At 39.3% G+C, this 144,179-nt stretch overlaps 2 protein-coding genes across 4 annotated transcripts; both read right to left on the bottom strand.

Moving 5' to 3' along the window:
• Positions 1 to 3,807: 3,807 nt before the first annotated feature.
• nxpe2.L (neurexophilin and PC-esterase domain family member 2 L homeolog) lies at positions 3,808 to 20,580 on the bottom strand. Of its 3 annotated transcripts, XM_018224598.2 has the most exons (7): positions 20,430 to 20,578; positions 18,771 to 18,857; positions 17,290 to 17,395; positions 13,476 to 14,194; positions 10,874 to 10,935; positions 7,141 to 7,359; positions 3,808 to 6,327 (listed from the first exon to the last, which is right to left on the bottom strand). In XM_018224598.2, the coding sequence occupies exons 2-7, from the start codon at positions 18,854 to 18,856 to the stop codon at positions 5,780 to 5,782; spliced, it is 1,740 nt and encodes a 579-aa protein (XP_018080087.1). In that variant the 5' UTR covers position 18,857; positions 20,430 to 20,578; the 3' UTR covers positions 3,808 to 5,779.
• Positions 20,581 to 54,176: 33,596 nt separating this feature from the next.
• LOC108695826 (NXPE family member 2) lies at positions 54,177 to 107,971 on the bottom strand. Its single transcript, XM_041569205.1, has 6 exons — positions 107,561 to 107,971; positions 73,101 to 73,200; positions 70,833 to 71,539; positions 66,825 to 66,886; positions 58,601 to 58,816; positions 54,177 to 55,076 (listed from the first exon to the last, which is right to left on the bottom strand). Exons 2-6 carry the CDS (start codon positions 73,188 to 73,190, stop codon positions 54,529 to 54,531), a joined length of 1,623 nt encoding a protein of 540 aa, XP_041425139.1. The 5' UTR covers positions 73,191 to 73,200; positions 107,561 to 107,971; the 3' UTR covers positions 54,177 to 54,528.
• Positions 107,972 to 144,179: the final 36,208 nt, after the last annotated feature.

The following is a 144,179-nucleotide window of genomic DNA, read 5'->3' on the forward strand; positions in this document are numbered from 1 at the left end:
AATTACAACAGTACATTTTATAAATACTTGTATTTACAAAGCATTTACTTATTCAGAGTACTGCTGTATATTCATTTTAAAGTGAGCTCATTGGTTTCTTATATCTATCTTAATCCTATTGAGTCTGTTATTCCACAGAATGTGATTCCATTGCAGGATACGAGAAAGGTGGATCGCTTTGCAGTAGAGATGGGTGTCTGGGACCGAGAGGCCACCTTCTAGTTTAGGACGAGTGCGTGGGTGCGCCTCTGCTGTTTTTATAGGCACAGGCGTGCTGACGCATTGACGCCAGTGCGCAATGGCGCGAAAATTCAAAAGTATTTAAAGGGCCATTGTACTTTTCTTCATTGCCTGTTATAGGATTGTGTTCCTGGTGCTTCTGAGCTGTTAAGCTATCTGTTATCTGATTCTTGATTCCTGCTGTGACCCCTGCCTGGCTTTTTGACTATTCTGACTTCTGGATCCTGACCCTTGCCTGGTATCCGACTTTGCTTATTCTATATCCCTCTGATTGATCTCCTAGTTTGACCCTTGCCTGCCTAACTTCGTTTGTACTCTGCCTGCCCCGACCTGGCCTGATCTGACTACTCTTTGCTTAACACCTTGTACCGCGACCTTCTGCCCAAAGGCTTTGCATTTACCGTTGAGCCCCTGTGCTTGTTCAGAACCCCTCGCTTTGCACCTCTTTTAATAAGACCTGGCGGCATCGACTAGCCGAGGGCTCCTCCCGAGGTAAAAGGCGTCTGTTAAAGGCAGAAGCAAGAGGCAAGCACAGGGAGCTTAGCATCGGTTCTGAACCGATGCCAACCGGTGCTAACCGTGACAGTCTCCTCAGGAATCTTCAGTTAAAAGTAATGACCACCACGCCCAAACAAAATTCAGTGTAATTATAGTTTTCTGAATAATGATGTGCTATAACCTGAATGGCATGCAGCATCTATTAAATTCTTGTTAGTTCCTGGTTTATTTCAGTGCTGCTTCATTTTCTTTTTTTCAACCTTTGTTGATATTTGTGCATTATATACTTTGTATATACCTATATATATTATTTTCTCTTTTCAAAATACTGTTTAAATAAGATAGCTGCTGGTTACATCCGTGACCTTTCATTTATTTAACAATAAAGCAATTAATATCAATATATGAACAAATGTAAATAAACTTTTGAAATAGTTCAACATTTTGTTAAAAATGATATAGTAAATAATTTGACCTCACTCACTGCTCACTAATTTCATATCTTAATTTTTTAACAGTGGTTACAAAATATCAGTTAATATGTATGTTTCATTCTTAGTGGTGGAAAAGTTGACATTCAACTAAATCATGTGACCCTGTCTTCATACATTAACTTTCTTTGCTTCTACCTTGCTGCCTGATACCACCATGAGTACTGAGTACTTCCACTGATTGGAACTAACGAGAGCCACGTCAAAGGAATATATTGTATTTGGAAAATCTTTAAAGGGATACTGTCATGGGAAAAAACTTTTTTTTCAAAATGAATCAGTTAATAGTGCTGCTCCAGCAGAATTTTGCACTGAAATCCATTTCTCAAAAGAGCAAACAGATTTTTTTATATTCAATTTTGAAATCTGACATGGGGCTAGACATATTGTCAATTTCCCAGATGCCCCAAGTCATGTGACTTGTGCTCTGATAAACTTCAATCACTCTTTACTGCTGTACTGCAAGTTGGAGTGATATCACCCCCTCCCTTTTCCCCCCAGCAGCCAAACAAAAGAACAATGGGAAGGTAACCAAATAGCAGCTCCTTAAAGGAAAACTATACCCCCAAAATGAATACTTAAGCAAAAGATAGTTTATATCAAATTGAATGACATATTAAAGAATCTTACCAAACTGGAATATATATTTACATAAATATTGCCCTTTTACATCTCTTGCCTTGAACCACCATTTCGTGACTGTATCTGTGCTGCCTCAGAGATCACCTGACCAGAAATACTACAACACTAACTGTAACAGGAAGAAGTGTTGAAGCAAAAGGCAGAACTCTGTCTGTTCATTGGCTCATGTGACCTTACATGTGGTTTGTATGTGTGCACAGTGAATCTTACGATCTCAGGGGGTGGCCCTTATTTTTTAAAATGGCAATTTTCTATTTATGATTACCCAATGGAACATACTACTAAAAAAGTATATTGTTATGATAATGGTTCATTTACATGAAGCAGGGTTTTACACATGAGCTGTTTTACTCAGTATCTTTTAATAGAGACCTACATTGTTTGGGGGGTATAGTTTTCCTTTAACACAAGATAACAGCTGCCTGGTAGATCTAAGAACAACAATCAATAGTAAAAACCCATGTCTCACTGAGACACATTCAGTTAAATTGAGAAGGAAAAACAGCAGCCTGCCAGAAAGCATTTCTCTCCTAAAGTGCAGGCACAAGTCACATGACCAGGGGCAGCTGGGAAATTGACAAAATGTCTAGCCCCATGTCCGATTTCAATATTGAATATAAAAAAATCTGTTTGCTCTTTTGAGAAATAGATTTCAGTGCAGAATTCTGCTGGAGTATTATATATATTATACTATTATATATAAATAGTATTGCACTATTAACTGATGCGTTTTGAAAAAAACATGTTTTCCGATGACAAGATCCCTTTAAGGTGGGTAAGAATTCAATATCCAATATACGCCCAGAAACACTAATAGGGATAGCAAATAGGAAGGATCTATAGCATGTGTTGCCTCTCTGATCATTTAGTCCCTGAGCTGACATGAGCTGACATGACAACTATTAGGGTGAAAAAAAACTTTATACTAATTTACCTCAATTATTAGTCATAGGCTGGCACCTCCTTGCTTAGTTGAAAAGCACTGGTCTCATGGGCTACTCTTCCCCCATTGTAGCATGTTGCTAACAGAATTTGTGCAGGCTTGGCACCTATTTAGCAAACATTTTATGGTTTTATTTATTACTGCAATAAAAAAAAACTTGCTAATCTGGGCAGTCTGCCAGGATGGTTTCATCATTTATAGCTCTGTTTATTTGAACAGAGCTATAGAAAAGTTAATTATAGTTAGAATAAGAGATCAGAAGAGGGTAATCAAGTGTATGGTATAGCTATGTAGGACATCAAATTTCCTCTTACTCATCAATACATGAAATTCACAGGCTGTTGGTGGTACAGGGTTTAGCCAATCAATTTACAATTGACAGCTTAAAGCAAATAAAGTAAAATATAATATGTATATGTGAATATACTGTGTAAACGCATTGGTTTCTGTATTTTGTGTGAATGAACACCTGTTAGAATTAGAGAGACATTTTTGTGTCTTCAAAGAGAAAGTCAACCCAAAAAAATATTTTTTTGCCTAATAAATAGTGATGAACGAATCTGTCTGAAAAAACGCATTGAAGTCAATGGTTGTCAACAGTTTTTTCTTGTGGCAATTTTTTTTGTCTCTGAGACTTATTTGTCTAAATGCATTAAAGCCAATGGGTGTTTTTTCTTATGGCAACTTTTTTCGTCTCAGCGCCAATTTCGTCTCGGCGACTTTTCTGTCACTGTAAATTTTTCTGTGGAGAATTTTTGATGCAGTTTTGCAAACACATTTGCAGATGGCTAAATGCGGAATTTCGCCACAAATCCATGGCTGATGAAAAAAATTGCTAATCACTACCAATAAAAGAAGAAAAAAACAAGAAGATGTGCTATAGTTTTTAAGTTATTTGTATATATAGTACTATTGAAAGCAGTGTGTGTTCCTTTTTATTCTCTGCCCTGGTGGCTCAGACTGTTGATACAAAGGGGCATATTTACTAAAGCGCAAAGCACATTTTTTTTTTAATGAAAATTCTCAGGGACATTACCAATTTACTTAAAGGCGAATAACACAATTCACTAACAAAAAAGCTCCGTGTTAGAGGAGTATTGCACCATTTCACAAGGCAAATTTTCACTCAGAAGAACAATAGTTAAACAGCAAATTTATCAAAGTGTGCTAGTTTCTTTTCGTTACCCATTTCCCAGAGTCTATTTCGCTAGGTTCTGCCTGCCGAATTAACAAGATGAAGCTACATGCTAAACATTATTATGTCAGTGACATCAAATCCTGTATTCAAAAAAGTCATAAAAAAGACAAAGGTTTTTTCATATTGTAATGTAAGTTGTAACTGTTAAATATATGTTATTTAAACTTTTTTAACCATTTTAAGCTCAGGTCACATTTGTTTTAGGGTAGGCTCATGTCTAGGACAATAGTGGATCTCTATTTTTATCTATATTTTGCTTGCTTTGACATTTTTAATAAGTGGCCACTTTCATCAATTTCCCCAACATCACTATATAAATACATATCTATGGCCTTTATATATCTACCATATTTAAATTTACATAAGAGTAAGTAAGATAACGAAGTTTCACTAGGAAACTGACGAATTATCGCTGGTGAAAGTACACCCGTGTTCTCTTGCTGAGATGAAATTTTGCATTTTTATAAATACGCATATTCGTCACAAAATAATGTCTGACCTAGTTGCATGAAGTTTGGCAAAATTTCTCGAAGCAAAAATTTGCATGTAACTAAATATGCCCCAGTGCAAGACAAGCCAGCTGATTAACAGACCTGTCTTTGTTGGGGAACTTGAACTTTTGCAACATTGTTAAAAAAAGTAATAACTAGGATTTAACCAAATGCTGCTTTCAATACTAATTGTTTTTACATATAACTTTAAAAGCATTAAATGTATGTGGGGAAAGTTGCTTAAAATGATGTTTTCCTGTATTTGGCAAATTTTTATTTTGGGGTTGACTTGCCCTTTAAACATTTGTATACTTTCAGTGGGTTGTATTTCCTCCACCCTAATGTAGCCTATACGCATATACCGTGTGTTAAGAAAGAAAATATAATTGTGTAATTGGGCATGTCTATGTAACAAAAAATTATTTACATGTATTTCTAAAAGTTCACAGTGTTTAAGCACCTTTTTTTTTACACAAGACTAACTGAAGCTAGTTTTCACCGACTGCGTACCACTGTGCGCCAATATCCAGAGGCTCCTGTGGTCTGAAACGGACTACAGAGACCTGTGAAAACCACTCTCAATGAATTGCTGCCTGTATTAGGTGCTCTGTACAGAGAGCAGCAATCCTGGGTGGCCCTTTAATGCTCTTGGACTTGCCCTGGATTGTAAATGACCCTTTTTCTTTGGCACAGTGTTTTACCTCTGGCATACATCCTTATACAACACAAAGTTAGTTGGGAGGTTTAAAGGAACAGTTCAGTGTAAAAATAAAAACTGGGTAAATAGATAGACTGTGATATAAACATAAACTATGATATACACATAAAAATAAAACATGTTTCTAATATAGTTAGTTATAGCAACTATGACCCATGTGCCCGCCCCAAGTCAACGATTGGTTACAGACTGGTAACCAATCAGTGTAAACCAAGAGAGCTGAAAAGCAGGAAGTAGTGTTCTGTTCTGTTATGTCAGACATCCAGTCACTCCAGCCTTTATATGTTACATTTTTGGCTAACTAACTATATTGAAAACATTTTTTATTTTGCACAGCCTATCTATTTACACAATTTTTATTTTTATACTGAACAATTCCTTTAAATGTACTAACCACCTCAACCATTCTGGCTAACCACTACCCACAGTCATGATACTCGCTGCATTACAATCAGTTGGCTGGCAATTTCCACTGCTCATTTTTACACACACAATCGATAGGTTTAGAGTTGTCACCTGTTGCAGTCATGGTCCAAGTACCAGTTTAAGATGAGAATACTAGCTTGTAGCTTGTGTAAAGGACATGCTTATAATGTTCTCAAGAACTTCTACTGGTGGATGTATAACATTGCAGGCGTATGCTATTGTCATGTCTAATGCATCAACAAATCCAACATTTAACCCATGAAAAACTTCCCTGAGCACATGATATTGGATATGACCATGAAAGTCACTAAACCTTTCCATATCAATGTCCATATCCCTTGCATTCTCTTCTTTGATAATGACCTTGGTGCTTGGGCTCCTATAAAACAATCGTTCTATTGCTCTGCGAACATTTAGAGCAGATTTAATGAAAATGTGGAAGTTGAATGGTCTGAAATGCTGACCCATAGTAAGAATTAGGATAGTGTTTATTCCTCCTCCAATCTGGTCAATCTGACGAGCCATGTAAGCATCTTCTTTTATTGAGTAAAAAGTCTTGCTTACAAATGGAAATGTGTGCTTCTTCCACTGGACATAAATAAAGTTTTCTAGGTTAATTGCTAGAAGTGTCTTTTGCCAGGATTGCATCTCATCTTCTGTGTGATTGAAATAATCCAAAACTAAAAGAAGAAAATAAATCAAATATTAAACTTTGATTCCTATTGGGATTATAACGGCACAAAGTTTGCTCCGGGTCTATTAATACACACAAACCTATAAATGTTTGCTTTCAAAAAGATACAAACATTTCGAATAATTTGTATGTTTTACTACAATTAAGTCAAACTACTGTATGTACCTATTATTATATTGTCCTATATGAATTACATTTACATTACGGGGCATATTTATCAAGGGTCAAATTGCGAATTTGAAAAACTTTGAATTCAAAAAGACCAACCGAAATTAAGTCGAAGTTTTTTTGGCAGAATAGGTCAGTTTTTGATTGAATAGGTCCGTATTCGAATCGTACAAATCAAAGTAATAGCGCATTCGATCGAATTCGTATCTAAGTTTCCCACCCCCCAAAAAAATAGATTTTTCGAAGTCCACCAATTGACTCCAAATAGGTTTTAGGAGGTTTTTGGCAGGTTTTAGATGGTGAATGGTTGAAGTCAATTTTTTAAAGAGACAGTACATAAGTTTTGATATTCTAATTTTTTTTCAAATTCGAATCGAATTTGGACTATTCCCTAGTCGAGGTGCACAAAAAAAAGCTCAAAATTGTAATTTTTGTTAATTTGAAAGTTCACCTCGACCTTTGATAAATCTGCCCCTACATGTTATATATATTTTTGGTTTAAAAAAAGTGTACAAATTCAAATGTTCTTTTTTCACAATCCTTATCCATTATGAAGAAATGTCATAAATGAATATTCCTTCTTTTATAGGCAGTTAGATAATGTTTTTGCTTTTGGCATTTCAGTACTTACATTTCATTGATTCTGCAAAGTGTCTTATGTATTGCCGTACTGTGGAGTCCCCAATAAGGAAAACCTTTTTGCCCTTAAGGAATTGTTTGATCTTTTCATTTTCATTAAATAAGTTCATTTTGCAGTGGATAGGATTCCACACATTATGAGAAAAATATCCACTTGGGATTGGATAATAGAACCCTCTGCTACAACTTTTGGATGGTGAAATAGGTGTTTCTAAAAAGAGATAAAATAATGAACCATTCAGAAGTGCCAGATTAAATTACATATTTTATTTAAAAAGCTTCTTAAAGAAAAAACAAGGGTTGAATTATAAACTGCTGAAATATAATTGGATTTAGATATACTGTATACAGTCAGTGTCGGACTGGCCCACAGGGATACCAGGAAAACTCCCAGGGGGCCCAGGTGTCAGTGGGCCCTCCTGCTTCAAAATAAAAATATAAAAATAAAAATAAAAATTTGGCCTATTTCATGGCCATTAACTATTTCTATGAGAACAAAGAGACTAAATAGATTGAATAATAGATTAAAGCATGTAAAGAAAAGAGACTAACAGAATAGAGGTTGGTGAGGAGAGGAAGAATAATAGTACTGAGGGTGGGCCCCTGATCTAAGGTCTTTTGCTGGGTCCCTGGTCTAAGGTTTTTGGGTGGGCCCCTAGTGTCCCAGTCCAACACTGTATACAGTACATACACTTTTATTTCAGCAAGCATTACTAAAAAGAATAAATCCATAGTTAGCATCTTTACATTTCCTGCAATGTAATATGTACTACCATATCTCTAACATACATAGGAAACCCAAGTTTATAGATGCAAGAGAATTCTCCTTTCTACTAGCACTGGCAATAAACTCATTGTTATCTAAAATTGCTATCTAAGCTTGACGTGCAATATTTGCTTGCAAATATTACCTGTAATTAAATGTTACTTTTTAGAATACAGTTGCATAGATTTTATGAACAAAGTAACAGAGAGCCTAGTCTAATCAGAGCAGGTAGGCTTTCTTTGGAGTGCTTTGATCTAGTATTGTGCTGGTCAAGAAAAGGTCAGACCCAAACCCAGCAGGGCTGCTATTAGAATTTTAAATTTGCATCTGGGCTTTAGTAGGGGTGTAATCTTTAGCTTTCACTCTTTGCCATATTAAAGGGGAATGCTACAAAAACATAACTTCAGCTTTTTGAAAAATAAATATAATTTCAAGCAACTTTGCAATATACACCAGTTAAAAAATATGTAGACTTTAATGGTTTCTTACAGTTTCCTAAGCTTAACCCCCTGCTCTCTGACTGACTACTGTTACTTTCTATTAACAGCCAGCTGTCCTTAGCCTGCATCCTCTAAACCCCACAATTCCCTGCACAGGTGATTTCAATAAGGAAAGGAACATCACAATGCAATTTGGGTTATGTAGTTCCTGCATACTGTCTGTAAACTGTGGAGAAGATTTTACAATTTGTAACATCAGTGTTAAGTCCCTCCTTCCCTGCCAGGATTTCAAGAAACAGGTAACTGTGATGGATATATTAGGGGTTTCTGTGTTATGTGGGCCTCTTTATCAAATTTTGGTTTGAAAGCAGGAGTTCCCCTTTAATGGATGTGCCCTACTACACTTCTACTCCCAGTATACCCAGACCTTCAATAGGAGTTCACTCCAACCTAGAATAGATATTTTTGCTGTTACCGAATTGCATTTCCCACCATAAACTAATACTTATACCAGAATGCTATGTAAAAGACTTGCGGAAACATTCCACGTTGTACCTCACCACACAGCACCCTAACACATTGTGCTTCAACACATGTCCAATAAGATTGTGATAACTAACCACAGCAGCCTTCAGCCCATTATGCATTTGCAAGAGAAAATTTGAACTAGCACAGACATATCAACCAGCGGTAAAAAACTAGCCAACTTGAGTGTATAACTACAGAGTGTCTGTTAATAAGTATGGTCTAAAACATCTTTATTTTTTGATGTTACTGTTCCTTTAACAGTTCAGTCTGGGTACCAGAGCAAAAGATCCTTTTCTGCCCAAGCTTGATGTACAAACAAATTTTAAAAAAAATATTCAGTTCTGTTTCTAAAAACAAACATCACACAATAATGCTACATTTTGACAAAGAAATGGGTGACTGTTCTCTTCGATGCCTGCAGTTGCAACCATCTGAAAAATGCAGGGAGCTAGGTGTACACAGGTTCAGCATGATTTTTATTGGTGTATTATTTTAAATGGTGAAATGTTTTATTGAATCAAGTTGATTTAACTTTGATTTTGCCACTAAGAATCCTGCTTGCTTTGTTTGGTCTCATAACCAAAGAGAAGAAAACTATTAATAACTGGGTGTTGGCAGTTTGCTAGGCAACATCACATGGGTGTTCCTAGCACATTTCAATGCCAGTGATTACAATAGGACTTTTTTTTGTCTTTTAATATTTTCAAATACCTAAACAATTCTTCTGAAGTTTGATTACATGGTCATTTTGTCAATAAAACATGACATGGATCTTAGTATGTTATAATCAAAATTAAATTATTCTTTTTAGGGAATATTTTGCATCTGCAATTAAGCCTACTTTGGAAAGCTAGGGAAGGACCACAAGTTTATGTTTATGCTTTAAGAACCCAGCCCTACTGTTGCTTGGCTACAGCTCCCAGGACACTGGCAGTTGTAGTCCATTGTAGTGGAAATCAGATGAATAAAGATAAAGAAGCCAAACACACACAGGATAGACTGGATTCTCGTTGGATGGATTACCTTTCAGGCAGGTTAATCATATTTAGACAACACTCAACCAAGATAGAAAATTGTGAAGGATAGAGATAAAAGCAATGGCAAATTACAACACATACAGTATTACACGCATTTGGGGCAACTTCCCCTTTCTATGAAAATTCACTAGCAACTCAGTTTAAACAAGCACAGATTTCTACTAGCCCTTAGCTTGGGCTAGTAGATTTTCCACATTTATATTTCTTGTAGGGATTTCTGGCCCATCTCTCTCACAGGGGATATACAGCTTCCATAGCAGTTTTGCTACAGCTAAAATAATATTGTACTATAACTGCTGGAATGCTGGGAGCTGTAGTGCCGCTGTTAAAAAGCCTGGATTCTTAAAGGAGCATGACATTATATAAAACTCACTTTTTTGTACTCAAATTTTGTTTTCAAATTAGGTCTCTTTGACTAATTTGCAGATGCAAGATAATTCCTCAGTACAAATTAACTGTACTAGTCATATGTCAGACATTCCTTTGTTATCTAACATACTGAAATTACTATGGAATGTAAAACAATGTGATCAGACTTGTCCAGCTGGACAGAATCTGCACTGAGGGGTAAGTAAAGAGTTGGCATGTGCGGGGCAGCTAGGCTGGGGGGAGGAGGGAGGGGCGTCTATGTAAGGTGGGGGTAGGATTTTTTTTTTATTAAGGGTTTATTTCTCCTTTAAAGGGAACATGACTTTAATCATGTTGTCCTCTGTGCTGTTCATTTTGAGATACAAGACTAATGTACCTCAATTAAAGGCATTATGCTTGAAGAACAAGGATTTTACAAAATAACAAATCATGCATTCTCTGTGTAATTGTAATATATGAAAGTGAAATTGTATCAATGATTCTAGCAATTAAGCTAGATTTTTTTTTAACAGACCGCATTATTTTGTTCTATTTTATGCTGCTTACATCTAGCAAATTGCTGAAAAAGTATTTGAAAAAACTTACTTCCACAGTTCGAAACATTGATGGTCTTAAAGTTTTTAGAAATTTCCACACCGATGTTTGACCTACAAAATTATATATTAAACAGAAGCATACTGGTTAAAATACAAAGCACAGTATTGATGTGATGTTTTGCAATGGAGATACACTGGCTATGATTACTGTATGTAGATCTACGCCTATTAATCTGTTCATCCTCTTTGTGAATGTATACTACATGTTGATCATAACACATTAAACTACTATGTAAAAATTGTGTGAATTGTTTTTTGCTCACTGCATTGTGTAAGTAAATGACCCATCAAGTTTCACTCTTTGGTAAAGTGTCGCTCATGCCATACACTCTATCTAAATGTGGCAGCTGCACTATTAATGCAAGTAGTCTGCACAATAAAAAAGCACCGAATAGCTTGTAACATACATTCAACATGCTTTCTGCTGGATGACAGCTTTTTGCTATTTTAGGCAAATATATAACAAAAGAGAACTTCTAGGTGTTCAAACAAACACTGAGCCTTGATTAAAAAGTGACTGGAATTGGCGTCAAACTCTAGCACTGAAGCTGTAAGTTTCACAGGCGTCACATTCCAATACGAGGCAAGTAGAGATATTTTTATTTTAAAATAAAAGGTTGTAATGAGTGAAACCTTTAGTCAATATGGGTGTGCTTTACAGTGTGTTAATGTTTAATGATGTTATCAGAATAATATAAACCCATTAAAATAACTACAGTATACGGAGGTGTTTACCAAGGCTGGGAGTAAATCTATGGCAATTTTTCAACCTTGCACCACTGCTGGTACCTTGCTGTAAATATTTTAAGCTTGTGATCAAAATCTTTATTCAATACACTTTTGGAGTCATTTACTATGACTCAGCATGCAAGTACTAGAGCACTAAGGCAAAAGCAACCCCTTAGGCTCGGGCAATATGACATCAGCCTGCAAACAGTGCTGTAACTACTTGCTGGCAGGTATAAGATGGGCCCCACTGTTGGGCCACCCCCCTATGATTTGCACCGGAGTGCTGCTGGCATGCACTCTTTAAATCCTCCCTGCCCAGCCCCCCACGATAACTGTTTTTGTGGCTCTGGCGGGCCCCAAGGAGGTGCAGGCAAGGGTGAGATCGCACCCCCCCAACCCTGGTAGTTACGCAACTGCTTGGGTGCACGCAGGTGGAAGATTATGGTGCAGAATGCAAAATCTCATCTGTCTGCACCGAACTGAGGTAATGATTCTGGGTGTAGGCAGCAGAAGAGGAGTAACGGGGCAGCGGATTCTCATTCTGTGTATCTCTGTAGGCCAAGATCCGTGTCATGTGGCTATAGCCTTAGTGCTCATTCAAAAATACATGCAGCAGACGTTGCACTCTAAAATAGAGCGCAACACCAACAGGCACTCTGTCCTTACTGCCTGCTTTAAGAACGCAGAGACTTGCAGCTAGTTGCAGTTTGTAATTTACTTATTTTACTCCTCTAATTAAATGACTGGTATAAGCATACATTCCATGGGAGTAACAATAGAAAAAGCAGACCCAACAGATGCTGGGGAACCCAAGAATATAAAAGTCCTGCCGAGAAGTCCATCCTTCCACTGTTCTGGGAGAAGGGACACCCTACAAAGTTTTTTTTTTATTAACCTCCTCGTAGCATTGATGATATTTGGACTTGTATCACAAGTGAAATATTATGTGCCATATACAGACTAATTTACATTCAAGCCAATGAATAGTGCATGCCTGTTGGGGAATGCATGTTTACATCTGCGCTTGTGAAATTGTGAAATTAATAATGTGAGAAAGAGGTTTGTCCCAGTGGAAATTGTGTATATGCACCAATAAATGTTTTTAAGCGAGAAACTGTGCATGTCTTTGATATTTACCCAGATATATAGCACCCAGGCTGAGGTATTGGCTCATTTAAATCTCCAGGGCCAGTCTGCAGGTTGCACCAAGGGGAGCCTGGGTGTGCTGAGAGAGTTCAGTGAGCTTGGAGAAGCTGTGAGGAAAGTCTGTGTTTTGAAAACAAACTATTTCTGACACTGGGACTCCAGAGAAAGACTGCCTTGTGACGGCAGAGAGGACTTTTGTTTTGTATTCTTTGAAAACTACAATCTGGTAAGACTTGATTTACTGTTTTCTGCTTTAGCACGGAAAATAAACCACAAATTGTGTTACAAACCTGAGCCTCCTGCGTCATCTGTGGAACTGTTTTGCCTGACCCCTACCCTCTGCTATGAGTAATTCCCCCACAGTAGTTACAGTAGGTCAGTTTCACTTAGTAACTGCAGTATTTAGAGGACATTTCATTAACCTCCGCAAAGTTACCACTGTTTTATGCTAATGTCACTGATACCTCTCTGATACCTCTCAGAGAAAACTGCTGCAGTCAAAATGCCCTTAATTGCCTCTCATGGCAGATATGGAGAAAGACACTATCCATTTTATACATGATGCTGATTTAAAAGCAGATTAGCACAAGTGCTGAATAACGTTTACAAATATTTATCATACTGCTAGTTATATTCACTGCACTGCATAACAACTGTTTCATCTCCAGCATAACAACCGTTTCTTTGCATTTGAGGTTTGTTGTTAACAGACTTACCTGTTGAGAAGAAGCTTCTCCACTTCAGAAAGATAAGAATGGTTTCTGTTTACTGAGTTCATATGCGTTAATGCTTCACAAGGGAAGTTTGGTGGCTTAATGCAGTAAAATGCTTCCTGGTCCCTTCTGTCCACATACTGGCAGATATCCTCTTCTGTTTCAAGCTGAAAGCCACATTTCCTATTTACATATTCTGTAGCACTTGTAAAATTCCCAGTGTACAAGATATTGTCAAATCCTTGATTTCGCGCTCTCCACAAAGCAGACACTGCTTCACTTGGATGCATTAACAGAACTGAGGCAGAAACTTCACCTTCCCAAAATAGTGTAAATGCAATTAAATAAGTTCCGTTATTATAATCTGTGATATTTCCACTTGCACTACTGTTTGTTTTAGGTGAAAAGATCCTTGCCCTTAAATAGTCTCCCCCATAGGACTTAATGTTTTCTAAATAATCATAAGCCTGTACTCTTACAAAGAGCTGCTCGCCAAGGCAGTAGCTATCTTTCTGATTAACAATAGTAGCCTTGCTCTTTTCTGCACTTGTTGCCTCAGCAAAGTTTTTTAATTTTATTTTGGGAATGAGCTTGTCAATTCGGTTGTATATTTCTTCAATTCTTTGATTCAGTGCATCTTGGACAGGAGCAGACTTTGAGCTATGAACTTCTTTATGTGATTGGTCACTTTGCATATGAAATGGGTATGTGGCTTTAGGAACCTAAAATGAAAGGTACACGTTTGTGATGAGACCCAAATACTAGTAAAAAAGGAAATAATGCAAAAATATCTCAAATATGAGAAAAAGAAAAATACGTCTTGGGATAAAGAAAAGAAAAATGCAAGTGGACGAAAGAATGAAGTGTAATATTTAATATGCAATGGAATGCATTGCCCATCCTTATAAGTAAAGTAAGAGGAAACCGATTCATACAATAAGTGATATTTTATTTAAAGGATAATTAAACCCTAAAAATTAATATAGATAAAGATTAAAAATGCCATATGATATTCTGAACGTATTGCACCAACCTAGGGGTTGAGCATCTCTATAATAGTAATGATCTAGGAATTGAAATGTGCACAGGAGCTTGCCATCTTGGATTTTGTTAGGAGTGTCAGTGACACTGACATACTCTGTAGTGATGTGTGCAGGTTGAGCTCTTCTTACTGCTCTCCCCGCCCGCCACCTTGCACTGCCGGCTTCTGACTTCCGGCTTCCATTTTTATAAACGAGCGCCTGCTCGCCCCGTCCCTTTTGTGATGTCATCGGCAAGTCGGGCACAGGTCTATAAAAGGAACCCAGAAGTCGGGCGCGGGCGGGCTGCGGGAGGGCTGCGGGAGGGCTGTTAGGGTCGGGTGCGGGTCAGATTTTTCCCGACCTGCACATCACTAATTACTCTGGCCAGCTTTTGAGAAGATAAGTTTAGGGATAGTTGCTGATTATCAAGCAGAAACTTAAGTTTCTCTATCATAGAAGCTGATACTACAGAGTTGGTTAATACATTCTAATAAATTCTAATGCAAGTTGTTATTAATTACTTTTGTTTTATGTACTGTATTTACAGCATATTGAGAGTTGGTCCCTAAGCTCAGGTAACTGACAGCAGTACAGAGTATGTACTGTAAGTCAGCAGAAATGAATATCGGTAGCTACTGGAGCATCTTCAGAAGCACAGGTCTTCACTGATAAAGGATTGTGGGTTTTGGGCTATATAGAACCCCAATACATAATGGTAGCATTTCTACCCTATTTTGTTAAAGGGGACCTGTTACCCTTAGAAATAATTACAAATCCTATTCTATTGTGTTAGTCAAGTAAAATAAACTTACTACCACTTTATAATTAATTTCAGTCTTGTTTCCTTCATTCTTTGGAATTCACAATTAAAGCATAAATGGCACCATTTAGAAAAATTTAAAGGGCAGATTTATCAAGGGTCGAAGTGAATTAGAGGGAATTTTTTTTTGGATACTTCGACCATCAAATAGGATACTACGATTTCGACTTTGATTCGAAGTAAAATAGTTCGAATTTTCGACCATTCGATAATCGAAGTACTGCCGAAGTGCTATGTTAGCCTATGGGGACCTTCTACAGCATTTTTCTAAGTTTTTGAAGACGAAGTAAAATCGTACAATCGTTCGATCCGAAGGATTTAATCTTTCAATTGAACGATTTTACTTTGACCGCAGAATACCCAAATTCGATGAAAAAAGTTCGAATTCGATATTCGAGTTCGAAGTATTTAAATTCGATGGTCGAATTTCCAAGTATTTTTTCCTTCGAAATTCGACCCTTGACAAATCTGTCCCTAAGTGTTTATCTGTACATTTTTTTTTTCCTCTTTTTTTTTTTTTAGCTTTTTTCTTTTTGGCTGAACTGAAACCCTATACAACCAGAAAAACTTGCTGTGCACGATTCACTTGTATATCAGCATTAGCAACACGTGCATCAGGAATTTTATCAGGTTTGCAATCTGCAATTTAGCCAAACCCTTTCCCCAAAAGCCAGGTGTAGGGTGTGTGTGATATGTATATAATCAGGCCCAGCCTATTTTAATTCTCAGTCCGGACCTGTATATAATATATATATACGACTTAGGGGCAGCACTCCGCTATTTAACCTGCCTCTGGTACACGGTAAACAATCCAGATATTCAAATGAAGACCAGCAACACTGAGACGATTTGCAAAAAATTCAAAATGTATTCAATACTGCATGAACAGCACATGAACAGCCAAACCGCTGTTCATGCGGTTTTAAATACACTTTGAATTTTTTGCAAATCATCTTGATGTACACACACAATCACATTGAAAGCATTGATAAGGCAATACAAAAGTTACTTTGCTGTTTATAGCTACAGCACCTATTCGCTTGTAAGATCCTAGTGACTCTTTTCTATTTATTACCAATATTCTTTACATAATCTACCTGATCATATTTGTATTCTAGAGATACTGTAAACATCACTGCAAAACTTATTAACATCAATTATTCCCTGTAATATTTGAAATAAATGCTCTATTGTAGTCAGCCAGTACAAAGGTTGTGTAGTCTATACATAAATAACAAAAAAGTAAAATAATAACATATAACATCAACCTTTGATTAAGCCACAAATCAAATACAGTACACTTTGTAAAAACAAGGAAGACATTGCTAAAAATAAGTGTATAGCAATAAGCCTGGCGAGTCTCATACACATAACCAGTTCATATTAGTTGTGAAGTTCCAGAATAGGCACTAGATTTACTAACATTAACAAAATATTTAAAGGGATTGTTCACCTTTAAACTTATACTATGCTGTAATATTCTGAGAAAATTTGCAATTGGTTATTTATTTTTTACTGTGTTTTTGTTTTTTGAGTTATTTACCTTTTTATTCAGCAGCTCTCTAGTTTGCAGTTTTAGCAATCTGGTTGCTAGGGTCCAAATAACAACTATGTACTGATATGAATAAGGGACTTAAATATAAAAAGAAGAGCTCCTGAGTAGAAAGATAAGTCATAAAAAGTAGCAATAACAATACATTTGCAGCCTTACAGAGCATTTGCTTTTTAGATGGGTCAGTGACCCCCATTTGAAAGCTGGAACGAGTCAAAAGAAGAAGTCAAATCATTAAAAAAAACCTACTAAAATAAAAAATGAAGACTAATAGAAAAATTGCTTAAATTTGATCATTCACATACTAAAAGTTAACTTGAAGGTGAACCTCCTCTTTAAAACAAAATTTACAATATCATTTATATATTTGTTATATGTATATGAGAACAAAAGAAGAAGAAAAAAAAGCATAGTTTCGATCACCTGTGTTTTTCCTTCTCTGAAAACCAGGAATTTAATGAGTATCATTGCTGCAGCAGCCAATATAATCTTTGAAAGAAATTTCATTCTAAATATCAAAGGATTCGTCCTGAAATAAAAAGACAGATATTAATATAGAGCTTTGGGATACTGAAGCATACCTAGCAGTAAAATATTGTCCACATTTATCAAAGCTTTCCTGAAAAGGAGTCCGGTAAGATTTTAATATATTATTACATTTTTCAAAACTGTCAGTTCTCCAGAATATGTCTGACAGGCAGCTTTAAACAGTAAAACGCCATTTTGCTGTAGAGTGATAGTGCTTAGCTTGTATTGCATTCAGGGAGGAAGGGGTTGGAAAATATTTTTGCAATTGGTTTCATTTTTTATTGTTTGTGGTTTTTGAGTTATTTAGCTTCTTATTCAGCAGCTTTCCAGTTTGCAATTTTAGCCATCTGGTTGCTAAGGTCCAAATTACCCTAGCAACCATACATTGATATAGATAAGAGACTGGATTATGAATAGGAGAGGCCTGAATAGAAAAAATAGTAATTAAAAGTAGCAATAACAATACATCTGTAGCCTTACAGAGCCTTTGGTTTTCGATGGGGTCAGTGACAGAAGAAAGAGGCATACAGTTTAAAAATGGTAAAAAATAAACAACGACAACCAGTTGAAAAGTTGCTTAGAATTGACCATTCTGTAACATTCTAAAAGTTATCTTAAAGGTCAACCACCCCTTTAAAGGAAAACTATACCCTAAACATTTCTGGTCTCTTCAAAAATATATTACATACAGTACATTACCCTAATGTAAAACTCTTCATTTAAATAAAACCTATTTTAATTTAAAATATATATTTCTAGAACCACATTTCATTTTTATAATCCTAACTAAGGCCCCATTTACATACTAGGGCCCATTTTTTAGCACATCGTTCAGCATAAATTTTCCGTTCGAACCTTTTCATTCGGATTTTTAAATAAATGTCATGACATCGGTAGTTTTAGAGTTTGTGAGTTTAGTCGTGGTTTCAAAAACCTATAAGTTTCAACCATTGATAAATAGGTCTCTAAAAGTTTGAGTTAGAACCTGCGTTAGTGCCTGTCAAGTGATGAGTGATTAATCTGCAAGCATGAATTTGCGGTGAATTTCCGAGTTTCACCATCAGCAAATAAATTCGCAAAAGTTGTGATGAAAATTCATCGGCAAAAATCAGACAGACAGAATAGTCGTGCACATAAAATTGTCTCGTGTCAAAATTATTTGGACGCCCATTGACTTTAATGCATTTAAAAAAATAGTTGAGCGTATAAAAATTTTCACTCGCGTCCAAATTGTTACGTGTCAAAATAATTTATTGACTTCAATGTGTTTCAAGAACAGCACAGATTCACCCATCACTACAGATGCCATTTAATTAAGCTTCTGAATTAGTCTTTACCCTGTATGTGCACATTCTATACATTTAAAGATGACTTACTTATGTTTGCAGTGTTTAGCAATCAAACTACTTGCTTCACTGTTTTCTTCTGTTTTTCTGACATAATGCGGTTCATCTGAAATCATTCTGGAACATATCAAAAGCACTCTCACTAAAATCATTATATGGTGTGGACTATATCTATCAGTTTAAATCAAAATCAGCAGGTCCATACTTTTACCCATGTCCAGTGTTACATGCTGTTAATTAGTCTTGGACTTTGGGTCTTTAATGTCACAAAATGAAAATAGGATCATTTTGCCACCAACAAGGATTTATTGTAGCTCAATGACCATCAAATACTAAGGGGATTGTTTATCAAGGTCCGAATTTATCTCATTATCGGCTGCTACAAACTCTGATCTAACCCGCTCGGGTTTTTAACCCTTATTTATTATTACATTTTCCCGTAAATTTGCTTTGCGGGAAAAGCTCACGATTTTTCAGTGAATTTTCCCCGAAATCTCAGAATTTTTCTGAGTTTTCACCCGAAAGCTCTGAAAACATTGTGAAATTGCCCGAAACCCCTGATACAACCAAAAATCAATGGGACTGTTCCCATTGACTTTTATGGAACCTCGACAGGTTTGAGATGCCGTGTTTTTATATTCGGGATTTTTAGCCCTCGGGGTTTAATAAATTCCAAAAAATTCGTGATTTTTTTAAAAGTGCGATTTTATAAAAAAAAAATCACAAATTTTCGGGGAATTTCTGGTATTCGGAGCTTAGTAAATAACCCCCTAGGTATTACAGAAAAAGGTAATCTTTAAAAAAGGAAATAAATAAGTATTGCTTGCTTAAATAGGACTATTTTGAAAACGGCATTTCATTATTAATGAACTTATTCAGGCAGGTGTGGTAGAATATCCAAAGGGGTTCAAAAACCCTTCCATGACATTATTGATTTACTCAATAATGTGCTGCTTATTGATGTATGTCACTGTTTTATATATACATGTTAGTAATATTAATATAACTCTCAGCTAACTAGACAGTAACAAGGGTTAAAGCATGCTGGTAGCTGGAATCCTATACGGAAGAGTGTACTTCTCTAAAGAAAACATTTTGTCCCTTTGTACTTTTTCTTATTTAGATATCGCCATAAAAACTTCCCAATAGCCCAGTACAAGTTCACATAACCTACAGGAGTTTTATTTAAATGATTTAGTGCAAACAGCAGTTTGTAATATACATATACTGTGACTGTGTGTTTCGTATCCAATCATTTGTTTAGCTTATGTGTAGCTTATACTGGTTTAGCATATTATCAGTACACACATACAAAAGCTATAAAAAAAAAATTGTTTTTGTGATGAGCTAAATTTTTCAACAAGTTTCGCAGCGAAAGTGACAACCATATACTACAAACTTGTCACGTGGCAAAAAAAAAAAATTGGCACCCATAGACTTCAATGCACAAATTTTTCATCATTTCGCAAACTTTTGGCAAAGCTAAACTGGTCAGATTCACCCATCACTATCAGTTTCAAACTGAATTCCAATTTTCTGGTGTAATATAATCTTGTTCTTTTACATTTTTGATTTCTCAGTATTATACATTTTAACCATTTTCCATGCACAAAAACTGCCTAACTTATCTTATGCTAAATATATTAAATAAATCTTAAAATAACGCTTTAAAACAGGACACATCCTTACCTTAAAATATCACTTTTGTACCTTTAGACATATATGTTTCCATAGAGTAACACTTAAGTCTTCTGTTTCAAGTTCCTTATTGTGTTTAAATGATAAGTTCAGTAGTTTCCTGCTCTGAGCCAATTATACCACAGTAACCTAACCTGTCTGAGTAGTACTACCAGTTCCTACCAGTTCCAAAGTCTTTCAGAAGAAGATAATGAGCATCTAACAATTTTCATGTTTTAAATATGCATGGGAATACTGATATGTTTATCACATATGTATATATACAAACGTTATAATTTAATAGGGATATGAACCTTCTACAGTATATAGTCTATGCAGTGCTGTGCCTGATATAATTAGACTTCCAGCATTTTCTCACATATTTGCATATGGCTAAAGCATGCTGGGAGTTGTAGTCTTCTCACATCAGGGTAAAAGGGTTCTTAAAGCAACACTGGCCAATATTATTATCATTAGTATTAAGCATTCATTCTGGCGTTACAGTTGGGGGCATATTTATTAAGGTGAGTAAAATATTTTTAGTAAAAAAAATTAAAAAAAATTAGATAGAAAAATTAGCTAGTATGCCTCTGCATATTCAGTGTATAGGATCGTTTGTTGTTTAGCAGGTGTTTGTGTGCACTTATAGTACATCTAAAACTGCTGTTTTACTGTACTTGCAATTTGGCTGCTATTTGCTCTTCTGCGGTGTAGCCACTGTACTCTCTAATTTGCTGTAAATGGTGGGAACAATGAAGAGCAAATGAAGAGCATGCAAATGAATTTAGCAGGCGGCCAGGACGGAGGGAAGGAGTTTTTTAATTAGATGCATGCGCAGAGTGAAAGAAAATGAGTTTAGGAGTCTGTTCTGTGCCTGAGGCAGCGGGTGGGAACATGAAGAGGTTTTGCTGAAGTCACCCAGCTCCGTGGCTCGGATTTTAAGCACGGACACAGAATTCACTGTGCACAGTAAATGATAAGGGCGAATGCCTTTGCTTTCAGTCAGCATGTTGATTAACCTTTCATTGTCCTTGAAGGGTATTACAAATTTACCAGCAACTACATTGCCAGTAAGTTTGTAATACCAACCAGCCTTGGCAGGTGTTTACAGTGTCGGACTGGGCCGGCGGGACACCGGGAAAAAACCCGGTGGGCCCCGGCTCTCATGGCCCCTGCCCAGATCTGCTCCCTGTCAGCGCTGCACTGAGCCCTGGTCAGGAAGGTGAAAGATGCGAGCGCATGCGCGGGGGCGTGGGCGCTGTCTAGTGCTTGTGCACGTCCCCTGTTACGGCAACCCTGAGCTTCTGGTAGTGTAAAAGGAACAAGCACATGCGGGAGCCAGGAGGTGTGCCTCTAACCAGGGACTTTGCAATCGCAAAGATGCCATTCGGTACAAGCGCGTGCGGGGGTGTGTGTGCACACGACAGGGGCCCCGGAATGGACTTTGTAGTATGGGCGGGGGTTGGAGGGGGGCCCTGAGAAACCAGCCCCGGTGGGCAACGGGCCCCCAGTCCGACCCTGGGTGTTTACCAGCTATGCTGGCAAAATACTAGCCAGGTTGCACTGGCAACCCTAATTACATGTTACCCCAAGGCAGTGTGTAGTTCAACATACAGATAAACTGCCCTACACTCCATTAAAAGGTACTGAGTAGAAGTGTGTAAAATTTACTGGAATATTAGGAAAAGAGGTGAAAGTGGGACATAATGGAAAGAAAATACAATGAATAGGAAGGAAATGAAAATGAGCAATTAACAGATTGTAAAACTAAGAGGGGCAATAAACAATATTATATAAACATTGTATATGGGTTGTTACATAACTGCAGCAAAAAAACACATATACTAGGGGAGAGGGTGGACAACTATAGGGGGATTCTCAAAAGTGGTGATATTGAGACTAAATAAAAATGGACATAAAAATGTCTGATTTCCCAGCTTTTGTGAATTTGTCCTTTAAACAGACAGTTTCCCGATTTTGTCTTTCGCACATCATTTTAACTACATTTTTTTGAATTTGTCTTTAGCTCTTACTAAATCTGTCAGTCAGTTATCAAATTGGAATTTCTGGGGGAGGGGGTTTATTTTACCTAGGAAAATTATACATTATTTTTTTTCAGGATAACCTGGGCTTTCTAAATCTGCCTACAGTACATGTTTGTGTAATTCCACTTCTGTAACAAGATAAGTCTAAATACAAAAAAATTCTATTTTGAATAATATAGGGATTTGTATCAGAAATGTTTCATTATCTTAGATCAAAAAATTGCCCGGGAGGCTATACTTTTCCTTTAGATAATATATTCATTCAAATTGCTAACATTGACTTATTCATTAAGCTGAAACAACACAAAGTTTTGTTAAAAACTTTTAAATATAAAATTGTATAATATTGTTTAATCAGTGTTTTACTTGTTTTACTTTTCATAAAAGTGTCTGTAAATTGTCTTTCTTTCACTAAAAAGTGGCTGTTGAGTCTATCTATCTAGAATTTAGACTGATTTGTGAATGTGGAGAAAGTATTTTACACCAGTTTACCACCACATTTACTCCAAAAATGGGCTATCTCCACTTTTGTGAATTCCCCCTATGTGTTCCTTCCACACCATGAGCCACAAACATGAGTCACATAGCACTGTGCTGTGCTGTGGGCAACCATATATGGGCTTGAAGTCATTTTGTGCTAATGCGCCAAATGGTCAGCAGAGGGAGCTCATTACAAATAAATAATGAAAATGACTCCTGAAGTGGAAGCTTACGCTTGAGACATTACATGCTCTGAGTTTTTTAATGGAAAAGTACCCCGCTTGTAGCCAACAATTTAAGTATCAATAGGTCACTAATAATAGGATTTCTAAATACTGTGTGATTATTAATAGTATTCATTTTATCTATGTCCCAAATAATATAACTTTGATTTGAACAAACTGAAAATTCAAGTGCAGTGCAATTAATCCAATTGATCAATTTAATAGCTAATTAAAAAAAATTCAGCAATCTTAATAGCGTGCTAGTTAAAACATTATTAGTTCATTGTCATAAAAAACAGTAGAAATGAGTTCATTCAGAATTCATAAATTAGCTTGGATAGTAATGGGATTAAAGTGCAGTGCAATAAATACCAATAGCTTACTTATTCGAATAATAGTAAATCTAATTAATTAAATTAAAGAACTATGAAATTCCATAATGTGACCAATAAATAGGATAAATTATTTAACCAATATGCTCAAATTCATAGAGTAGATTGAGAGAAAAAGGAAATTGCAGATGATGGAGTTGTCGCAAAAGCTTACTGCCTAATATTCTTCTAGACCTAGGACACCACAAAGGTTGGAGAAGGCAGGGTAACCGGGACTGTGGTCTCGTAATTACCTTGCCCTAATCTGTGAAGAGGCTAAGGCTAAACCTAAAAACCACAAATCCTCTGCCCCTTGTAAATGAAGGAAGTATTGTAAAGACAAAGGAGATTGAATAGAGCAAATAGGTCTCTTAAACCCCACCCACATATAACCCATACCGGACTGTAAGTTAAAAGATTTAAGTATAGTATAAAACCAATTAAAGCAAAGGATTTGTCAATGCACATTTCGCTTATTAGCTTTCTCAAGGCGCAAATGGTATCCATCCATTCATCTTTTTATGCATTACATGCTCTCTCACTGAATGTAACCGTTACTCTGAACTCTTTATACCTTCATTCCTGAACTCTTTACCCTTCCATACCCCACCCCAAGACTATATTCCCTATAACGACCAACACTATTAACACTTAAAACAGCCCTAATTTATCCCCATGGCCTCATCACTCCATCTGTCTCCATTAGGCTTGCTCATGAAGTGCACCACATCCCTGTCTGAATTCATATTGTTGACCTTAAAATCTGGTGGATTAATAATCTAGGTTTGTTTTTCATGGTTTCGGCCCATCGCTACATTGAAAGTAAACTTTAATGCTACAGAATGCAATTACATTCTTCCTACACAATTAAATACATGTTGGATGAATTGCAACATGAATAACTAACCAGGCTAAACAGACATAGTTGTCTACATAAATGGAAGCACATCCCACCAACAATGTCCCCATATCTAGTAGTAATATAGTGTTTATAATTCTTTGTATAAAAAATGTCACTTGAATACAATTTATGTTTATGTTGCTACTTTAAAGTTACACAGTTGTGTAATGTTATGCAAACATGTACATTTCTGGTGTAACAAGGTGCTACATTTAAAGCATTTAAAAAACGATGTTCTGTGCTAGTTTCTTTACACAGAATCTAATTTGTTAAAGGCGATCTAAACATGGTACTGCAATGCTCTGCTCAGCCAGATTTTACTAAATTGTTGCCAGACTATTACAGAATAATGTAACATTTTAGGGCACATGTACATTCACAAATGCAGTGGGCAAAGTTCTGCATGTTTTGTTCCAGCATCCTTGTAGTTGCAAAGGGGTAATATTCTTGATGCAATTGTGCTGGGCCTACTGCAATTAAGACTTATTTGATAAAATTAATGCACCTGCATGTGTGTTTTGTTGCAGTAGCATAAGGGCACAGAGCCCTCCCCCCTAATAAATGCATCTCCCCAGAACTGAATACATATGTACTTTATACCCATGTTCGACTATAAAGTGGAAAGCCACTTCTACTTTTGTACAGACAGTGGCACAGTGTGATCCTGCTTATGGCAACAACCACGCCAGTCGACTACCCCAGCCTACAAATTAACCTACAGTAGTTGTCTCCTCCCTGTCCTCCACCCACCTTGTTTCCCTCATATGTTTCCAATTCCTCATAACCATCCCTTTATAAACCCTGAGCCTTGCTCAGGGCTGAGTCTTTGTGTTCATTGTGCATTGAGTGTGTTCATTGTGCAGGGAGTGTAATGTCTCCAGCATATGATTCCACCTCATTTGTCATTTTCATTTATAGTGAACGCCCTCTTCTGATCATTTGGTGCATCTGCAAAAACATCTTTGGTTGCTTTAAGCCACCATCCACCCAACACATGACCCAGCACAGTTCCTTATAGTAGCTCAGACTCCATTTTGCATATTATGGTGTGGCTGAAGCACATAGTTTTACAGCATAGTATAGCTAGAAATCTAATGTGCTTGAATCTGCACAAAGCCATTTCTACAGCTACCAGCACCTCGGGACACCACTACATACATATTCTACCTATACATGTGTTTCAAATTGCAGTTATGCACCAATAAATGTCTTAATTTCTACAGTCTGTTTATTTCAATATCATTCCTCATATTAATTGTATTTTGTTTCATTTATGTTCCAGATTTACCTCTTTCCCTAATATTTCAGTAAATTCTATAGACTTCTTCTCTCAGACCATTTTATTGGAGTGTTGGAATGTGTATCTGTATGCTGAACTACACACTTCTTCTGGGTTTTACATAATGAGGACAGACGAGAGCAGCTTTGTGTGCTGCAGCTATGACTAGAATGGCACAAGAATTGTTACAGGTGGTGTTGCGTGGTATCAGCAAAACTTGCCCAGACAAGATCAGGAGCTGCGCTGGAGGGAACTTCTGGTGCTGCTGGGAGTGGAGCAGAGCAACAGCATGGACCAAGAGGTACAAGGGACACTGCCCTGTGCAAGACCAGGCTGCCAGAGAATACAGGCCTGGTTTGTGAGTGACAGCAAAGGTGGATCCATTCTATAGCCTGTAGCAGAGGTTTGGCAGGAGGCCAAGATGGAAGTGGACAGCAACAGAAGGCAAATGGAGGAGGCAGTGGCGGGTTCTGGCTCCACTGTTGGGTGCTTGTGGTGTGACGTTGCGAAGTGACTTAACAAGGGGGTCCATCAGGAGCACCAAAATGGCAGGACATGTCCCCCCATGTGGAATTGTGGTAGGGAAGAGATGAGAGCACAGTAGGCACATGGAGGAAGAATAAGGCACTACAGGAGTCAGCAAATCAGCTCACTGGAGAATGGCAGAGGATGAAAGAATAGCACAAGACTGAAGAGGAAGAACCCTTAGGAGAAGCGTGAAAGTGGTCAGCACACATAAAGAGTCTATATTGGCATGGGATGTCACATTCCAGCAGTAGGAGGAGTGAGTGCAGAGAGAAATCTGTGGGTGGAATTGTTGCAGGAGGAGGGTACAAGCAGGAACAAGTGGGAATAGTGGGAGAAAGGCCACCTGGGTGGGAGAAACCGCAGAGGATAGGACAGGGAGTGGTGCAGATTGATCAGCAAATGTTGGGATTAGATTAGGCATCTTCTTCATATCAGCTTTATTTTTATATTGCAGGGCACAGGAGCATAAGACTGGAATACAGTATCAGTGTCAATGGTCCAGTGTGTTGAAGCAGCCAGTGGTCCAGGTGCTGAATGTCCTACTGGTAGGTCTGGGTCAGTACATAGGTAAGGATTTTGAAGGGTATTAACAAATAGTTAACTAGGTAGAAGAAGCAAGTGCTAGGAGGAAATGTGGCTAAGGTTTGGAGAAGAGATGTCCAGTCAATAATGACCTGATTGGACTGGGGTGAGTTGGAAGTCAGTAGGTTGGGGGTAGGCAGGGTCCTAAGTATGATGGCAGGCATGAAAACATACCATGGGTGGAGGAAGGGGACTGCACTGGATCAGAGTATAAGGACAAATAAAAACAGTCCTTGGTGGGCATGCCAAATGCTGCTAGAGAGACTACAGTGTGAGATTTTACACTTTTTATGGATGCAACAGGCAGCTGTGGTTTCAGGGCACACTCGGCCAGGCAATAGTATGAAACTCTGTGGCTGCATTGTAGGGTGGCAGCAGCAGAACCTGTGCGCAATCAAGCCAACTATAATTTGTCAAGATGATAAACAATGTTTTTTCCAGTTCCTAGCTTGTAAAGACCTGCTGGTAAACACAGAGTGCAGCATGGTGTGTTTTGAGTGGTCTGTGATTTCAAATGGATCTTCTTTGGATTTCATGACAGATAAATCATTTATCAAATACATGATACACAAGACGAAATGAAAATGTCTAAGGCATTACCCCATGTAGTAAATGACAGAAGTGGAAAATTCACAACAATTAAATTAAATTGCATTAGGAGGAGATTAGATGCGGACCATTAGATGTGGACCATTGCTCTTAGTGTCTTTTATTACATAGCCATTATCATTATTACCATTGAGTCTACATTGTCACAGATAAAGGTGGAGTTTGAAGCCCATGAGCAGGTACTAAATATCAAATAAGCTCCATCAATTCAAATCTGGCACACATGATTGTGCGACTGATAAACCTGAACAGTACATCGCCATTATATGGAACAGTCAATATTTGTTCCTCAACAGGACCTGTGGTTCAGAGCCTAATTTTTAGCATCATGCATCCCCTCTCTAAACAATGAAAACACAAGATTTCATGCGGGTTAAAGCTGAGGGCTTTGAAAGAAATGCAGTTAGTGATAGAATGCAGTGTTATCTGAGAAACTGGGCTTAATCTCAGTGACCTAAAATCTTTTCAGTCGTGCAGATATTAGGTGTTATTCCTAAACCTAAATGCAGTATGCAAAGTGCAAAAAATGCCTCAGTTGGCACATAGATGGTCCTCCTCTTGCCCCCTACCAATCCCTTAACTTGCATGTCATTTAGGGGCAGTAAGGACAGGACTCTACATCAGATCCTGGTGCTGCTCTCTGCCCAAGCACCAGATTTTGGATCCAACGCTTGGTGCAGACAGAAGTATTTTCCAGGGCACAGTAAAAAAATAATGTCCTACTATCTTTCAAATGTCACAGGGACATTTGCCTCCTAAAACCTACCGAGCATCAATGTTAGCCTATGGGGAAGGTCCCCATAGGCTTTCCAAGGTTTTTGTGATCGAAGGAATTTCGATCGAACGAATAGCGGTAAATCCTTCGACTTCGATATTCGAAGTCAAAGGATTTAACTTCGATAGTCGTATATAGAGGGTTAATTAACCCTCGATATTCGACCCTTAATAAATGTGCCCCAAGGTGTGTGCTACACTATAAGGTGATATAGAGGATATACAGAAGTTTACAGTTCAAGTTGAAAATTCTGAAAAGTCCTTAGATAAAACTGTGAGGTTGAAGTTGTTTTCAGACACAGTTAACTTAACATGGTTGTCTTGTGGGTTGTTGTTGCACATGGGTGTATGTATTGCAAGGCCAAATGGACCTGCAATAGCAGGCTTAGAGCACACAGGCACCAGCAGCATGGAGTGCAAATGCAGTCAGAGTAAAAAAAAAACGTATGATATATAAAAATATATGATCTGCCTGGAAGGATGGAGAAGGTCCTTTTCGGTCGGTGTGGAGTACACTATAAGATGAAATAGAGAATATGATTAATAGCGCAAGTCAAAAAATGTAAAAGTGTGAAAAGATTAAAGGTGGTTGTCTTGTGTGTTGTTAGATTGCACATGGGTGTATGTTTTGCAAGGCCAAATGTACCTGGAATAGCAGACTTAGAGCAAGGGTAAGGAAATATATGTGGTCAAGTTGGGGAAAAAGTACAAAGGCAGGCAGCACAGGATCAAGGTCAGAGTCAAAGCAAGGGTCAGAAAGTCCAGAGAACAATTAGCTAAGAATTTAGGAACACCCAGGAACACCAGTATTTGGAACCTATACTCGGGCATTGAACCGGCATCCTGGGTGTCTTATTATTTTAAATTTTCACACGTGGCGTCATGACATCACATGTCTATACGCTAACATTATGATGCCATCGCCACCATCTTGGACCAAAGCCCTTCCATTTAATAAGGAATTGTGAAGAGCCCCATGAGAATCTGGGGTCCAAAATTATTTCCACTTCATATTCCTGTTGACCGTCAACAGTAACAGAAGACTGGTAAGAGACTGACGAGAAGGGGGAGACTGGTCAGAAGAGAAGCAGTTGGAGATTGCTGGTTTCGCCAAGGACACATTGAACACATTTGGTATTTGCATTTCCGGAGGGAGTTGAAGTCACACTGCCACAGGATTAATGATCTCTGTAATTGAGAAAGGACAGACAAATTTGGGGCCCACCTTGGGAGAGGGAATTTTAAGATGAATGTTCCTTGCTGACAGCCATACTTTGTCCCCTATTTTATATGGGGGAGACGATCTCTGTTTTTTCGATCGGCAAAGTCTTTGTGTATTAGAGCCAATTTTCCAAGTTTGCTTTAGTTGCAGACTAAATGGTGAACATATGGGCCATATGGTCATCCAAGCGGGAACATACAACAAAAGGCTTGAGGATACTGAGCATATACTGTCAGGAATGGTGACTTACCTGTGGAAGTGTGACACGCTTTATGTGCAAACTCGGCCCAAGGAAGGAGACAGTGGGGCTCATTTATTAACGCAGCGCAGCGCTAAAAAGAGCGCAGTGGCCTTACATTTGCCCAGCGCATGCGAGTATTTAATAATGTAGTGCACGATACCTTAACAGTGCAATTTGTGCGCTAATGTAGACACAGACAGGTGCGACGTGTGAAACTGCGTATCAGCTGTTGCAGTGCTTATAATAAATTGTGCGCACAGGAAGATACCGCAAAGGTAAGGATTAGTTGTGCTCATGTATGAATGCGCTGCTTTAATTAGTTGTGTCACATATTGCGCATATTGCGTTCACTTAGACGCATCTGCATTTGTTTCTGTGCTAATATTTGTTTGGTTGCAAAGGTGTTTAGCCTACCTGATACCCTTAAAGGAACCTTGGTCAATATAAACATGTTGGGTGGAAGGCGTGGTTAAAATGCACTTTACAGGGGTTGTTCATCTTTGAGTAAACTTTGAGTTAACAAACATCCCCACCAACAGCAGCACCATTGTATTTGACAGAACCCAGTTTAGCAGTGTGGCTCTGCACACATATATAAAATTCTCTTTTAAGCAAGATGATATGCAAAAATGTGAATATACTAGCGCAGCTGGGCAGGAATGCGCATTTTGAAGAGCGTTACTATTACGCCACGAAGAGGCAGTCGTAAAAATTGTGGTGCTGTTGCCCGGGTGCAGTTTTGCACATATACAGACGCAAATCTGCGACGGCCGCAGTGCAAGCGCATTGTAGCCACGCCCACAGCCACGCCCCTAACAACCACGGCATCGTTTGCGACATAAATGCCCAATCTTTTGCGCAATGCGCATAAACAAAACCATCGCAAAAGCTCTGTGTTATGCGCAATATCACGCAAATATATTAGCGATCACGCTTGTGATGGCGCAGACAATCTTTTGCGTCCACTTATGCGCTGCGTTGCTTTAATAAATGAGCCCCAGTGGCAGAACTGCTAGGGGTGTAATGGGTGCAGCTGCACCAGGGTTCACACCCTGCACCCCTTGTGGGGCCTGCAGCGTCCCAGGAAAGGAATGACATCACTAGTGGCACTGCACATTGCGTGCAAATGGGCCGCCACGATGGAAGGAACCAGGAAGTCCTGTTGTTCCTCCTCCATCAATGTCTCTGCACGCCTGCACGCCTGGAGAGATAATGGCTTACTGCGATCTCTTCTTAAGATTTCATCTCCTGCTTGTGATCTCCAGACTGCATCACAGAGAGCAAGCAGGGGGCAGGAACAAGACCAGCAGCTACAGAGATCAGATTACAGAGACTCGCTGTGCTGGCCCTGTGAGTACTTTGAATTTCCCACCCACACTCTGGCTCCTTTTCATGAGGGATGGGAAAGAATTTTTACTGAAGGAAAGGCAAAAATTATCACTAGCTGGCTACTTTCCAGATCCCCCACCTCCACACACACTGTCTCAGTGCAGGGAGAATACTGGTGAGGACTTCTGTTTTATTACTTATTCTACTCATATTTACAATGCATTTCCACTTTCCTGGATCTGGCTTGTTCTTCCCATAGTGACATTAGCATTTTGTTTTTTTAACCTAAAGAAATATGATATTTATTTTAATATATGTGGTCAGAATATTCTACAAAAAATATCTGCTATGAGTCCTGTGGATTTATACTTGAAATTTCCACTGTGCCATCCTTCTATGTGTTCTGAGGGTATTTATAGATGAAATATTTTGTGTGTGCCATCCCACTATCAGTGCTGTCGTTATTTATACATGGAATTGCCTCTTTGCCATCCGGCTGTGTGTTTTATGGGCATTATAAAAGAAATTGCATTAGTGGTTTTTTTCTCAGAATGATGAGATTTTTACTTTAGGAAGAGATAAAATAGATGGTTCTCCCAAAGTGGGCATGGCCTAAATCCTAAAGGAACAGCTCCCTACGTTTGCTCATAGTCTGTACAGAAAGAACCCATAAAACTATGGCAGCATAAGTATTCCCCTGTACTAAGCAAAATTCAGCAGGAGCAGTCCCCTAAGTTTGATCATAGTCTGTACAGAGAGATCCCAAAAAACTATGGCAGCATCGGTATTCCCCTGTACTAAGCACAATTCAGCAGGAACAGTCCCCTAAGTTTGCTCATAGTCTGTACAAAGAGATCCCATAAAACTATGACAACATAGGTATTCCCCTGTACTAAGCACAATTCTGCAGGAATAGCCCCTAAGTTTGCTCATAGTCTGTTCAGAGATATACCATAAACCGTGGCAGCATAGGTATGGTCACAGAACCCCTCATTGACATCTAAAATCCTTATCATTTACAGTAGGCGGTACATTATCCATTATGATACATGAGTGATGCTCAGTGTTCCCTGTATAACTCAGCCTGCAGCCTTGTGCCTTTATATGGTCACAGAACAACCCCTCAGTGACTTCTAATATCCTTATCATTTACAGTAGGGTACATTATCCCTTATATCATTATAATACAGTGAAACCTCAATTTGACATGTCCTTTTTACATGTAACTTTTACATTAACTGTTGTTGCTACTTTTTAATGACTCATTTGTGTATTTAGGCCCTCTCCTTTTCATATTTCAGTCTCTTATTCAAAATCAGTGAATGGTTGCTAGGGGAATATGGACTCTGGCAACCAGACTGCTGAAATTGCAAACCGGAGAGCTGCTGAATAAAAAGCTAAATAACTCAAAAACCACAAATAAAATAAAATGAAAACAAATTGCAAATAGTCTCAGAATACCACTTTCTATATCATACTAAAAGTTAACTCATAGGTGAACAATCCCTTTAGGGAGGGCCCAGTTGTAAATTTCTGTACTGGGGCCCTGTACTGGAGTCTTGGCAGAAGGAAAGTGATTTCTCAGGAACTGTTCCAGGGCTTGATTTACCCTCTCTGTTGCTCCATTAGATTGAGGATGGTATGCCGAGGTGAATCAGAGAGCAATACCCAGAGTATTACACAAAGAGTGCCAGAACCTGGATACAAACTGGAAACCTCTGTCTGACACAATCTTCACTATACAAGGTGTATTGGATGAAGCGCTGAGAGCGTTTAACCGCTGAGGGAAGTTTCCAAAGAGGAATGAAGTGTGCCATTTTACTGAACAGTCAATAACTACCAATATAACAGTGTTTCCCTTTGATGGTGGCAATTCAACAATAAAGTCCATGGCTAAGTGTGTCCAAGGATGGGAGGGAATAGGCAGAGGTTTTAAAGGAAAAGGAAAGGCCAAAAAAACCCAACAATTTTTACTTTAATGAAAAAGAAATCTATTTCCAAAATGCTTTTATTAAAAATGTGTAACGTTTTTATAAGAAACCAGACTGTATGCTGTGAAATTCCCCCCTCCATTTACTGCTGTGGAAATGAATTGTCAGACAGTCCCTAACTGTTGGGCAGGGAAACAATCATACTTATGAACATCAGGGGGAGCCCCCGCTTACTTCCCAGCCATGCAGAACTCAAGCAGCTTTGTTTGTTTCCCTGTAAAGCAGTCGGCCACTGTGTAGAGATTTGCATTGGATTTTATTTTTGCCTTTACATTCCCTTTACTGTTTCCACTGTCACCAGCTGCAGGGAAAAAGATCATGGAGCCAGATTTAAACAGGTAAACTGGGATTCAATTTGGAGGATACTTTGCTGCAGCCACTGGTTATGGAGAGTTGGAGAAAGTTTGTATTAAAGGACATGTAAATCCTATAAACCCCTTACCATGTCTTTAGGTTGGGCACATATTCCCCACACAAAATGCATCAGAGTCTCTGTAGTGGGTCAGGTAGTATCTGTATCCCCTCCATTAGCCTGCACTGTAGTGTTTTCCTGAATGCGAGATGTGCTTCAACCAGGCAGCCGTTTGCTATTGGCTACAACATAATTTATATTTGGACAAATACAAGAGGTCCTCTGCACTCAACCCATTATCAATATATTTAAGACAGAGACATTTTGTGCATTCTGCTACTGAAAAAGGCCTTTAAGCAAAATAGGGATTGTTTGTCCATATAATGCAATATATTTAAGATGGCTAACTACGTCAAAGTCATCCCATATCTGCCCAGTCCTACGCTCAATTTTCATCTGATTCATTAAGAATTCTATTGCTTCATTATACATTTTACAAAGGGACTTCGTTTTACCTGCAACTTACTAGCTGCTTTCAAAGTAAAACTCCCAAACTTGGCTGCCCCCAGTGGGATCACCTGACTATAGCTGGGAAGGGTGGGGGCTAACTACAACAAAAAGTTTTTGACATCTTTCCAAATGGTTGGCCACCAGACCAAATGACTAATTAACGCGAGTCTTTTTAGTACCAGGGTGTCCGGTCTGCTAGGAACAGTGGGTCTGCTGTAATATGGGAAACCGGAGTTCGGGTGGTATGAAAGCCATTCCAATGGGTGTATCAGTGGGAGCAAAGGACTGGAAAGACAGGATTTGATTGGCGAATTGGGGAAACAGGGAAGCAATGATTTTGGCAGAAGGAACTATGGGGTCCTTAACCACCATAACCAGAACAATAAGTAAGAACAAAGTTGAACCTAGAGAAGAAGAGAGCCCCCTAGTCTGCTGGGGATTTAGTCTCTTAAGAGTCTGTACTAATTCCAAGTTTTTGTGGTCAGTGTGTGACGGGGTGAGGGGCACCTTCTAAGAGATGACGCCACTCCTAGAGAGCAAGTTTCACTGCCAGTAGTTTGTTATTCCCAATATTGTAGTATTGTTCAGCAGAGAAAAATTTCTTAGAGAAATATGCAAATGAGTGTAACTTCCCATCCACAATGTGTTTTTGGCAGAGAATAGCACTGGCCCCAATCTCTGAAGCATCTGCTTCGATGAAGAAGGGTTGTTGAGGATCTGGATGTCGAAGGACCGAAGCTGAAGCAAACGATTCCTTCAAGGATTGGAAGGTTTCCAAAGCAAGAGGTGGCCATACATTAGGGTTTCCTCTTTTCTGAATGAGGGCCAGGATAGGGGCTATAAGAGAGGAGAATCCCTTGATGAATTGTGTATAATAATTTGAGAATCCAACAAACCTCTGAATGGCCTTGGCACTCATGGGAAGAGACCAATTCTGAATAACAGTAACTTTGGAAGGGTCCATCTCAAATCCCTCTGGGGAGATAATATAACCAAGGAAGAAAATGTTGGACACCTCAAACACACATTTCTCCAACTTGGTGAGGAGGGAATTTTCCCTTAAACTAAAGAGTACCTTCCTCGCCTGGAAACAGTGACTTTCCAAGTTTTTGGAGAAAATTAAAGTGTCGTCTAGATACACGTCTATTGATCTCCCCAGACGATCTCTGAAGATGTTTTTCACAAATTCTTGGAAGACAGCAGGGGCATCAGCAGAGACTGATGGGCATTACCAGGTACTCGTAATACCCATCTCTGGTATTCCACTCATCTCCCTGTCGTATGCGGATTAAGTTGTATGCCCCCCACAGATCCAACTTAGTGATGATCTTTGCCCCTCTGAGTTGATTGAAGAGCTTGGAGATTAGAGGCAGGTGGTATCGGTTCATAACGGTGATCTTGTTGAGACCCCTGTAATCGATACAGGGATGTAATCCACCGTCCTTGTTTTCCACAAAGAAGAATCCTGCCCCCGCAGGGGAAGAAGAAGGATGAATGAATCCCCGCTGAAGATTCTCTTGAATATACTCCTTCATTGCAGAGGTCTTGGCAGGGGATAGTGGATAGGTCTGACCTCTAAGGGCCATGGTAAGTGGAAAAAGGTTGATGGGACAGTCATAGGAGTGGCAACGAGGTAGAATCTCTGTGGACTTTTTTCAAAAGACATCGGAAAAGTCCTTGTATACTGTTGGTAAGGACTGAAGATGCGAGGGATCCCCAGTGAATGGTATTGGGGGATAAACAGTTTCTTTGGCAGAAAGGACTCCAATGGGATATCTGATTGGCCGACCAGTGAATAGAAGGGTTATTTAGCCTGAGCCAGGATAATCCCAACACCACAGGAGCCGATGGACAGTTTATAATGAGAAATTATAACTTTTCCTGGTGCAGGGTTCCACTCGTCAGAGGTAGTTCTCCAGTTGTCAAAGAAATAATTTCATACATTAACAGTCTATCATTAATTGTCAGAACTCTGAGGGTAGTAGACAATGGAAACAAAGAAAATACTCAGCAATTTGGAGAAAGCAGCGTAAACATAACCTGTTTTTCTAGGGTAAATGTATCCATAGCATTCTGTATCAGTCTGGTTTGTTATAATTGCTATACGACTTCAGTGGATCATTCCTTGTTTATAGTATGAAACTGTTAAATCAACTTTTTGATGCTCTACTATGCCAGGGTACAATTATGTATTATCAATGAAGTTTCCTGCAGCCCCAGAATCAAGAAAGGCTGAGATGTTGACCGTTTTAAAATTTAGCTGAATCTACAATGGTAGGAGAAATCGTTGAGAGTTCTTTTGGGCAGTAGGTTCAATGCCACCCAGATAAGACTCCCCAATCTTACCTAGATGTGGAGATCTTCCCAACTTTGAGGTACAGTTGTTGGCAAAATGGGCTTTACCGCCACAGTAGAGGCACAGTCTAGCTGCACGTCTCCGGAGTTTGTTCAGATTGTGACTGTCCGATCTGCATAGGTTCCTCCGGAGAAGAAATGGGGGTTGGAGAAGGAGGTGCAGGGAGAAAAGATTTTTGAAATTGCGGTGCCAGAACAGGTTGGAATCTTCTGCCAAGCTCCTTACTGGCTTGGTGCTCTCTAAGTCGTGTGTCAACCTTGATCGCAAGAGCAATCAGATCTTCCAATTGCTCTGAGTCTGCTCGTCAGGCCTTGAATGAAGACAGCTCCATAAGCCTCATTGTTCGAGGATTAAAACTCGAACTGGATAAGGCAGTGAGTCAAAAAACGTCTGCAGTCCTGAGGATCCCTGTTATAGCGAGGTGGTGGTGGAATGTGGGGCTCACCAGCTGATGAAACCGTGGGAGGAGCAACCTCTGTGGGAGGATTTCCTGTAACTGGGGAAACGGATGGCATCTGAGAGAGAAGGGCCTCTAGCACTTGCTCTATGTGATTCTGCTGGGCTTCATAAGCTTTCATGTGAGTCGCAAGACTGCCAAGCATGATGATGTCACATGTCTGCGCACCGATGTCATGACGCTGGCACCGCAACCCATGTGGCGCCCAAGGGCACGCCATCTTGAATGCGGTGCGGATAGCAACGGGAGTGCCACTGATTGATCCGGGTGCTCCTGACAATATCAACATCAACTCTAGTGTAGCAGCATGTCCTGACCCTCACTTCAGAAAAGCAAGTGCTTCAGATAGAATTGGAGCATGAAAAAGCCTAGCCACAACTAACCAATGAAGAGTTTAAGAAGGATTTAAAAGGTCTTCTTGACCTCTTACCAGTCCTCCCTCCCTATTTGTGGAAGCATAACCTTGTTTTTCTAGGGTAAATGTAGCATTCTGTATCAGTCTGGCTTGTTATAATTGCTACACTACTCCAGTGGATCATTCCTTGTTTGCATTATGAGGCTGCTAAATCAACTTTTGTTCTTATTTCCAAAGTAAATGCACACCATGTCCTACTATGTCAGGGTACACTTATGATCACAAATAGTGTTCAAAGGGGTTAATGATAAGGTATATAATAATATTCAGGTTAGTCATGTGAACAAACTGTTAAAATATTGAATCCATAGTACAGCCATCATAAAACAGATGTGTTATGATTTTAAAAATGTCAGTTATTGCTGAAACCTTTGAGACAGAGTGAGACTAAGACATGACCTTTTATAATGTGGAAAAAGAATGCCATGTAGACAAAAAGTGCCATTAAATGTTTAATCTCTGTAGACTTCAAGTTCAAAAAGCTGAATTAGGAAAAAATGCCTCATTTTCATAAAGTAAAGATGTAAACACATCTTTACTTTATCGAACATTTATAGCATTGAGTTTCCAAATAGAGGTCCTTGCACTCCTGAAAGCAATTGTGGATTCTCATAAAATTTGAATAAATGAAGGATAATTACCATACACAGTATAAAATAAATTTCCTTAGCCAAGTCATCTGGGAACTCCAGAAACATTTGACAATGGAAGAACCTCAGGCCTCTAGTCAGTGATGTTAGTCAGCACTGTATTAGTAAGGGATGCGCGGAGGAGCTACGTACGTGATAGTTGCTGTGATAGGCCAATTTCTCCTGAGGATGATCATAAAACCAAAAGACAAGGCCAACCACCATCCAAGGAATCCCAACATATATCAACAATTAACCCCTATCAAAATGCAATTCTAGATGGAACATATCACAAACACCATCCCTCTATTTGTATATGTAAATGTATCCATAGCATTCTGTATCAGTCTGGTTTGTTATAATGGCTATACTAGTGGATCCAGTGGATCATTTCTTGTTTATATTATGAAACTGCTAAATCAATTTTTGTTCTAAGTAAATGCACACCATGCCCTACCACTGTATGTCAGGGTACAATTATGATAATAAATAGTGCTCAAAATGGTTAATAATTAGGTATCTAATAATAATCAGGTTAATCATGTGAACAAACTATGAAATATATTGAACACATAAACAGCCATATCTAGCCTTTATTGCAGCTGTTTTATGATTTTATAAATGTCATTTATTGCTGAAACCTTTGAGACAGAGTGAGACTTGGACATGACCTTTTATAATCTAAAAAAAGTGATGTGTAATCTTGTTCCTCCTCGCTAGGTACACATCAACCACCAAAAGAATGCCATGTAGACAAAAAGTGCCATTAACTGTTTAATCTCTGTAGACTGATAACCAATATTCATCAAGTTCAAAAGGTTGAATTAGGAAAAATAGTGCATTCAATTTTAGAGGTAAACACATCTTTACTTTATCGAACACTTATTGCATTGAACATAGCTTCCAAATAGAGGACCTTGCACTCAGGCCCGGATTTGCGGCAAGGCCGCATAGGCCCGGGCCTAGGGCGGCAAAAAAATAGGGGCGGCATGCCGCCCAGCCGCATTATGGGGACGTGTGCGTCCCCATTCAATTACAGCAGCTGCGCCGGCGTTTTTTCGCCGGCGCGCTGGGAAGGGGAGGTGAGGTGGGCGCTAGGACCGCGCGGCCGTCTGGTAGGACCGTGCGGCCTAGGGGCGCCCGTCATCGAAATCCGGCTCTGCTTGCACTACTGAAAGCAATTGTGGATAATTCGAATAAATGAAGGATAAAATGAAGGAATTCAGTTATTGAGGAAACCTTTGAGACAGAGTGAGACCTTTTGTAATCTCAATAAAGTGATGTGTAATCTTTTTCCTCGTCATTAGGCACACGTCAACCACGAACAGATTGTCATGTAGACAAAAAGTTCCATTAACTGTTTAATATCTGTAGACTGATAACCAATGATGTTTTAAATAATGAGAAATAGTATTAAATGTTTGTTATATCTTTGTTCTAGGGCTCATTGTCTAGAGTTTGACACCCTCATATGTAAACTAAAAATTTTCATGTCCTGCTTCAAAATGTGTCTATATTTCTCTATAGATTTTCCATTAGTGGTACTGGTCCATTTTAAGAAATGCAACAAGATTTACTTCAAGAATGCAGTGTTTTTAAGTAATATTAGTGATTTATTTGTAACAGAAGAGTATTGTTACTTTTTCACTAAGCACAACTTTCACAGTACAGTGTTTTAGAGTGCTTTGTTTTGCTTTAGCTGGAAGGCCTTATTTAACAGATACACTATTGTTAACTCTGACACTTTCTTACCATTCAGTGATGTAAAAGGACCAGTGATGGGATACAGGAGAGCAAGGAATTTAGGTTATCTTTTGATGGTAAAATACTTAAAAGCACCTTCAACTGCCCCCACTTGGTTAGAGGCATTGCAGAAACCAGGCTGCTACAAATGTACAGGATGCCAAACTTGCAGTGACATGCTGCAAGGATTCACTTTCAGACACCCCTACCCCGGCCAACGTTTCAAGATCCGCCACAATCTCTACTGTACCAGTGAGTACCTGGTCTGTATGTACTAATGCCGTCTGACATGACCTGTTGGCAACACAACTACCACCTACAGTGAATGGATGAACAACCACCGATGTGCCATCTGTTCTGCCTTGATTATGGGTAAAATGGACCAACCGATGGCTAAGCATTTTTTGTTGGTTAAACACTCTCTACCTCAGTTTGGGCGTATGATTATAGACCATGTTCCTTTACCAAGGAGAGGTGGTGATAGAGACCTTGATATACACAGATTGGAAGCTAAGTGGATTTTGACACAGGGGCCCATGGGAACTTGAATTGCTTCCTTTATCAATTTTATTTGACTTTTCATTAATAACAATTTTTTGCCTTAATTTTTTGCTGTCATTTTTTTCATTGTTGTTTTTCATGGACGTATTGGGCAACTTTGAATGAATAGTAGTGCAGAAAACCAAAAGGCTGGTAACCAACAGCAGGTAACGTATAGGTTACCTGATAATGCCAGTTATTAGATTGAGGTGCACGGGTACCGTGTACTACTGGGTATATAATTTTTTTTACCAAGGAGCCGGTTGATATTAATAAGAAAATTGGACACACACAGCAGACCTCTTGGTGTTAGCACTTTGTACATGTCTAATTTTATTTTTAGTTTGTTTCGCTTCTATATAACTTAACACTTTATGCCTGTATGTTTGAGTTTTTTCAATTGTTTTCACTACCCTCCTGTGTAACCACTTCCACTAAATGATATACAATTTGATTAATATGTTACTTCAATGATAATTTTAAACAGCAATGGATGTTTTAATAATGTGCTATTTCTAATTAGTTAATTGATAAACACAGGGGGCAGACACATTTGATTGTAGCATTTTGCGTCACACGTCCCTTACAGTCACAGAGGTTTTTTTCCCGCCAGCCATACTATTTGAAGTGACCTTACATATATGGCTCTGATTCCCCTGAATTTTGTTTAGGACATGCTATGAGTGTATTGGGCTGGCATTTACTTGTATACCTTATCAGTAACGTAATAGAGGGTGGCGGGCCGTGGTGTGGGACCCCCTCCATACGAAGTGTAGGACTGGCCCATCGGGATACCAGGAAAACTCCTGGTGGGCCCAGTTGTCAGTGGGTCTCATGCTTCTAACCACTTAGCCTATTTCATGGTAATTCCCAAATTCTTTATGGGGGGAAATGCTTAATAATGGAAGAATAGAGTAAGTAATTATAAAAGACTAGGAGACTAAAGAGATTGAGTGAGAAGAGGAGGAATAATAGTTTGGAAAGTGGACCCACGGTCTAAGGTTTTCTGGTGGCCCCATGGTCTCAGGTTTTCTGGTAGTCCCACAGTCTAAGGTTTTCTGGTGGCCCCATGGTCTCAGGTTTTCTGGTAGTCCCACAGTCTAAGGTTTTCTAGTGGGCCCCTGGCATCCCAGTCTGACACTGTCCATACGTGATTTTCTGTCCAGAATCAATGGCGCGGGAGCAGCCATGGGGCCCTGGTGGGGTGCAGGGCCATGGCCCAATCGCACCCCCTGCTTCCCCAGTCATTCGGCCACTGAACCTTATGGAGGTACCGTAGCAATGTGTGTTGTGGATAGTTCTATCAGTGCCATACAAATTTACCAAAGGGCAAAGTGGCTGTCGCTATTAAAAAATTTGCCAAAAAGACAATTCGCAGGCACATTGACAATTTAGCAAAAATTCTCCCTTTAATAAATTTGCCCCTATGTCTGCACTGGATTTCCAAAACCTTGTTCATGATGGTAGGTACACTAGCATATATCAACGCTGGTGGCATAGCAATACTGTTTATTAATTTTAATAGACTTAAAGGGGTGGTTCACTTTTCAGTTAACTCTTAGTATGTTATAGAATGGCCAATTCTAAGCAATTTTGTTGCCTTCTTCTTCTGACTCTCTCCAGCTTTCAAATGGGGGTCACTGACCCCATCTAATAACAAATGCACTGTAAGGCTGCACATTTATTGTTACTTTTATTACTTGTCTTTCTATTGAGGCCCTCTGCTATTCATATTCCAGACTCTTATTCCACTCAGTGAATGGTTGCTAGGGTAATTTGGACCCTAGCAACCAGATTGTTGAAATTGCAAACTGGAGATCTGCTGAATAGATAGCTAAATGACTCAAAAACCATAAATAACAGATATTGAAAACCAATTGCAAATTGTCTCAGAATGTCACTCTCTACTTCATACTAAAAGTTAATTTAAAGGTCAACAACCCCTTTAAGGTATGATGTACAGTATGGTTCGCCCAGGAGGAAATTCAAAAGAGACTTAAACGTGTCAATGTAAACAACATTTTGGAACCGGTTGATATTCATACTGTAATGTTGTTCCATTCATTCCTATGATGTTAAATGTTCAGTTCAATATACATTAGCAGCTTAGCACTGGGTGGAGTAATGAGAAAGGTCATGGACACAGGAAGGGGAAGTGAAGGGGGAGGAGCAAACAGTGTGGAGAGAGCAGCCAGGAATAAAGCTGACTTCTACCCTGCAGTCTGGCATTTCTGTGTCCTGATCCTGGCCTGATCTGACTACTCTTTTCTTTATGTCTTGTACAGCGACCTTCTGCCCAAAGACTCTAGCTAACAGTCGTGCCCCTCTTCCTGCCAGAACCTCTAGACTTGCACCTCTCGTTTAAGTCCTGGTGGCATCCAAGTAGCTGAGGGCTCCTCCCGAGGCCAAAGGCGGTCACACTACAGGTGAAGCACGAGCCGAGACCAGGGTGCTTGGCATTTGTTCTGGTGTTGGGCGCCGACCGTGACACTGTGGTACCGAGGGCCAGAATGTTTCTGGAGGGCAGATAATGGAAGCCAGTGTTAACCACTCCCTGTTTTCAATCACACACACTTTAAACCACACCCACATTACCAGAAGACCATGTCCACATTAATTGTGGTAGCACATCAAAAAATCAAATGGTTGGATATCATGTATCGCTTATATGTGAAAAAAGTTATGTCATATTAAGACATACCCTTAAATCCATATGCCTCATCCTCCCCTGTAGATAACACAGCACCCCCAGCACACAATTTAACACCTTAGGGGCCCCTAACAACAGTTTTTAAATGCTAAGAACCCCCCAGAACTAACCCATACCAGGCTTATGTTCCACAGACAGAGCAGGACACACACATGCAGAGTATGGCACACACAAAGAGTATAGGGAAGGCAGAGTATGGCACGCACAAAGAGTATAGGGAAGGCAGAGTATGGCACAAACAAACAGAGTATCACACACTCAAGGAGCATGGAGCAGGCATAGTATGAAACACCCAAGGAGAATAGGGCAGACATAGTGGCACAGTGCTAGTTCTCCTTGATATGAGGTGTGAACAGGGAAACAATGTGGGCATGTTCAGTCTGGGTCTGAGTTGTGAACAGAATAGAGCTATAGGGTATGTGCAATAGAGATGTTACTGGTGTAAACAATGCAGAGGGGATTACAAGTGTGAACAATGCAGGTGATTACACTCTGAATTTGAGGTGTAAACAATGCAGGAGCTAGTTAATCTCTGTAGTGATACCTATTAAAGTTTACACATGTTAAACAGACACAGCAGGCAGACTTTCATGTGTGGTGGGGGAGCGGTACAGAAGGGACGGTCCCAGGGCTGGATTTACATAGTGGGTGCCCCTAGGCCCACTGCAGTTGGTCACCCCCGTCCCATCCCCTTTATTCGTGCATATTTTCATCATCTGGACCGGAGCAATGGGAATTAGCGCATGGGTAATTTAAAAAATGATTGTATCTCCAGAACCAACATGGGTGTGGTTGGGTAACACGCCGCCCCCCTAAAATCCTGCCGCCCTAGGCCTGGGCCTAAGTGGCCTTTCCACAAATCCAGGCCTGGGTGGTCCACCATTTGACAGCACTGGGATACAAGATAGCCCATCCTATTTTGGAATGTAAGGCCTGTGCTATATTATGATCACATGGCTCACTAGAAAGACTTGAGTCGGATGTCGGCTAGCAAGATAAACATGCTGCATTAAAGGAATGCAACACAAGGTGGGTCTATACAGAGTCAAGTAAAACGAAGAAAATCTAAGATTGTGGGCTATTAATAAGTATATATTGTGAAGGTAAGGAGGATCCCAGTGGGATTGTTCACCATAAATGCAAAATTAACACCTGCAGTATCAAAAGTAGAAAGTCAAATTTTTTGCTGTATGAATTCTTTAAGCAATGTGCAGTTTCTCACGGAGACAAGGCTCTCATCCTTACATGATATTAGAGAGGCAAAACAGGAATGGAGGGAAGGGTTTTCTTTTTGGTCCATGGGTACAGAGCCAGCAGGGGGATATTGGGGTTCTATTCAAGGGTAACAGGCATTTTGTACTAAAAAAAGTGGTGGATGTCCTGTTTGATAGATGCATTTTCAACCAGGTGTTATGTGATAAGGACAAAACAGGGACAATCAATAAATGAGTGCCTGTTTTTTAAGAACTTCATAGAAGAGGTGGGGTTGGTGGATTTGGCCACTTTTAGTGGGAGGAAGAGTCAGTACACCTATAGATGCAGTCCCAGAGATAGTAGGATTGACTTAATTCTTGTTAAAAAAAATTAGACCTTTTCCAATTTTAACGAGGTGTTTGGTGGTAGAATTTTCAGACTATTTGGGTTTATCCTTTCACTATGGTGCAGTGGGAAGCTAAGGCTCTGGTAAGGGGCTTTGGAGACTAGGAAAAGAGTTGCTGGGATAGGATGATTAGAAGACAGGTTTTAGGGACTTTCTGTTGCAGATTGGTGGGATGCAACTAAGGATACTTTATGGACCTTTTTCAAAATTGCCTCTTTTAAGAAAGGGAGGGCTAAAGAGAAATAGAGCTGGTCTCTAAGAATGAAACTTGAAATCTGTATTTCGGATTGGGAGGCAGGAGAAAAAGTTAACCGTCTTAAGTACTTGTTGAGGCAGTGTCAGTACAACCGGCTTAAAGGAGAAGGAAAGGCTAAAATTAAGTAAGCTTTATCAGAGAGGCATATATAAATACACCAGTAAACCCTCAAAGTAATGCTGCTTTGAGTCCTCACACAGTATTTCCTTCCTTCTATTGTGTACACATGGGCTTCTGTATCAGGCTTCCTGTTTAAACCTCCAAAGCAAGGCTTGAGCATGCTCAGTTTGCTCCTCTCCTCCTCCCTCCTCTCCTCCCTGCTGTAATCTGAGGTCAGACAGAATGTGATGTCACACCAAGGTAATATGGCAGCTGCTATCCTAAACAAACAGAGAGAGCTTCTAGAGCTGTTTACTCAGGTATGTTAAATCATTCTGCAGAATAAATATAGTCTTGTAGCTTGCACTATTGTGGCTAATCTATTGGCAATAAACTGCTTCAGTTGCTTTCCTTCTCCTTTAAGTCCCTGGTTCTTGGAGACTATGGAACTTCATGTTCCCCGGACCCTTACCAGAACTGTAAGAAGACGGTTAAGAGGAAGCGGGTTGGGGGCCTTTACAACCTTCAGAGTGAATTGGAAGTTTCTAGGGAGGGTATCCTGGAGGTTGTGGGGTCCTACTACAATGACCTTTACAAAAAAAAGGGGGCTTTGGATAAGGGTAAGATTCAAGCTTTCCTGGAGGCAACCCCAGTTTAAAAACACTGACAATTTGGACTTTTCCCCTTTGGTGTCCAAGATAACAGAGGAGCAAGTACTGCAAGCAATTGAAAAACAGCAGAAAAGGAGGGTCCCTGGTCCAGATGGTTTCACTGCGGAGTTTTACAGCACATTTAAAGGGATCCTGTAATCGGAAAACATGTTTTTTTCAAAATGAATCAGTTAATAGTGCTACTCCAGCAGAATTCTGCACTGAAATCCATTTCTCAAAAGAGCAAACAGATTTTTTTTATATTCAAATCTGACATGGGGCTAGACATTTTGTCAATTTCCCAGCTGCCCCTGGTCATGTGACTTGTGCCTGGACTTTAGGAGAGAAATGCTTTCTGGCAGGCTGCTGTTTTTCCTTCTCAATGTAACTGAATGTGTCTCAGTGAGACATGGGTTTTTACTATTGAGTGTTGTTCTTAGATCTACCAGGCAGCTGTTATCTTGTGTTAAGGAGCTGTTATCTGGTTACCCTCCCATTGTTCTTTTGTTTGGCTGATGGGGGGGAAAAGGGAGGGGTGATATCACTCCAACTTGCAGTACAGCAGTAAAGAGTGATTGAAGTTTATCAGAGAACAAGTCACATGACTTGGGGCAGCTGGGAAATTGACAATATGTCTAGCCCCATGTCAGATTTCAAAATTTAATATAAAAAAACCCGTTTGCTCTTTTGAGAAATGGATTTCAGTGCAGAATTCTGCTGAAGCAGCACTATTAACTGATTCGTTTTGAAATTTATTTTTTTCCCATGACAGTATCCCTTTAAGGAGGAGTTGGTTCCGGTTCTTACTAAAGTCTTTAATGACTGTCTGGCAAAGTGGTGCCTTCCTACAGCTATGCAGTTCTCCTCTCTGGTTCTGATATCAAAGGGGAAGGATTCGAGGCAAATTGAGAATTGGAGGCAGATTTCCCTTCTCAATTGTGATAGGAAGATTCTGGCTAGGATTCTCTCACAAAAGTTGGGTGAGGTGACTGGGTCTCTTCTTTCTAATTCTCAGTTCTGTTCACTGGAGGGAAGGGACAGTTTTGGTGCTGTTCTTTCTCTCAGGGAAGCACTGGAGAGGTGCAAGGCTTGGCAGTGGGGCAAATACTTTCTCTATTTAGACCAAGTGAATATTGATAAAGTCATTCACTAGTATCTATGGGCTGCTTTGCAAAGATACTGCATTCCGGATGAATTCATTATATGGCTTAGAATTTTGTACAGCAGGACAAAGAGCTTCCCATTGATTTAGGGTTGGAAAGGTGAGGACTTTTTGGTGAGAGCTGGCGGGAGGCAGGGATGTCCTCTGAGTCCACTTCTGTATGTTTTGTCATTAGATCCATTCTTGAGGAGACTGTAAGATTGTAGGATTGTGGGTTTGGGGGTGTTTTGTTTCCATTGGGTCAATCCTTTAAATCCATAGCCTATGCAAACAATGTCACGCTGGTAATATCAAAACCTGAGGAGGAGGGAAAGGTTTTGGAGTGCATCGGAAGTTACTCTTAGGCCTCAGGGTCAGAAGCTTTTTGGACTCTAGAGCTTTAGGCTTGAGAAATTCCCAATGGCCCCAGGTTTAGTTAGAATTCTGGGGATTAAATTTGGTAAGGGAGACCTCAATAAGGCAAATTGGGAAGACAAACTGAATGCTGGTCTAGCAAAGGTTCAGTAGTGGAAATCATGGAAGCTGACCTATAGAGAAAGGATTGACATTATTAGGACTTTCCTGATTCCTCTTTTTCTCTTTGTTTCTTATGTCTTTTTTGCAAGAATCTCTCTATACCCGGATCCAGAGCCTGTTCTTGCTTTGGGGAAGTGGGCTCAGCCCGGTTAAAAGGGGGATTACTTTCCTGCAGAAGAAAAGGGGAGGGTTGGACATGCCATGTCCCGTGGTTTTCTTCTGCACTATCTTTCTGAAGTTTTACTTTGGAGGGCTAGTGCAGGGGAAAGAGTCTCTGTGGGAAATCAGCTTTAGAGACTGGGCATCACCTTTTATTAGAGATTGGCTTCTCAGCAGGGTGAAAGAGATCTGGATAAGAGGAGGCTGCACCCCATCTTATCTGCGGCAATCGGTTAAAATCTTTAAGAAATTTAATATTTGTGCAAGAGACATATGGTCCCTTCACGGAAAAATCATTTATTGGAAGGTGCTGGATATTCATTTTATTTCACCTATTTGTGTCAAAGACTGCCCAGAGAAAATACTAAAGGAAAGTATTCGCTTCCTCACAAGTAAAAGGTTACCCAGAAAGTTCTGGAACATTTCTTAGCTGTCCTTGCAAGGCAAACTCTTTGTGAGAGGTTATCTCAGATAGAGAAGACACAGCAGCACTTTCTCATAGAATGCCCAACATCATCCTCTTTAAGGGAAAGTGTGGCGAGGTGTTTGGATCTGACTGTGTTAAAAAGTCTTGAGTAATATGGGATGGTATTCATTTTTCTTTCAGTTGAAATTCAATGTTTGATATTTGATTTGAATTGCAACTATATGTGTTGTGATTTGATTTATCATTGTATTCTTTGAATATTTTAAATAAAATTCCCTAACACAAGAAAATATCTCCCTGGTAGATGTAAGAACAGCACTCAATAGTAAAAATCCAGGTTCCACTGTGACACATTCAGTTACATTGAGTAGAAGAACCAACAGCCTGCCAGAAAGCAGTTCCACCCTAAAGTGCTGTCCCTTTCTGAAAGCACATGACCAGGCAGATTAACCTGAGATGGCTGCCTACACACCAATATTACAGCAAAAATGCACTTGGTGGTTCAGGAAGGAAATTATATATGGTAGAGTGAATTATTTGCAGTGTAAAAAGTGGAATTTAGAAATAAAAACTAGATCATAAACATCATGACAGAATCCCTTTAAGGTATAAAAATCCAAATTACAGAGAGATCTATTATCCAGAAAACCCTGAGCATTCTGGATAATAGGTCCCATACCTGTAATATAATATGATAGTAGATAAGATTAAAAACAAATTGCATTCAACCATCAATACAATATGTGTGTCTAAGTGAAAGTAGCCTGACTGATCTTATCCTGAGGAAGGTGAAAATACATTAAAGGCATGTATGCTGCAGTCTAAGTTGTGATACAAATTAAGGCAGTAATCCAGTAAGAAGGAATGGCGTATTTATTTGGGCAGCTAAGGTTGCAAGTATAAAGAATATCTCTGGCACACAAGACATGCGTTCATCAGGGCAAGCCCTTGCAATTTTATTTAATGCATGATGCCCCTTTGTCAAGCATGCTGAAAAAAGGGGAGTGTCCCAAAACATTGCACCATGCATTAAATAAAATTGCAAGGGCTTCCCATGCTGAACGCATGTCTTGTGTGCCAGAGATATTCTTTATATGTTTGACTGGAGGTTTCCGATTCTCCTATTATTGAGCAGAACCAAGAGGAGAGATCTGGGAAATTAGGGTGTGCGGCAATTACTTTGGAGCTAAGGTTACAAGGCCTTTAACCCTTTAAGGAAACTGTCACCAATATCCAATCACAATGGTTCCATTGAGCTATACAGGTAGGTGTTGGCTGAAATGTGTAAAAATGTCATTTGGTCACAATAGTCCAAATAACGGCTGCATCACACCTTCACAGTTTCAGACAACACCTACCTGAATAGTTCAATGAAACTGCAATTGATCATTATGTTTTGTGCCAATAACACCTTGCAATAAATCCTTCCAAAACCACTTATCTAGGATGAGTTGAGAAGCAATGTAAATTGCACATACCAGACAAGCAGATGGAGGATTAACAGACCTGATCCCTAGAACAAACAACCATTCCGGGTAAAGCTCAGTCACACCTAGTAACTATGCTTGACACACCAATAAGCTCATAAGCTTTCCAATGCAAAATCTTTTTGATGACATCACTGGAGTCACCAGGTAGGGTTTTTTTTCTTTCTAAAGACACTAGTCAGCAGCATCCCTCTGCCCCTCCCCCCAGACAAGCTCAAATTGTTACATTGGTAGGACAGAGGGTTTTTAATGCTTTTTCTTTTCATTTTCCTTTTAATATTTTAGGCAAACAGGTTATGGGAGGCTTAGCCTCTTCAAGCCTTAATGAAAGTCCACCTATGAATGCCACCCCCAGCGATAATCTTTTCTGCACCAGAGAGGGGTGCATTGCTAGTTCAGAGAGCCCAGTCGTGCTCTCTTGCATTAGAAAAGCCAAATTTCCGGTTTAAAAACTGTAAATTTAGAGTACCAGTATGTGAACATTTTTAACCATCAGACTGCCTATCATTCATTTAACCTTTGTCCTTAATCCACACTGCAAATAAAAATTATTGGCAATATACATGACAATGTTTCACTTTCTTATTTTAGCACATGTGAGTCTTGAAGTATTGTGCATGTACAATGAAGCTCCCATTCTTCTGTGTTCAGCAATGACGGGTTACATGACACTCCCAAACATCCCTTACCTTCACTTCACCTACCTTTGTATTTTTGCCACCAACAGAGATGATCTTTGCAAGTGTGGTCAGGAAGATTGTGAGACAAGGAAGCATACTACCTGAGTTGGTCATTGCATTCCTAGAGACTGATCCATGTTTTGGCTTGGTTATACTAGCATATTTGATGAAGTGTCATATACAGTATAATCAGAGGCCCACAAGCAGCCCACGCTGACACCAAGTTAACCCAGAATGAGAACAGGTAACCAGCAGAGTGGAGAGAGGCTAGTGAGGTCTGAAGCAAAGTATCAGGAATTAGACAAGCAGAGGTCAGACAGGCCAGACATCACAGCAGCTGATTGGAGTCATTTATCAGGAACAAGGCTATTAATACATAGTGGGAAGTATCCAGGAATTCAGATGGAACACCACTTGATAACCTGGTACAAACTCACTGTCTAGCCTAATGCACAACATCACAACACATGCACATCATGACATGCTCATTGCTGTGTTGCAACACACAGTGTGAACGCAAGGGAGCAGAGGAGCAAGACAATATGTTATTATCTTAAATAGCCACTAAGTTAAACTGAGATAAAAAGTCTGTTATTCTTGAAACCTCCCAAATCATTCTCAATTAAGAATACCACCAAAACAGTACTATCTAGTTTATAAATAGCTTTTATGTCATTTTTACCCAAGTGCATAAACTTATACGTATATACTATATCAACACTCAACTTCACAAAGCTCTGTACAGGCACTGTATTAAAGTATGAGGGAAAATGGTTAAGAATGATTAAGTAAGGACCAGGGTAATTACCAGATCCGGACACACGGATAATCCTCATACTCAGACACCAAACTGCAGATTAGCAATGCAGCAATCAAACAGATTGCCCTTCTCCTCATGACATATATTTTTTATACCTTAATCAAAACATAATTAGCAATTGTTGATTCTGTATCACACTCAAAATCATTTTCATAGATTAGTTAATCACATATGTATTTGATGATTATCCTTTATTGTTTTTTGATACACAATGTCATCTGTTCAGGAGCAGATGTCCAGACACTTGTCCAGTTAAGCAACTTCTCTTTTCTAATATATGCTTAAATGTCTAATCTATTAAAATCTCCCTAGGTGATTTCCAAATGCCTTTGCGAGCAGTTTCCATTCCAATTTCCAATCTACTTTTTATTTACCAGTGGGGATTTTGGGCAGTGAAGATACCACACAACTCATTAATGAGTTGTTCTGGAGAAATGTATTCAAGTTTGCTTTTGCATGGGAACACAAACAGAACTGGTTTGCTCTGTAAATTTAGCCATCTCAATAGAATTCTTCGTTGCTGGAGTTTGTGTGGGTCACGTCATGTATTATAGTCACATATTGGGCTGCAGCAATGGCACTGGTTTTGCAGGAGTTGAACAACAACCAAATAATTTGCAGGAGTTGAACAACAACCAAATAATTAAGACAATTCATATTACCATAGCTAACACCTGTATGGCGAGTTGTATAATACTACCCCAAAATGCACCAAACCAGGCATTAAGAGACCATTCAGGCAAAAGATTTTGCAGTTTAGTGCGCTTTTTTATTTCTAGGGGCCTTGGTGGTAATGTTATCTTGGTCGTGTATAGTTACTGAAGGGGATTTTTCTTTTTGTCAATTTCAGCTAATTTAGGCCTATGAAGTTCTGACTATGATACTATGATTATGTTTAGAGCTCAGATTTACTATTTTTCTGAATATTCCTTGTTACTGGTCATTTTTCAGGGCTATGGCAAAAAGTAGCCAGAATAGGCAGGTATCTAAAATACTAGACTGGTACCCTTCATTCTGATAGCAGTCACCCTCCCTGTCTCTGGCAATTATCATCAACCAACATGTATTGCTGGAGCAAGGAATTGGCTTCAATTGTGCATGCTCATAGTTGGTAATTATTGTTAGAGAGCTGATATCAAGGGGCTAGAGCTGGTGCCAACCCTACTGCTCTCCTCTGCATTTTCAGTACAGGTATGAGGAGAAGGGACATTATGTGGTGGTCTCCTTGATGAGCTTGGGGAGAGGGGAAGGAAGCCTGTGAAGGTCCCTGTTGTTAATGTAGGGGTTTCATTCTCCATCAAGGCCAGTTAAGGTGAGATTTTAGAAGAATGCCTATTTAGATTCACTCGGAAGTCAACATAAATGTACATTGAAGTGAAATTTGGAGTGATGCATTTTTTTCACCTTCCACAAATATTGTGGGAACCTTGGCTGATACATAAGAATAAACATAAAATAAATCAAAATGTGTTTGTAAAACAATGCAAAACTCATAATGGCACATAAAAATTTAGTTAAAAAAAAAGATTTTATTGAGAACTGCAATGCCTATTAGAAATATGTATACTGTTACAGAAACATAAGTATAGCAAGTTTATTTTAGAAACAGGACTTGACATTTCTAAGCCCTCTAAACCACCTAGGAGTCATTTACGACCTGCAAGACAGTAGTTGCATGAACATTTAGGGGCAATTTATTAGCTTTCTAACTATTCTAGCTGTGTTTTCCACAAAAAATTCAAGTTTTGAAGGTTATTATCGAGTCACAATTAGATTTTTTGGGTTAAAAAAAACTAAAATTTTCAAGATGTATTATACCTTGACCCTGGAAATAGCTTGAATTCGAAAATACACCATCAAAAACCTGTCACGGTCATGTAGAAGTCAATGCCAGAGGTCCCTTGAACCCAGGGGCGTAACTACAGAGGAAGCAGACCCTGCGGCTGCAGGGGGGCCCAGGAGGTACAGGGGGCCCCATGAGGCTCTCATTGATGAGCAATTTGAACATATATTGGTAAAACAGGACAAACACTGGATATGTTGGGGGCCCTAAAATTTATTTGCTGTGGGGCCCAGCAACATCTAGTTATGCCACTGCTTGAACCATTTGAAGATGTTAATAGCCTGCATGATGTTCGAGTTTTCATTGCAGGGTTTTGATTGAAAACCTGATCAATTTTGAATTTTCAGGTTGTTAACCCTGAACTCGCAGATTCAAGTTTTTTTCCATTTGAGTTGTCAGTTCATGCTTAACCTAAATGCCTAAGGTCTCCATTGTCCTCTGTATTGGCCTCTATTGCCCATTATGATGATAGTTTTAAAGAGCTTGTCAATGGATTCTTACCTGACGGCACAGTAGTGCTTTCAGGTTATTGTGATAAAGTATATCAGATTTATTACTGTAATAAATAAACTATAATGAGGTGTAAAGTTCAGGGGGAGTCGGATCGCCCATGCACTATGGCCACAACACAGTAGTAGAATAAATGTCTTTTTATTCCTTATTCAAACTAACAAGCTGTATCTTCAGCAGGTAACAATAACAACTTAAACAAGCTGTATCCTCAGCAGGTGAAATAAGTCATCTTAAACATAGTCTTCAGCATAAAGTAACATTCACTTTCATGAACAGCAGAATTGAAAGAAAACAGTTCATATTCCCATTCAGGGATCAGGCTCACCTAGCCTTACAAAGCTTTTTATTCCCAGTCAGGAGAGCAGTTTCCAAACACTCTTGCAGACCTCACGTGTGTCTATCAATGCCCTTCCTGAACACTCAGGGCTCTCTTAACTCCTGCACTGCTGCAGTAATTAGCCCTGCTGTGCACCCTCCGGGTACCTGAATAAAGGGGAAATATACCTGTCGTCCATGACCCACCCCTGGAGTCCTGTGCAGAGGGTAATGTTGAGGCATCCATTTAAGTCACAAGCCTAAATTAAATAATTGTGATGTAGCACTAGAACTTGTGATGTAGCACCCTTTAATTGAATTGTGATGTAGCACCCTTTAATTAAGAATAACATTAAATGAACAAAAAACAAAATTACATGGCACCTAACAACAAAATCAACAGAAATATTTATTAATAGATTTAAGATAAAAATTAATAATAAATCAACTGTTTCTCCATAGCACCAAAGTTTATAAGAAAGGGAATATACATTTTCTATTTGAAAGTACACTGACAAGTGCTGTAAGTTTTTCCTTAAAGGGGTTGTTCACCTTCAAACAACTAGTTGGTTCAGATAGATCACCAGAAATAACGACTTTTTTCAATGACTTTCTATTTTTCTAATATTGAAGTGTAAAGTGTCATTTTTCACCTTCTGAAGCAGCTCTGAGATTGGGGGTCACCGATCCTGTAAACTGTTCTAAATGGATACATTTAGTTAAATGGATGCATTTCTTATCTTTGTCCCTGCTGAGCAGAATCTCTGGGTTTCATTACAGGCAGCTGTTAGAATTGATACAATAGTTGCGAATACTCCAGAGATGCTGCTGAGAAATGTATCAACTAAATGTTGCAAAATTGTAACAGTTTAGAGTCTGCACCTAAATTACAAAGCTGCCAGACTCAAACACCAGAGACACGAACATTCACCTTTACACTTGGATTTTGGAAAAAACATAAAAAATAAATAATGGAAAGTAATTGAAAAAAGTCTTTATTTCTGGGGAACAATCTAAAAAAACAACTGAATTGAAAAAAGTGTTTGGAAGGTGAAAAACCCTTTAATTTCACATAAACAAACATATCCTGTAAATATATATATTTAAAACTCATAAGCTATAAAACTGCATTTAAACAAGAATGTGATGTGTACTCTCCTGCCAAATATTTCTTCCTTTCTTCAGCATACTCGATTATTAATATTAGTGATTATTATGTTAACTAAGTGGCATAATGAGCAATATATTAATGTGTTGAAAGGTTAAAAATTTAGTTGTGAAAATGATTTGTTGTGCTTATGAACAAGCAAATGTAAACGTCAAACTCATTATTCCTTGAAATGTGTTCCCTGGAGGATGAACGGTTGCTGTAGCTGATGAGACAGTCATATCCCAAGCATCCACAAAGCCTACATTTATTCCTTGGAATACTTCCCTCAGTGCCAGGTACTGAGTGTACCCATGAAAATCCCCAATTCTTTCAACAGGAGCATTAATTTCTCTGGTATTTTCAGTTTTGATTATAACTTTTGTTTCAGGGCTCCTAATAAACAACCGTTCTATGGCTTTTCGGATGTTGATGGCTCTTCTGATGTAAAGCTGAAGTGGAAACTGCCTAAAGTGCTGTCCCATGGTGATAACAAATATGGTGTCTTTCCCTCCACCTTGTTGGTCAATTTGACGGCTTGTGTATTTGTCCTCTTTAAAGTAATAGAACATAAAGCTCTCTAGAGGGAATCCATGTCTTTTATACGAGACATAAATATCTTTCTCAATGTTGATAGCCAGAAGTGTCTCCTCCCAAGACTGCCATTGCCTTCCATGGTATCCAAAGTATTTAACAACTAAGATATAAATAATATAAAAGAGAAAAATAAAAACATTAAGATAACTTAGACCATATAGATCAACAATCTATTATTTGCAACTCATATTTTAAATTGCCATCTTCCCCCTGCCTGTTTTTCCTCGTGGTTGCAGCCTTTAATGTCACCGTCCCCATTTTGGAGCACATTGGCATCTGATTGCCTAGCAAATGAACATCAACTACCAGCAGGTACATGAATAGGTGCAAAGGTACTAGAAAGTCAAGGAATCACAGGGAGATAGCTGCAAAGGCAATAAAGTTAATATACAATAATAAACAATATAGTGAAGCAAGGATGTACTGCAATGTAATCAAATATCTATAGCTCATAGCACCCATCCATGAGTTTTTAAAGAAGCAAATGACAGCTGAGCTGTTACTGGAAAATAAAGTAGGGTGGTTGAGAGTATGTTAACATGCAGAAACCAGGCCTTGAGAGAAAGAGATACCATGGAGTCTGCAGAGACCCACAAGTGTAGCTAATCAGCAGTAAGTGAAAATGGTAACTGTGGTTTCAAAAGGGCTACATACAGTATTCATGCAGGAGGCACTAAACACTTTCTACAGGATTCCTTGACCAAATCCAAACCCTGATAGCCAAGTGTATCTTCTTTCCCCAGATTATAATATGCTTAATTAGGGTTTGGAATGAGTTCAGTAATATGCACAAATCTTTTGTGGAGGATTTGGCATTCATTTGATGTTAAAAATTATGTTTTTGGTGCACCCCCTAGTATGCATGGCTAACATAATATAAAAACATACATGCTGAATTTTCCATATAAAGCTATACCATAAATAGAAAATAACAGAGAACATTATTATCATTGATAATAACCAGCTTACTGTTAAATCTTTTTGGAGTTTGACCAGCATGTTACATATTATTATTATTATTATTATTATTAACATGTATTTATATAGCGCCAACATGTTGCATAGCACTGTAAAGTAAATGTGATTATACAACTACATCACATGAATTACATACATAGAATATATGGAGTAACAAACATCACAATCAATACAGGTACAAAAAGGTGAGGAAGGCCCTATGCATAGGCATACAGTCTAAAGGGAAGGGAGTAATACACAAAGTGTGGGAGTGGGCAAGATCGAATTAAGTGGGTGAGAAATGTGGTACTGTATGTGGTGTTGCGTTTGGTAGTTAAGCAGAGTGAGGGTAGGCTTCTCAAAGAAGTGCGTTTTCAGAGATTTCTTGAAGGCAGAAAGGTTGGGAGAAAGTCGGACAGACCGTGGGAGAGCGTTCCAGAGGAGGGGTGCATCCCTTGCAAAGTCTTGAATGCGAGCATGTGAGGAGGTAATGAGAGAAGAATTGAGTAGCAGGTCAGTAGAGGAGCGTAGTAAGCGATTGGGTGAGTATAAAGAGATGAGTTCAGAGATGTGGGGTGGGGCAGAGTTATGAAGTGCTTTGAAAGTCAGTGTCATTAATTTGAATTTGATTCTGAAAGGTAACAGAAGCCAGTGCAGGGATTGACAGAATGGCGAGGCAGAGGAGGAGCGGTTGCTGAGGTGTATGAGCCTCGCAGCAGTGTTCATTATGGACTGGAAAGGTGACAGTCTCTGGAGGGGGAGGCCAATTAAAAGAGAGTTACAGTAGTCTAGACGCGATATGATGAGAGAGTGAATAAGAATTTTGGCAGCGTCTTGGGTGATAAATGATCGTATTTTGGATATGTTCCTTAGGTGGAAGTGACATGATTTAATAAGTGACTGGATATGAGGAGTGAATGACAGGGCAGAATCTAGAATAACCCCAAGGCACCGGGCCTGGGGAGAGGGGGTGATAGTAGAATTGTTAACTATGATGGATACTTCTGGGATGTTACTGGTGTTAGTTGAAGGAAAGAGAACCATTTCAGTTTTAGAGAGGTTTAATTTAAGGTAGCGTTGTGACATCCAGGTAGAGATAGCGGACAGGCAGGAGGAGACGCGAGTTAGGAGTTCTGGGTTGAGATCAGGAGATGAGAGATAGATCTGAGTATCATCAGCATAGAGGTGGTAGTGGAAACCATACGAATATATTAATTTGCCGAGGGAGGAAGTATAGAGGGAGAATAGTAATGGTCCCAGGACAGAGCCTTGGGGAACTCCAACAGAAAGATGTAGGGGAGAAGATGCTTCTCCATTGTAGGAGACACTGAAGGAACGATTGGTGATGTAAGAAGAGAAACAGGACAGGGCTTTGTCACGAAGGCCAAGCGACTGGAGGGACTGGAGGAGGAGAGGGTGATCTACAGTGTCAAATGCGGCTGAGAGATCAAGCAGTATTAGTAGTGAGAAATGATTGTTTCTAGTTACATAGTTACAAGCGGGTTGACAAAAGACCAAAGTCCATCAAGTTTAAGCCCTCCAAATGAAACCCACCATCCATCCATACACACTCTGACAATGACCCTCCATGCTCTCACATAAATTCTATATACCCATATCAATACTAACTATAGATTTTAGTATCACAATAGCCTTGGATATTATTCTTGTCCAGCAAATCATCCAAGCCACTCTTAAAAGCATGAACAGAAACTGCCATCACAACAATACCTGGCAGTGCATTCCACAACCTCACTGTCCTCACTGTAAAGAATATGAAGATTTAATAATATGTACTCTAAAAATAATAGCCTGTAGCTGTCTGCTTTTGACAGAGCTGAAATGTCTAGTTTTATCCTATCAACTGTCCTGCTATATTAAAGGGGAACTCCACAAAAACATAACGTAAAGGAAAACTATACCCCCCAAACAATGTAGGTCTCTATTAAAAGATACTGAGTAAAACAGCTCATGTGTAGAACCCTGCTTCTTGTAAATGAACCATTATCATAATAATATACTTTTTTAGTAGTATGTGCCATTGGGTAATCATAAATAGAAAATTGCCATTTTAAATCTGTTGCTTAAGTATTCATTTTGGGGGTATAGTTTTCCTTTAAGCTTTTTGAAAAGTAAACATAATTTCAAGCAACTTTGCAATATACATCAATTAAAAAAATATGCAGACTTTTCATGATTTTTAATGGTTTCTGACAGTTCCCTAAGCCTAGCCTCCTGCTCTCCTGTTGATCTGTCTGACTACTTTGCTGAGCTGGCTGAGCACTGTTACTTTGTATCAACAGTCAGCTGTCCTTAGACTGCATCCTCCAAACCCCACAATTCCCTGCACATAGGATTTCAATAAGGAACAGAACATCACAGTGCAATGCATTGTGGGTTATGTAGTTCCTGCATGCTGTCTGTAAGCTGTGGAGAAGTTGTTACAATTTGTAACATCAGTGTTTAGTCCCACCTTCCCTGCCAGGATTTCAAATGATGCAGAAAGAGAAGAAATGTTAAACAGCTGGATTTCATCATAGAAAATGGCATGTATTCATACTTTTTGAAAAAACAGGTAACTGTGATGGGTATATTAGGGGTTTCTGTGTTTTGTGGGCCTCTTTATCAAATTTTGGTTTGGAAGCCAGAGTTTCTCTTTAAACTTACTTTGAATGCCTTCTGTAAAGTGCATAATAAACTGGCGCAGTGTTGAATCTCCAATGAGAAAAAGCTTCTTTCCCTGCAGACACTTGGTTAAGCTTTCTGCATTATTGTAGTTAGACATGTTGCAATAAACTGGGTTCCAGACACCCTTGTAAAAGTAGCCACTTGGAAATGGAGAGTTCATACCCGTCTGACAATTTGGTTTTGCTGAAGACACTTCTGGAAAATACAAGAAAGTTTTGTGGTGCATAAACTAACTTTATGATCACATTTATTAAATAAAGCAATACAGTAGAGATGGATACAACAGAATGAGCAAAAAAGTCTGAACCCAGTTTACGGCTATACCACAGGTTTGAGATTAATTATGAATCCTTAAATACTCTAATAAAGCAGAAGCCTGTTAATACCCTAAATAAGTCACATGTATAGAATACTCCTATGTCATAGCTTTCAGCAAACCAGTTGAGATAGTTGAAATGGTTTGCTGAAAGCTGTGACATAGGAGTATTCTATAAATGTGACTTATTTAGGGTACGCACAGGCTTCTGCTTTATTAGAGTATTTATGGGTTCACAGTACAGATGGAAAATAATTTGTTGATACAAACGGACACTGTGGCAGAAGATTAGAATATTAGTGTACAAGGTACAATATTTGAATACAAGGTACAGCTCCAGCTCAGTCTGGTATTTGTAAAAACATTCACCAGGAATTAGGACTTCATGTACCGTTCATAAAATTTATTCTGTGGCCAGTTCAGCAGTATTTAGACTCCAAACTTTAGAGGAAAGATATATACTACTGGCATAATGGCATAATAACAAGGCAAAGTGTTAACCAGATCTGAATATTGTTCTTTAATTGTATTTTATAAATCATACCATTCCTTTTCCACAGCAGCATATGTGCTGGAACCATGGGCTACCTCCTCACCTAAAACATATTAAAATTTTACAAATATTACACTACAATGGTGCTTAGTGCACTCAGCATGGTCAATTGGTTTTTGTTGGGGTTGATTGCTAAAACTCTGGTCGGTATTTTGGAGCATTTTTTGTGGAAAAAACCCCAGATTTTTCGTGATTTATTATACTGCTGCAAAAATCCATAATGAAAGCAGCAAAAAGCCTGAATCTGAAAATCTGCCATCTCAAACCTGTCAAAGTCTTGTATAAGTCAATGGGAGATGTCCCTGTCCCAATTTGAAGATATCGCTGTTTGCGTCAGGTTTAGTCCGATAATCAGAAAAATTCTGGGTTTTCAGACAATAGCACAAAAAATCTAGCAATTCAGGAGAAAAGTCCAAAAGAAATCATATGATTCGGGCTTTTGCTTGATTATATTGAGTTTTTCCTTAATTCGATTTATTCAAGTTATTTTAATGATAAATCATGGATGCGAGTTTGGTCAAGATTTCTTTAGTAAAAAATAACCCCCCTATTATCAAAGGAATGCCAATGATGGGCTAATAATTATGTGCCAAGATACATAGGCAGGTATTAATATTTATTAGTGACTTACAATCTCAGCAGACAGAGAATGCTCTGATCTGGGCACCAATATATACTGTAGGTAGTATTTAAGAACAGCAATTCTGTTGAATAATTGCACTTGAATTCAGGGTCAGAACTAGGGGTAGGCAGAGTAGGCACCTTCCTAGGGTGCAATAAAGGGGGGGCACACTTTTAAGGGGAATTTTTTTTAAATCTTTTGTGCATGGCTTTTAATAGTTTTTCAATTTTATAAACCACCTGTTCCAACCCCCTCGTGTCTGTTATTCATACTGTGGGCAGAAGTAGACTCCCCACCTCCCTGTGGGAAGCTGCTGGTACAGGTACATGTTTCTGGGCAATATCAGATGATTAGGGGCAATATGATGGATTTTTGACTGCTGCTGGCACAGATACATATTTGGGAGCAATATGATAGATTTTTGCTGCTGCTGGCACAGGTACATATTTGGGGACAATATGATGGATTTTTGGCTCCTGCTAGCACAAGTATATATTTGGGGGCAATATTGATAAATCTTTTGGCTGATGCTGGCACAGGAACAGATTGGGGGCAATATGAGGAATTGGCTGCAGCTGGCTCAGTTACATGGGGCAATATGGTGGCTGCTGGCACAGTTACACAGATGTTTGGAACAATGTAATGGATATTTGGCTCCTGCTGTCACAGGTACAAATCAGGGGCAATATGATGGATTTTTTTGGCTGCCGCTGGTATAGGTACAGATTGGGGGTGACAATATGATGGATGTTTTGGCTATGCTGGCACAGGTACAGATTGGGGACAATCTGTGGGATTGACTGCCATTGGCATAGGTACAAATGGGGGCAATATGATAGGTGCTGGCACAGGTGCAGAGGGCAATATGAATGGTCCGGTGGGAAATGGTAATGCAGGACAGGGTGAAGGGAATCTGGACCAGATAAACCTATAACCCTGTAATGATGAATTTGTTTTAAATTAGTCATGAGTCATTGTGTTTTTCATATGAATTTGTTATTAACATTTTAACTAAATCCAAATAAAAGTTACATTTTAACCATGAGCAAAAGATGGTGCCATTAAGTAAGTGTGCCTGAATCATGAGATTTCTATACATAGTTCTATAGTTACATAGTTAAATCGGGTTGAAAAAAGACAAAGTCCATCAAGTTCAACCCCTACAAATGAAAACCCAGCATCCATACACACACCCCTCCCTACTTTCACATAAATTATATACTGTCCTAATATTATCAGGAAATGCTAGAGTCATAGATTGGGAGCCATAACGATAATTGTTTTTCATTACTGCAGAAATGTATTCTTAATGAATTGGATCAATTTGTCATGGACCAATTCAGTGGTACAGATCTCCCTACGAAACATATTCTTGCTTCATGTGTAGTGGATTCAAACAATATTGATATTAATTGAATCTACTTGAAAATATACTTGACAATATACTTGTCAGTTGTCTTCTATGAGATTTAATATCCCAGCCCAGCTATTCTTTTGACTGATTTGGGATAACAAATCCTGCAAGCTCAGACAAACAGGTACAAAATGTACCCATGAAAGTATTATAAAGGAATGGCAATATAATGTACTGTAGTCCTGCACTGATAAAACTTGTGTGTTTGCTTCAAAAACACTACTATAGTTTATATAAACAAGTTGAACTATAGTAGTGTTTCTGAAGCAAACACACAGCTTTTACCAGTGCATGCTAACAGTATATTATTTGTTAATTACTTTATAATGCTTTCGTGTTTTTGATGTTACTGTTCCTTTAAATCTCCTGTGAATAAGAAAATTGTCTCAACTTCTGGGGGCGGCATTTCTAATTCATGTGAGTTTTTAAATAGTTTATTTATTAAAAATATCTAATTTTTACTAGTCGGATAAATTAGATTGACACAAAACCTCAGAAAAAAACTCGAATGTCAGGAGGGCTGCAAACAAACTCCAAATTGATCCCTGGACCTCTCCCATTGACTTAAACAGCAATTTGTCAGGTTTTAGGTGTATAGTCAAAATCGAGTTCTTAAAGAGTCAGAGTATGATAAATCTTGAAAATCGAATAAAATTTTTTTAAAATACTCAAATCAAATTTCAATAACTCCCTAGTTGAATTTGACAGTTTTGACCATACAAAATTCGAAAATTCTAATTTGAATTTGAATTCGAACCTTGATAAATCTGCCCTTTAGTATCCTCTTTAAGATATCCTAGCAAACAGGAATTGTATAGCATAGGTGACTTAAGGATATGAAGGCCCCAAGGGCAAAATAGCAGAATGATTTTGGTACAAATAAAATATAGATAAAATATGGGGGCTTGTTTATAAAATTTGTAGCGGAATATGTTTACTACATGTCTGCTTGAACCATTTGTATAATTATATAGGTGTTTTGACCCAAATTGTGCTAAAATGAGCTCTCCAATGCATAACTGCTCTGCTCTGTTAGGCCCTTGTTGTATAATATTGATTGGGAGATTGATTTTCAGAAATTTTTACAGTCATTAAAATTAAAAATGTGTTTTGGGGAATCTGTTCAGAATGCGGGGTTACAAAGGGGTTTAAAGAAAAAGAGTACCTTTATTCCCACTATACAAAATGACTCTTTAATAGCATTTGAGAAAGTCGTGACCACAGCTGTTAGAGGGGTCTGGGAGAAACCCGTAAAGTATAATAATAACCTTACCAAGAGTGAACAAAAAGCTCTGGCATCCCTTCAAAATAATGATACAATCATTATCAAAAAAGCAGACAAGGGAGGGGCTTTGTTGTAATGAATAAAGATATGTATATCACAGAGGCCAGGAGACAACTACAGGTACCTGGTCACTATAAATTGAATGGTAAAGAACCTGTTTTTGATATTCAAAAGAAATAAGTAGTCTGATTAATGATGCAAACATGAATAATGTGATACCTATTGATAGTGATGGGCGAATTTGCGCCGTTTTGCTTCGCCGAAAAATTTGCGAATTTCGCACGAAATTCGCGAAACGGCGAAAAATTCATGAAACGGCACCGGCGTCTAGTTTTTGATGCCAGCACCCGTTTTTCGACGCCGGCGCCCGTTTTTGACGTCGGGCCCGTTTTTGGCGCCGGCGTCCGTTTTTTCGAACAAATTTTTTTGACGCCGGGGATTTTTTGCCGCGAATTTTCGCGGGCGTTTCGCGAATTTATTCGTGAAACGGCACCGGCGTCTCGTTTTTGCCGCGAATTTTCGCGGGCGTTTCGCGAATTTATTCGCTGGCGGCAAAACGCAAAAATTCGCCGCGAATTCGCGCCTGCCGAATAAATTCGCCCATCACTACCTATTGAGACTAAAGAATTTTTATGTGTTGAACACCCACACACTGTTTTGTACCTCCTGCCTAAGATACACAAATCGTTAGTGAACCCGCCTGGGCGCCCCATTGTGTCGGGAAATGGCTCGATCTTAGAGCCTCTGGCAAAGTATTTTGATCAATGCTTACAACCACTGGTAAAACAAATACTGTGTTCTTTAGGGATGCACCGAATCCACTATTTTGGATACGGCCGAACCCCTGAATCCTTTGTGAAAGAATACCGAACTGAATCCTAATTTGCATATGCAAATTAGGGGTGGGAAGGGGAAAACATTTTTACTTCCTTGTTTTGTGACAAAAACTCACATGATTTCCTTCCCCACCCTAATTTGCATATGCAAATTAGGATTCGGATTCAGATTTGGTTCAGCCGGGCAGAAGGATTCAGCCGAATCCGAATACTGCTGAAAAAGGCCAAATTCTGGATTCGGCACATCCCTAGTGTTGTTTACTGGACACTAACAATTTGTTAAACAAATTAGTCAGTTTGGGTAACTTAGGGGAGGACATCACTCTCTGTAGCATTGATATAGTAAGTCCCTACACTTCTATTCCTCAAGATGAGGCAATCTTATGTGTAGAAGAAGCTCTTTTGAACACAAACCTTACAAACACTCTGTAAGATTGCCTAACCCTAGTACTCAAAAGGAACTACTTTAGGTTTGAGAACGAATATTATTGGCCAAGGCACGCCGATGGGTGCAGCGGTAGCCCCATCCTTTGCTATTTGTCCATAAGTTGGAGCAGGAATTCTTCCTGAAAGACTGGTACAATAACCATATTTTACTCTATCTCCACTTTGTAGATGATATCTTAGTGATCTGGAAGGGTGATGTATCATTGTTTAATGAGATGGTGAATGAAGTGAATGCAAGGCATCCCATGGTCAAATTCACCACAGAAATGGCCAAAAAATCATTACATTTTCTAGATGTAAATCTAACAATTGAAAATGGGTCCATAGTCATCAATCTGTACAGAAATACCACAGATAGAAATAACCTCTTGAATCATTCAAGCTTCCATAATCGAAAATGCATTTCTGGCATCCCCAAAGGGCAATTCTTACGGGCACGTAGGATAGCTGATACTGGGAAGCAGCAGAATCCTTAATCGATAGGTTCTGTGTGAAAGGTTATTATAAGAATACTCTCCATAAAACAGCTATAGAGGTTGGGGAGATTCAGAGAAATTCCTTATTCGGTGGTTCAAAGGTTGCCAGTCAGTACCACCATAAGAGCAACCAGGCTGAAAAAGTGGTGAAAAGATTTTGGCCCATTTTAAAGGGTGATAAGTCTTGTCTAAATTCTGCTCAGAACCTCCGCTATTTTGCTACAAAAAGGGTCGCACTCTGAGGGACCACCTACAGGTATGTGCAGAGGAACCCAAAAAGAAAACAAGACAAATGTTATTTCAGGGGTCTAAGAAAAAAAGGCACTTTTCCTTGTTTGGGGTGTGTATGTATGTGTAATATACCTGTTAAAAATGCCCTTGTGTTAAGGTCTATGTTGGACAGACAATAAGGGCGGTAAAAGAAAGAATCAAGGAGCACAAGTCCGACATTAGAAATTATAAATCAAACACCCCAACAGACACATCAGTATCCAGACACTTCTTTATTTATAATCACAATCAATCACAACTCAAATGGTTAGTCCTGGAGGTGGTATCTAAACCACAGAGAGGAGGTGATATAATAAAACTACTCCTCCAACGGGAAGCAGTGTGGATTAAGAGGCTAAACAGCCTGGTACTTACCGGTTTAAATGAATACTGGAGCATTGCACCATTTTTGTTATTTTTACTCTTGTTCCTCTTTTTCACAGATAATAAATTGAAAATTTGGCTGCCCTTTATAAAGATTTATGAAAGCCGACATTGCAGTAAGATATGGTAGTATTGATACATTTTCGGGCAGAATACTAATTGATGCAACAAATGTTTGAGTATTTGATGCATTTCTTGTGCTATAAGATGGATTTATTGCAGCAATTTACCCTTTTGGTAGGCCGAGATGGCAATACCTGGGAGTTGTTAATACAATGACTTTGAGAATGCACAATGGACTTCAATCTATGGACACTAATGTATGGACTTCATCCAATGTGCTTCATGTTTGTCATTTTATGCAATCAAAATGCGGTTGTATGATTACTGTACCTGATTGTCACTTATTAATAGCCACAACTACATTAAATTGTGGGCTAGGCTAAATACTCCCTATAGCAGTAGCCTATAGCAGTAGCCCTTAATAGCAGTAGCCCTTCCCACTTAATCACACAAAGGGGTGTGGCTTATACCTTATATTGTATGTTTGGGTGCACTGTGGGTATTACTTGATAAAGGGCTTTGCCCGAAACATGTCGTGAGAATAAAACACTTTTTGTAGTTAACCTGCAAGTGCCTGGCTCAATCTTCGCTTATATTACTACAAAAGCCTTTTATGGACAAAGGCAGAGCTTGGGGCACGAAAAGGCAGTAATTTGAACCAGTCGCTTATTCAGAACCCTTGTTGTATACTGTACTGTTGCCCTACACTGGTAAACACTGGTAAAATTGTGTTTGCTTCAGGAACACTAGTTGTGGTGTAGCCATGGGGCCAGCCATTCAAGTTAAAAAAGGAGAAAAGGGCCTAGGTTACATAGCAGATAACATATATGCTCTGTAGAATGCAATGGGTTCATACACTGACAGATACAGTATACAGACCTATATGTAGGCCTGTAGAATATGACATTTGACCCCTGTATACTGTACTTGTCAGTGTATGAACCCATTGCATTCTACAGAGCATATCTGTTATTTGCTATGTTACATTTAGAACTGCATTATTTCCTGTCAGGTGATCTCTGAGGCAGCACACAGACCATCACAAAATGGCAGCTCAATATATATGTCAATTTGGTAAGGTTCCTTAAAAGGTCAATTATTGTGATATAAATTATCTCTTGTTTAAATATTCACTCTGAAGGTATAGTTTAGATTTAATCAAAATAAGTTTTTAAAATAAAGAAATGTTGTGTTTTATAAGAGAAGCATCTTTCTCTCCTAGGAGTGCCATACATGGGGGCACATTTACTAAGCTCAAGTGAAGGATTCGAAGTAAAAAAACTTCGAATTTCAAAGGTTTTTTTTGGGTACTTCGACCATCGAATAGGCTACTTCGACCTTCGACTTCGATTCGATATTCGAATTCAAAGGATTTAACTTCGAGGGTCGAATTCAAGGGTTAATTAACCCTCGATATTCGACCCTTAGTAAATGTGCCCCCTGGTGGATATATGTGTCTATATGTTTATATGTCTGTTTATATGTCTATACTGTATGTTTTTGGTGTTTAGATAAGAAATAATGTATTTGAACTCACTTTTACAATCCACTACATCTACAAATTCAAAATTAGCAGGTATTCCCACTCCAATGTTGGACCTAAAAAAACAAACAAGCATACTTTAGTTACAAATGTTGTTATTTATTATTATTATTATTATTATTATAAAATTACATTAGAGTATAATCAATGCCTATAAACAATACTTTTAAGACAAAGGATGTACTTGGTCAAGAAGTTCCCATACTGTACCTGCATTTAAACATAAATGTGTAATAAAAGTGTTAAGCTTACATTGCTTTGTAAAAATTGACAAAAATACATGTATGACAGAAATCCACACTCACCAGTCTTATCTTGGTCAAAAAGATGAATTTAATGCAAATGTAACATTTCGGACATTGGCTTTGCATTAGATTCATATTTTTGACCAAGATAAGTCCTGGGAGTATGGCTTTCCATAAACGCATGGGCATCTGTTGTTATGTGGACTGCAACCAGGCACATTGTATCTGATAATTGTGAGTGCCGGCATCCTTTTGCATATTTTAAATATACCCACATATTTTCTGATTCTGGTCTGCTTGAACAGTATAAAATACATAACAGACAGAATAGTATTATACTGAGTTTCCTTCATTACTGAATGCGGACATGGAGGGTGCCCACTCTCCCTAGCGCAATGTTCTCACAATTGTGAATTTCTTGCTGTTGCTATTTAGTATCTAGTATTATTGAAATCTTAATAGTTACATGATTGGAGCTGATTTTTTTGAAAAGCAGTCACAGTTCCTTTTGTTTCTCTAAATGATTTTTAAACTCTTCATGTATCTTCTCTTGAAGCATCATGGAGTGTCATCGGGCAGGAGAATATTGATGAAGCCTAAGGGAGTGCAGAATGGGAGGGATCCCAACAGGGATGGTGGAGCAGAGCAGAGAAGAGGCCTACTACAAGCTGAACAAGATCAGAGCAGGAGGAGAAGCCAGTAGTGATGGGCGAATTTGCGTCAGCGTCCGTTTTTGACACCGCCGTCTGTTTTTTGGATGCCAGCATCCGTTCTTTTGGACACCGGCGCACATTCATCCAAAAAACGGACAGCAGTGTCCATTTCTTTTTGACGCCGGTGAATTTTCGCCAACGAACTTTCAAGGCCGTTTCACGAATTTATTTGCCAGCGGCGAATCGCCCAAATTCGCCGCTAATTTGTGCCTGGCGAATAAATTCGCCCATCACTAGAAGCCAGTTCATACGCAGGCTGTGCTTGTACTGGGAGAAAGGGGGCATGTATGAGTATGGCAGTGCTTTTATATGGAGGGCTGAGCTGGAGGGGTTTCCTGTCTTCTTTTAATCTCATAAACACTGTTGGCTTATAACAACCAAAAAGTAAATTGAATCAGTAGCAGGTGCTTGGGAGGAGCATCTAGACATACATTACCAGAACCTGTGGGAGTTCTAGGGACACCTGAAGTGGACACAGCCAGGTCCTTTGCAACAGGACTGGCAGTGGTAATGTCATTGAACAGGAACAGGCCATGACGAAGGGAGCTAGTTCAAAAAATGGAAAAGCCGGTTTTAGGGATTTCATTGCAGGGTTAAGGGACGTGATGGCAAAATGGTAAGATGGATATCCAAAAGCAGTACAGTGTCTGTGGCAATTTGGGAACCCAGTAGACTTCAGTCTACATCACTAGATGGGCCTAGCATTGCAAACTTAGTAACTACAGCTCTTTCAACCAGAAAAGTAATGTGGTATGTCTCCTCCAGATGAGGGAACAAGAGATTATGGTGATTGTAAATGGGCAAGAAGTATGTTTTTAAAAATGTTACCAATCTCTGATCTAGCAAAGGGTAGCACATATGTCTACTTTGAGGGTCCTCTTAGGACTCATTTAAAAATCAAAGAGAGGGTCTGCAAAAGAGAATATATTGATATTTTATAATTTTGCCACAGAAAGGTTTAAACATCTGGAAATGCAAAGAGCATCGTTAAGAGGAATATGAGGATTGACAAAGATATAAAATGATCACAAGGACATTTAGGAACTTTCCATTTCTAGATGGAACTGGTCAGAAAATTCTGCTTCAATCATCTCCCACAGAAAAGGAGTCTGTTGGCAATATAATGACAGTGTGTGGGGAGCATTGAGGTATAGTACAAGCAGGAGTACTTAGGGTGTAGAGGATCTAATCATCTGGTCATTAGGTACTTAAAATAAACTCGCAAGGTAGGAAGATGCACTAAGTGGCATAGCCATGGATATTAACAATCTCACTTCAAGCTCCCCTCTGGTGGTAACCTTATTGAGGTATCCTGTTCTGAAGTGAATATTTGGTTTACGCTCTCATGTACCAGGCTAAATGATTGGGATAACAGATGCCATTTCTTAATTTGGCTCCAAGGGCACAGCAGAATACAATCTCCTTTCCAAATCATTAATTGAGGATTCTGTTCTGGATAAAGAATTATCTGGCTCCATAAAACTGGGATGCCTATTGTAGGGTGGTGTGGCAAACAAAAATTAAAAAGGTATGTGTGGGGGCTAATAAGTTAAACAGAAAGGGAGGGAATGCTTTCATAGGGTACTGAGCAGCATTCTAGGGAAAACATGTTAGTGTGCAAGCAGTATGGTCTTTTATTTAAATTACTAGATGTTAAGGTTGGTTCTAGAAGTTATTTGGTCTGTAAGAAATGATTAAAAGAAGCCAACCAGCTTTGACACCAGGAAACTAAGAAGTGTAATTAGTTAGGTTAGATAGTGGTAGGTTAGTTGAGTGAAGCTCACTGAAGGTGGTGAGAATTAATCATAGGTTATTTAGTTGAGCAGCAGAGGCTTCATCGAAGAGATAGAGGGACTAGTGCCCCGGTGGTACCTCACACAGATACGGACCCTGTGGAATAGGGACTAGGTTAAGTAGCATCTAGTGTTTGGAATACAAAGCTAATACATGTGCAAACATTTTTGAGAGCTCAGTGTCCCTGACCTGAACAAAGAGGGAGAATAGTAGACAGCAGGCTGGGGCCCACCACCTGATAAATCTGGTTCTGTTTGTATTTATCATTGAGTAATTTGTGTGACAAGTACCATTGGATTATGGCAAGACCATTGAGACCACTGGCATTATGGCAAGACCATTGATGAAAGTGAACCTGATGAAAAGATTGGAGCTGCTAGGGTCAGCTTGTGAGCCAGAAGTTGGAGCAGCCAATCAGATCTTAGTCCCAGGTTGTGGCAATTGTTAAGTCACCTTCTCCCCTCTAGAGACTAGAGACTGAACTTTTGCCCGCCCCTAACTGAGCTGTACGGAACAATTGTTGAGTGGGCCTCTCTGACTGGAAAGCCCCATGTCCCAAGTTTCCCCTTTAACTTTTAGTGCATTACCATGTAGAAGTGGGAATATTGCAGAACCGCAGCCAGGACATGAAGGAGCAACCAGTATGCGTATATAGTTTATTTTTACACTGCTAATAGTGTTTTCATTTAAAAGTCTTAGATAATGATCTGTATTTGTGCATAATGGTGCAATTTAACTTGCTGTTAAGGTGTTATTGCATGGTTTAACCCCCCCCCCCACCCCATCTTGTTTGCAGATCTGTATTCTTGGAGGAGCCTGTTGAAGAAGATGTAGCATTTATGTTGATAGTAGGAAATGTAAAAGGGCTTAGGTGTGAGTGTGTTTATTATATAGTTAGAAATTCACCTCCTCCAGGGGAGCTATATAAAGGAGGGAACCGTGTGCCACTTTCTCCTTGGCTGATGACAAGGGAAAAGGATTGACGTCTGGGAGCCTGAGGTTTTTTCTATGGGTTTTCTTATTTTTGTGCAATACAGTGTGTTATATGGGTGTTCAGTTACTCTTATACTTTTTGAGCAGAAAAAGGAGCTATGTGCAACAAATTTGCCACATTGCCAGGGACTTAAAACAGCAGAATTGTGTATATTGTTGTCATGAGATGCTTGTTGTTTTAAAAAATATTGTCTACTGTAATTTTATGATTTCATGTTAATTTAATAAAGCTGTTAATTTCCAGTGTAAAGAAATACCTTTGAAAGAGTTGTTTTTCCTCATCACTGAGATATGATGAATGCAGGTCAATAGCCATCATGTCATGCAGGCTCTCACAAGGTAGATTTTTCGGTTTGATACAATAGAAGGCCTCTTCATCATCTGGATCCAGATACTCACAAACCTCTTCCTTTGTTTGAAGTTTAAATCCACACGTTGTAATAGCTTGTTCCTTTAGATGTACAAATCTGCCATTAAAACCGATAACTCCTAAACTGGCATGTCTAGACCTCCATAGAGCCGAAATTCCTTCACTGGGGTGAAACAACATGGCAGAGAACTTGATTTTCCCCTGCCAGTGCAAAGGAAAATGAACATGATATGTTCCATTGTAAAAATCTTCTACTCTTCCAGAGATGGCTGCATTTAATTCTGGAGAAAATATTCGAGTCCATATAAAATCTCCTCCATGTGTTTTCCTATTACCTAGTGCGTCATACATATCAAGCTGAACTACAAGATCCTCTCCAACACAATACTTTTCCCTTGAATTTACTATAAATGCTTTACTGTTCTTTCCATTTGTTGCTATGTTCAAGTTAGAGAGAGTAACATTTGGGATAAGTTTTTGAATTCTGTTAAAAATGTCATTTATTTTAACTTGCAGTTCACTTGGTACTTCCGGGAAGGTTACATTCTCTTGTAAAGGTCCAGTGCAGTTACAAAATGTATGAAGTAAAGACACCTGGATAGAAATAGACAGCATATAGTTAACAATGGTTTTGTTTTAATTACCACTTTAAAGGGATACTGTCACAGGAAAACGTTTCTTTCTTTGCTCCAGCAGATTTCTGCACTGAAATCCATTTTTCAAAAGAGCAAACTGATTTTTATATTTAATTTTGAAATCTAACATGGGGCTAGACATATTGTCAGTTTCCCAGGAGCCCCCAGTTATGTGACTGATGTCATGTGCTCTAATAAACTGTAGTCACTCTTTACTGCTGTACTGCAAATCTGAGTGATTTCACCCCTCCCCCCAGAAGCCTAACAACAGAACAATCGGTAGGTAACCAGATAGCAGCTCCCGAACATAATATAACAGCTCCCTGGTAGATATAATTACAGCACTCAATAGTAAAACTCCGGGTCCCACTGTTACACCTTCACATTGAGTCACACAAAAGCCTGCGAGAAAGCAGTTCCATTGTGCAGCACTGGATATTTCTGAAAGTAGATGACGAGGCAAAAGGACCTGAGATGGCTGTGGTGTTTATACAAATGGCCTGTAGATGTCACTGTGCTCAAGACTTATACTGTGCATACTTTCTATACATCTTGTGATGCTAGAGTTGCTTACTGTTGTGTAATGGCTGGATGAGCCTGCTAATAAAGCACTGTTATACTCTACTCATCCTCGGCTACCAAAACATAACAATGGCTGTCTAAACAACAATATTACAACCCAAAAAAATACACTTGTTGATTTAGGAATTCAATTTTATATGGTAAATTGTTTGCAGTATAAACAGTGTAATTTAGAAATAAAACCTATAACATAAAAATAATGACAGAATCACTTTAATCATTATTGAAACCAATTTCTCTTGTTACATCTGTAATAGAAATATATGTGGGGTTTTCACAGTGTAAAATGTTACAGTATTAGCATCTAGTGATGAGCTAATTTTGCAGCCATGTATTCAGGTGAAATTCTGCATTTCCCCATCTGCAAATGTTTTTGCGAAACTGCTGCAAAAATTTGCCACGACAAAAAAATTTGCCAAGACAAAAAAGTCACCATAAGACAAAACACCTATTGCCTTTAATGCATTTGGACAAAAAGTCACCATAAGAAAAAAACTCCCATTGACTTTAAAGTATTTGGATAAAAAAGTCGCTATAAGAAAAAACAGCCATCGACTTTAATGTATTGAACAAAAAAATTGCAGAGACAAAAAAAATGCCTTTAGAGAAATCTCCCATTAATAGCCTTCATGATGTTCCAAGTTTTTCTCGAGCTCCAGCGATTCAAGTTTTTTTTCCAGCAGAAAAAATTATTGGTACTGAAGGAGGTGTTTCAGGAAAGTGGTTATGTGAGAACTATATTTATTGGCTTAGTGCAGATTTAATTTGATATGCTAATATCAAATATAATGCATATGTTTGGATTTGTAGCCCAGTTTGTGTCTTTTTCCATGTAGAGTTGATGAATAAAATTTGTATATCAAGGTATAGTACACAGGATAAAAAAAAACAAAGAATAACATTAAATATAATTCAACAGATTTTTTAAAGCTTCTTACCTGAACTCTTTTCCTGTGCCACATGAAGCTCAGAAGGAAAAATGCTGTTACTACTAAAACTGCAACAGATCTAGGCTTTATTATAGCCATGGGAGTCTCTCTAAAATAATAAGAAATATATGCTTAGTAAGACAAATCACAATGGATAATGTGAAGATAAATAATAATATTTGAGTATAGATACATATTTTATCTTCTAACTTTATAACCTGAGTAATCCCCTAACACATACTTTATAGCATGTCTGATGTTTGAGATCACAGTGATTCCAGGAGCAATTTGAAAGTCTCTTACCTGATACCTGGAGCAGTAGTGGCACCCGACGGCCGATTTGTGCCCACTTCCACACAATCTTTGCGGGTGTTTTCGGGTTGAACTTTACCATGTGCTCATCCTGCCCACGACCTTACAATGCCCCACTTTCACCTCCATTCTGTCCGTATATGTGCGTATATACTGCCCCTTCTGTCACATCATAGCCAGTGTCGGACTGGGACACCAGGGGCCCACCCAAAAATCTTAGATCAGGGGCCCACCATAAAACATTAGACCAGGGGCCCACTCTCAGTACTAATATTCTTCCTCTCCTCAATCAACCTCTATTCTCCTAGTTTGTTTTCTTTACATACTTTAATCTATTATTCCATCTATTTAGCCTCTTTGTTCTCATATAATAGGGAATGGCCATGAAATAGGCCAAATCATTAAGGGGCGGGTTAGGGTCAGGTGCCGCACATCACTAAGGGCCAGTGCACCAGTTACACACAACGTCAATACAGGGGAGGCAGGTATATGGCACTGGCCCAGCCACACGCCAGCAATGAATCCAATTAATGAAAAGCCGATCACAACACTTCAAATGATCCCTGAAACGTTTGATCATTTGAAGTGTTGTGAGCACCATGGAATAAAATTTGGGATCACCCCGTTTGCAGTAAAAACAAGTATCAGCTATCTTTTCATTAATTGGATCCAGTGCACCTGTTGCCAGTCTATGGTTCTTCTCAGCCAGCACCATAGAGAGATCCTCTTCTTTGCTTTCTTCTTTCTTCAATGCCCAGGGACCAATGATGTGTGGTACTGCTGTGTTGTGTTGCTACTTTGTTTGGCTTTTCACTGTACTGCACATGCACACCGACAAGAAGAATAAAAATACAGGAAGAGAATCGCTGTGTGGTGATCGCTGTGAAGAACCCCAGGCTGGTGTTGTTTTTCTGCTGACAGGACCACCAGCCCAGGGTGTCAGGTAAGTGATTTACACTTTTCTTCCCCTTGAAGGTACCAGTTTGCCCACCATATCATTGGTGAGTCCCTTTAGGCACTTCAAATAATTACTTGGTAATTGCAGGTGAATATACATGGACATGGGGCTCAGGTGTGCCACACTGGAACAACTGCCACGTTAGCAGATAAGCCCTAATTATAAAATAAAGGTGCACAACATAAAACTTAATGCTGTAAAAACCTCATAGTATGCTTCTACATGACCACCACAAATTCTCATTTTAAATAATAGCTTTATTTATTTTTTGAGATGTCTTAGGAACATTTCTAATAGAAAAAAAGAGCAGTGAAGAACTACTTCCTCCCTATATTATATAAATCTTATTTCTGAATAGATATGATATTTATCTTCCATTATTTTATTCCCTCCATGGTGTCTTCGAATATTCGCTCTACTTCTTGGTCAGACCACTTGATGGTTATCACTTGGTTAAACAATATCCCTAAAGAATACCAATGGAGTCTATCCTGTCTGTCACTGACCCCATCTGTAAAGCACATTAATTGTTAAGGCTTATATTTATTACTCATTTTTCTATTTAGGCCCACTCCATATTCCAGTATCTTATTCAAATCAGTGTGGTTGCTATGGCAATTTGGACCCTAGCAACCAGATTGCTGAAATTGCAAACTGGAGAGTTGCTGCATCAAAAGCTAAATAACTCAAAAAAACACAAATAATAAAACAATGCAACCCCATTTTTAATTCTCTTAGAATATGACTCTCTAAATCCTACCAAAAGTTAATTTAAAGGCAAACAAACCATTTAAGAAAACCATACACCATCTCATCTTAACAGAAATCTGAGTGGTCCCTGATGTAGTTTGGTCAAAAATGTTATCTCAAAGGCAACAAAGCTGATGCTCTTTTACAAAAAGCTCTTTTCACTCAAATTAAAATAGGGAAAGGATGTACTTACAGGAAATTCGCAAAAAATACATTTCTGAATTCACTGACTTTTATAAGAAACTTTACACAAAACATATAAACTTTTCATATACTCTTTTCCATAACTAAATGATGATGTGCAAGCTAACGTATCTGTGCCTATAACTAAAGAAGAGATTTTTTATGCTATAAAACTTGTAAAACTAGCTAAGGCACCTGACCCAACATTCTTGCACCACAATAACTTCCAGCTTTTACAAATCTTTCTCAAAAACAACTGCATAGAACTAAACAATATAGATTATACAATCTTGGCCAATGTTTTAGTAGTGCCTTTAAATACTTTTATTGGGTATTATCCACAATGATCAATCTGGTTGGCAACATAAGGAAGCTGATTAATTTATTATGGCTGTACTGCCCAACACTTCCGGGATGATCCTTTCTTTGGAAAAATGTGTCCAACTCATCTGTAAATGTGTGGCCTTCATCCTGAATGCATTTCAGCTCTTATAGTTTACCAACAGCACAAACAAGGACTTTCGGTCACCTTTCACAGTCCTTCCACATTTCCTGTACTATTCCCATAGGTTATAGTTCCCCTAGGCCACCTAATTCGGTCTCCTTTTGACACCTCATGCTTTCAGATAGCTTTCTTGTGTTAAAAATGCTCATAATTTGCAGATAACTTTCCTGTAAGAAAACGTAACTGCTGTCCAGTGATCCTCATTGCTTCAGCTGCTATATTGCCATGCATATGCATGTAACACACTACTTTGCGCGAAAATGTGGCATGCACATTGATTCACATAATGCAAATGTATGCCCAGACCCTGCACACTTGTTGCAGGGCATATTTATGATTCCAAGCATTCAATTATTTTCTTGGTTCTCAGGCTGGTTTCCCTCTTGTATCCTGTCTGTTATATTTGGTGATCTTTCCTGGTTTTTAACTTCTGCCTATTCTGACTGCACTTTGCAGCCTGACCTACAGTCTAATTCTTGACCATGACCATGTTTTGCCTGCCTTTGCAGCACCGGACTTGCTGGGCGGGCGCCGCTAGGCCGTGCGGTCCACGCGATCCTAGTGCCCACCTGCACTACCTCACAGGCACAATAGCGCCAGCGTGCATGCGTCGGAGCACTGGGGAGCAGAGCGTCCCCAGTGCTCCCCATAGTGCGGCTGGGCAGCATGTCGCCCCCAAAAATTTGCCGCCCTAGGCCCGGGCCTATGTGACCTCGCCACAAATCCGGGCCTGTGCCTTTGGCCTGTCTGACCTTCCATCTGACTGACTCCTGGTACTTCCCTAAATTGTACTGACATCTCTCTACTCCACCGGCTTCCTGTTCTATTGCTTGGTGGCAGTGTGAGCTGCTTGTGGGTCATTCTCAATGGTCCACACAATTTTTATATCAAAAGATATATGTCCCAAGACTCATCTTCAGTAAAAACAAATATTTATTATTCACATTTTTTAAAAAGTATTATGATACATACTGACCCAACATGGCCCACCTTACGCATTTCGCACCCTCCGGCGCTTAGTCATAGGTGTCTCAATCAACAGCATGTGTTACACAATATTTAAAACCAAATAATACCTCCCCTTTTTTCTTATACCCAATTAGATATCTCATGGAATTATTTCTTCAAACCAATCTAAAATCAAAGGGATTAACCCTACTTGTTCCATATATAAACAGATCTACCTCTGTGGGGCATTTGTATTGTATCTTCTACAGCATATATCACAATTTAAGTCACATTAGCATTTCGATAAATCTGATAAATTGTAGTTTAATGTAGTAACTTGAAAATATATATAATTCAAAGTCATCAAAAGAAGTTTATATATATATATATATATATATATATATATATATATATATATATAAAGATATCTTTGTATAAATAGCCATATATCATAAATACTTTGAACTAATATCACTCTTCACACAAATACTTATATTATAAGCCGTAAAAGCCGTCACTGCCTCTTTCTGTCAGCGCTTCTCTAATAGAGTAGCTTCGCCTATTGACCCCTCTACACACTTCGAATCCATCTATTCTACATATTTAGGTGTAGCAGGTAACATCGAATTCATGGTTAAGTCCTAATGGTAAACTTGTGCCCAAATGGAAAATCCAGAATACCTCTCTCCTTCCTAGAAGGCTTAAATGATTACCCCCTCTCTCTCCTAATCTTACTCTCTCAATCCCTTGAATGGAGAAACAGTCTATGTCCCCCCCATTGCATTCTGTAAAATGTCTAGTGATATTACTCTTTTCTGCTGCTCAAGGATTTCTAATCTGACTCATATGCTCTCTTGCTCTTTCTTTCAATTTCCTACTTGTGCACCCCACATATACTGCTTTTGGCACCTCAAACACGTGATCAAATAGATCACAAATGTGATGTTAAAGTTAATATACCCTTTAATATCACATTCCTTACCTGTCACTGTTGACTCAAATCTTTTTGATACCTTCATATGCTTACACGTTATGCATCTACGGCTCCCACATCTATAATTGCCTTCCGATGTAAGTGGTCCCAAGACACGCTTCTGACTGCTAATTTTGAAATGACTAGGCGATAGCATATCTTTCCGGGTGTGAGCCCGTTTGGGAACAATATTTATTCCCAGTATCAACACCTTGAAAAAGTGATCATCACCGTATAGAATAGGTAAACACTTTCTCACAATTCTAGAGATCTCAAAGAATTGTTTACTATATCTCGTGGTCAAAGCCACTTTCTCAGACCATTCTTGCCTTTTGTTCTTAACTCCCCCTCCTTTAAGTAGGTCTTTTCTATCACTTCCTTTTGCTCTTTGAAACGCTTTCTGAATTGTCCTTTGCTTATAACCTCTCTCCAAAAATCTCCTCTCCGTGTCTCGTGCCTGACAACCAAAGTTTTTCTCCGCAGAGCAATTCCTCCGAAGCCTTAGGAACTGTCCCACAGGTATACCCTCTATTAACCTCTTGGGGTGACAGGACGAGGCATGCAGAAGAGTGTTTCCACTGCATGGTTTACGGAAAATACTCGTATTTATCGAGTTCCCTTCTATTGATAGCCTCACATCCAAAAATTCTATTCCAGTCTGATTGAATTGACTAGTGAACCCCAGGTTCAAATCATTGTTGTTAATATCTCTTACAAAGCCGTCAAATTCCTCCTGGGTACCCTGCCATATACACAACAAATCATCTATATAGCGTAGGTAAAGTTTTACATGTTTTCTTTGTTCTTCAGTGATATGGGTCTCTTCCCACCACCCCATATACAAATTTGCATATGAGGGGGTGAATTTAGCACCCATTTCTGTACCCCTCTTTTGTAAATAAAAGCAGGCATCAAAAATAAAGTAATTATGTTCCAAAAGGAACTTGACGGCACTCAGCAAGAAGCATATTAATTCATCTGAATAACCACTGTATTTCATTAAATGATACTGGATAGCCCCCATGCCCTTGTCATGCGGTATCGAGGAATATAAAGAGACTACATCTAGTGTGCCCCATGCATTATCCTCTTCCCATCCAGTATCATTCAATCGTTGCAAGACACGTGTGGTGTCTCTAGTATAGCTTTCTACACATACTACTAATGGTTGGAGATGTGCATCAATCCACTCCGAGAGATGCTCATTCAGAGAGCCAATCCCAGAGATGATTGGTCTCCCCAACGGAGGTCTCTCTTTTTATGGACCTTCGGAAGGTGATAGAAGCTGGGTATAACAACAAAAATGACTCAGAGAAGGCTTAATAAGATTGTAACAGACTACAGGTGTTGGGGTGTCCACTAAATTAACAATATGAAAACAGAAAAAACGCAAGGGACTTCCCCACAATACATGTGTCTGAGACGATCTGCAAATTAATATAGATAATTATATGTCAAAGTAAAATAAAAAGCGATTTTTATTCACCACCATGCCATATTAATAAAGTTTCGGGACTAGTATTCCCACTATTAGAAGAGGCTTAACATATCACACATTTTATGATTTATTTCTCCCTTTCTTCCCCTTTTTTTTTTTTTTTTTTAATGGAATTTTTTTCTGATGATAGCAAATGGGCCCAGATGGCTAAAAACATATTTTCAGGGTCCGCCACCTCAGCTAATACTGATTCCCTCACACTCTCGCATCTAATGGTCAAAAGCAAAAATTTATTACGTAGGAGATTGAATATATTTTGGAATGTGATTTGTTTGGAGGAATATATGACACAACACATTATCCCTAGGGGGTTGCGCATTCAGCTTTTTCCCTCTTTTGATGATACCTCATTGGAATTTAAAACTCAGTGGGAACAAATTTTGCATGATTGTTCCTGTAAATTGATGTCCCTTTTGAAACAGTATAACATTGAAGAATTAGAATCTATTAAAACTCAACAAAAACACCTATGTGATCAATTGAGGGACTTTGAGCCAAATGAGGAATTTAAGAAATTGGATAATGATCTAAAACTGTTCATGGAGAACCTTAATAAAGAAATTATGCAGGTAAAAAAACGCAAGCTTGAGCGGGACATCTCTGATTATGAAAATAAACATGTGTACTTGTGGAACAAGGTTTAATCGCTCCAATGTAAATGATAGAAAAATAAACACAAAAAGATTTCAAGGGGCACAGCACAAAGGCACTTACAAAAATTCAGATCGAGACACATATTCTGAAAGTGATATGAGCGGATCTGACACTTTCACGTACGGAAACAAATTGATCTCAAAAAGCGAAAACTGAACACAGTATCTCACAAGGAACATGTCACCACTCAATTAGTAGAAGAAAAGAGCAATCAAGATCCGTTTCTTTTTAATTTTTCTAAAGACACTTTGTCACAAACTGGAGCTGTTTTTTTACAAACACTCAACCTGTGAAAGTCACAGGTAGTTCACCCCATTCTTCCAATCACGACACTTATCAGTCACACAATGACGATTTACAAATAATTAATTTGTCACATTTAAACTTATCTCCCACTCTTTCACATGTACTTCAAAAAGGGCTTTCTTTTGTGCCCTCAAAAACCATTGATCACTTTTCCACAATCAGAGATGTCCACTTGTTTGCACGCAAATTACTTCTGAAATTCCAATGGGAAAGAAATGGCCAAAAAGGCGACATAGACTTTAGTCAATTTGACTTAAAAGATTTCAAAACTTTAAAAATACTGTTGGATTTATGGGATGATCCACGTATTGAGGATGAACATAAAATATTACAGGATATTCATAATTTATGGTCCTAAAATTCAGGGGATATTACCATACTCGTACTTCGTACGAAGAGTCACAGAGGACATATTACAAATAACTAAAAACATGAAATTTCCTAATCTTACCAGAAATGAATTTGCTGAACTCAAACTTTTGCAAAATAATTCTGACATAATAATAAAGTCCTCTGATAAAGGCTCAAATGTTGTGATCATGGATTCTTCTAAATATGTAGCAATGTGCAAAAAAATCTTGAACAACAAACAATGGTATCAACCAGTTTTGTTACCTCAACTACATAAATACAGAGACAAACTATTCACTTTGATTGACCAAGCTTCTCAAGAGGGGATTATTGATCAAAATACAAATGAATTTCTCAAAGTAAATCATCCTAGAATTCCAACCTTCTATGCTCTCCCAAAAGTTCACAAATCCATCACTGACCCACCGGGAAGACCGATTGTCTCCGGGTGTGGTTCTCTAACTGAACCCATAAGTGAATTTATAGATATGGTATTACAACCACTAGTTACACAATTAGATTCTTTTATATTGGATACTTCCCATTTATTGAGAGAAATCAATGGATTAGTCTTGGATACAGATTGTATATTGGTAAGCCTAGATGTGGAAGCATTGTACATGAGCATGTAGGCCATTAGGTCCATTTTTGAGAGAAATCATAATCCCATTACAAAACAACATGACTTTATTTCACAGACATTAAGTTTCATATTGCACCACAATGTTTTCTTATTTGATGGCATCTATTATTTACAAAAACAAGGAGTGGCCATGGGTGCAAAATGTGCCCCTAGCTATGCCAACCTATACCTTGGGGAATGGGAAAGGCATATTTTCTCCACTGAGACATATGAAAGGTATTTGGTCCATATTCTTCGCTGGCATAGATACATCGATGATTTTATGTTAATTTGGCAGGGCCCTGAACAACTTTTAAAAGAATTTGTAAGCCAACTTAATACCAACACATTTAATTTAACATTCACATTACATTTTGACCAACGTAGTTTGGAATTTTTGGATATATTGATTACAAAAGATAAAAGTGGCCTTTGTCTACCAACTTATATCGGAAAAAAACGGCCAGTAACAGCCTTTTGCATGCAGGTTCCATGCACCCTCATAAGTGTATTGATGGTATTCCCAAAGGCCAGTACCTCAGACTGAGACGCATTTGTTCTTCAGATGAGTCCTTTCAACAAGAGGCATATAAATTATACCAGAGATTCAAGGCACAGGGATATAAAACACGTTGTCTCAACAAAGCATATCAAAATGCTTTTAGACAGAATAGAGAGGACCTTTTGCATCAATCTCATAGAGTTGGTACATCTAGGGGTAAACCTAAGAGCCAAAATGAGACTAGACTGATTATGACCTTTAATAAGAATGATAAGGAAGTCCGGTCTATAATTCAAAAACACTGGGAAATTTTATCAAAAAATCCCTCTCTAGGTTCTTTGGTCACCCCTTATCCCCTGATCACTTATAAAAGAAATACCAGCATTGGAGATATGCTAACCCACAGTCATTTTCAAAAACATTCTGGCACAACTTGTTGCAAAATGCCAGGAACTTTTAGATGCGGCACATGTGAACAATGCAGCCATCTAAGAATATCTACCACATTTGGCAAAGGCACATCAACCATTGATATGCATCATTATATTTGCTGCACTACCACATATGTAGTTTATTTGTTCACATGTCACTGCGGTAGCATGTATGTGGGCAAAACGATAAGACCACTGAAAAGATGCATCTATGAACATCTACGGGATGTTAAAAACTGCAATTTGATGTCAAGTATTGCAAAACACATTTATTGTGTGCACAATGGTAAATATGCAGGCTCCTACTTTCAAGGCATAGATCACCTTCATGGCGATATAAGAGGTGGTGATCTAGATAATAAATTGCTCCAATGAGAGACCATGTGGATTTTCAGATTAAATACTTATAAATCCACTTCTGGATTGAATGGTCATCTTAATTTTCAAGCCTTTATTAATACATAAATTTGGCTGTTGCTGATTCTTCAATTTTTGGGTTTATCATAATAAATTTACACATTTATTGTTTTCCTTTTTCAATTTTCAATTTGATTTTGTTTTTTGTTTTTGTATTTTTGTTGATTTATTTTGCTCATACCACCCTTGAAGTGTATTGTAATCATGCCCTTATATGGACATGGTTTTATGAATCTTTATTATAATCATAATTAATGAATATACCTACAAACTAAAATGCCATTCTCGAAATTACATTATCACCATGCCATATTATAGCCTATGTATCGGTTTCTAAATTGATGACCACATAGCATTTACGTTTAACTAATTAACTTTCACTATATGTATTGGATTGTATGTCTCCTTTCCCCTCCCCTTTCCCTTCCTTTTTGACATTCCAACCACAATCTGGAATACCATCCTTCACTAATGGCACTTGCTCGCAATAGAGATCGACTTGGCTTTTTCAAGGACCACTATTGTGGTTACAATTACATTCTATATCACAAAACAGTTTCCCCAGCGTCACTTATTGGGACTTCAAAATGGTTATCTTTCCTACGAGTCCTATGGCAAATCAACATGCAAGGGAAATTGTTATAGGTTAATCTATTTCAATTCTCTGCTCAAGTGCCGGTTCCAGCTCACCCTTAAGGATTGTTGGTCCGGGTGCACCATGCCCCGGACCCCTCACGTGTTCGCTGGATTCGGCTCCCCAAATGGATGAAAGTATGAGATCTTACCCGGACTTCGTTGTGACCCAGGTGCAGCCGCCCTGAGTCCGTCGCTAAGGGAAGACGCAATGTTGCACACACCAGAGTTCTAGGCAACGCACTCTTCGGATCACCCAAGGAATCGCTTGGTCTTCACATCATTGGTAAAAAACTTTGATTTTATTGAAGATTTAACATTTTAACAAACTGTGTAACCCTGCGCCATGAGGTCTGACGCGTTTCGTGTCACTGCACTTCATCAGAGACCTCATTTCCTCCTGGCCAATCGCCCTTTTAAACCCACTTAACCCCTCCCCAAATCAATTCATTCGTGAATTAATCCTTCAAACATTTCTTAGATATATATTAAAACAATTGTAATATAAATGTGCCTTTAAAAACAAGCAGTTCATTATTCATGTTTGGATCCGTTGGATATTCAATTTCTAATTACATTCGTTTTTATTTCTACATTTATTTAACCAGTAATCTTATAAATTTTATACTTAAAACAATGAATTCTGTACTTAAAATTAATTCTCATGATTATTATGATTTATTATTCTTTATATATATATGTGTAAATATTTCTCTTATTCGTACATAAATCTATTCCCTATAAGGCAAATTAAATATCCAAGGTTCCATATCTCCAAAAGGCTTTCCATTTTTTCATTTAATCACTTACGTTAAGATACCCTCATTCAATCTAATGTTACAAATATATTGCGGTAAAAAAGTTGCAATTTTAAATGCCAGTACGGACATAATTACTTAATATAAAGAGTCAATTCATTTACTTAGGTTCATTCACTTGTAAACATATAGCGATTCCATACTATACATCTCATATTCACATTTGATATTTAGAATCGCTATATGTTTACAAGTGAATGAACCTAAGTAAATGAATTGACTCTTTATATTAAGTAATTATGTCCGTACTGGCATTTAAAATTGCAACTTTTTTACCGCAATATATTTGTATTTGCTTTCGGCCTCTTGACAAAGCCACGAGTTGTGGCGAAACAGCTGTTGAGGTTCAGCGCTGCATTTGCTGCAGGGAGACTCCTCTGGACTGCATTCTGGCGTGACAAGCGGAGGACTGGGGTAGCGATGTTGAACGGCTAATGATCTTTGAAGTCATCCGTGAGCGCAACTTGTTATACGGTCGGAACAACTAATATTCCTTTTGAGGATCACATGACCGCTACAGAGAGCGGTGGACACATTACCTGCAAACTGTTAGTAACAATTGAAAATATATGTTGCGATACTCACATCGCTAGTTGGGACTATCTGGACTGTCTAGTCGCTACTGCTTATTGCAGGTGAGATAACCTACCCCCAGTACGATACAGACTCCAGCAGGCTTAGAAAGCATTAACAACAATATTGGAGTTACTTGAACACAGGTTTACAAGCATCAAACATTCAGGTGCCCATCCCGCAAACCTCTTTTCATAACACACGACGTAGGGGAATAGGGATGTCGCGGACTGTTCGCCCGCGAACTAATTCGCGCGAACATCGGCTGTTCGCGTCCGCCGAATGTTCGCGAACGCCGCGTGACGTTCGCCAATTTGGGTTCGCCTTAGCTGGCGCTTATTTTTGACCTCTCACACCAGACAAGCAGATACATGGCAGCCAATCAGGAAGCTCTCCCTCCTGGACCACCCCCACACCCCCTGGACCACTCCCCTTCCATATGTGATGGCTGATTCAGTTAATGCCTTTAAGAATGGCTTGGATGATTTTTTGGACAGACATAATATTAAAGGCTATTGTGATACTAAACTCTATAGTTAGTATAGATATGGGTATATAGAATTTTAATTAAAAGTAGGGAGGGGTGTGTGTATGGATGCTGGGTTTTCATTTGGAGGGGTTGAACTTGATGGACTTTGTCTTTTTTCAACCCAATTTAACTATGTAACTAACTATGTAACTATATATAAACTGAAGCCCTGCAGCGTTTTTTCATTCTGCCTGTGTGTGCTTGGAAGAGCTAGTGTAGGGAGAGAGCTGTTTAGTGATTTGAGGGACAGTTGATAGTAACTTTGCTGGCTAGTAATCTACTTGATACTGCTCTGTATTGTAGGGACAGAACTCTGCAGGGATTTGAGGGACAGTGAGTTTAGGTTAGTTAGCTTTGCTGACTAGTAATCTACCTTCTACTGCAGTGCTCTGTATGTAGCTGCTGTGGGCAGCTGTCCTGCTGCTGATCTCTCATCTGCTGACTGCTGCCTGTAACCCAATAGTCCTTGTAAGGACTGCTTTTATTTTCTTTTTTGTTTTTTTACTTTGCTACTATAAGAGCCCAGAGCTATTAGTCTAGCTGTGTTGGGGAGTGGAACTGGTGTGCTGCTCCTAGTAGTTCAGCACCAACCAGAGTAATTTTTTTTTTTTTAATATATATATATATTTTTTTTATTTTACTTATCTTACTGTTCTTTAACGTGTCCAGTGCTGTTTGCTGTTCTTCATAGTAGTGCACCAATAGTAGTGCACTTGCAGGCATTGTTTGCCCAGTGTGTTCTTCAAACAACTGCCACCTAGCTGTGTGAGCTTTTTCACATTCTGTCTAAATATCAATAATAATACCGTCTCCAGAAACACCACCTGAGTGACGTTTTCCAAGCAGCAATAATATATTCCGTATCCACTGCTGTAGTGTATACGTTGACCTTGCAGGCATTGTTTGCCCAGTGTGTTCTTCAAACAACTGCCACCTAGCTGTGTGAGCTTTTTCACATTCTGTCTAAATATCAATAATAATACCGTCTCCAGAAACACCACCTGAGTGACGTTTTCCAAGCAGCAATAATATATTCCGTATCCACTGCTGTAGTGTATACGTTGACCTTGCAGGCATTGTTTGCCCAGTGTGTTCTTCAAACAACTGCCACCTAGCTGTGTGAGCTTTTTCACATTCTGTCTAAATATCAATAATAATACCGTCTCCAGAAACATCACCTGAGTTGTTGTTTTAAAAAAAATGCCAGGCAAAGGCAGGCCGCCACGCAGAGGCACTAGGGGGCCGTGCTGCTATGCTATCCTGTGGCCCTAGGAAATTGCCCAGTTTTACAAAGGCAATTACCCTGAACTCCCAAAATGTTGAAGAGGTAGTTGACTGGCTTACACAGCACACCCCATCCTCTCCCGTTTCTAATTTTGCCACAATATCCTCATCCTCCTCTGCTATGGGCACCCCACGTAACACTTCCTCCACCACTGGCGCCCCTTCTTCACTGGAGTCAGAGGAGTTATTTACACATGAGTTTCTTGAACTGAGTGATGCGCAACCATTATTGGCAGAAGAAGATGAAGGAGATGAGGATGTTACACCAGATATAATTCTGGCAGACAACACAACAGAGATGGACATAATGAGTGATGAGGAGGTCCCCGCTGCTGCTTCCTTCTGTGAGCTGTTAGAAGAAATTGATGCATCTGAGGAGAATGATGATGAGGAGATTGATGTTTTGTGGGTGCCCAGTAGAAGAGAGCAAGAGGAGGATAGTTCAGATGGAGAGACGGAGAGTCAGAGAGGCAGGAGGAGAATAAGACTTAGAAGAAGCAGGGAGGACAGCTCGCAGGGAACAGTAGGGCAACAACATGTATCGGCACCTGTGGTCAGCCGGCCAACGCACCCGCCATTGCCGCCAACTTCTACTGTTACCGCCAGATTGCCAGCTTCAAAAAGGTCAGCAGTGTGGGATTTTTTTAATGTGTGTGCCTCTGACAAAAGCGTTGTAATTTGCAATGAGTGCAGTCAGAAACTGAGTCTTGGGAAGCCCAACACCCACATAGGTACAACTTCTATGCGAAGGCATATGAATGGCAAGCACAAAGCACTATGGGCGCAACACCTCAAAGGCAGCAGACAAACTAAAAGCCACCCTCCTTCTGGTCCAGCATCTTACTGCTCTACCTCTGCTGTCCTTGACCCGTCTGAACCACCCTCCACTCCGCCTTCCACCTTGACCACCAGTTCCCAGTCATCTGCCCCCAGCCAAGTTTCTGTGAGGGCCATGTTTGAGCGTAAGAAGCTAATGTCTGCGAGTCACCCCCTTGCCCTGCGTCTGACAGCTGGCTTGTCTGCACTCTTAGCCCGCCAGCTTTTACCATACCAGCTGGTGGACTCTGAGGCCTTCCGCAAATTTGTAGCAATTGGGACACTGCAGTGGAAGGTACCCAGCCGCAATTTTTTTTCCAAGAAGGGAATACCACACCTGTACCACCATGTGCAGAGCCAAGTCACCGCATCTCTGTCACTTAGTGTTGGGGCAAAGGTCCATATGACTACTGACGCATGGTCCTCCAAGCATGGTCAGGGCAGGTATGTCACCTACACTGCCCACTGGGTGAACTTGGTTATGGCTGGAAAGCAGGGAATGCGTGGCTCAACAACAACAGTGGAGTTGGTGTCACCGCCACAGATTGCACGCGGTTCTGCCACCACCTCTACTCCTCCTTTGCTCTCTACCTCGTCTTCTTCCTCTGCTTCCTCCTCCTCTGCTGCTGGGTCCTCCTCCTCCACACCTGTGCACCCCCAGCTCCCCCTAGGCTATTCGACGTGCCAGGTACGCCGTTGTCATGCTGTCTTGGGGATGACGTGCCTGGAAAGCAGAAACCATACCGGATCTGTACTCCTGTCATCTCTGCAGTCACAGGCCGATCGGTGGCTGACCCCACACCAACTGAAGATCGGAAAAGTGGTGTGTGACAACGGAAGCAATCTGTTGGCAGTACTGAGACTGGGCAATTTAACACATGTGCCCTGCATGGCACATGTTCTGAATTTAATAGTCCAACGTTTTGTCTCGAAGCACCCAGGATTCCAGGACATTCTCAGGCAGTCCAGGAAGGTGTCAGCCCATTTCAGACGTTCCTACACAGCCATGGCACGCCTTGCTGACATTCAGCAGCGGTACAACATGCCAGTCAGGCATTTAATTTGCAACAGCCAGACTCGCTGGAATTCAACGCTCCTCATGTTTGAACGTCTGCTGCAACAACAAAGAGCCGTCAATGAATACCTGTTTGAACTGGGTGGTAGGACTGGATCTGCAGAGCTGGGGATTTTTTTCCCCCGTTACTGGGTGCTTATGCGCGATGCCTGCAGGCTCATGCGCCCTTTTGAAGAGGTTACAAACATGGTCAGTCGCACCAAAGGCACCATCAGCGACCTAATACACTTTGCTTTCTTCCTGGAGCGTGCCGTGCGACGAGTGACAGATGAGGCTGTAGACCAGCGTGACGAGTAACAGGAAGCGCACGATTTCTGGTCGGAATCACCAGAACGAGCCCAGGCACCTGCTGCAACGCAGGGAGAGGTGTCAGAAGTGGAGTTAGAGGAGGAAGGTGGCTTTGTGGAGGATGAGGACCAACAGGAGCAGGCTTCCCAGGGGGCTTGTGGTGACCTTTTGGGGACCCCTGGTCTTGTACGTAGCTGGGGGGAGGAGACCGTGGATGATGTAGTCCTTGATAACGAGGAAGCGGAGATGGATACCTCTGCATCCAACCTTGTGAGAATGGGGTCTTTCATGCTGTCATGCCTGTTGAAGGACCCCCGTATCAAGAGGCTTAAGGAGAAGGACCTGTACTGGGTCGCAACGCTACTAGACCCTCGGTACAAGCATAAAGTGGCAGAAATGTTACCAACGTACCACAAGTCTGAAAGGATGCTGCATTTACAAACCAGCCTGCAAAACATGTTGTACAATGCTTTTAAGGGTAATGTCACTTCAGGAACTCATCAACATTCCAGGGGCAGAGGTGCCAGTAATCCTGCCACGAGCGCACCTGCAAGGACAATGCACTTTGGCCACTCTGTAACGTCAGACATGCAAAGGTTTTTCAGTCCAAGGCAGCGCCAGAACCCTTCTGGATCCACCCTCAGAGAACGCCTCGACCGGCAGGTAGCGGACTACCTGGCATTAACTGCAGATATCGACACTCTGAGGAGCGATGAACCCCTGGACTACTGGGTGCGCAAGCTTGATCTGTGGCCAGAGCTGTCACAATTTGCCATGAAGCTCTTGTCTTGCCCCGCCTCAAGTGTCCTCTCAGAAAGGACCTTCAGTGCAGCAGGAGGGATTGTATCTGAGAAGAGAACTCGCCTAGGTCACAAAAGTGTGGATTACCTGACCTTTATTAAAATGAATGAGGCATGGATCTCGGAGGGTTACTGCACACCGGAAGACTTGTTCTGACTCCCCATGCAGCTGTCCTTCTCTGCACGCCGCATGACTCCACACACAGCTGTCCTTTAGCGTCCTCCTCCCTCCTCCACCGTTACAAACTAGGGTGCAAACCCTACTGGTTTCATTTTAAGCAAAACTTTTTGGACAGGTAAATCCTGAGTTTTTCTGGCCTCTGTGCTTCAGTGGCTGCAACCAAAAAAATATATATTTCAGCATTTATATGGCATATTTTTTCTGGCCTCTGTGCTTCAGTGGCTGCGACAATTTTTTTTATATTTTTAGCATTTATATGGCATATTTTTTCTGGCCTCTGTGCTTCAGTGGCTGCGACAAAAAAAAAATAATATTTTCAGAATTTATATGGCATATTTTTTCTGGCCTCTGTGCTTCAGTGGCTGCGACAAAAACATAATTTTTCAGGAAAGTACACATGCCTAATTTTTCAGGGTTCTGCAACAGTGGCAAAATCGCATCTTTTATGGTCACCGCAGGTGATCAATAAAGTAGACCAAAACTGGGCCCACACTGCAGAATCAGTGTTTTTTGGTTCACTTCACTGTACATTGAATTACCTCTGCCTGACCGTGCACGTGCGCACAAGCACGGTGACTGCTAAACACACCACTACAGAAATATTGCCACCAACAGGACGAACATCCTGGAGGTGACAAGCAACTAGTAATTAAAAACTATTATTTGCTCACTTGATGGTATCATTCATCAGCTCTTTGCGTTTTTTTGCGTTGCAGTAAGCGCCGCGTTTTGTCTTTGCGTGTGAACAGGCTGTAACCTTTACACGACTTGATTGGCATGTAGACGCCGGACGTTTTAAAGCAGTTTATTACACAAGTTTAGAAATGTAGTGTGATTTCTGCCCTTTACAGAACTCTGCAAGGATTTGATGGACATTTTAGGTTAGGTAGCTTTGCTGGCTAGTAATCTACCTTCTACTGCAGTGCTCTGTATGTAGCTGCTGTGGGCAGCTGTCCTGCTGCTGATCTCTCATCTGCTGACTGCTGCCTGTAACCCAATAGTCCTTGTAAGGACTGCTTTTATTTTCTTTTTTGTTTTTTTTATTTTGCTACTGTAAGAGCCCAGTGCTATTAGTCTAGCTGTGTTGGGGAGTGGGACTGGTGTGCTGCTCCTCCTAGTAGTTCACCACTACCAGCACCAACCAGAGTCAAAATTGTTACAAAGTATCTTATTTGCACCTGTTAGCTGTTCTGAGCTCTCTGCCAAAAGCTAATTAAGTTAGAAACTGTTTTTTTTCTGGCTGTTCAGTGCAGAGAAAAGAGGGACTGGTGTGCTGCTCCTCCCAGTAGTTCACCACCACCAGCACCAACCAGAGTCAAAATTGTTACAAAGTATCTTATTTGCACCTGTTAGCTGTTCTGAGCTCTCTGCCAAAAGCTAATTAAGTTAGAAACTGTTTTTTTTTTTCTGGCTGTTCAGTGCAGAGAAAAGAGGGACTGGTGTGCTGCTCCTCCTAGTAGTTCACCACTACCAGCACCAACCAGAGTCAAAATTGTTACAAAGTATCTTATTTGCACCTGTTAGCTGTTCTGAGCTCTCTGCCAAAAGCTAATTAAGTTAGAAACTGTTTTTTTTCTGGCTGTTCAGTTCAGAGAAAAGAGGGACTGGTGTGCTGCTCCTCCTAGTAGTTCACCACTACCAGCACCAACCAGAGTCAAAATTGTTACAAAGTATCTTATTTGCACCTGTTAGCTGTTCTGAGCTCTCTGCCAAAAGCCAATTAAGTTAGAAACTGTTTTTTTTCTGGCTGTTCAGTGCAGAGAAAAGAGGGACTTTCCAGTACAAAAGAGGGACAGGGGGTTGAGTGGTCAAAAGAGGGACAGTTGGGAGGTATGCAAGTGCCACCTAGCTGTGTGAGCTTTTTCACATTCTGTCTAAATAACAATAATAATTCCGTGTCCGTAAACATCACCTGAGTGATGTTTTTACAGCAGCAATAATATATTCCGTATCCACTACTGTATACGTTGCCCTTGCAGGCATTGTTTGCCCAGTCTTTAACCAAGTGCCACCTACTAGCTGTGTGAGCTTTTTCACATTCCGTGTCCAGAAACATCACCTGAGTGACGTAGTGTGATTTCTGCCCTTTACAGCACAAAACGCAGTGCAGTGTCAACAATGTATTTTTCAAATACATTTTTGCCCTTGATCCCCCTCTCGCATGCCACTGTCCAGGTCGTTGCACCCTTTAAACAACTTTAAAATCATTTTTCTGGCCAGAAATGTCTTTTCTAGCTTTTAAAATTCGCCTTCCCATTGAAGTCTATGGGGTTCGCGACGTTCGCGAACCGTTCGCATTTTTGGACGCAAGTTCGCGAATATGTTCGCGAACATTTTTTCCGCCGTTCGCTACATCCCTATAGGGGAATACTTATATGCTGTTTTGTCTTCAAGCTTTGGAACTTTCTCCTCATTAGGAACAAGATGGATTCACCTAACTGAATATAATTATTTCAAGGAGTTTACAATTTTAAATCCGCATTTTTGTTCCAGAGCCCCTCCATCACTTTCACTTTTTCACTTACCAACAGATTATTTATTACCTTATATAACAGCATGCAAATGTTTCCCTTAGCTGATTAATATAATCAGCTCTTGGGGTTTTTGTCCTTATAGAAGGGATCCCTTCAGCTTTATATGCAGCGTTGTTTATTTTTAAATGTTTTTAATTTTACTTGATTAATATGGCATGGTGGTGAATAAAAATCGCTTTTTATTTTACTTTGACATATAATTATCTATATTATTTTGCAGATCGTCTCAGACACATGTATTGTGGGGAAAAGTCCCTTGCGTTTTTTCTGTTTTCAGAAGCTGGGTATAGTTATCGATTGTGGGACTAAATAGTCCCTCAATACCATATCTATTACTTTATCCTCTACTCCTTTCTGGACTAGACATTCTAATTTAGTTTGGAACCGTCTTGTGGGATCTCCCTTTCATTTTACGTAAGCTTCCTGATCATTCAATTGCCTGAGTGCTTCTGCCTTGTATACCTCAGTATCTTGTATCACAGCCATTCCTCTCTTATCTGCATTTTTGATGTTTATATTTTGATCTTTTTTAAGGGCTCTCAGTGCCTGCTTCTCTTTCTCACTTAAATTGGTTAACCTATTGCCTTGTTCTTTCACTTTGTTATTCAATTCCCATAGACCCTGCTCTACTCTCCTTTGAAATTGTTTCACTAGGGGGGCCCCTCAATTGTACAGGATATAACTCACTCTTGTTTTTAAAACTCCTATTAATCTCATTAGTCTGCTGGTTATTCTCTGGAGTCAACAACTCTTTTTTCTGTCTTATCTGCAAAAAAATGCAGAGAGTAGAGCAGGGTCTATGGGAATTGAATAACAAAGTGAGAACAAGGCAATAGGTTAACCAATTTAAGTGAGGAAGAGAAGCAGGCACTGAGAGCCCTTAAAAATATAAACATCAAAAATGCAGATAAGAGAGGAATGGCTGTGATACAAGATACTGAGGTATACAAGGCAGAAGCACTCAGGCAATTGAATGATCAGGAAGCTTATGTAAAATTAAAGGGAGATCCCACAAGACAGTTCCAAACTGAATTAGAATGTCTAGTCCAGAAAGGAGTAGAGGATATAGTAATAGATATGGTATTGAGGGACTATTTAGTCCCACAATCGATAACTATACCCACCTTCTATCACCCTCCGAAGGTCCATAAAAAAGAGAGACCTCCGTTGGGGAGACTAATCATCTCTGGGATTGGCTGAATGAGCATCTCTCGGAGTGGATTGATACACATCTCCAACCATTAGTAGTACGTCTAGAAAGCTATACTAGAGACACCACACATGTCTTGCAACGATTGAATGATACTGGATGGGCAGAGGATAATGCATGGGGCACACTAGATGTAGTCTCTTTATATTCCTCAATACCGCATGACAAGGGCATGGGGGCTATTCAGTATCATTTAATGAAATACAGTAGTTATTCAGATGAATTAATATGCTTCTTGCTGAGTGCCGTCAAGTTCCTTTTGGAACATAATTACTTTATTTTTGATGCCTGCTTTTATTTACAAAAGAGGGGTACAGAAATGGGTGCTAAATTCACCCCCTCATATGCAAATTTGTATATGGGGTGGTGGGAAGAGACCCATATCACTGAAGAACAAAGAAAACATGTAAAACTTTACCTACGCTATATAGATGATTTGTTGTGTATATGGCAGGGTACCCAGGAGGAATTTGACGGCTTTGTAAGAGATATTAACAACAATGATTTGAACCTGGGGTTCACTAGTCAATTCAATCAGACTGGAATAGAATTTTTGGACGTGAGGCTATCAATAGAAGGGAACTCGATAAATACAAGTATTTTCCATAAACCATGCAGTGGAAACACTCTTCTGCATGCCTCGTCCTGTCACCCCAAGAGGTTATTAGAGGGTATACCTGTGGGACAGTTCCTAAGGCTTCGGAGGAACTGCTCTGAGGAGAAAGACTTTGGTTGTCAGGCACGAGACATGGAGAGGAGATTTTTGGAGAGAGGTTATAAGCAAAGGACAATTCAGAAAGCGTTTCAAAGAGCAAAAGGAAGTGATAGAAAAGACCTACTTAAAGGAGGGGGAGTTAAGAACAAAAGGCAAGAATGGTCTGAGAAAGTGGCTTTGACTAGTGATGGGCGAATGTGCTCCGTTTCGCTTCGCTGAAAAATTCGCGAATTTTTGACTCCGGTGCCCGTTTTTTTTATGCCAGCGCCCGTTTTTGACGCCGGCGCCGTTTTTGACGCCAGCGTCCATTTTTTCGCAAACATTTTTTGGACGCCGGCGAATTTTTGCCGCAAATTTCCGCGGGCGTTTCGTGAAATTTATTTGCAGGTGGCGAATCGTGCAAATTCGCCCCTGGCAAATAAATTCGCCCATCACTAGCTTTGACCACGAGATATAGTAAACAATTCTTTGAGATCTCTAGAATTGTGAGGAAGTGTTTACCTATTCTATACGGTGATGAGCACTTTTTCAAGGTGTTGAGCCCGGGAATAAATATTGTTCCCAAACGGGCTCACTGCTGGTGGCTGCTGGGGGGGAAAAGGGAGGGGGGTGATATCACTCCAACTTGCAGTACAGCAGTAAAAAGTGATTGAAGTTTATCAGAGCACAAGTCACATGACTTGGGGCAGATGGGACATTGACAATATGTCTAGCCCCATGTCAGATTTCAAAATTGAATATAAAAAGATCTGTTTGCTCTTTTGAGAAATGGGTTTCAGTGCAGAATTCTGCTGGAGCAGCACTATTAACTGATTCATTTTGAAAAAATGGTTTTTTTCCATGACAGTATCCCTTTAAAACTCAGTATTGCATAACTGTTAGTCCAGGGTTGTAGATGCATATAATGGCTCACAACATGCTATAAAAAGCTAAATGCTAAATGTGCTGCTAATGAATCCTCATGTGTTAACCAGAAAATGTGGCTGCCATATATTGCCATAAATGTACCATGGATAGTTCCTGGTGGTCAACTTTTTCCCACTTAACCTTAGCAGTATTGAGATCTACACTTACTTAGTAAAATCTTGAATGATGAGAGGAAAATTCAATATAACCCTACGATAAGTTTTTGCTTACAGGAAAAGTTATATGAGCCAGTCCACTCAAAAAACAAGGTTGTTACCTTAATACATGCTAATTATATAATATTCCTACAGGGATGGGCCTTTCACATAAGATATGTTACTTTGTACGCTGATGTTGTATAATTTTTTTTTTAAATGTTATTATGACAAATAAACTATGCGTTTTCACCAGAGAATAGTATCAATGCTTTCTACCTTGCATTGTTTAAGATTAGTTTTTTATGGGCTCACTTTTTTTTCGACAAATACAAGAGTCCTCTGCACTCAACCCATTATCAATATATTTAAGACAGTGACATTTTGTGCATACTGCTACTAAAAAATGCCTTACCCTTTAAACAAAACAGGGATTGTTTGTCCATATATTGCAATATATTTAAGCTGGCCAAGTACGTCAAAGTCAAATTCTTAATGAATCAGATGAAAATTAAGCATAGGACTGGCCAGATATGGGATGACTTTGACGTAGTTGGCCAGCTTAAATATATTGCAATATATGGACAAACAATCCCTGTTTTGTTTAAAGGGTAAGGCATTTTTCAGTAGCAGTATGCACAAAATGTCGCTGTCTTTAATATATTGATAATGGGTTGAGTGCAGAGGACTCTTGTATTTGACTATATGTATTTTGTGGCCACAGCCTCATTGCACCCCCACCTAATGGTTTTAAAAATTAGTGGTGAGCACAACTTTCCCTTGTTTCTCACTTTTTTTTCCTCAGCCTCAAAAAAATTGTAAATTGGCCTCCAGATCTGCTCCTGGGTGAGCTAAGATATGATTACTGAAGCACTGCATTACTTTTTTTATTAGATGATGCATTATTTCTTTAAATGAGTTTAGTGATTGGGGGGGGGGCTAAACTATTTGCACACCCACAAGTTAGATGGGGATTTCTTGTCTGATAAGTAACTTGGAGTAATGTTTTTTTAGCTTTTTTTCAACCTAAAAGATATGTAACCTGCATTGGTTACTACAGTACATTACTCCCAGTTAGCTGCACTGACCAACTATTTATTCATCACAGATTGTGCAGGCAACTTTCCCCTTTCCTATTTACCTGCCTTAACACAGTTTTTTACATGTACATGCTTTTGCCACATAACTCTTTCCTTTTATATCTGGCAAAATTGGTGCACCTTCTAACACATACCAGGAGCCTTGGTGGAGCAAGGGAGGGAGTGAGAAGGGTTACTATGATGATACTCCGTAGGTGTTATGAAGATGAAGAGAATTCCAGATTCCAGTTTACTGAACTGGAGATAATAGTAACAGGAGAAATGCACTTCATACTACCCACCCTACTGAGTTGCCTTTAATTCCATGATTCCATGGTGTATGGAGCCATCTCCAATATGGCTCTACACAGGGGCGTAACTACAGAGGAACTGGATACAATGGCTACAAGAGGGGGCAGGAGGTATAGGGGGCCCCATGAGGCCCCAATTAAGGAGCAATTTAAATATATATTAAATATATGTTAAACAGGTCAACCTATGGACATTTTTGGAGGCCCTAAAACTAATTTGCTGTGGAGCCCAGTAACATCTAGCTATGCCACTGGCTGTACATGTGTGTCAGGTCTGGCCAAAGCAGAGAGACAATGCTATGATCGATCTAAAAAAAGGTTTAATTTCTGCTGTCAGTATCTCTTTAAAAGCAGTCACAGAGTCAGTCATCACAACATCATCCAGCAGTGCATTCTACGACCTCTTCTTTATGGGAAAAAAGGCCTCCTGCTATTTGTCTGTAATGTCTTCATTATGTACTTGTAAAGTGTAATCATGTCCCCCCATTTTTTCCAGAGAAAATCTGAATCCGAAAACACTCCATCTCAAACCCGTCGAGGTCATGTAGAAGTCAATGGCAGATGTCCCTGAAGATGTTTCTTGACACCCTGATCCACGTTGGTTTTCGTGCGATAATCTGATTCATTCAAGTTTTTGCGGCGACAATTCAATAAAATTTCGTTTTTCGGAACATCAATTCGAAAAAGACGAAAAGAATGATTCGAATCGACACTCAATGTTTTTCTTTGAAAAGAATTATTGACAAATAAGTTAAATTTGTGGATGGGAGTTAGGTCGACTTCGTTTTAATAAAAAAATTTGATTAATTTGAGTATTAGTAAATACCCCCCTTAAACTGAAACAAACCATTCTATGACTTCATTTGAAAGCATCTGAACTATACTCCTTCGTGTATCAGCAGACTTAGCGGCAATCCAGACCTCTCCACCTGTTTCAGAGGGTGTGGGGAATGAGGATCCTTCATACACACTTGGCAGACCTGCACAGTAGGCCAAGAATTTTGGAAAACGAAGGCAACTCTGCTCTCTGAGGTTCTCCACTGCACCATACGAGCAGCTCTTAACAAATTCCTTTTAGGCATGAAAATCAGAGCCATACGCTCTAAGCAATCGCACAAGTTAGCCACACACATCCAAACAGCAGCAAGATCTCTATAAGAAGCAAACTGGAAATAACCACAAATTTCAGGCTTGCAAACACTGGTAACCAAGATGAACTGGATCAGGGCGATGGAATCTATCAGAGATAAAATCCTAGACAGAAGCTAGGAGTGGTACCCAAGGACGCAGCACCAGGAAAGCCTTAAGTCCAGGGCTAACCAGCCTGTAGTTTTGAGGCTGAGAACAAGATCCCTTTTTGAATAGTGGCACCACTTTAGCAATTTGTAAATCTTTCAGCACCATGCCAGAACTCAATGAATCCTGAAAAAGTAAGTAAATAGGTCACAGATCTAAGCTCTTTTAGCACCTTGGGATGAATACCATCTGGTCCTGGACCTTTGTACATCTTCACATGTTCTAGTGCCTTTTAAAAAACAGTTCTGAATCTCAGATTTTTCTCTGTTCTCATTAACCAACAACCGGTAACCCCCCCCCTAATGATCTTCATGTTTTTACTATTTACATATTTAAAAAATAATTTTTAATCCTTGCTGCAATACCCTTTTCCAACCTCAACACCAGCGCTTCTATCAGACCACAAAGGTTTGTTTTGAGACAATGTCCTGTGATAGTACCTGGGAGACAATGGGGATGCCCGCCGCCTCTCCTGCAGGGATGCCCTCCTCCTTCTCTCTTGTGCAACATGCTTTTAGGTATGACCGTTGCTCCACTCATGTTCTTCTTTTATTCTTGGCACTGCACATAATGTTATTGTGCACGGTACAAAATTCAAATATTTAAAGGCACCACACACAAATTTCCCTGCCCAATGTAGGTCTATTCTACATATTCTACAGGGTGTGCTTATAGTCCAAAGCAAACCATGACCGGAACATTGGTGTTTATTCTGGGTTTGGGAAACCATATGTGACATGTTACTTGCTTACAAGGGGAATATACTGACATGTATAAAGCAGCATTATAAAGACTTCCCATTTTTGTTCTGTGTTTAACCCTGTGAAAAGACTTTCCCAGTTAATATGTTGCAGAGATGCCCTTATACTGTCAAAGTTTACACATCTGCAATTTGGTTTTTTAGTAACTCCCTTATAGAATTGTCTCTGCAACATAATCCATGTTATGATCACTATTCCCTAAATGCTTACCCATGCAAATGCTAAAGATGAGTTCAGTATTAGTTATTACAAGGTCTAGTCATTCCTAGTAGGTTCTTGAACGAGCTGGAATAATAAGTTGTCAGGATACTTACAGACCTACTAGCTTTTTTTTGACTTGACAACCCCATGGCTGCAGTCAGTCTCTGGATAATTGAAGTCACCCATAGTAATAACTTGACCTAGTTGTGAAGCCACTTCCATTTGTAAAAAAGCTGGGCTTCATTCTTGTTACTTATACGAGGTTGTTTGTAGCATACACCAATGATAATTTTCTTTATAGCCTTTTACTCAGTTGAAATCTCTACCCAGAGGTATTGCACAACATCCCCAGTGCCACCCATGGATATTCCTAGTGCATGGCTTTATTCAGGCTTTACATACAAACACATTCCTCCTCCCTTTTTAATTCCTCGTAAAAAAGGGTGTAACCATTTAAATTCACATGCCAGTAACATGGTTCATCCCACCAGGTCTCAGTGATATAAAAAAAACATTGTTTTTAGAGCATGCAATTAACTTTAGCTCTCCCATTTTACCTGACAAACTCTGTGGATTTGCCAGCATACAGCTGATGATATCACTTTTCTTTGTAATTCACATTACTTAATGGAGAATTAGATCTTAAGTTAATATTAGCCTGTTTTTCTTGTAACAGAGGGATCTCCTCAGCTGATAAACTGTATGCCCCCCTCACTCTTCTCCTATGACCCCTTACTAATCCCACTGTCCAGTCTACCCTAGTTTAAAAATGACATGCTCTGATAAAAATATAATTTACAGTTTGGGTGTTTGGGAACTAACAATTATCCTGATTATAATTCATAATATATTGTAAATTCAAAATCAAATACTGATAACATTTTGTTCAGGATTGTGCCTGTTGTTTGCATTTAATTTTTTTATTGTTTGCCTAACCACTATTAGGGTTCAGCCCTTTTATCAATATGTCAGCCTGAAGGATAATTAGATATTAGGGTTTAATATTCATCATCAGAAATGTTGTTGGAAAATGGTAGCATCCGTCTTAACAAAGAACTTGATGCAAGCCGTGTGATGTCCAAAAAGGTAGCATAGTTTTGGAACAAAAGTGGTCACTCATTTCTTTGTGTAGGTGTAGCCCTTACGTTGTACCTTACTATTGCCATGCTTGTGTAACACAGTCATATTTCAGTTTTACTTTTGGGGACAAATATCTTTTCCTCTACCTTTTTATGTTTGAAAGAACTTGGAGGCAAACGATTTGCACTGGCTGCACCTTCTACATGACACTTCTACATTTTGAAATTTAGGGAACGCTATCATTTATCTTTTTTTTTCCTTGTCTGCTGACTTTAAAACTGATCTCAAGTGCACCTATGGGTACATAAACATGCCAGCCAAATTCATACATTTGCTCATTGTGTGATTTACCATGTGGTCATTCTTTTCTTTTTTACCTGTTGTCTTATCACCCTTGTGCTAAGCATACGTCTGTATTAGGCTTCTCTCCACAAGCTGTAATTCCAGTGCCACTGAGTGAACCTTGTCTAACAGAGAGTTAGTTTGAATTATTACCAAATTAAATCCCTTCCTACGAAAACTATTTTTGTGGGTGTGATGCTGGAAACACTCCAGAGGTGGTTACTAAAACTGACATAGTGTTCACTGCTTTTCTCTCCTGAAACTTTCAATTGAATATAAAAAATTTAAGACATTGTGCACATTCTTCAAATGAAGAAAGTCGATTTGATTAGACAATTGTGAAATATGAACTTTCATAGGGATTTCTACAGTAATTTATTGTCATCGATTTATTCTTGTATCAATTAATTTAAAAATGAAGTGCCACTCCATAGAGAAATTGCTTTGTTTTTATTTAGGGTAATATAACATTTTTTTTTTGCTGATTATCTTACAATAAATGTTTAACTTTTTTTATTATGGTTTGGATAATAAATTACTACTTGGGGAATCAGTCTTCTTTTTTTTTGTACTGTTGTATTAGTTACTGTGTTATTTTTATATTGTACCATAGAGATACTTATGTGTATATTGTTCACATTTATGACGTTGCTTATATAATGAGTTTATAAATACAATTAGTATTGTTTTTTCCTCAGCAAAGGTGAAGTACTTTTGCATACATAAAAAAATATATATCTGGATATCAGCCACACCATGAAGGTCCTCTAATAGAATATAGAATAATGGGGCAATTACATATGAAGAGAAAACATTTCTATTGAGCTCTTCTATTGCGTTCTCATGAGATAAACAATGGAAATTAATCTTGCCCAATATCTAAAATAGCTTAGTCACAGAATTGTTCTTTTCAACTAATAGTTAATTTCAAGATCCAAAACAATTTAAATGCATTTTTATACATTAGCTTAAAAGGTTCAGAAAGCATAGCACAGTTATTAATAGAGAGTGTTGATTAAACAAGACCAACACAAGACTCCTTCAACTGGCTAAAAGGAACTTTTTGAACCTTGAAATATTTGTTCAGAATAGAAATGATGCTGTTTTGACTCAGCCTGCAGGAGACCATCTTTAGTGAATTAATTATAATATACTAGTATAGAAATTGGTAGATATAGTTTATGTCAGTGTATAGATAGGCCAGTATGAGTGCGTGTGTGGGTATGTATGTGAACTAGGGTTCATTTGGAGGAGTTGAACTTGATGGACTTTGGTATTTTTCAACCCAACTTAACTATTTAACTATGGAATTTTAATAACAGTTGGTTACAGAACAGGTTTCATTTTTACTCAGTAAAACACAAGGCTAAACTCAGTGTTGTTTGTTGATTATATCAGAAAGTATGTTCAGCATTAGGTCACAACATAAAGATACATAAAATACAAGTATACATTACATTTGCTTTATTGCCAATATTTGATAAAATATAGTGTCATTTAAGGTCATTGCTATAGCATATAGATACAGTCTTAGTTAATGAACTCTGAATTTAAACTACAGCTTGCCCCTATATTCATTATCATTTGAATTACTTCTGAAAATATCCACACTTTTCAAATATATAATGAAATAATATAATGAAATACAAATATAGCACTTTTTTCACAAAATGCACAAGACAATTGTATGTTTAAGTGAAACTGCAAAAGCAAAGTTTCAGCCCTAAACACTGATTAAAAAAAGCAGTTATATTTAATCCTTTTTTCTTAGCTTTGTCACAGAATAAGTAGTTGACTTGTACATGTACTGGCAAATAAATGTTAGTGAATTTGTGCATTTTTCAAATTAAGTTGCTAATTCAGTCATTAGGTAAACAAACGTTTTAGTGGCAGATTTATCAAGGGTTGATTTGAAAATTTGAATTTTTAAATTTGAATTTCAAGTTTATTTTAGTGTAATTCAACTAGGGAATAGTCCAAATTTGATTTGAGTTTAAAAAAAATTTGAAATTCAAATTTTGAAATTCATCACGCACTGTCCCTTTAAGAATTCAAATTAGACTATTCGCCATCTAAAATCTGCCAAATTGGTGTTTTAGCCTATGCGGGACCTCCTACAATCAATTTGGAGTCGTTTGGTAGAGTTTTGAAAATCCAATTTTTTTTTTTTAAAAAAAAAAGTGTTTTATTTTTTGGTGAAAAAACTCGAATCGAATTCCATTCACCCAAATTTAAAACATTAGATTTTTGTTAATAAATTTCGATTGTTTTGTTTTTTTTCTGAATTTTGATTTTATGGGAGTTTATGGGAGTTTTTATAAACTCTCATAAACTCTAAATTCGACCCTTGATAAATGTGCCCCTTAAAGTTGTTAAAAACCAAAGAGAAGCAACATTCTCTATCTATCTTACGCCATTTACAGTCAGTAAACGTGGTATCCTAATGTGGTACAGGTGTTGGATCTCTTAAGAGGAAATCCAATATTCAGAAAACTCAGAAATACAGAAATGCAATCAGTGACTTCCCTTTTTTTTCTCTGCATCTGTGTGTGTATATATATATATATATATATATATATATATATATATATATATATATATATATATATATATTGTACATGCCATGACTTCATATACACAAGATTCCAAGATTCCGGCCATGTAATCAGGAGACTGAAAGAAGTGCCACCCATTCCTCCAAACAGTATTTTGGTCACGATGGATGTCAAAAGTCTGTATACGGTGATCTCGCATGACCAGGGGATCCAAGCCTGTCACAAAGCTCTTCAGATCATACCTCCCAGCGATGTACCCACTGAGTTCCTGCTTCACCTGCTTGAATTTACATTGTCCATGGATTTCTTTAGGTTTGAAAATTCATTTTATCTCCAAACGGGCACAGCGATGGGAAGTGCTCTGGCACCTTCCTATGCCAACATCTTCATGCTGGAATTTGAGACTTCCACGTCTGGGGCATTCGATACTTACCTACTTTCGCTACATTGACAATCTCTTCCTGATATGGACAGACACGGAGGAAGCTCTTCTGTCATTCCATCAGGAATTGAATTCAATAGACAGTCCAATCAAACTCACCCTGAATCACAGCCAAATGGATATTGACATCCTTGACCTTAACATTTTTTTGGAAGGATCGGGGGTGGGTACTAGACTATTCAGAAAACCGACTGATCGTAATTCGATTCTGCACGCAGCAAGCCATCATCCCCCAACCACTATTCGTGGAATCCCCTACTCAATTTTTGGAATTAATACATAACAACAGTAATAGGATGACGGCCGAAATACAACTTCGTGAGATGTTTGACAGATTTTTAAACAGAGGATACTCGCAGGAATCTTTGTGTGAACAATTGGCCAGGGAATTACAGCATACTCAACGTAATCTCCTCTGCACGACACCAAAGGACATAGAGAAGTCCAGCAACCCCCTGATTTTTACCACCACTTTTTCATCTGTATCTCGTTACTTATCAGCAAGCATTAACAAATACTGGCCTATGCTGAGCATGGATGACTCTTTGAGCTTACATGCTGCCAAGAAACCAGTGTTGGGCTTTAGAAGGGGCAAGAACTTGAGAGACCTTCTGGTTAGGACTGATTTCAAAGGGGTCTCCAACACAGAGACTGACTGGCTAACATCACAGAGGAAGATGGGATGTTATAAATGCCCTGATTGTGTTACATGCCGGTGTTTATTAACTGGGCCAGATTTTCCCCATCCACACACTGGCAAAAGATTCAAAATTTTGCATAGATTGGGCTGCTGTTCCACCTACATTGTCTATATCATCACTTGCCCATGTGGCATGTACTATGTTGGAAAAACATGCACAACATTGAAGGAGAGGATTGGTAACCATCGTTCGGCCATAAGTAAGGCATTAAAAGAAGGTAAACTTTACAACCTGTAGCCAAACACTTTTTGTTAAAAGGACATTCACTTCCAACTTTCAGGTGTATGGTGATTGACCACCAATCCCCCCTGGCCAGGGGAGACAACAGAGACCAAGCACTATTCAGGAGGGAGTCCAGGTGGATCCATAAACTGGATACCGTGGCCCCCCGTGGACTCAATGAACTATTACCATTGGGTTGCTTTATTTTAATATTGTCATATATTGTCTTCTCTGTTTTATGATTTCGCCTTGGCTACTTTGTTATTATTATAACTATGTCTTTTCTGTATTGACATTTGTCACAGTACCATCTGCAACATTGTTGCTTTTAACCTACTTTCAAGACCAATGACTCACGCTTTTATGATTGGGCATAGCTTTTACCTATGCCCTATAGGCTAACAGTTGGCAATGGAACCTAGCGAAAGGGCTGCCCCCCTTACAATAGAGCTGTTCGCTGGTCCTGGTATGTGGGTAAGTGGGTGAGGTGGTGCGGCAAGTGGGGACATGTAAATGCTTATACGTGGCACAAACTAACCCTGGCTTAACATTTGGACTAAATGTAGCAATGCGCGCGCTTCCGCAGTATATGCGACTCTGCCGCTGCGCTACGGTGTCCCAGACTTTAAGGCCGCAAGACGCTGCTGTGCGTCGCTATGAGCAATGGACCAGGTTACCGAGGGGTGTGCCTTATTGGAGCGTCATTCCGCTCCGCCACACTGAAGCCTTAGCCACACTGCGCAACACCCACCTCTACAGGACCATGGACGGAGTGGTAGACATGCCCCCTTGCTCTGTGTTTTATGATATTATGCTTCTATGTTTCCTAAGCACTGTTAGTTAATAATTGGTGAGGAGGCCTGCTTATTCCCCACTATACACTCTTTTCCTACACTCCCTGGGGCTGAGGGTTGTCAATGTTGTGTACTGGTTGCCTAGCAACCTTGCTTGGTACCATTTTGCAGATTTAAACACCTCACTGTGCAGTGGGGGTCATTTATCTACACTGGGCAAATTTGCCCATGGGCAGTAACCCATGGCAACCAATCAGATTGCTGCATTCATTCTTCTACTTGCAGCTGGTTTCAAAAAGCTAACCAGCTAACCGGCAAATTTGCCTAGTGTTGATAAATGAGCCCCAGTTCTGTTTTTCCCTGAAGAAAGTTCCTGTACGGAACTGAAACGTCGGATTTAATAAACCTGCTTTATTTGAAACCTTATCTTGTTGCAAAATCCTTGGAGTGCTGCCAGCCTGCATTTGTGTGTATATATATATATATATATATATATATATATATCAATATATATATATATATATATATATATATTGATATATTGATATATATATATTGATAAAGGCATTAGATAAAGGTATTAGATGGAGACTGAAACGTTGGCCAGTTTTTTAATTTTTCTAATAACTATTATGTTTTTTAAAAATACCTCTTTGAAAGGTACCTGGTGTGCAATCACATAACACAGATTTACATTAACCACATTTTCGTGAGTAGCACCTGGGTCATTTGTTAAGTAGAGTGGTGTGTGGATAAACAATGATATATATATATATATGTATATATATATACATATATATATATATACTAGTAATAATATTACTAAACGTTCCCCTAGTAACCAATGTGCTGTTATTAAAATTATATTCCCACCCACTCCGTTGATTATTGTGTAACCATTTACTAACACCCACCCACTTATGTGTAAACAACCTTTAAAAAATCAAAAGTGAAAAATTCATCAAAGTGAGAGTTATAGTTCATGTGTCGTCACCTGTAAAAAAAAATACCATGCCTCATAATCCAGCCCTCCCTGGGGTTGCTCATGTCCTTTCCAAATAATAAAAAATAATGAAGGAAAATGTTTGCATTATTTTCCTTCATTATTTTTAATTATTTGGAAAGGACATGAGCAACCCCAGGGAGGGCTGGATTATGAGGCATGGTATTTTTTTTACAGGCGACGACACATTTTCATTATCATTTGAATTACTTCTGAAAATATCCAAACCTTACGGATAACAATATAATGTATATAATGAAATACAAATAGCACTTTATGCAAAAAATACACAAGACAGTTGTATGTTTTAGTGACTTTGTGAAAGCAAAGGATCAGCCCTAAACACTGATTAAAAAGTGCAGTTATATTTAATGCTTTTTCATTAGCTTTGTCACAGAGACAGTAGCTGACTTGTACATGTACTGGCAAATACATGTTAATGAAATGTGTGCATTTTTTAAATTAAGTTGCTAATTCAGTCATTAGGTAAACAAAAGTTGTAAAGTTGTTAACCAAAGAGAAGCAACATTCTTTATCTATCTTACCCTATTTACCTGGTATCCTAATGTGGTACAGGTACAGTATCAGGTCTCTTAAGAGGAAACCCGGTATCCAGAATACTCAGAATTACAGAAATGCAATCAGCAAAAAATTAAAAGTGATTTCCTTTTTCCTCTGTACCTTGTACTTGATGTTAATGAAGCTATATGAATCCATATTCGTGGCAAAACAACCCTATCAGGCTTATTTAATTTAACTTCAAAAGGTTTTTTTAGTAGCCTTAAATTATGGCTATCCAGATTACAGAAAGATCCATTATCTGCAAACCCCAGGTCCCAAACATTCTGCACAATCAATCCCATACCTATACATCTATTCAGAATTTTGAACTGAATAAATCCACAAAATCCACAAATAATAGCAACTAAGGGGCAGATTTGGTAAGGATCGAATTGAAAATATGAATTTGAAATTTGAGTTTATTTTAGTGTAGTTTGACTAGTCCAAATTCAATTTGAGTTTAAAAAAAAATTCAGATTTTGAAATGTATCATCTACTGTAAGAAATCGAATTTGACTATTCACAACTAAAACCTGCTGAATTGGTGTTTTAGCCTATGAAGGACCTCCTACAATTTGGAGTCGTTTGGTGGACTTTTGAAAAAAGTATATATATATATATATATATATATATATATATATATATATATATATATATATATGATGTAAATTGTATTCACTGTTTTCACGCCAAATACCAACTTGTCGTAATTTTCAATTCAGTGAAAAGGAACATTGCTTCAATTGTTTAATATATTAGTACAGAAAAAGTGAAAATCCAATTTTGGCACCCATTGTAAGCCATAGCATGTAATCATTTTAGCAAAAAATAATTATTCAGAACTAAATTTATAAATATTCCAAGGTAAGGAAGGACAGAACAAGAAAATATGTAGAAAGTAGAGTACATAGTGAAAATGCAGAACATGGTTATAAAGACACCCACAAACTTTGTTTTTAATAATAGTATTATTATTGATAATTTCAATAATAATATGAAATATACTTAAATTGCCTACACATTAAACAGCACTGTACCACAGAATTTAAGCTCTTTAACCAGTAAGATGAAGTGCTCTTCCCAAATACTGTGTGCCATTGTTTCAATAAAATCTCTGTTTATTTATAAATACAGTAGATGATATATACAAATTATACACATTTCAAGTTTGCCCTATGTTCCTTTAGTCCTTACCTTGTAGATTCCAGATAGATTCTTTGACCAATGAATATACCATTAACAGAACGTCTGGCACATTTTCAGGTTAATGTTAACAGAAGAATAATCATATGAGAAGGGAGGTTGTATATAATTAAGAACCAACACCACACCTTAAATAACGCAGCCTTGCATTCTCTGAATTATGACACAAAGCAAAGCAGCCAACAGTAAAATCTTTTTTTCCTGTTTGCCCTTTTTTTCCCCTTATTCTATTTTTTCCTGGAGTAGCTGTTGGATTCGTTAGTGACGTGTTTTCTGCTGTATACCTTTGTTCTTCTGATAAGCATGACAGTCCATAGACAGTGAAAAAGCAGAATGTCATAAACAATTTTTTTATTAGCTTAAACAATTTTACATTGACGAGTGCAGTACAATCAAGAAATGTGAGTATCTGCTTGTCTGTTTAGTCTGCTCATGCATTTATCATTGCTTTTTAATTTCAGAACAACACCCACCAAATTATTTAAATCCACAGTGATCATGTACATACACTGGAACATAAAACCATTAATAGACTGTTGTTTGTTTACAGACTTTTTTTTATTAGATAAACTTGCAATGTCAGGCTTGTCTATTTTTACAAATTAGTCTTGCCTATCTGTGACTATTTTGTGGCTTATGCAGCTGATTTGCTCATGCAAATTTATTTGGAAAATTAGATAACATAGTGCATTGCTTGGTGGTCTAGTCACTAGGTAGATATTTTACAGTGTTTCCCACCTACCAAGTCCGTCCCTGTAAAATAACTCCCCACCTGCACTCTGCCATTGCTCCCTATCTGCCCTCCCTTCCCCTATTGCAGAAAAAGTATGTTAAGGTGTGGGGGGAGGGGATGGCTGTGGATGAGCAGGCGGCGGGGGCCCCAGAGGGGATGTTGGGGCCTCTGGTATAGCAGCCCTGGTGGGCCTTGCACATCCCAGTCTGACTCCTGGATATGCTTCTTAATAAATCTTCTTTAAAATTAACTATTTTTAACAAGTAGTTACCATTCTCTTTCCTTATATAATTATTCTTAATAGAGTAGAATGTCTGTCTGTAATAAGAACAAGAGTTACATTTAACCAAGTTTAAATTGCATAAAATCTCTCCTCTCTAATTGTCTGGTTTGTATAGATTGATTTAAGTGATATAAAGTGATAAAGTTCAGCTTATACGGCTTCTTTCTTTTTCTTAATTCTTTATATATATATTATTTATCAAGGGTCAATTTTTTGAATTGAAAAAACTTCGAAATTCGAATTCAAAAAGACCAAACGAAATTATGTTGAAGTTTTTTTTTTCGGTCGAATAGGTCCGTTTTTGATCGAATAGGTCCATATTCGGGCGAATTCGAATCATACGAATCAAAGGAATAGTGCATTCGATCAAATTTGATTCAAAGTTTTTCCCCAACAAAACTTAGATTTTTCAAAGTCCACCAATTGACTCCAAAAAGGTTCTAGGAGGTCCCCCATAGGCTAAAACAGAAATTCGTCAGGTTTTAGATGGCGAATGGTCGAAGTTGAATTTTTAAAGAGACGGTACATGATAAATTTCGATATTCGAATTTTTTAATTTTTTTTCAAGTTGGAATCGAATTTGGACTATTCCCTAGTCAAAGTACACAAGAAAAAGCTTGGAATTCGAATTTTTTTCATTCGAAAATTCACCTCGACCTTTGATAAATCTGCCCCTAGATGTATCAAGGATCATATCAGCAAGTCAACAATCTCTTGAGTGAGAGTTTAGAAAATGGAACCTACACGTTTTAAACTATAAATTTGTTTACTGGTGCAGAAATGAATGATGAAGTGTTCTTACATGAAGGTGATCATCACCTTTAACAATTCATTTGGAATGATTACAAAAGTACTGGACACTACCACCTCGAAGATCAAAATGCCCTTTCACTGCTCAGATCATTAAAACACATTCTGATAAATTGACACAGGTTTCAAGTTTGATAAATGTGTCATTGTGAAAAATATCCTGTTGTGCCAGCAATGTTGCGTTAAAAGCAAATGTTATTATGCACACATGTTTGGAAGAAGTTTACATGGATACATCTGCCTAATACTGGCCAAAGCTAAGATTATATAGATTCCCTGGTGTGACATACAAGAAAGGGCTTTAGTCAGCGTTGGACTGGGGGCCCAGGGCCCACCGTGCCTGCAGCCTCAGGGGCTCCCCACACCATCCCCCAGCCGCAAAGTTCTCTCTGCTGCCACCCCTGCCTCCCGCGCAAGAGTACCTTACCGGTGCAACTGATGTCAGGGAGGGAGGTGAGGAGAGGGAGTGCAAGTGCAGGGAGCAGGTCTGGGCCAGCGGGACCCAAAAGAGCCAGGACGCATCTGTTTTTTTCCCGGTGTCCAACCAGCCCAGTCTGATCCTAGCTTTAGTCCATGAGAGAAAGGCATGACTAGCTTCAAGAGCTTCATAGTCTACTAGTAAAACCTATAATAATTTTCATGACAAAAATCGTTTTTGTTGTTTGGTCATGATTAATGGCTCCCTCCTGCAGCAACAATGCTTGGGGATTGTTCTGGTTTTGGGATACCTAACGTCACACAAAGTTTCCGAAATATAATTAAATGAGGCTTTGGCAGTGAGCCTAGAATACTCAGCTCCTTTACTTGTAACTATTTAAGAGAAGAAAACATACTATTGTAGCTATTTTAGATAAGCAGGTCTCTTAGGGAAACTGTGACTTGCTGCTCAAAGGGTAATTCACCTTCATTATCAAAACTGTAAGAACACATAAAACATGACCCTAAAACACCCGGAAATGTGTTCAAACTTTTTATAATCTGTCGAATTTTGTAAAATGGATGTGGTATTTAGGGGGTGTGGCCATAAAATGGGCATGGTCAATTGTGGCAAATCTCTTATTTCCTATTTTTCAAATGTTTGGAGGTAAATTGAAATTGTTGTTGGAGCTACCCATGGAGTCTGCAGTTCCCTGTCAGCTTTGCCTGCCACCTGATTGCTAATGTACAGATTACTTAGAGCCAACAGCAGCCAGCAGGAACTCAAAACATTTGGGCTGATTTATAAACACTGGTCATATTTGCACCTGGGCAGTATCCCATAGCAATCAGTGATAGCTTTTTTTCCAGCCAGCTGAAGGTTGAGCAGTGGAAGCAATAATCTGATTGGTTGCCGTGGGTTACTGCCCAGGAGCAAATTTGCCCAGTGTTTATAAATGACCCCCCAGTGACTGCTGCTTTTCATTAAAGTGGTGCAAAAAAAGCAGCTTTTCTCCAAAAGTTAATAAATCAAAATATCCCAGCTGCCCCCCCCCCAAAAAAAAATCAACAGGGACTAAAAATCAAAATGAGTTTGTTTCATCAATAGGTGTCATATATGCTAATCCAATATATTAATATCCCTTCTGCACCATCCCAGGAATTTTTCCCAAATCTTTCATGTACCATATTCAGTTTGTATTTATGAAATTTATTTGGGGTTTCAGCAAACCATAAATGGCTAAAAAAACCCGTCATTTTCTGGGCAAAAAGATCTGCATGTTCAAGTCCACCTCTCTTTGCTTTTCAAAATGCTAGCCTAATAAAACAGATATTAGAATGGCATCTACCATCTAGTGAGAAATGCACAAAACACCCCATAATATATTCACTAGACTCTAAGCAGATAATATGGGCAGAAAAAGTTAGAAAAAGACAAAAAGGCAGTACCTATATTTTAACTACTACATCATTTGAAATCTTATCAATAAAATACTTTATTTACAATATAAAGTACTCTCTAAATTTTGCAATAATCATTTCCTTACCTATACTTAAAGGGATACTGTCATGGCAAAAAATGTTTTTTTCAAAATGTATCAGTTAAAAGTGCTGTTTCAGTAGAATTTTGCACTGAGATCCGTTTCTCAAAAGAGCAAACATATTTTTTTATATTTCATTTTGAAATCTGACATGGGGCTAAACATATTCTCAGTTTCCCAGCTGCCCCTAGTCATGTGACTTGTGCTCTGATAAACTTCAGTCACTGTTTACTGCTGTACTGCAAGTTGGAGTGATATCATACCCCTCCCTCCCCAGCAGCCTAACAACAGAACAATGGGAAGGTAATGAGATAGCAGCTCCCTAACACAAGATAACAGCTGCCTGGTAGATCTAAGAACAGCACTCAGTAGTAAAAACCCATGTCCCACTGAGACACATTCAGATAAAATTGAGTAGGAGAAACAACAGCCTGCCAGAAAGCAGTTCCATCCTAAAGTGCTGGCTCTTTCATCATAAAAATGACAGAATCCCTTTAAATTTACTAAGCGGCGAAAATTCGCCAGCAATGGCTTTACATGCATCACAACACTTGCCAGGCGAAAATTCGCTTAGACAACGCAATTTTGCTAAGATCCGAAGTTTCATCCCGGCCGACGAACGCTGGCGAATTTTCGCTAGTGTTTTTTTGGCAGTGCGAGCAAATCAAAGATGCACTAGAAGATGCACTAGTGTTCAATTCTGCCTTGCACAATTTCATTAGTGGTCTTGCGCAAAGGCTAATTTGTATACGACTGGAAATTTAAAGTTGAATGCACCTCTTTATGTTACATGGTGCATCTAATAAATTATATTGACACTGATAACTACACACACCAAGGGAATAAAGTCAATAGAGTTGTTATATTGCACTACACATAAGCCCACTGTAAAATAATGTTCCCATATGTTATAAAATGTATGGGGGAAACTGGTTACACAAAAAAAAAGACACCAGCGTTTTTTGGACTGTAACTGATGTATGATGTAACTGAAGATTGAAGAATATCTATGCACTCCATTGCACTTCATCTGGTCTAAGCTGTTGAAGACAAATCTGGCAGAAGAGGTAACGTCCAGTAAAATCCGCATTTTGGTGAATTTGTGGAGTAACGTCCATTCACCAGATCGAAAAGTTGCCTGGTGTTAGAATTCAAATCACCACTAGTGTCTATCTCCTTCGCTAGCGAAAGTGATGCCTGTTTCCATTAGTAAATCGGCAAAGACCCGGAAAGCGATAACGCTAGGGAATCGTTGCCAGCGTTAGTCACTTTGCCCTAGTAAATCTGCCCATTACTATTTAGTATGTTCTTAACCAAAAGCAAGCTCTGGCTCTTTAGATAGTCCACAGTGTGCTGTTTTTAAATTGATCAAAACATCAGGTAATAATCATTGTTCAATCAGTTGGTTTTGGATTGAAGTTTTTGTTTGATAGGTGTTTTATTTGCTATTGACTGCAAGTGCTATAGAATAGTGGGGTTTCTGTTCTAGAAAGTTCCAGGGTGTACAAGAGTTCAAGTTGTTAGTCATAAGTTTTCATTTCGGTAGTCTTTGCCTTGGTGATTAGTTTTACTGGAATAGTTTTTTGTGTTTGCGTGACTAGTGATCAGATAATCACTGTATAAACAGTTGGTTTTTGATTGAAGTTGTTGGTTGAAAGGAATTTTCTTTGCTATTGATTGTGCTATAGATTAGTGTGGTTCCTGTTCCAAGAAGTTCCAGGGAGTTCAAAAGGTGTTAGACATATTTTTCTTTGCCAGATTTTTTTATATTAAGTTTTTTTCTCTAGTCTCCCTCTTGTGATTAGTTTTACTGGAGTAGTTTTCTGTTTCTGCAAAGTGGTCAGCTTTTTTTCTGACTACTGATTCCACTGTACCATTTCTGATTACTTCGTTTACTTTATTTGTCACTGATTGTAAGCTCTTTGGCCTAGGTAAATATATGTTGGCAACATGGCCAAAAGTTTTTATTCTTTTGAAGAGGCTGATGGTCTGTGCATGGTATCAAGATCAGAGGAGTTTAGCGACTCTGATTCTGAGTATGTGCCCCCTGCATCAGATAGTGACTCATCGACTGATGATTACCGTTACTGCCCTTGAGGAGCCCATGGAGCTTGAGGATGTGGATGATCAGGTTGATCAGGGTGTTGAAGAACAGGAGGTGGACGATAGGGCTGATGCTGCAGCTGGAGGAGAGCCTGCATGGGGCCGCCTGGTAATCCCCCTGAAATGCCCCCATTTACTGCAGTCTCAAGTGTAAAGGTGTAAAGGTGGACACCAGGAATTTCAACCCAATTGATTATTTCCAATTATTTTTTACTGAGGCCATCAGGATACAGGATATGGTCCTCTATACAAATTTGTATGCTGAGCAATATCTTGCCCAAAATCCCCTACCCAGATGCTCAAGCACATGCGTGGCATCCCACAGATGCTAATGAGATGAAGAGGTTTGTGGGCCTCACTTTAGCAATGGGTCTCGTAAAAGCAAATTCTTTGGAGTCCTACTGGGATAACACTGCAATGTTGTCTATCCCTGTTTTTTGAGCCACGATGCCTGGAAACCAGTATCAGCTACTGCTCTGGTTTCTTCATTTTAACAATAATGCCACGGCTGTACCCCCTAATGAGCCCGGACATGACAGGCTGCATAAATTGTGGCCTCTTATAGAAAGTGTCAGAGCACTTTGGAGAAGTGTACACCCCCTCCCAAAACATTTGTATAGATGAATCACTTCTCCACTTCAAAGGGCTCATAAAATTCCTGTAGTACATCGCAAGCAAATGTGCCCACTATGGGATCACATTTTATAAACCCTTCGAAAGCAGCTTGGGGTACACCAGCTTTTTCATGACTCCCAATTAGAAACCCCTTGATTGTCAGTGGCAAAATCGTATGGGAGCTCATCACTCCACTACTGGGCTGAGGTTCCCACTTATACCTGTATGTGGATAACTTTTACACAGGTAATCCCCTCTTTAGAGCCCTATATTCATTGTGGCACCATAAATCGTACCCAAAAAGGATTGCGTGGGATGTAATAAGCAAAAATTTGAGTGCTGGAGAAATTCATGCCTTGAGAAATGATGAGCTCTTTGCCATCCAATATTGTGACCCAAACATGTATTCACACTGACGACAATTCACGACATGTCAGTAATTGCAGTACAGAGAGTTGGTAGGCCCCTAATAATAAACCTCTCGGTTGCAAAGAGTACAGTAAGTACATGGTGGTGTTGATACTGTAGAACTGACCAACTTCACCATTATTACAACGCCCCCCAGGAATCAAGGGCCTGGTACAAAAAAATTGTGGTATATTTGATTTAAATAGCCCTTTGAAATTCATATGTTGTATATAAGACAGCAGTACCAAGCCCTAAATTGTCATATTATAAATACCGGTTGCCCTGCCCTGTTGTTTGATAATGTTGAGGAAGCAAAAGTGTTCTGCATGATGACGTGGAAAAATGTTTGGTGCGTGATTCTGAGATAATTTCATCTTGCCTGCTTATTTCATTTCTCTGATGCCACAAATTTTTTCTTTTACTGATACCTCATAAGCTCCCCTTTCAGTGCAGTTGCTAATGCTGTATTTCTGAGCAACATTTTCAAGTTTTACTAGTAAATTATGTCTCCCTAGATTAGAATTGTGGTTAGTAAGGGCTTCAGCTTTTTTTGTAAAGTGATCTTGGCACATTCAGGGTTGTGCAAAGAAAGTTATTGTTTACTGGTAGATGAGGACAGTTGGCATTTCAAACGTTTAGGCTAGGTTTAGGATCAGCTTCCTCTATAGCCACTATATTCTTTACTTTAACACTTTATTATGCCTCTTTTGGAGAGAAATAGGATACTTGCTTTAAAAACTCAATAGCTCAGCTTTCTGTGCTGTTATTGACGCTCTCTCTATGTCGGCAGCGTTTTTTCAACTTTTGCATTTTTAATGCATTTTCGGAAGACAGGATATGATATAAGAAGATTGAGGAAGCTCTAGCTTCTTTTTAGCAGTTCGCCTGGTCTGAGGTGGCGAAGTCAACTCTGGTGAAAGAGGTGACATTCAGTAAAATCTGCACTTTAGTGAATTTGCAGAGTAACGATCGTTCATCAGAGCGTAAAGTCACCTGGCGATAGAGTGCAAACGAACACTAGCGACAGTCTCAGTGAATAGACGAAGTCCCTGCGGATGGTAACGCTGGTGAATTGTCACTAGCGTTAGCCACTTTGCCCTGTAGTGAATCTGCCCCTATTTCTGGGCTATATATATTTTGTTCTTGGTATAGGCATTCAGCTTTTTGTAGAACAGAGGCTGGCACAGCTATGGTTTTTGTGTGCACATGCCACAAATAGAATATGCTGTAGTGGTATAGCCTACTGAGGTGGGTTGATTTGGGTTGACAGTATGAATATTTGAAATACCGTATGTTTTCCATAAATGTGAACATTTTCTATTTAGAGTTCTAAAAGTAACCCCCAAAATTAGCAAAGAAAAAGTAACACTGCTTGAGGACATGAATACAGATGAAACAAAAGGGTCCAAAGAAGCTCCACTAAACAGATATAGGTAAGTAGAATATTCAGTATCTATTTATTCTTCGAAATTGGAGAGAAATCTAATGTTGAATCTGTAACCATGTAATTCTGTGAAGAATAACCTCCATAATTTTGCATATGCAAAAGCAAGGACAGCACTTCTACAAAATTGAAGGTTTGTATGTTCAGTACTTATACAATTTGTGTGGTATTTCATAGGTAATGGGGGGAAATTTGCAAGGTGTGATTTTAAGAGCACAACTCCAAATTTAGCTATTGCCTCTGTTTTAGGGTGTTTGCTGGCTGCACCTTTAGGTGCACACATATACTGTTTGTGGGGTATCTTTTTGTTCAGGAGAAGTTGAGTAGGTTTTTAAGTTGCCACGGCAATTTTGGGGAAAACTCTAACTTTTGACCTATTTTTGAACTGCAAACTTAGAACGCAGCCTCAAACTTTCCAGCTGAAATTGCTCTTGTGTATTGGGTGTTTGGAGGCCGTGCCTTCAGGTGCACCCATACATACGGGGTATAATTTTTTTCAGAAGTTGCTGATTGATACTTAGCAGGTTTTTTTTAGTTGTCATGGCAATTTTGGGGAGTAATCTAACTTTGGATCTTTTTCTCTTTATTTTAGGTCAAACTGCAAACCTCTGGGGCGGAGCTAGCCAGCGTATCGGATGGACGTCTGAAGCACGGGCTCCGCAGCACATTGAGCCTATTAACACTGCCAAAAGCATTAGACCGAGTTTAAACCAACCCTACTTCAGTGGGATAACGGTCGGAGAGACATGGCTCCCAAAGCTCAACCAAAAAGATGAATGTGTCATTTACGTTGTTCTTTGCTACTCACGCAGCCACGGAACAGCATTCGCGGGCACCAGTTTGGATCCAGCAGATACAGGCCCCAATAGCGATGCTGCGCGTGATCCAGATCCCATGTGCACCTCAACGGAGGAACTAAAAGCCATGATCCTGAATATTAAACAGACTCTCCAAGCGGATATAAAACAAATGTCAGCGGATATACTGTATGCAGTGAATTACAGGAGCTAGGAGATCACACAGCACATATTGAAACTAAAATGGGGGAATATGCAGACACCCATAATGAGTTGGCAGATAGCCACTCATGAATGGATAAAGAGATGGAACGCCTGACAAGTAAAGTAGCTGACTTAGAAGATCGGTCCTGCAGAAACAACCTTAAGCTGCGTGGAATCCCAGAGTCAGTACAGGCCCAAGATCTGGAGGACTACTTGGCAACTCTGCTTAAGGTAATTATGCCTGATACCCCACAAATTGAGTTAACAATTGATAGGATACACAGGATTACTAAGCCATGCAATGCCCCTGACTCAGCTCCCACGGATGTGCTCACTAAACTACATTTTTTCCATATGAAGTAAAAACTTTTACACTCAGCCAGACGCAAAGATGTTTGGCCTGCGCAATATGCAGACTTACAAGTCTACGTCGATCTATCCCGAGCAACTTTGGCTAAAAGTCTGCTTTCATGGAGGTCACTAAAACTCTACGGGATAATAACATTTCATATCATTGGGGGTTCCCGGTTAAACTTATAGTAACAAGACAGGGCACCTCAACCTCTCTTACATCACTTGAGGAAGCCAAAAAAGCTCTTAGATGGAATCTCCTAAATACCCTGGCATCCCCACCAGGCTCCCCACAACACAAGCAGATCCAAAAGCTGCACAAGAAATGGAAAGTTGCATAAGGCAAATAGATGATAAAAATCCTGCTATAGTGCTTGGAGATTATCACCTCGGTCTTTCTCATTTTATCATGACTCAGGCTCAAGGTTAAGCGGAGAGACTTGCTTCTCTCAATACTAAAGTTATTTTATCCTTTGTATTTTATGCTCAATTGTTTCCTCAATTAAAGAAGGATTATCATTCCTCCCCCCACACACACTTCCCAGTTCAAGGACAGCTGGGTCCCACCCATGCGCAGTTCTACATCAGTACCTATGCCATGGAAAGGCACATTCATGTTGTTGGATCAAAGGCGATCCTGATTTTGAAGTTTGTAACATTATGGTTTTATACTTATTGTTTTTTTACCAATTATACTGCTGCACTTTAGTATGCAAATACTGACATATCTACTTTGCTTGTGCTTAATAATACCATGTAATGACTTATTGTTGATGTTAAAATGTTGGGTGAAGCATATATGCGAGGCACAAAATGGTTAAGTTTTATTCATTGAATGCCAGGGGGTTAAATACTCCCCAAAAAAGAAACCTAGCTTTGAATAAAGCCTATAAAGCTAGAGCTGATGTATTGATGTACCAAGAAACCCATTTTAAAAAACATCACCAACCAGCATTTCATAATAGACGATTCCCGCATCATTTTCATGCACTTTTGAGTTCTAAGACTAAAGGAGATACAATATTAGTTAGTTCATCAATACCATTTCAGATACATCGCATGTTGGCTGATCCCCTGGGCAGGTACTTATTACTAGTTTGTACACTTGATAACCAGTTGTATACGATAATCAATGTATATGCAATATATAGATAGGTATGCACACTCAAAAGAAGGCAAGTATGGTATATTTAAAATAAAGTTTTACTTGTTTATGCAAATAATACACACAAAGCCACAATAGTAGGCCTGTATAATACAATACATAAGCTTACATGGTATATACCTAACGTTTAAACATAGCCACAATTACATAACAGTAAACAGTAAGTATTACAATTATACAGCAAGGAGCAGATACACCTACCACCAGTATGAGAATGGCCCCAACGTTTCGGCGTAAGCCTTTGTCAAGGGGATTCACCTACTATTGTGGCTTTGTGTGTATTATTTGCATAAACAAGTAAAACTTTATTTTAAATATACCATACTTGCCTTCTTTTGAGTGTGCATACCTATCTATATATTGTTACGTTGTGGGGTACCCATTGTAGGGGTACCCTTTTGATGTTTGCACCTCTTGCACTGTTTACCTACAGCATTTGCTGAATTGGTGTGCCCTCCACCCATTACTAAAATCAATGTATATGCACCTAATGAAAATCAAGTACTGTTTCCCACCAAAACGCAACTAATGCAATATAGACAAGGTAAATGTGTAGTGGCGGGGGATATCAATCTTACCCTAGATCCTCTTGTGGATACACACAGATCCACAGCACAACCTCTTACCAAACAACAACTGGTACAAGCCAGAAAACTCAGGGACTTATTTCATAGCTTTGCCCTCATAGATATTTGTAGAGCTCGACACCCGAGAGAACGGGATTATACTTACCATTCTCCTCGATTCTTAACTCACACAAGAATCAATGTATTTCTGGCAGATCCACAAACCACAGCACAGACCACAAAGGCCTGGATAGGAACTCAAACTTGGTCTGATCATGCTCCCATTGGACTTGAGGTAGGCCCATTTCCTAATAGAGGAACTCTAACCCCGTGGAGACTGAATGACTCTCTTTTAACACATCCAGAAACATGAGAATGTCTCAAACAGGCCCTAAATTCATATTTTCAAAACAATGTAACTCCAGTGGTAGACTGTCAAACAGTTTGGCTTGCTCATAAGGCTACTATGCGAAGGGAAATTGTTTCACAGGAGGCTAATTTATGTAAACAGAGGGATAATAAAGTTGAGTCATTACTGCAAGACATTAGGGACGCAGAACAAAAATATTATTCTCAACCCACAACAGAAGTCGCTGACAAAATTCAAAGTCTTAAATTAGAATTACATAATCTTCTCCTTGCCAAGACTGAGTACAGATTAAATCTTTTTAGACAGTTATATTACACAAAGGGCAATAAAGCAGACAAATTACTAGCATCTCAATTGAGAAACAAATAGGCCCGCATCAGAATACAATTCCTAAAAGACCATCACCATAAGATTACAGACCCACTGCAGATTGCTAACCATTTTGCCTCTTATTACTCCTCATTATACTGTAGAATTTATCCAGCAGAAACTATGAACCACAACCTACGCTAAAGTCTATACAAACGTATTTGAACTCACTGCACATCCCAAATCCACAGAGGCACAGCTTGAATAATTAAATGCCAAGATAACTAAAGAGGAAATTGTCCAAGCTATAAAACACTTGAAATTAGGTACAGCACCTGGGCCTGATGGCTACACTAATACCTACTATAAACTGTATGAAGTGATACATATATCACTTATTTAGGAGTTAAATTAACAAAAGACCCAGAACTACTATATAAACACAACTATATTCCTCTGCAAAAAACTATCCAGGATAATTACAGTACCTAAAATGGAAGCCTATGTACATGTCATGTTTATACCTCTTTAGAACTATACAGATAGATCTCCCGCCACGATACATTAAGTCATTACAAAAGCAAATGAATGAGTTTATATGGGGTGGGAAAACACCTCGCACAGTTGCTAAAGTGTGGCACCAACCAGCCTCATCTGGGGGCCTGGGACTTCCAAATCTCAACACTTACTATAGAGCATCTGTGGTAGACACAGCTATCAAAATGCAGAATCCAACAGCTTGCAGACAATGACTGGATCTGGAAACAGCGGAAATGTCGATAGATAGCATCGCCCAACTTTTATGGATACCACCGCAATACAGGCCAAAGCGATCTACATTACTGCCCACAACTTTAACAGTGATGAAAATTTGGGATAAGGAACAAACGCAATCAAAAACTGATAAGATACTCTCCCCTAGAACACCATTACGCAGTCTTCAATACCTCCTACAGGATTTGTCACTTTGAACTTGAATAAATAATGGTGTGAATACAGTCAGGGACTTATATGGAATACGCACGTACTTAACATTATTTTCTCTATACTTTTTTTATGTTAGTGGGACAACAGAATAATAAGTACAGCTACTATGGTGACCTTAATTTAGAAATGGGAGTGAAATTTTATTCTGTTCAATGACTCAATAAAAGAAGTTACAAAAACTGCAAACTTATACGGAGAACTGCGCCCACAGATCTGCGTTTAGGAAAGCAAAGAAGGCACCACTGAATATCTGTGGTGTGAACTTTCAAGGAGGTATTTTACAGGTAAGGGGGTGTTTTGTGGCACAAACTGCAATGTGTACACTTTTCCAGCTGAAATTGCTCTTGTGTATTGCCCCTGTTTTTTCAGGAGAAGTTGCAGATTGATACCACTTAGGTGGTGAGAAACAGAAAGACTAGATAGCCAAGCAGCTGAGGTTCCACCAAGAAGGAAGATAGGGGTTAGCAATACCTCACCAGTCAGGGAATCAGTGTATAGGGGCTAAGGCTACAGAGGTCCTAAAACTGCAGAGGTGGCACCTCTTAATACATGTTTTATCCTGTGCCAAAAACCCGGTAGCTATTTGTGCCATCTGATCTGAAATAAGTAGTGATGGGCGAATTTGCTCCGTTTCGCTTCGCCGAAAAATTAGTGAATTTCCCGTGAAATGACGAAAAATTTGCGAAACTGCGCGGGCGTCTAGTATTTGACGCCGGCGTCCGCTTTTTGACCCTGACACACATTCTTTTTACGCGGATGCCCGTTTTTGACGTCCTTTTTTCTTTTCGCTGGCGAACTTTTGTCAGCGAATTTTTCGCAGCCGTTTCGCAAATTTATTCAAATTTGCTGCGAAATTGCGCCTGGCGAATAAATTTGCCCATCACTAGAAATAAGATTATCAGTGGGGAAGGCAGCTGGAGGCACTGTGCTGCCTGACAACCTTTACAGTATTTATGGTATTGGGAACTTTGTAAACTACTGGGTGAACTGAATAAACTGCATTACTAACTGAATATACCCCTTACTGAGTTCACCTGCAATATTATGTGGATTGTCAGTTTATTCCATTCTAGATGTTCAACTACAGATCTCCTCTATTGTCTCTAACAGTACCAGAGTGTACTCTGGTACTTATACATTCTACCTATGAATAGGTATCAGAATTATCAGAAGGTATGGCACACATATGTTGAAAAACCATGGGTCTGTATAAATTTTCACTTCTATTCAGTTAATGTTAAATTGATTAAATATGTTGAATAAACTTTGTATTTTATAACTAATTTTGAGTGGCAGGATCTTTATAAAATTTTCAACTATTATCCTTTAATTCTTGGAGTTATTTCTTGGTCTCAGTGGCTTCTTATATAATCTTCAATATAAAAAATATTGTTGGTGAAACGTTAGTGATCAAAAAAGGGTTGTTTTTGTTACTGCTACTAAAGTTTATTACAGCACTGCGATGTACTCATTCGCGCTCGCACAAATTTTGCACACAGCGAATTGTGTTGCGCACAAAAATTTTTGTGTGAAAACACATTTTGTATGAATTCTGACCTGAGCACACATTTTTTAAAAAGTTCAAAATGTGTACACAAAATAATTTTTTTCTCCGCAAAGGAATTAGAGGGAACATTGATCCCTGCACCGAAGCAGAAAAACACAGAAGCATTATGTTTTGGCGGTTGCGATAAGATAGGAACTATGGCAACAAATCTGTAAACGTACGTATAGCGTTAAAGAATGAAAACGTTATTCATACCATGCGACTGCATTCCTAGGTAACTCGCCACATAACACAGCTAAGCTGTATAGAACCATTGTAAATACTATTAAGTATAGATTTGTCAATGTCAGAAACTAGACAAGAGTGCCTAGTAACTGCGAAATAATATCCTTCTATTGTCTCTGCTACAAACTGACCTCAGAAAACTGTTGGCAGTTAATGTCAATCAAAATGAGACATATGAAAATACTTTCAAGCAAACTAAGAGCAAAGTTGATATGGATATCATCTCCTGATAAAATGCACTGATCTGACCCACTATATTTACATTAGCTGAGAAACGCTGGTATTGATTCCCCATTTGTTGTCTCTTTCACTGAGGCCCAGACTACCTTCCCTTTACTGCTCTTTCTTTTTTCTATACAATTACTGATATTTTATAACCCTGTCATGTATAACTAGAGCATTTTAAAAATAACAATCTTTAGGACAATTAAGTGAGCCTATGGGGCACATTTACTGAAATGGGTGGTAACCCTTACCTCTAAGGGACAAATTTACTAAATTGTGGTTTGTTGCCGAAAAATTTGCCAAAATGTCAATCCCAGTGAATTTGCCAATTTACTAAAAGGCGAAGAGAACAATTCGCTAGCGAAAAAGCTCAACACTAGAGAAGTTTTGCAGCGTTTCGTCAGAGGGGTTTCTCCAGTAAAAATGTTCTAGCACAAATCTGGTAATTTATCAAAGTGTGAACGGTCTCATCAGGCTGGCGAATTCCGATTATAAACTTTGCCAAAATTTGCCAAAATTTGCCAAAATGACAATCCCAGTGAATTTGCCAATTTACTAAAAGGCAAAGAGAACACTTCGCTAGCGAAAAATCTCAACACTAGAGAAGTTTCACAGCGTTTTGTCAGAGAGGTTTCTCCAGCAAAAATCTAGCACAAATCTGGTAATTTATCTCATCAGGCTGACAAATTCCCATTATAAACATAGAGCAGCCCCTTTCAATTTGCAATCTACATTACGCTTTCCATGTTACTTTTCTTCATGGTGAAAATTCTCTAGTGAAAATTCTCTACTCTCTCTAAAAAGAAAGAAAAGTACTTATTACTAGTTTGTACACATGATAACCAGTTGTATATGATAATCAATGTATATGCCCCTAATGAAAATCAAGTACCGTTTCCCACCAAAACTTTGATGCAACTAATGCAAAATAGACAAGGTAAATGTGTAGTGGCGGGAGATATCAATCTTACCCTAGATCCTCTTGTCGATACACACAGATCCACAGCACAACCTCTTACCAAACAACAACTGGTACAAACGAACAAATACGATGTGATTAATGGCGGAGCTCTGCCCTTGCACGCCAGCTCCTGCTGAACTGCTGCTCTCGCGATGAATCGGCTCCTTCCAGCCGGCTTCTACTCACACACTCTCCTTGCCAAGACTGAGTACAGATTAAAGCTTCTTAGACAGTTATATTACACAAAGGGCAATAAAGCAGACAAATTACTAGCATCTTAATTAATAAACAAATAGGCCCGCACCAGAATACAATTCCTAAAAGACCATCACCATAAGATTACAGACCCACTGCAGATTGCTAACCATTTTGCCTCTTATTACTCCTCAATATACTGTAGAATTTATCCAGCAGAAACTATGAACCACAACCTACGCTAAAGTCTATACAAACGTATTTGAACTCACTGCACATCCCAAATCCACAGAGGCACAGCTTGAATAATTAAATGCCAAGATAACTAAAGAGGAAATTGTCCAAGCTATAAAACACTTGAAATTAGGTACAGCACCTGGGCCTGATGGCTACACTAATACCTACTATAAACTGTATGAAGTTATACATATATCACTTATTTAGGAATTAAATTAACAAAAGACCCAGAACTACTATATAAACACAACTATATTCCTCTGCAAAAAACTATCCAGGATAATTACAGTACCTCAAATGGAAGCCTATGTACATGTCATGTTTATACCTCTTTAGAACTATACAGATAGATCTCCCACCACGATACATTAAAGCGATTCTGACACGTTCCTATAAAAATCATAGGAACGTGTCAGTATGAAGATATGTGATATGTAATCGGCCAATGGAAGGATCGCGCCATCCCCAGCCCTGCGTCAGTGAAGCAAACCGGAAGATGTAGGAAACAGTTGAAGAGATTTAGTCAGCATTTCAATTCAGTTGAAGAGATCTTTTAGGTGGGTCGGAGGGTCGGAAGAGATCTTTTAGGTGGGCTGGGGCGGCTTTGCGGGGGGCTTTGATGGGAAATATTTTGTGTGCAGCATTTTCTTCATACTGACACGTTCCTATGATTTTTATAGGAAAGTGTCAGTATCACTTTAAATCAGTGCTGTCCAATTTTTCCAATCTACATGGTGGAGGGCCGATAACGGAAGCCAGTGTTAGCCACTCCCTGTTTTTAGACCACACCCACTTAAAACCACACCCATGTTACCACAAGACCATGTCCACATTAATAGCACACCAAAAAAACCAAATGGTTGGTGCTCACTGCAGGGATCAGGGAACTAGGGGTAGACAGAGTAGGCGGCTGTCTAGGACGCCATCATTGAGGGGCGCACTTTTCAAGCGTTTATTTAATAATTTGTTTCAGTATTCATGGTCACCCAGTTGGGTGGAATCCATCTCCTTCCCCTTCTCCCTCTTACCGGCAAGTAATAGCTCCTCCTGTGCGGTGCACCGCGATGTGCGTACATGCGTCTATGACATCACTGATGTGGTTGGGTGACAGAGAGGCAGAGAGCTGGCGGCCTGCTTGGTGTGGCTCTTGCTGCTCTCAGCCTTGCACAGTTGCACTGAACTGAAGACATTCTTTCTATTACTGTAAAGGGTGAAGCTTCCTGCTGGCACAGCCAGGTACAGATTTGAGGCCCATATGTTTGCTGTTGCTGCTGGGCTGGGCACTGGCACAGGTACATAAATACTTGGGGACAATATGATGTGATCAGATTTATTTTTGGCTGCTGCTGACACAGGTAAAGATTGGGGGCAATATGATGGCTGCAGGAGGGCTGTATGATGGATGGCTGCTGAGTTTGCTGGTACAGGTACAGGGGGCAGTAATATAAATGAAAGTGTTGTACACTTTCTCGCTCTCTCTATTTAAAATCCATCATGGTAAGGAGGGAAATGGTAATGCAGGACAGGGGGGCACTGAGTGAAGCTGTTGCCTAGGGTGCCAAACTACCTTGTGCCTGCACTGGCAAGGATGTCACTCATATGTGAAAACAGTTAAGTCATATTAAGACATACCCTTAAATCCATATGCCTCCTCCTCCCCTGTGTATAATACAGTACCCCAGCATATGATTAAACATAGGGGCCACTAACAATAATTTTCAAATGCTAACACACCCCCAGAACAAATACCAAAGTATAACACACAGGAGTATAGGGAAGACAGAAGAGAGCAGGAGACAGGAATCAGGACCAGTCTAATATGTACTACATACAGTGACACAGTGCTGGTGCCCCATTAGCATTTTGAATAAAGTGTGAACAGATGAACAATGTGGGCAGTTTCAGTCTGGGTCTCAGGTGTGATGAGTACAGGCTTTAGGGGAGTGAACAATAGAGGTGTTACAAGTGTGAACAATACAGGGGGATCACAGGTGTGAACAATGCAGGGGATTAGTCTGAATTTGATGTTTAGACAATGCAGGGGCCAGTTAATCTCTGTAGTGATACCTTTTAAAATTTACATATGGTAAAAAGACACAGCAGGCAGACTGATGTGGAGGGCCACATGAGGGGGGGTCGCGGGCCGCCAGTTGGACAGCCCTGCATTAAGTCATTACAAAAGCAAATGAATGAGTTTATATGGGGTGGGAAAACACCTTGCACAGCTGCTAAAGTGTGGCAACAACCAGCCTCATCTGGGGGCCTGGGACTTCCAAATCTCAACACTTACTATAGAGCATCTGTGGTAGACACAGCTATCAAAATGCAGAATCCAACAGCTTGCAGACAATGACTGGATCTGGAAACAGCGGAAATATCGATAGATAGCATCGCCCAACTTTTATGGATACCACCGCAATACAGGCCAAAGCGATCTACATTACTGCCCACAACTTTAACAGTGAAGAAAATTTGGGATAAGGAACAAACAAAATCAAAAACTGATAAGATACTCTCCCCTAGAACACCATTACGCAGTCTTCAATACCTCCTACAGGATTTGTCATTTTGAACTTGAATAAATGATGGTGTGAATACAGTCAGGGACTTACTGTATATGGAATACGCACGTACTTAACATTCCCGGAACTACAGGATAAGTATCATCTTACAGAACCCCACACATAAGGATAACACACCTGATTAAACAACATATACCAAACTACAAAACCAGTCCACAACAATCCAGCCTGGAACAAATATCGACTTCTGGTTGGTCCATGAGAGGTACACTTTCCAGATGCTATAAACTTTTTATTATAAATCCTCCAGAATACAAATATCCTTATATTATCAAATGGGAGCGAGACCTTAAAATTACTTTAACTTCTGAACAGTGGTATAATGCAAGTGCTATCTGGGACTAAGAGATGTACAAATCATATTGAATCCCATAAAAAATTGATATATAGGTCGAATATGACACCAACAACTCTACATAAAATCTCGGAGCAACACTTTTCATTATGCTGGAGAAATTGTGGACAAAATGGGACACTGTTGCACATGTGGTGGGACTGCCCACTCTCACAACAAATTTGGAAATCAATATACCATATAATTACAGCAGACCTTAAACTGGATATCCCCTATGAACCACAGGTGGCTTTGCTTTTGATGTTTCCAGACCATACTCCTAAGTGTACCAGGAAACTTCTCTTCCATCTTTTAAACTCTACTACAAGTATCATAGCCAAGTATTGGAAACCAGGAGGTCCTATACAGCAACAATTGATTGCCAATATAGATACTAGGGCGGCAATGGAACTAATGGCAGCCCAGAATGAAAATAGAACTTCCTCTTATGATGCCATATGGACACCTTGGTTATCTTATAGAAACAAACGGAACATAACCCAAAATACTCCTAATGCTACCAATGCTCTTCAGAGAACGAGTTCAGAGAACTTGCAACATAATTGAAAACACTGTGACAAAATGCAGCTTTGGGAAAAAGATATGAGTTCAGCAGTATTATGTTTGTATATTATTTTCACTGAGTTGTGCTTTTTTTCTCGATACTTTTTTTATGTTAGTGGGACAACAGAATAATAAGTACAGCTACTATGGTGACCTTAATTTAGAAATGGGAGTGAAATTTTATTCTGTTCAATGACTCAATAAAAGAAGTTACAAAAACTGCAAACTTATACAGAGAACTGTGCCCACAGATCTGCGTTTAGGAAAGCAAAGAAGGCACCACTGAATATCTGTGGTGTGAACTTTCAAGGAGGTATTTTACAGGTAAGGGGGTGTTTTGTGGCACAAACTGCAATGTGTACACTTTTCCAGTTGAAATTGCTCTTGTTTTTTGCCCCTGTTTTTTTCAGGAGAAGTTGCAGATTGATACCACTTAGGTGGTGAGAAACAGAAAGACTAGATAGCCAAGCAACTGAGGCTCCACCAATAAGGAAGATAGGGGTTAGCAATACCTCACCAGTCAGGGAATCAGTGTATAGGGGCTAAGGCTACAGAGGTCCTAAAACTGCAGAGGTGGCACCTCTTAATACATGCTTTATCCTGTGCCAAAAACCTGGTAGCTATTTGTGCCATCTGATCTGAAATAAGTAGTGATGGGCGAATTTGCGCGAAATTCGCAAAACGGCGAAAAATTCTCGAAACTGCGCCGACGTCTCGTTTTTGACGCCGGCATCCGTTTTTTTACCCCAACACCCATTTTTTTTTACGCCGATGCCCGTTTTTGACGCCGACGTCCGTTTTTTTTATGCTGGCGAACTTTTGTCAGCGAATTTTCGCGTCTGTTTCGCGAATTTATTCGCCGGCGGCGAATCACGCAAATTTGCTGCGAAATTGCGCCTGGCGAATAAATTTGTCCATCACTAGAAATAAGATTATCAGTGGGGAAGGCAGCTGGAGGCACTGTGCTGCCTGACAACCTTTACAGTATTTATGGTATTGGGAACTGTGTAAACTACTGGGTGAACTGAATAAACTGCATTACTAACTGAATATACCCCTTACTGAGTTCACCTGCAATATTATGTGGATTGCCAGTTTATTCCATTCTAGATGTTCAACTACAGATCTCCTCTGTTGTCTCCAACAGTACCAGAGTGTACTCTGGTACTTATACATTCTACCTATGAATAGGTATCAGAATTATCAGAAGGTATGGCACACATATGTTGAAATACCATGGGTCTGTATAAATTTTCTCCCACACACCAGCTTGTCTGCATTACAAGCCTGAGTGCTATTGTTTTTTTGGGACACCGTGTTTGGTATATACTAAATTATATGTTTTAATTACTTTGTAATTATGCATTGTTGTAATTATATTCTTTATAATACACAAAAACCATGAATATCCTGTAAATCAGGAGTGCCCATACTTTACTAATGCGGGTTCTACTTTAAGTGATGTTGTCCCATTATAATCAACAGCCATAATATCACTGTTACCATTCTGTTCCATGGAAAATATTACTTGAATATTATATTAATGTATAAGAGAATTTTCAGTATATTTCTTTATTTAAAAAAACAGCCATTTCTTATGTAGCTTTAACAGAATAAATATCTGAATGAAAAGAATAAAACAGATGGTTAATTTAGACACGCTGTTTGTGGACATTTTCTTGAGATCTACTGATCCCCAACTAAAGGTCTACTGGTAGATCCCGATCTACCTTTTGGACACCCCTGCTGTAAACAATATCCTTATAAATGGTGCTTAGTGATGTCATTGGTTATAACTGGAGATTAGTGATGTCATTTCTGTCACGTGACTAACTGAAACTTGTGTATTATAATAAAAAAAGTACCCCTGTTGCAAAATATGAGGATACTAGAAGTCACCTCAGAGTTCAATGACCTTCAGCCTTATGCTTTTTTTATGGTCATGGAACTCCTCTGTAACTTTTTATTCGGTACTTTATTCACTATATTTAACAATTTATCTACATACCTTAAAGGAGAACTAACCCCCCCTTTAGCCAAAAGTCCCCACTGGCCCCCCTCTACTGCCCCCTACCTGCCTCCCCCTGCACAGTCTTACCCCTGAATTGTACCATCTCTAGAAATACTGACCACCCATGCAGAGTCAGCGCAGTGGAGCTCACGGGTGCCATCTACCGGTACTTCGGTATCTGCTATCTGTTAATAGCAACTAATGGTTTTGCAGTGTGTGTGCATGTCTAAATCCAAAGTGCTACATTCACAACATAGGCGGAGGGTAATTTTTTTTGTTTGAGTAGGCTAAGTCTAAATGGAATGTCTATATGGAATTTAGTTTTGACAGATTGCTTTCTGAAACTAATGGAACTTATAGTGGAAAAGAGAAAAAACACTCACATTCAATTAAAAGGTGAATTAGATGCTCTTACTACTGAATTGTCCACCTATAAGGAACATTCTGAGTATATTTCCCTGAATAAACAAGTGGAAGGTACAATTAAACAACTGGAAACATAATGGAAATTAAATCAAAAAAGTTTATTAGGGATAAAGAAGATTATGATATGAATAGAGTGTATAATTGGTCCAAATATCATAGAGGCCGCTCTAGTAGTACCCCACAAAAATCAATTCTAAAATCACATAAGAAACATGTGAGTTTCTCTAGTTTCGAAATGTCAGATGATAATGGTGGCTTGGATACGACGGCTGGCTCTCTCCTTTCCATTTCTCCACAATTAAGCAGAGAATCTCGAGCAGTGGATGCTTTCTCCAGAGATGGGTTTAGCAACAGGGAGACAAAAAACGGGAACAAGTTAAGAACAACATTTCAGACAAAGACAGGGAGCTACAACCAGAGGAGAGAATATGAAGGAGAGGACGAAAATACAGGAGCCTGCCCAAAGTATGGCCTAAGAGAGAGGACAATGAACAATCAATATTGAATCTTTCCACACAAACTTTAAGCACTAATGAAGAAAAACTTGGTACTTTGGTAGATGTGAATAGATTTATTGGGAAGTTATTATTAAAAAAAACACCTTTTTTCACACAAATCTGATTTCAGTAGACATTCTTTCACAAGAAAATGCAGAAAGTAATTCACTTATGGAATTCAATAATTTTCAGGAAGTTTGAAAACGATCCTGATGTGGGGAAAGTGAGGAGAACACTAGATGCACACACTTTTAAACCTAAGTCAAAATTCTACCCTGTCCCCCTAAGAGACGATACTATTAAATTGTTTCAAAAACAGATTGAAAAGGAACTGACCAATTTACAACTAAAAAAATGTACCTTTCAATCTAAACAAAATTTAACATTAGCAGAAAGATCTGTTTTAAAAAATTTGCATGACGACACAATAGTTATTCAGTGTGCGGATAAGGCTGGGCCTATAGTTGTATTAAATCAAAGTGATTACATGAATGAAGCCTATTGCCAATTTAGGGATGAAAACACTTATATCCCACTAAGTTCCAATCCCACTAAACAGTATCAAGAGGTTCTGTATAAAATAATAGATAAGGCTAGTGAAAAATCTCTTATAGCCAATGAGACAGTAGAATTCTTGAAGGTACAATTCCCAGTGTGTCCAATTTTCTACCATCTACCTAAAATACATAAAGTGTAACGCACCCTTAGGGTAGACCTTTTATCGCAGGGATTAACTCATTAGGTGATCCCCTGTCCGAATTGGTTGACTTCTTTTTACAACTGGTATTAAGACTACCAAGTTATTTTAAGGATAGCTCACTTGTGATCTCTCTATTAGATGGTTTTGATTGGTAAACCTCATATATATGGATAACCATAGATGTGGCATCCTTATATTCCTGCATACCCCATACTAAAGGTCTACAAGCAATAACACATCAACACATACTCCCAACCACTGAAGAGTTTTATTTTAGAAGCCATTGAATATTTACTTACTCACAATTCTTTTCTCTTTTAAGAAAAGTTTTTTCTACAAAAGTGTGGCAAGACAATGGGGGCTAAGTTTGCCCTTTCATTTGCTAATTTATATATGGAATGGTGGGAAGAAACTAAGATATACCATGACTCGAACCCATTCCTACTGCATATTAAGTTTTATGGTCGCTATATAGATGACTTAATAATGATTTGGTCAGGCAGCAGTGAACAGTTTTCCCAATTTTTAAATTACATCAATGAGAATATTCTAACCTTAAAATTTACATATGAAAAGCATTCAAATTCGATTCCTTTTTTAAATATATTACTTATCTGTAATGGACAGACAGTGACAACATCACTATATCGTAAAAAATGCACCAGCAATACCATACTGAAGGCGTCTTCCCTCTCATCCGCCACGCATAATCCGTAAAATACCCACAGGGCAATTTCTCAGACTAAGGTGACTATGTTCGAATTTTGATGATTTTTTAAGAGAATCCTGTCAATTTAGGGATAGGCTTCTAATTAGGGGATACCATATGTCCAATTTAAAAAGGGCCTTTTCTAGAGCATTGTATACCCAGAGAAATACTCTGTTCAAAAGATATAGAAATCAACAAAAAAACACCACGTCTACTCAAGAGAAAAAATCTAACACTGTCTCCTGTATTTTAACCTATAGTCCACAATACTTTGAGATAGTAAATATTATAAAAAAGAATTTAACTATATTAAAAACTGATCCTACCTTAGATCTAATATTAGGAGAGGGCTGTCAATTTGTCCTTAGGAAGTCTAGAACATTGAAAAATCTTGTCCCCACGTATAATTCATATTAAAGAAAAAAAAAAACAACAAGGCTCACGTATAAAGGCTCTTTTAAATGTGGCACTACACAGTGCATTACATGCCGATATGGAGTAGTGGGGGATACTTTCCTATCACACACCACAAAAGAAACACACAGAATTAGGCAAATATTAACCAGAATACACGTATTGTAATATATCTCATTTCGTGCCTATTCTGTGGGAAGCAATATGTGGGGCAAACAGACAGAACTTTAAAAGAAAGAGCCCGCGAACATATAAATAATATAAATAACCTAAGTCTAATGTTACCTCAACAGTTTCTTCACCAGTGATTTTCCACTGGCAGAGAAACAGCTGATTCAGTCCCATATTATAAGCATTGACAAAAGCACTGAGCACACAGGGTGGATTTTTGTCTGCTCTACACTTGCTATGCACCAAGTCCAGACCATTTTGAAAGGAAAGGAATATTCATAGCATTCCCTTTCAAAATTATGAAAAAAAAAATCAGTTCATCCACATTACTGGAAATTAGGGCTAATGATTGTGTTGTTTAACATTAAACCATGTTTATTGGTATCTTGCACATACAACACTGTGTCATTTATGAGACCTCTCACATGCAGAAAGTAATGCATATATATTTTGATCCCCATGCAAAAAACAGTGGCTGCTTTTTTACTGCAGTTTCAAAGTAATACAATATAATAGTAGATGAGATTAAAAAAAACCAAGGTACAGTAGCCTAACTGATCCATAGGAAGGTGAAAATACATAAAAGGCATGTGTGCTGCAGTCTAAGCTGTGATACAAATGAAAGCAGCACTCCGGTAAGAAGGAATGGCATATTTATTTGGTAGGCAGTTAAGGCTACAAGGCTTTTAACCCTTAAGGAAACAATCACAATGGTTCGTTTGAGCTATACTGGTAGTTGTTAGAGGAAACTCACAGAGTTGTTAAAATGTTATCTGGTCACAATTGTACCATAATGACTGTCTCACACCTTCACAGTTTCAGCTAACACCTATCTGAATAGTTCAATGGAACTACCATTGATCATTATGTTTTGTGCCATTAACTCCTTGCAATAAATCCTTCCAAAATCACTTATCCAGGATGAGTTCAGATGCAGTTGCACATACCAGACAAGCAGGTGGATGATTAGCAGCTGCTTTCTCTCTTGGCCCTGATTCCCAGAACAAACAACCATCCCGGGTAAAGCTCAGTCACATCTACTCCCTAACTGTGCTTGGCACTGTAACAACTTACCCTGCTGGTCTAGTGGGAGGAGGTCTGCAGGGATGCCTGCAGCCTCCTCGGTGGCGACGCCTGCCACGCTGCTGCTCCTCTGGGCTGCAAATGTAATGTTGTTAAGGGGCGCGCGTCAAGCTACTTCCTTCTGTATTTGCACATGCGCACTGGCGTGATGACGTCAGCGCACAGTGGCGTAAAATTTAAAAGTATTTAAAGCCACAAAATGTATTTTCACATTGCCCATTATAGGATCTTGTTCCTGAGTTTCCTGGTGCTTCTGCGCTATTGAGCTTTTTGCTATTCTGTGATTTTGATCACCTGGTTTGACCCCTGGCTGCTTCTGATGATTCTGACTTCCAAAATCCTGACCCTGCCTGGTAACTAACTCCTCTATTCCGTAACCCTTCTGATTGATCTCCTGGTTTGACCCTTGCCTGCCTGACTCTGTTTGTACTCTGCCTGCCCCGACCTGATTGACTGCGCTTTCTGTCGACGCTTGTACCACGACCTTCTGCCCAAAGACTTTGCATTACCGTTGTGCCCCTTTGCTTGTTCAGAACCCCTCGCTTTGCACCCCTCTTAATAAGACCTGGTGGCATCCGACTAGCCGAGGGCTCCTCCCAAGGTGAAAGGCGGCTGTTAAAGGCAGAAACAAGAGCCGAGAACAGGGTGCTTAGCATCGGTTCTAAATTTAGGGTGCCAACCGTGACAGGCACACTCTGATCAGCTCATAAGCTTTCCTATCCAAATTTGACTAGAGTCACCAGATAGGTATGCTTTTTTCTAAAGACACTAGTCAGCAGCACCCTCTGCCCCCCACCAGACAAACTTAAATAGATACATTGGTGAGAAAGAAGTTGTTTTTTTTCTTTTAACTTTTCTTTTTATACTTTAAGGAAACAGGTTTGGGAAGGCTTAGCCTATCAGCCTATGATTTACACCATAATAAACACAAAGGTGAGTTTGTTAACACTAGGCATTTTTCCATCAGTGCAAATTTACACATGTTTTAATACTGAATATAAAACAAACAGATCATGAAATCTGCAAAGAAAGTGCAAGCACACAAAAACAGTATAATACTGTATGTTTATTGAATATCGTCATACTGTTTTATGTTAGGTACTAAAACAATAAATGTGGGGACTTTTTTATATGTACAGGGTGATCATAAAAACAAAACAAAATAAAATATTAAGGGTTCTTTACGGGGTATAAAGTTCCACTTGTTCAGCTTATCCATGAGTTCCTTCAAGTCCCCAGGCAGCACACTACAAGAGATAGCCCCTCCTCCAAGGACAGGAAAAAAACCTTTAAATACGCCTTCCCTCCCCCACATCCCTCAGTGTTTTTTCCTGTCCTCCAAGGACGAGGTGGGCGCAGAGCTTAGGGGTGCCAGGCAAGTGCCTCATATGCAGCCTACCCCTAATCCGGCAAGTATTTCCCTGCGCACCCTCTATAGCGCACATTAGCACACACCTGAAGCTGGAGGCAGAGTTGTTGGGGTGCCCATCCAGCATGGCCTAGAACTGTCATCACCATCCATACTAACACCCAAAATATGCTAATACTTGGGTCAAATACTCAGAATATTGGCCTCAAGTCCCAATCCTTGGTTTCTTGTACCAGACTTCCCAGGGACTTTGTGAAGAGAACAGGTTCCAGAAGGAAGCAGAGAGTTGTTCTTCCCAAATTTTGGTTCCAGTTCATCCAAAGGAATAGGGAGAAGAGTTGCTCTTAGTTTTGGGACCCAATCGATCAGGCGGATTTCGGATGGTGATCAATCTGACTTCCTTAATAGTTAAGGGATAAGATATTGTTAAGATAAAAGGAGTGAGATCAGCAATATCCGTTTTCAAGTTCAAGGCGACTACTCTCTGCAGCAAGACGCCTATCTCCATTTCCACATCTGGTAGGGTCATCAGCATCTGCTAAGAGTTACAGTCAAGGATAAGTCCAGAATATGTCGGTTTGTGGCCCTGCTTTCGTCCTGTCGTTGTCTCCTTGAATCTTCACCAAATCTCTGGTGGATGTAGCTTATCTGGGGATTGTTCTGTATCTGGACGATTGGCTAATAAAGCCTACTCTCGTGACCTTCTGCTTCAACGAAAGAAAATCAGATCTTGTTCCTATGCAACAGAAACTGTTAGTTCTTCTGCACACGTCTTCCTTCACTGAAGATTGTCAATCTGAAGAACCCTGTTGAACCTCCCTCAGCAGAGGCGAGTCGATCAGGAAAGCTATTTCTGCTCTGGAGAGCATGACATCTTACTAGAGGCTGTTCTGTGGGCCAGAGGTCACATGAGACCACTCCAGAGGACAACCTTGACAGTCTGAGATGGTTCAGAGAGCACTGTGGATAACCCTTTAACAGTACCTCAGCATGTGGACAAATCCCAGGGAGCTCCCTGGTTAATCCACTGGCTGGTCCTTTCCACGAATGCCAGCAGGCAGGGTTGGAGAGAAGCTCTGGAGTAGAGTACCTAGCAAGGTACTTAGTCACAGCAAGAAGCAGCACTCTCCTCCAATCACCAGTAGCATCTGGCTATTTGGAGAGCCCTCAGAGCAACGGCTCACCAGATGAAGGGAGCTGCAATTAAAGTCTAGCCATCCTGGGAGTCTGGGACAGTTCAGAGAGCTCTCTGGACAACCCTATAACAATACCTCAGCATGTGGGCAGATCCCAGGGAGCTCCCTGGTTAATCCACTGGCTGGTCCTTTCCACGAATGCCAGCAGGCAGGGGTGGGAAGCAACTCTGGAGCAGGGTACCAGGCACGGTACTTGGTCACAGAAGGAAGCAGCACTCTCCTCCAGTCACCAGGAGCATCAGGCTATTTGGAGAGCTCTCACAGCAATGGCTCACCAGATGAAGGGAGTGACAAAGAAAGTCCAGTCTGACAACATTACAGATGTCTCATATAAACAGACAAGGGGGTACTCGCTGCATTAAAATGTCAGATGTATCAATTATGCATGGGGCAAAAATCATCTGCAGGCACTGCAAGCGGTATACATCAAGGCTCAGTCAACCTCCGCGCAGATTCGAAAACAAGTCCTGCCAGGAGAATAGTCTTTCAGTGAGTAAGAGTTTCTCCGCAGACTGGACAGAGCCAGGGTCATAATGATAGTGCCTTACTGGCCCAGAGGAGCATGCATTCTCGCCTAACACACGTGGCAGAGAAAGGGTCAATACGCTTAGGGTCCAGCAGGACTCTTCTTCATCAGGGTCCCATTTATTTCCCAGATCTCAGCAGATGTACCCTCTCAGCCTGGATCCTGAATGGCAGTTATTGACTCAACAAGTTTTATCACTAGAAGTAATAGACATCAGGGACTTCAAAACGTTATCCTAGAATTTGAAGAAGATTTTCCTTGGGGTTATTCTGATCCATTGACCATTTTTCAGCTACCTTCCACAAAATTGGAATATTTTGACCAATGGTGTCACATGGACTTAGACCCACTACTCTTAGAGTTCAGGCGGCAGCTGTTGGAACAATGAGAGGGTTTTCTCTGGGTGAAAACAGATTGGTCAGATGCTTCATTAAATCAACTAACAAGCTTCAACTTACAGTAAGAGATATGTCCTCCTTGGGATCTGAATTTACTCTTTACATCTTTGTTGGAAGATTCATTTGAACCACTTAAAGCTAATTCTAATTAAGCTGATTACTCTCAAAACAGTTATGTTGGTGGAACTCACTTCAACAGAGTGGGTGAATTACAAAGTCTATCTATTGAGGAACCTTATCTTCAGTTCTTTCTTTCCGGATAAGAGAGTTGCTGAAGTTTCCTACTTCTTTTACGCCTAAGGTCAGTCCAAGGGTTTGGTAGCATCCAAACCTACATTTACAAGATGGCTTAAGCAGACAGTCACTTGTTTATGAGCTTGCTGGTAGGTTTCTGATAAAAATCACTGCTCATTCAACATCTTGGGCAGAGCAGGTTATGTAAGCGGCAACTTGGGCATCCTTGCATAAATTCACAAGGCATTATGGACTTGATGTATTCAAGGGTGAGAAAGTGTTACAAACAGGTTTATGAGGCCCTCCCTAAATATCTTTTCAATATCTCTTGTAGTGTGCTGCCTGGGGACTTGAAGGAAAGCTAAAATTTCTTACCTGGAAATTGCAGTTCCTTCGGGTCCCCTTAGGCAGCACATAATTCCCTCCCTGATAAAATTCTGTTTGTTGATGTAGCAGCCCTTGGTGTCTTGATCTTGTTAATAAACACTGAGGGATGTGGGGGAGGGAAGGCGTATTTAAAGGGTTTTTTCCTGTCCTTAGAGGAGGGGCTATCTCTTGTAGTGTGCTCCCTAAGGGGACCTGAAGGAACTGCAATTTCCAGGTAAGAAATTCTAGCTTTATAAAATATGTTACAAATGCTCATAGGCTGACTCAAATGCCTCTCCTTGTGGAAGTTAAGATTTGTTGGAATACTATATAATAGGTGTGTTCATACAGAAAACCCAGGGGAGGAGGGTGAAATATGTAATTGAGAGGCAGCCAATAGAAGGCTTTGCATTGGAGAACTAAGTAAATATGTAGACCTTAATCCCTTGTGGATAAATCTAAAGGCAGCCATACACAGTCCAATCCCCTTGTTTGGCAAGTTTGCCACCAATGACCTAGGCCAAATTAGCATCAAGTGGGGCTGGTAAGACCCACTGAACAAGGATCACATCAATGCATCAATGCACTCCTTACCAGAGCAGATTTTGAAATTGACATTTGGTCAGTCAGGCCTTTTGATGGGCCTCATTCTCTACCCAATTAGTTTCTCACTGTGTCTGGATGGATCTAAATGGCAGCTTTTATCTGCTGTATGGTCACCTTAAGCATCCATAAATCTTCATTATTCTCCTCCTGTGAGAACAAGTGATGGATTAATTTGACCTATTTCGCTTCGACAAAAAATTCGGCAGAAAATTTGCGAAGCCGATGAGAATTCTGACACAAATTATAGTCAATGGGCATGCTTTAAATGTCGACGGCAATAAAATTGTCGCCTGTGTAAAAAAACTTTGACGCTGGCGAATTTTTGTGCCAGTTTCATGAATTTATTTACTGCCGACAAAACACAGAAATTCATCGCAACTTTGCATCTGCCGAATAAATTTGTCCATCACTAGTGAGAACCTATCATACATTGGTACATTTATAATAGACTGTTAAACATTCCCGCCAGTCTCTGCCCCAGTTGAGTGGACAAGATACACAAAGGTGTCAAGTAGTGATGGGTAAATAACTTGACATGAGCTGGCATGAATTTGCAGCAAATTTCCACATTTCGCCCCCGGCGAATAAATTCGCGAATCTCCTACGAAAATAAACTAAACACTTGGGCAGGAGGATATACCAGACCTAGTTAAAAAGCGAGGAGTGGCAATCATCATTAGAAAAAATACTCCTTTATAGAAAAAAAAGTGGTCAGGGACCCCAGGGGACATTTCTTAATTATTGAATGTATTTTAAATAACAGAGATACAGTTTTACTATCACTATATGCACCCATTTACATTCAGAAACCATTTTCTAATGACCTAGAGATAAGACTAGCTACAATTACTTCAGGGTATATCTGGGCAGGAGGGAATTCAACGCCACACCTCAGACAGATATAGATCGCTCAGGCAAACAGACCTTTAATCAGCCATTCTCATCCACCAAAACATTTGCTACCTTTATGAATAACTTATCACTATGGGATGTCTGGAGGATACAACACCCAGTAGAGAAAAAAATACACCTTTTACTCAAATGGCCATAAAACTTTTTCCCGCATTGATTTGTGCTTAACTAATCCCAAGACCCTTCCACATATAACACATACAGACATCACTGAAATATCATGGTCACACCATGCAGCAGTCTTAAATACACTGATAGACTGGGGTAACCCAAACACAAATAAATACTGTAGACTTAATGAGACAATACTAGGCAAAGAAAGTAATGTTCAGGAACTAGCAAGTGAGACCAAACACTATTTTCAAAGTCAAACTCAAAGTAAACTTTATTGTCATCTCAGCAGTATGCAAATATACAGTGAGATGAGACAACATGGCTCCAGCTAGTACATATCACAAAAAAGGCACTTAAAAATACACAATAAATGTGTAAACATGAAATGTCCATATTGGCAGAAATTGGATATATACATATGTAAACCTTTAGAATTGTGCAAATAAATTAACAGTTCACAAAGTTAAGTTTACAGTTCAGGTGTGTCTGGAATGTAGTGGGAGGACAGGCAGTGAGTTGAGGAGTCTGATCGCTTGTGGAAAAAAGCTTTCACGCTGCCTGGTTGTTCGGGCTTTAATACTGGGAAAGCGTCTGCCGGATGGGAGCAGCGTGAATAGTCCGTGTGAGGGGTGTGTGGAGTCCAGTGCAATGCAGGAGGCCTTTCTTACACAGCGCTTGTGGAAGATGTCCTGCAGTGATGGAAGAGCCACTCCAATGATGTTGCCAGCTGCTCTGACAGTCTGCTGTAGACTTTTTTCCGGTCAGCAGAGCTGGCCCCAATTTACCAGATGGAGATGCAGCTCGTCAGGACGCTCTCTATGGTGCCCCTGTAGAACACTGTGAGGGTGGGAGGCGGAAGGCTGGCCCGTTTCAGTCGTCTTAGGAAGTGAAGACGCTGCTGAGCCTTTTTGGTAATGGAGGCGGTGTTGGTGGTCCAGGTGAGGTCATCAGAGATGTGGACTCCCAGGAATTTGGTGTTCTTTACTGTCTCTACTGTGGAGCCATTGATGCTGAGTGGTGTGTGAACAGGGAGAGTTCTCCTGAAGTCGATGATCATCTCTTTCGTTTTATCCACATTCAGTGACAGGTTGTTCTCACTGCACCAGACTGCCAGGTGCTGAACCTCATCTCTGTACACTGACTCGTCGTTGTGGTTGATGAGCCCCACCACAGTTGTGTCATCGGCGAACTTGATGATGTGGTTCGAGCTGTGTCTAGCTATGCAGTCATGTGTCAGCAATGTGTATAACAACGGGCTGAGAACACATCCTTGAGGAGCTTCTGTGCTCAATCTGATGGTGCTGGAAACCTTGTTTCCGATACGAACAGACTGAGGCCTCTCTGACAGAAAGTCCAAGATCCAATTGCACAAAGTGGTACTCAATCCCAGCTCTCTTAGTTTCCCACTCAGCTTTTTGAGGGATGATGGTATTGAATGCTGAGCTAAAGTCAATAAACAGCATTCTCACATTTCTTGTCCAGATGAGTTAGTGAGAGGTGGAGTACAGACGATATGGCATCCTCAGTTGACCTGTTTGGCCGATATGCAAATTGTAGTGGGTCCAGTGAGCGGGGGAGGGTGCTCTTGATGTGTGCCATCACAAGTCTCTTGAAGCATTTCATGCCGGGGTTAGTGCAACAGGGCGGTAGTCATTCAGGCAGGTTACTGAAGATTTGGCACTGGAATGATGGTGGTGGACTTGAAGCAAAAATTTACCCAAAATACCACAGAAGATGTGAACATAGCAACTGTGTGGGTAGCATATTAAGCTGTTATTCAAGGTCAAATAATCAAAGAAGCTTCACAAGGGAAAATAATAAGACAACAAAAAATACAAGAACTAAGTAAAATAATCAGGCAATTAGAAAAAGACCACTGTCAAAGCAGAGATAACACAGTAGAACATGAGTTACTGAAATACAGAGGAGACCTGAATATAATATTATACAAACAAGCAGATAAGGCCATGAGATATACAAATCAAACATTTTATGATAAAAGCAACAAAGCTGACACGTTATTAGCACGTAAGCTAAAACATAAACATCCCTAAACTAAGCCCGACTGAGAAGGATGCATTAAATAGCCCCATCACTAGTGAAGAAATAGTGAAAAGAGGCCATAAAATCATTGAAGGCAGGAGAAGCGCCAGTGCCAGATGGGTTTTCTTTACTATTTTACAAAAAACTGACAAAAACATATCTCAACACTTAGCAAATTTTTATAACACAATACTAGAGGAAAAAGCAACATTCCCTGCAGAAATGCTCAAGGCCAGCATAGTGGTAATACCTAAGCTAGAAAGAGATTTAACTAATGTAGGAAATTACCGGCCGATATCGTTAATAAACACGGATATTAAGCTGTTGCCCAAGATCTTGGCAAACAGATTCAACACAATTATAAGCCAGATAATACATCCAGACCAAACTGGCTTTATCCCGGGTAGGCAGACCACAGATACTGTCAGAAGAATACTAAACACAATGGCATTAACTAAAACAAGGAAGGTGCCGCCAGTCACTAAACGCTGAAAAGGCGTTTGACAGAGTTGATTGGCAGAACCTCCAATGTGTGCTCACAAAATTCAGCTTTCCCCCAAGTTTCTCTTACCATGTATCTTATCTTCACTATTCCTCTCTCAGCATTTGTTTCTGTTCATTCTGTCTTCTTGTAGCAGTTGGGTGTCATATGAATTGACCGATCCAATACATTTTATAGGGGGGGGCTCCTTTTGCCTAGCAGATTAATTAGAGCTCACTCAAATAACTGATTCCAGTACAAACAAAATACATCATAATAACTGCCTTTTGCTCAAATCCTGCATGTAGAGAGACATGGGGGCAAATTCACTAAGTGCCGAAGCGCCTAACGCTAGCGTGAATTCGCTAGCATTGGGCATTTTCGTTACTTCGCCGTTCACTAACGGACGCTGGCGTAACTTCGCTAGTGTTACTTCGCACCCTTACGCCTGGCCAAGTTGCGCAACGGACGTAACTACGCAAATTTACTAATGCGCGCATTGTTCTGAACGCTAACTTTTACGCCAGACTTCCTTCGCCACCTCAGACCAGGCAAAGGGCAATAGAGTAGATAGGGATTGCTTAAAAAAAAGTTAAATTTTTTTCTAAGTCCCACAAAACGCTGGCGTGTTTTCTTTATTATGGGTGATAGGCTGAAAAAGATCGAAAAATTTCCCCCCTACATTTCCTAACTCATGGCAACTTAACTATACAGTGGGCACATGTGTAGGGCAAAATAAAAATTTTATTTGATGTTTTGAAGGTTTCCCAGTCTTGTGTAGTGCTGCTACGAATACTTCCATTGAAATTTGAATTTGGCGCCGTATGCAAATTAACCATCGCTAGCGTAACTTCGCTTTGCTTAGCGAATCAACGCTAGCGCAACTTCGCAATCTTACGCTACCCCTGAGCGCAACTTCAGATTTTAGTGAATTTGTGGAGCGCTGGTGAAAATACGCCTGGCGAAGTGCGGCGAAGCGGACGATTCTTAGTGAATGTCCCACATGATCTCTGGTGATTTTAATACAGTGAGATCAAATACATCTTCTAGGTAAAAGGAGCCCTTCCTACAAAATATATTTCAGAAACGGTACAGAATTTTTTATTGATTGTATTCAGAAATTTTTCTGATAAAACCGCGTCTGTGATCTGACGCATTTTGTGTCTATGCACTTCCTTAAAAACCTCAATATCCGTTATTACACAAAGGATTTATCCCCCAAAGCCCTCCCCTTAAACTAACATATACATTAGGACATACAAGTTAAAACACATTTAAAATCAGATGTATAAATATTGTTTACATTCAAGTTGTTAAAAGATTCTTTATGATATGAATCCATCTTGATAACAGACACATTTCCATATTTTTTTATATATATATATATATATATATATATATATATATATATATATATATATATATATATATATATATATATATATATATATATATATATGCATAGAATGGACCAGCACACCGTTTTCTTCAATCAAACGTGTTTATTCAATACACACTGTGCATCCAACGTTTCGGCCCGCATCCGGGCCTTTATCAAGGATAAAGTGACAGTGATAGTGATCAGCTTTTTATACCCATAATCCCCCTCGTTAGTCATGTCATGATGACCTCATCAAACTGCTCAATTTACACTCCAATTATACATGTATTAAAATGCCACACAAAAAAAAACATCTTTTCAAATCATAATGTGCTTGTAGTTACCACCTAACTGTTGCATATTTAATAAGTGCCACCATTTCTCAAAAATAAAATCTTTCATTTCTGATTGCAATGCGTCCTCATTATTTGCAATAAACCTCTTAGTGAGAAAGTGAATATAAAATATTAAGTGTACCTTTACATTACTGCCAGTAGGTGTCACCAAAATGCTGAAAAATGAATATGTGCTTTGATCCACTGAAGTGAATTAAAATTGTTACAAGTTATTTCCTTAACTCCAGAAACGGCAAACACACAGATACAGCACCTGCAAATTAAGATAAGTGTTATCTCGGCCAGTTGAAACATATGTCTATATGAAGGAAACAATTACTATGTATCTTTCCAACAGAAACAAGCCTTTGTTCATTTATTCTGGCCTCTCATTCAAACCTGATCTCTAGGCACTGATAAGAGGGGGAATTTATATACTGCTACGTTAAAAAGCAACCCAATGACTGCTGCCCATTTAATCCCCTTGGCGCTACACAGCCCAATTCATAAATCCAGTATGCCTCCCTTTTTAAGAGCATATTGTCATAGTCCCCACCTCTTGCTCTCTTGGGGATCTGCTCTATGGGCATGCACCTAAATGCTGCTGGACTGTGTTTGGCCTCCGCCCAGTGTTTGGCTACTGGC

The sequence above is a fragment of the Xenopus laevis genome, chromosome 7L, assembly GCF_017654675.1.
Source record: "Xenopus laevis strain J_2021 chromosome 7L, Xenopus_laevis_v10.1, whole genome shotgun sequence".
Lineage (NCBI taxonomy): Eukaryota > Metazoa > Chordata > Amphibia > Anura > Pipidae > Xenopus > Xenopus laevis.

Bases quoted from the DNA above. Each gene is read 5' to 3' on its own strand.
- nxpe2.L (XM_018224598.2), bottom strand. From the start codon at position 18,856: ATGATTTCAGATGAACCGCATTATGTCAGAAAAACAGAAGAAAACAGT. The intron at 17,396-18,770 runs GTAAGTCATCTT...TTTTTATTTCAG, and splicing joins GCTAAACACTGCAAACATAA to GACGAATCCTTTGATATTTA. The intron at 10,936-13,475 runs GTAAGTCTGTTA...ATAATTTTGTAG, and splicing joins GAGAAGCTTCTTCTCAACAG to GTCAAACATCGGTGTGGAAA.
- LOC108695826 (XM_041569205.1), bottom strand. From the start codon at position 73,190: ATGGCTATAATAAAGCCTAGATCTGTTGCAGTTTTAGTAGTAACAGCA. The intron at 58,817-66,824 runs GTGAGTTCAAAT...TGTATTTTCCAG, and splicing joins AGATGTAGTGGATTGTAAAA to AAGTGTCTTCAGCAAAACCA. The intron at 55,077-58,600 runs GTAAGTTTAAAG...TTTATATCTTAG, and splicing joins CTTTACAGAAGGCATTCAAA to TTGTTAAATACTTTGGATAC.